The 136,780-nt window shown below is 30.2% G+C and overlaps 12 protein-coding genes, 1 long non-coding RNA gene and 9 other non-coding genes across 25 annotated transcripts; 14 read left to right on the top strand and 8 right to left on the bottom strand.

The window, feature by feature from the left end:
• Positions 1–5,183: 5,183 nt before the first annotated feature.
• On the top strand, positions 5,184–11,493 carry LOC114173439 (spermidine copper dependent amine oxidase 1-like). The gene is made up of 12 exons (XM_028057842.2): positions 5,184–5,836; positions 7,565–7,674; positions 7,891–8,196; positions 8,308–8,420; positions 8,509–8,839; positions 8,937–9,152; positions 9,244–9,480; positions 9,671–9,856; positions 10,228–10,368; positions 10,447–10,715; positions 10,844–10,925; positions 11,035–11,493. Exons 1-12 carry the CDS (start codon positions 5,641–5,643, stop codon positions 11,155–11,157), a joined length of 2,310 nt encoding a protein of 769 aa, XP_027913643.1. The 5' UTR covers positions 5,184–5,640; the 3' UTR covers positions 11,158–11,493.
• Positions 11,494–15,545: 4,052 nt separating this feature from the next.
• Positions 15,546–15,617, top strand: TRNAR-UCU (transfer RNA arginine (anticodon UCU)). The gene has a single exon. It is a non-coding gene; the product is annotated as a tRNA-Arg (tRNA).
• Positions 15,618–18,986: 3,369 nt separating this feature from the next.
• Positions 18,987–19,058, top strand: TRNAC-GCA (transfer RNA cysteine (anticodon GCA)). Its single transcript has one exon. It is a non-coding gene; the product is annotated as a tRNA-Cys (tRNA).
• Positions 19,059–20,357: 1,299 nt separating this feature from the next.
• Positions 20,358–28,343, top strand: LOC114174321 (uncharacterized). 2 transcript variants are annotated; one of them, XR_003602678.2, is made up of 5 exons: positions 20,358–20,498; positions 20,615–20,655; positions 20,737–20,881; positions 27,702–27,905; positions 27,986–28,343. It is a non-coding gene; the product is annotated as an uncharacterized LOC114174321 (long non-coding RNA). The 2 variants fall into 2 exon arrangements; XR_003602679.2 differs by having other exon boundaries at positions 20,405–20,498; positions 20,599–20,655.
• Positions 23,650–23,721, top strand: TRNAC-GCA (transfer RNA cysteine (anticodon GCA)). The gene has a single exon. It is a non-coding gene; the product is annotated as a tRNA-Cys (tRNA).
• On the top strand, positions 25,341–27,596 carry ARO4 (armadillo repeat only 4). Its single transcript, XM_028051683.2, has one exon. It carries the CDS (start codon positions 25,514–25,516, stop codon positions 27,344–27,346), a length of 1,833 nt encoding a protein of 610 aa, XP_027907484.2. The 5' UTR covers positions 25,341–25,513; the 3' UTR covers positions 27,347–27,596.
• Positions 28,344–29,105: 762 nt separating the features above from the next.
• LOC114166831 (F-box family protein) lies at positions 29,106–32,217 on the bottom strand. Its single transcript, XM_028051695.2, has 4 exons — positions 31,584–32,217; positions 31,086–31,222; positions 30,723–30,905; positions 29,106–29,698 (listed from the first exon to the last, which is right to left on the bottom strand). The coding sequence occupies exons 1-4, from the start codon at positions 32,098–32,100 to the stop codon at positions 29,534–29,536; spliced, it is 1,002 nt and encodes a 333-aa protein (XP_027907496.1). The 5' UTR covers positions 32,101–32,217; the 3' UTR covers positions 29,106–29,533.
• Positions 32,218–48,679: 16,462 nt separating this feature from the next.
• LOC114173034 (cyclin-dependent protein kinase inhibitor SMR6-like) lies at positions 48,680–49,567 on the bottom strand. Its single transcript, XM_028057229.2, has one exon. It carries the CDS (start codon positions 49,226–49,228, stop codon positions 48,899–48,901), a length of 330 nt encoding a protein of 109 aa, XP_027913030.1. The 5' UTR covers positions 49,229–49,567; the 3' UTR covers positions 48,680–48,898.
• A 6,374-nt stretch (positions 49,568–55,941) lies between these two features.
• On the bottom strand, positions 55,942–63,288 carry AOAT2 (alanine-2-oxoglutarate aminotransferase 2). Of its 2 annotated transcripts, none has more exons than XM_028058283.2 (14): positions 62,839–63,288; positions 62,091–62,234; positions 61,131–61,196; positions 60,875–60,992; positions 59,498–59,579; positions 59,297–59,384; positions 59,046–59,204; positions 58,393–58,566; positions 58,173–58,304; positions 57,369–57,434; positions 57,161–57,225; positions 56,886–56,977; positions 56,622–56,778; positions 55,942–56,329 (listed from the first exon to the last, which is right to left on the bottom strand). In XM_028058283.2, exons 2-14 carry the CDS (start codon positions 62,205–62,207, stop codon positions 56,200–56,202), a joined length of 1,446 nt encoding a protein of 481 aa, XP_027914084.1. In that variant the 5' UTR covers positions 62,208–62,234; positions 62,839–63,288; the 3' UTR covers positions 55,942–56,199. The 2 variants fall into 2 exon arrangements, with proteins under 2 accessions (XP_027914084.1, XP_027914085.1); XM_028058284.2 differs by lacking the exon at positions 62,839–63,288 and adding an exon at positions 62,383–62,506.
• Positions 63,289–69,330: 6,042 nt separating this feature from the next.
• TRNAI-AAU (transfer RNA isoleucine (anticodon AAU)) lies at positions 69,331–69,404 on the bottom strand. Its single transcript has one exon. It is a non-coding gene; the product is annotated as a tRNA-Ile (tRNA).
• A 7,217-nt stretch (positions 69,405–76,621) lies between these two features.
• Positions 76,622–80,102, top strand: PRS3 (phosphoribosyl pyrophosphate (PRPP) synthase 3). Its single transcript, XM_028058792.2, has 7 exons — positions 76,622–77,117; positions 77,718–78,033; positions 78,161–78,256; positions 78,567–78,635; positions 78,794–78,922; positions 79,048–79,147; positions 79,607–80,102. The coding sequence occupies exons 1-7, from the start codon at positions 76,711–76,713 to the stop codon at positions 79,738–79,740; spliced, it is 1,251 nt and encodes a 416-aa protein (XP_027914593.1). The 5' UTR covers positions 76,622–76,710; the 3' UTR covers positions 79,741–80,102.
• A 1,809-nt stretch (positions 80,103–81,911) lies between these two features.
• On the top strand, positions 81,912–82,105 carry LOC114174753 (U2 spliceosomal RNA). The gene has a single exon (XR_003602716.1). It is a non-coding gene; the product is annotated as a U2 spliceosomal RNA (small nuclear RNA).
• A 710-nt stretch (positions 82,106–82,815) lies between these two features.
• LOC114174752 (U2 spliceosomal RNA) lies at positions 82,816–83,010 on the top strand. Its single transcript, XR_003602715.1, has one exon. It is a non-coding gene; the product is annotated as a U2 spliceosomal RNA (small nuclear RNA).
• An 898-nt stretch (positions 83,011–83,908) lies between these two features.
• Positions 83,909–84,102, top strand: LOC114174746 (U2 spliceosomal RNA). Its single transcript, XR_003602709.1, has one exon. It is a non-coding gene; the product is annotated as a U2 spliceosomal RNA (small nuclear RNA).
• Positions 84,103–85,747: 1,645 nt separating this feature from the next.
• Positions 85,748–88,427, bottom strand: LOC114169326 (Putative thiol-disulfide oxidoreductase DCC). Its single transcript, XM_028054439.2, has 3 exons — positions 88,117–88,427; positions 86,656–86,823; positions 85,748–86,203 (listed from the first exon to the last, which is right to left on the bottom strand). The coding sequence occupies exons 1-3, from the start codon at positions 88,295–88,297 to the stop codon at positions 85,983–85,985; spliced, it is 570 nt and encodes a 189-aa protein (XP_027910240.1). The 5' UTR covers positions 88,298–88,427; the 3' UTR covers positions 85,748–85,982.
• A 1,333-nt stretch (positions 88,428–89,760) lies between these two features.
• Positions 89,761–91,470, bottom strand: LOC114174316 (peroxidase 28-like). Its single transcript, XM_028059143.2, has 2 exons — positions 90,948–91,470; positions 89,761–90,742 (listed from the first exon to the last, which is right to left on the bottom strand). The coding sequence occupies exons 1-2, from the start codon at positions 91,359–91,361 to the stop codon at positions 89,963–89,965; spliced, it is 1,194 nt and encodes a 397-aa protein (XP_027914944.1). The 5' UTR covers positions 91,362–91,470; the 3' UTR covers positions 89,761–89,962.
• Positions 91,471–93,281: 1,811 nt separating this feature from the next.
• Positions 93,282–97,039, top strand: LOC114166173 (lysM domain receptor-like kinase 3). The gene is made up of 10 exons (XM_085668444.1): positions 93,282–93,948; positions 94,053–94,256; positions 94,392–94,531; positions 94,614–94,703; positions 94,792–94,897; positions 95,017–95,168; positions 95,505–95,602; positions 95,757–95,895; positions 96,048–96,146; positions 96,720–97,039. Exons 1-10 carry the CDS (start codon positions 93,282–93,284, stop codon positions 96,882–96,884), a joined length of 1,860 nt encoding a protein of 619 aa, XP_085524570.1. The 3' UTR covers positions 96,885–97,039.
• A 599-nt stretch (positions 97,040–97,638) lies between these two features.
• Positions 97,639–97,832, top strand: LOC114174751 (U2 spliceosomal RNA). The gene has a single exon (XR_003602714.1). It is a non-coding gene; the product is annotated as a U2 spliceosomal RNA (small nuclear RNA).
• Positions 97,833–98,464: 632 nt separating this feature from the next.
• Positions 98,465–98,658, top strand: LOC114174747 (U2 spliceosomal RNA). Its single transcript, XR_003602710.2, has one exon. It is a non-coding gene; the product is annotated as a U2 spliceosomal RNA (small nuclear RNA).
• A 2,717-nt stretch (positions 98,659–101,375) lies between these two features.
• Positions 101,376–105,757, top strand: LOC114174228 (AP-1 complex subunit mu-2). Its single transcript, XM_028059023.2, has 11 exons — positions 101,376–101,609; positions 101,697–101,843; positions 101,934–101,996; positions 102,096–102,272; positions 102,348–102,451; positions 103,722–103,829; positions 103,956–104,052; positions 104,163–104,260; positions 104,385–104,526; positions 104,636–104,758; positions 105,251–105,757. Exons 1-11 carry the CDS (start codon positions 101,481–101,483, stop codon positions 105,347–105,349), a joined length of 1,287 nt encoding a protein of 428 aa, XP_027914824.1. The 5' UTR covers positions 101,376–101,480; the 3' UTR covers positions 105,350–105,757.
• A 1,666-nt stretch (positions 105,758–107,423) lies between these two features.
• On the bottom strand, positions 107,424–109,654 carry TAR1 (tryptophan aminotransferase related 1). The gene is made up of 5 exons (XM_028059002.2): positions 109,455–109,654; positions 109,035–109,341; positions 108,363–108,646; positions 107,986–108,287; positions 107,424–107,906 (listed from the first exon to the last, which is right to left on the bottom strand). The coding sequence occupies exons 1-5, from the start codon at positions 109,529–109,531 to the stop codon at positions 107,716–107,718; spliced, it is 1,161 nt and encodes a 386-aa protein (XP_027914803.1). The 5' UTR covers positions 109,532–109,654; the 3' UTR covers positions 107,424–107,715.
• Positions 109,655–130,529: 20,875 nt separating this feature from the next.
• LOC114174198 (uncharacterized) lies at positions 130,530–133,711 on the bottom strand. 2 transcript variants are annotated; one of them, XR_003602670.2, is made up of 9 exons: positions 133,191–133,711; positions 132,987–133,081; positions 132,771–132,874; positions 132,575–132,675; positions 132,342–132,445; positions 131,729–132,166; positions 131,520–131,651; positions 130,978–131,211; positions 130,530–130,800 (listed from the first exon to the last, which is right to left on the bottom strand). XR_003602670.2 is itself a non-coding variant. In XM_028058987.2 (8 exons), exons 1-8 carry the CDS (start codon positions 133,434–133,436, stop codon positions 131,052–131,054), a joined length of 1,380 nt encoding a protein of 459 aa, XP_027914788.1. In that variant the 5' UTR covers positions 133,437–133,711; the 3' UTR covers positions 130,816–131,051. The 2 variants fall into 2 exon arrangements, 1 of the variants encoding a protein (XP_027914788.1); XM_028058987.2 differs by lacking the exon at positions 130,530–130,800 and having other exon boundaries at positions 130,816–131,211.
• Positions 133,712–136,780: the final 3,069 nt, after the last annotated feature.

The raw sequence follows: 136,780 nt of genomic DNA, 5'->3' as shown, positions 1-136,780 counted from the left end.
GTTTTTACTATTTTACTATTTTTTTTCCACAACTTTTTATTGTATATAATATAATATATTATATAATGTTTGGTATTTTATATCTTCTATAACATAAATATATCAAGTTAAGATAAAAATATATTAAAAAAATTAGCTTAAAAGAAAAATAGTTCTTTTATAAAATAATTTGATCCGCTCATTACTATTATATTATAGTATTTCAAGACATTCTTAGGACAGAAATCATAATTCTTCCTTAAAGTTGCTTCAAACAACTTCATTGAAGTTTTACACAAAAAAAAAAAAAAAAAAAACTTGAGTTCATTGTTAAAGGTAAAAATTGATTCAAACTAAAACTTGCTATTTTAGTTTTCTTATGAGAAATCACGTTTTAAAACTAAAAAAAAAAATAATCATTAAGAATAAGATACTATAAAACATTACAACGTAGGAAGATATTAAAAAAGAAATATAACATATAAGACGTATGAGAATATGGAAACACAAAACCCTAATGAAATGAAAATTATAAAACAAAATCATGTGGCTGTGATCTCGTCGTTAATCTCGTGCCGATGTTGTTCAAGTTTAGTGTTATTTTTAGATGACATATTTTTTTTACTCATGAGTGATGTCCCTCTTCAGCAATGTTTTTATGGAGCCACATTCATCTTAAGTAGACTCACTATTGAGAGGTACGCAGGAGGGAGAAAGGAAAGAACAAAGGTTGGGCTGACGAGAGAGAAAAGAAAATGAGAAAGGAGAAGGTTGAGTTGCACGAAGGAGCGGGGAGCGGAAGGTGATGAGAAGGGGAAAAAGGTTAGGTTGAAGAGGAGATAGGGAAGTTACAAAGAACATTTAAACAAATTGTATTTTGGGAGGAAGAACTAATGCATTTTAGACTTTTGGATTGGAAACATGTGTCGAAAAGATTGAAATAAAAGAGGTTAAATATTTCTTTCGGACCCTCAACATTAATAAAATATCGTAAATGATCACTAATCGAAACTTTGTTTATTGGTCTCCTTAACTTTTAAAGTAGTGAATTTAATATCTCTTTTTCAACGATATTAAATTTTGTCTTTATCCCACGTGATAAACAATGTTCTATGTAGGTATTTGCATTACTTATACGTAGGTGATAATACATATGTATCACGTGTTGAATTATGTTTTGTTAGTTAAAATTAAATAATTTATAATTTAACACGACATTTCTTTTTATTAAATTATTTTTTTCGTTAGGGTTTCACTTCCCCATCTCCTCATTTGTCTCTACCAAAGACTCTCATGTAGTGACCTTCATTCATTCTAATTCTATATTTATTTTTTACTCAATTTAGTCTCAATATTTATTAAATAGAGTTATCTATTTCGTTAAATTTGCATTAACATCATTTGGAAACTGAGTACGTGTCAATCCAATAAAGGTTTAATTAATAATTTGGTCTCTATATTTTTGTTTTAACTTAATTGAGTCCCTATAATTTTTACAAGGAGACAATGTTGTTCATTTTCCATTAGTGTCATCCTCCACGAATCCTAAGAAAGAACCCAAAAGTCACAACTGGATTCATGTCTCCATCCTGACAATACAGTAAACAAAAAAAAAAAAGATTGTGCATCTAAAGGAGGTGATCTCAGTGGGACTGTGTTGCTGGAGAAGAAGGGGTTGGAGAAAGAGAAGAGGGTTTGGACTCATACGTGATCAACTCCTAACGATGTTAATGTTAATTTAATGGAAGAGACCACATTGTCTCTATTTAAACAATATAGGGATTCAGTAGAGTGAGAGAAAAAATATACGAACAAAAATGAATTACAGGTCTTAATATAAGGACAAACACTACAAGAAAATTCTTGATTAATGACTAATTTTAGTGAAAAAAATAATTAGTCACTATAGTGACCAATTTATAAACTAAAAATTATTGGTAACTAAAATAGTTTCAAAAAATTATAATTTGTCTCTAAATTGGTAACTAAAATAATTTCTATTATGAAATTGTCTCTAAATCAGTCACTAACATTAGCTACTTAGGTTCTTAGGTTCTGACTACCAAAAGAATTGTCTCTAAATTAGTCTCTAGTTAGGAACTTGATTTCGAAATTGATCTCTAAACTTGTTTTTTTTTTGTCATAATTAAAATTAGTCGAGGCTTAATAATTTTCTTGTAGTGCAAATTACTAATTAATCTTTCTATTAAAGTTACATGTGGTCACTTTTCAAATGATGTTAACATCAATTTAATTGGACCGACCATATTGACTTTTGTTTAACATATAGGAAACAGATTATTAATTATGCCTATTTTAAATATATCAAAATCACTATATTTTGAAGACACAACTTTAAAATGATACCCAAAGTTGACTAAAGAATCTGAACTCTTACCTTACCTCATTATAGCTTACGAGTCACTATTTAAAAATAATAAATATGTCATTAAGTTTTAAATCTCTCATAAATTTAGATATTTTTAATTGACCCTTCTTAAAATTTTAGTTATGTTAAGTGTCCAAAATATTTATGTTTTTCTGAATTGGATTATGAGACATTTGATTTTGCAATATCCTAGACAACATCACAAACTTAGACGATAATATAAAATGTTTAAAACCCTAATTATTTTTTAAAAACGATAATGTTTCATTTTAAAAAAATTAAAGATTAAAATCAATCCAACCATGTTGAGTTATTAAGATTTTTGTTTGTATTGCTCAAGTTTGAGATGTTGTGCTTGACATTTCAAAACTAAACGGTTAGATCATCTAAGTTGATCATAAAATTAATTATTAAGAACTAAATTGAAAAAATATAAAATTTTTGAATACTAAATAAAATATGAAAATTTATAATAATAACTTAATTAAAAATATTCAAAGTTAGAATGATTCTAAAACTTAATCATAACAATTTCTTTATTTTGATATAAAAAATAGGTAAAGAATGATAAAATAAAAATCATATCATTTACCTGACTATGAAATTAAATAATAAAACTCAATTGAGTAATATGAAAATATTGGCTATCATATTTGTTCCTACCTAAGCTGGAACGGAGTTCACGAGACACTAAATTCAAGTTACCCTCTCCTTTTTCCTGTATTTCCTAAATTAAGCTTAAATGACGAGTACGGACCATTAATAAAATAAAAATATTAAGAACTCAATTCAAAATATAAAATTTTTTAAATACTTAGAATGAACATTTATAGTAATAAATTAAAAATTATCAAAGTTAGAACTATTTTAAAACTTAATCATAACTATTTTTTTTTCATATAAAAAATAGGTAAAGAATGATAAAATATCATTTAATTAACTAGGAAATTAAATAATAAAAAGAAATATAAAATATTGACTATCATATTAAATAATTTTTATAATAAAAACATTTAATATTTAATAAAAACTTATTATAATTTATTGAAAAATCAATCCTCCAGTATTAAATGTTCTTAAGTATTATATAAATATTTTTATTTTTTAAGATATGATCGATGAACATTAAATTTTGTAAAAAATCATAAATAATTAGAATATTAAATTAATTATAATCTTAATAATTATTAATGTATTTTTTTTATTTAGGGAATAAAAGTATAGACAAAAGTATTCATCAATGTTATACATATATAATTGATAATTTATTTGATGTAAAAAAAATAGTTACAAAATAATTATATTTTAATGTTACTAAAAATTAAAATATAATTAAACTTAAAAAAATTAATTAAAAGAATAAAATATTGTTTTTTTTCTAAATAAACAATTTTAATTCAGATAATAGTATGGTAATTATTTTTTATTTTTTTTTGAAAAATATATTTTATTTTTTGTTAATTTAAATCTTTTTACATTTAGTTATATTTTAAATTTTAAAAATATTAAAATATAATTATTTTATCATTTAATATTTTTTTTTGGTGTAACAAACAAATTGTTACATAATACTTACAATCAATTCTATCCTCTCAATAAATCAAATTTATGTTAATAATTACTAAAGTCAAAATTCATTTAATATTATAAGAAGAATGTTAACTGGTGCCCTTGGGACACTGATTAAGAAATCATTAATGTGCATTGGTACTATTATTTTTACATTAAAAATTGAAATAATTAAATATATTAATTAAAATAGTATAAATGGATATTACAAATTTTTTAAACCTTTTAATTTTTAGACAATAAATTTTTGATATAAAACAAATATTTTGGAATTTTTAAAGTCTTTATTCAAATTGATAATTTAATTGTTTTTTTTTATAATTTTAGATGTTCAACACAATTTTTTTTCCTGATTTTTCTGTTAATTTAAACTTTTTTATGTTTACTTATATTTAATTTTTAACAACATTAAAATATATTTATTTTATTATTTTTTAATTTTTATTGATGAATATTAAATAAAATATTAAACACACATGTACCACACTTATGAGTATGTTTGTTCTTTAATTAAAATAAAATTGCATTAATTATTGTTAGGTAATATTTTAATTAATATCACAATTAATTATGTACTTTTGTAGGATTCTATATATATTAACTATCCTTAAACCAATGCTCTTAGAACACTGGTTAACAAAACCCGTATTATAGTTATTTATATATTTTTACAAATTCAATATTCATTAATTACGCACTTATTATTAAACATATACCTTTAAGTAGTTAGAGTTAACAAGGATCCATCATTTATTTAATTACTACTTTAACTTTTTAAAGTTAAGATTCTTTGAATAAATTCAGTCTTTAAAAAGATATATAAGTATTGAACCTAGGATAATAGTAAGTTATGCAAGAGTGAAATAAGAGATCACATAATAGAGTTGCAAATTTTAGAACTAAGTCAATATAATAACTTTCGATTAGTGGATTTTAAACAAGATTCTCAATTATACAAATCATTATTTTTTCTATTTTAGAAGTATTTTATCTCCAACAAGTTTAGAATAATATTAAAATAGTATCTAAATATAATAATTAAATCAAATAAATAAAGATAAAAAACTTATGTGACAGAAAAGGAAAACCTTATATTAGTATCCTTTTCATTTCTAATAAAAGGGAAAAAAAAAATAGTTGGGACATAACATAACATAATCCACATCCAGCTGTCACTGGAACTCAACTTGCACCTCATTGTTGTATGTTCCGCTTCCCTATGTTGGAGTCTGATGTGTTGGCTCACATTTGCTGGTTGCTGAATGGCCATATTGTCTGAAACAACAAACACCAGAAACGGCGAAGAGAAGGAAAAAACAATTAACTTTATCTACCAACCGCACTTTCGGCTACTTTCAATCTTCGTGGAAAAAAGCACCACCACTGGTGACCAATCTCCATACGTTCAATTACTTTCAATTTCCATGGAAAAGCAACAGTGATTCATCTCCATAATCTTCAGGGAAAAGCAACACTGCTGACGTATCCCCTTCCACATTTGTTCAATTACTTTCAATCTTCACCCAAAAGTAGCACTAGTGACGCATCCTCATACGTTCTTCAATCAATCATTCAACCACAACACCGGTGCCCACAGTTTTGAGGTTCTTATTCTTTCTGCTGCTGTCGTGTGGCCGTTGCTGTATGTCACTGGAATATTACTGCGGTGGAGTTTTCTACGCTGAGCTCGCTAACCCTTTACAATGGCCACAGCTCAGGAAAAAGCGACGCCAGATAATCTCAGTAACAACCCCACTGCTTCTAATTCCTCCGCAGTTCCCTCCTCCTGGACCCACCCCGCCGCCGATCCCTTCCGAAACAGACCCCCCGTCTCCGCCCTCATGTCCGCCGTCGATTCCTTCCCCGATCCTCCTCCCAAAACCACCTCCACCACCAAAGGTATTTATTCGCCCCTACACCTTTTTATTTCTTTTTTTTTTCTTCAAAAAATGGAGTTTCTAGGACTGTTAACATTTCAGAAAGTATTGTTTGGAAGCCAATTTATAAAAGAAGTTAACAGTTCACTCACTTTCCCTGTTCCTTGAGGAAAAATCGTTTATTTAGTGTGCCAGTTAGTCATGTCATGTCATCATCGTAGACGATTCAACTATCTCTGTTCCTTGTGGATGCAATAGTTGTCTCAATGACACCAACAGTGTGGTTTGGTTTCATTGTGAAAGAGGGTGTTTGCCTCTTTCGACATTTTTATTGCTAGTTTCCTCGCATTTCTCTTGATGGTCTTAGGTTTCCACAACTCCTGTCTGTCTCCGCATCTCCAACATTGTCCAACAACACTGTACCCTCTACATTCCTTCCTGTTGCAAGCATAGGATTCTCCCTACCAATTGCCTCTAATCCTCCCTCTTCACTATAACATCTTTCTCTTCTAAAAATTGGCTTCTGAAAATTGCTCGGAATGTGTTAAATTTTAACACTTCCGGTAAATTCCTTTATGTATTAAAGATATTTTTAGAAAAAAAAAAAAAAAATTGGAAGATATGTTATTGAAAATGGAAGGGGAGTAAATAACAGTTTCCAATTTTAAAGAAAAACAAAATTTATATGTAATTCTTTTAGAAATTGGCTTGGTAAGTCTTTTATTATACGGATTACTAAGCTGAAATTTCAATGAAAATTGGAAAACAGTAGGTAAGAAAGTCTATCTATGTTCACTTGAAATCATCATTAAGTCTTGGGATGTAAGAGTGTGTAACATAACAAGGATAAATCAATGTGTAAGAATGAAAAATAAAGCATTGCATATAACATTAAATAAAAAAAGAAAGAAAGGCATTCATCGTGATTTAAATTTTTTTTATTTTAAATATTTTTTTCCTACCATTTATGCTTTTGATTGATATTGAGACATTTGCTATAATCAACCTATTAATATTGTGAGGCTTAAATGATGGGTATCTTAAAAGGTATAAAGATACGTACACAACTCAATCTGGTAGAGTAGTTTGGACTAAAATCAATTTGACTCATTTGGTGAGTCAAAGATTTCAATATTGGTTGACTATTTAAATATTTGATATTATTATGTATATAAATAAATAAAAGATCATTAATAAAAAAATAGTTAATTTTTATAATCCTTTTAAAATTTAATGAGTCAATTAATTCACTTAATCTACTGTGTGGACTTGGGTTGAAAATTTTCTAATTTCTATAAAGTAAGTAGAGGTAAATTGACTTGTTTAACACTAACTGATGTAGTGCTAACTTATATGAGCCGGATTCCCTCACTCCCACGAAAATGTGCATTGCGTGGTTTATGTATTCCCTTAGTGGGTGTAGTTGGAGAGGAACACTTTTTAAGGATGTTTCTTTGCCAAATTTTTTATCTGTGATTGAAGTCTTCGGCTTCTTTGAAATAAAAGTGTCGCTCGTATAAAACCATTCTTGTTCATTCATCTAAAAATTTAAGCTGGTAGTGTTAGGTGAAGACATGTGATTAGTTTTATATGTTGCATTCTTACTCGTTTATTTCCCCTGTTTTTCTCGGATTTTTTGTATTAGTGTTTAGTATTTTTTGATTCAAAGGATTCAGTATACTCCCTCCCTAGTTGTTCTCTTTTGTCTTCTCCTATCAAAAATATCTTCTTTGCTTACTTCCTGGCATAGGTATTCCAGTCATGATGAGAGCTCAAACCTGCCACCCTTTGGATCCACTGTCAGCTGCTGAAATATCAGTGGCTGTAGCTACAGTTCGGGCTGCTGGGGCAACCCCTGAGGTAGGTTGCTTCATATTTTTCTCTTTCGTTTTAGATTTAGCTTAAACTATTACCTAGTATGACTATGATATGTTTGACATTATGTAACTTCTCCAAACGCTCGTGTTGGAATGTTTATATTGAGAAATCATCGCTTACTTTTGCCAGCTTAATAATAACATTTGAAAGATAAACGATTGTTTCTCCAGATTTACCATTATTTGATTATTCTCTTAGGTGAGGGATAGCATGCGCTTTGTTGAAGTAGTGTTGGTAGAACCAGATAAGCAAGTTGTTGCATTAGCAGATGCATATTTCTTCCCTCCGTTCCAGCCTTCATTGCTTCCCAGGACTAAAGGAGGACCTGTGATTCCTTCTAAACTTCCCCCAAGGAAAGCACGATTGGTTGTTTACAACAAAAGGTCAAATGAGACTAGCATATGGATTGTTGAACTCAGGGAAGTGCATGCAGCAACTCGAGGTGGTCACCATAGGGGCAAAGTTATTTCTTCCAAAGTCGTTCCAAATGTTCAGCCACCAATGGTAAATAAGTTTACTTGATAAAGTTTTTCTCCTTATTAAAATTTATAGTCTTCCTTATCTCTATTAGTTTCAAAGCAGAATAGCACTGTGTAATTCATTCTATATGTACAGGATGCTGTGGAGTATGCTGAATGTGAAGCTGTTGTGAAGGACTTCCCTCCATTTCGAGAAGCAATGAAGAGAAGAGGGATTGACGACATGGATCTTGTGATGGTGGATGCATGGTTAGTTGCTAATTTGAGATGATTTCACCACACTTTATATGATGGTATTTCATTCATTTGTTCTTTCTAATGGTGCTGAAACTTTCAGGTGTGTTGGATATCATAGCGAAACAGATGCCCCTAGCCGCAGGCTTGCTAAACCACTAATCTTTTGTAGAACTGAAAGTGACTGCCCCATGGAAAATGGCTATGCTCGTCCAGTTGAAGGAATCCATATACTTGTTGACATGCAAAATATGGAAATTCTTGAGTTTGAAGATCGAAAACTGATCCCTCTTCCACCTGCTGATCCATTGAGAAATTATACTTCTGGTGAAACCAGGGGAGGAGTTGATAGAAGTGATGTAAAGCCATTACAGATTATTCAGCCTGAAGGTCCAAGTTTTCGTGTCAATGGGCACTTCATTCAATGGCAGAAGGTGATTGTCTTGTCTGTATCTTTACTTTCTCTACCGGCTAATTGATACAAACGATGTTGTAAACTTGTAAAAGTACTTGTTTTTCTTGTGTGTGCAGTGGAACTTTCGTATTGGTTTTACTCCTAGAGAGGGTTTGGTTATTTATTCTGTGGCCTATATTGATGGAAGTCGAGGAAGAAGGCCAGTGGCCCACAGATTGAGTTTTGTTGAGATGGTGGTTCCTTATGGAGATCCAAACGATCCTCACTACAGGAAGAATGCTTTTGATGCAGGAGAAGATGGTCTGGGTAAAAATGCTCATTCTCTCAAGAAGGTCAAGGCATTTTCTTCTAATCGAGTCAAATTAATCTCCTTTCTCAATGTAGATGAAATTAAAATTTGTTTTGCAAGAGGCATTATTGCAGGGTTGTGATTGTTTAGGCTATGTCAAATATTTCGATGCCCACTTCACAAACTTTACTGGAGGTGTTGAAACAATAGAGAATTGTGTCTGCTTGCATGAAGAGGATCATGGTATTTTGTGGAAGCATCAAGACTGGAGAACAGGTTTGGCTGAAGTTCGACGGTCTAGAAGGCTGACAGTATCTTTTATATGCACTGTGGCTAACTATGAGTATGGATTTTTCTGGCACTTCTATCAGGCAAGTTGTTAACTACATTCTCGTATATCATATGAGTTTGTCTGATAAGATTGGCAGAGTTTCAACCATGGTCGAGGCTTGGTGATATACACAGCATTCATATGTTTTTGTGGTGGATTTCAATATTCAAACATTCATATGAATGAATTGATTGTCTCTCTGATTTTGTATTTCTGTTTCCTTCGTTCAGGATGGAAAAATAGAAGCTGAGGTCAAGCTCACGGGAATTCTCAGTTTAGGAGCATTGCAACCGGGTGAAACTCGAAAATATGGCACAACCATTGCACCTGGATTATATGCACCTGTCCACCAACACTTTTTTGTTGCTCGTTTGGACATGGCTGTTGATTGCAAGCCTGGTGAAGCATTTAATCAGGTCAGTGTTCAACTAAAATTTTCATGGGCAAGATCTTCAATGCTGAAAGGAATATTTTTTATTTTTGAGCCAGTGTATTTCAATTATTAAATGGTGTTTTGCATGAAAATCGTCAATCATTTAGGTTGCAATCGGTAGCAGGAAAAGCATAAGAGTGAATGGTGTTCTAAATAATACCAAATATTAATAGTACATATTAGTATCCTTTTGATAATGTCACATTAACCAACCAAGTAACATGATCTTTGATATAGCCGCTCGTGTCTGTGTGAAGTTTCTGTCGTTTTTTTCTTACTTTCCTTCCTTTTCCTGTGATTGTATCATGTTTCACAAATAATACGAGTGACAAAGTTCTACTTCTCCCTCTCTAGGTTGTTGAGGTGGATGTGAAAGTTGAACAGCCAGGAGAGAATAATGTTCACAACAACGCATTTTATGCAGAGGAAAAACTGCTTAAATCAGAATTGGAAGCAATGCGTGATTGTAACCCTTTATCTGCTCGACATTGGATTGTAAGTTCCTTCCACTTGAAAGAAAAAACGAAACAAAAGATTCTACCCCATGTTGCTGACTTGAATTCCCTGTTTTAGGTGAGAAACACCAGGACCGTAAACCGAACCGGGCAGCTAACAGGATACAAGTTGGTACCAGGTTCAAATTGTTCACCCTTGGCTGGTTCAGAGGCCAAGTTTCTTAGAAGAGCAGCTTTCTTGAAGCACAATCTCTGGGTCACTCCTTATGTTCCCGAAGAAATGCAGCCTGGAGGAGAGTTCCCCAATCAGAATCCACGTGTTGGAGAGGGTTTAGCTACTTGGGTTCAGCAAAATAGATCACTGGAAGAAGCTGATATAGTTCTTTGGTGAGTTCACTTGTTTTTGTTTCACATATGATACGGAATGTTGAATGGATCAAGACATGTTTAATGTTTAGACTATGTTCTTATTCATTCTCTGTAGATGTTTTTTCTGACATGGTGAAATATTGCAGGTACGTGTTTGGAATGACACACATTCCTCGATTGGAAGACTGGCCAGTTATGCCAGTGGAACGCATTGGCTTTTTGCTTATGGTATTACACTCAAAAATAGCTTATTTTCTTGCCATTCTTTCTGTGAAAAAGAAGAATATTCTGTATTGATAGTTTTGGCATTAATTTTATTGTGCTATTGATGGTGCAGCCACATGGGTTTTTCAATTGTTCCCCAGCAGTAGATGTTCCCCCAAGTGCAAGTGATTTGGATGATAAAGATAATGGGATATCTGCCAAGCAGATTCAAAATGGGGTTATTGCCAAGCTTTAAAAGGACAAAAGCTACAAACATATGACTGTGTTTATCATCACCTAAGTGAGTGCGTCAATAAAATTTACAAATCGTCAATAACAAAGTTTATTGTGTGGTCCACTTCGATATTTAAGAATAGGAATTTTGGTGATGCATGCAATGATGTAATTAGAAAATGATCCTGCTTTATTGGTTTGTTTCTCTGGTATCTAAATTGATGCGACCCTCCCTGCGTCAGAAAGTGCTTTGGATTAAAGTAAATTCGCATATACCATACACTGTTGTACTTGGTAAGGTTCAGTTTCATATGTTTATACAAGGATAACAAAAGTATGATATGTACATTTCTTTGTCCTTTATATGTGTCACTCATGGATTCGTGTAACTTCGGTAGTACAGATTACCAAAACTCTTCACATAATTTAGTACTAAACCGTGGACCATAACACTTTAAATGGCTAACATCACTAACCTGTAAATAAAAGTAATAACAAAGATAATGGTCAGATTAAATAATACTCGTTGAAAATGACTTTACTGTTTGGAGAGATATATAAAGGATTATAATAAAAAAACAGTCTTAAAAATATTTTTTTATTAAATTATTACAATATTATATTTAAGAAAAAAAGTCTGAAATTTTTTTTAATACTAATATACCTCTTTTAAATTAATTATAAAATTATGTTTAAGAATAAATACCTCAAAAAGAATGTTTTAAAACTAATATAGCTATATTAAATTAATTATAAGTTTATGTATGGAAATAAAATTTAATTAAATTATTATTAGTGTATATTAATTTTTATTGGTATTAAAATAATATTTAATGAGTTAAAAAAATTTGGTAAATTATAATCTTGTTTACGAATAAAAGAATGATTAGTTATCTTTACTTTCTTATGATGAATCTTCATTTTATTATTTTATTTTATCTCTTTTTGACTTCTCTTGTCTCTCTTTATTTTCTTCTATCCTAGAGTTTTTTTTTAACATTTTGGCATATTACATTCCTTGACTTTTATGTTGTATCAATATTTTCATCCTCATTCTTGATTAGTATGTTTTTCTTTCTATTTGTGTTTTTGTTTTTATTTTATTTGTTGGATTTGTATTAGAATTAGAAATGTGTTTCTTTTGTCTAGTTTAAGTTTAGAAGAAAAAAAATACTTACTATGGAGGTGAGAAGAATAATAATTTTTTTAATTATTTTTATTAATGATTAGTCTTTAAATAAATTCTGCATGTTGGTGAGGAAGTTGAGACTTGGGAAAGAGATAAAGACTTGAGACTTAAGACAATAGTCTACTATTGAGTTTACTTTTCTCACAATCAGAACCAGATCTTATTGTTTTACCTCATTCATTTTATTTATTTATCTTTAATAGGGTTTTATATATTATAATTTTTTATTTTACATAAAAATGTATAAATATGTCAAGTAGAAAATTTGAATCAGGCTATTCAAAAATCAATATGAGGAGAATTGATGCCTTAATTGTATCACAAAAATTATGAATAATTTATAAAAATAGATAAGAAAAATGAATTATAAAATATAGATGAGTACTCTTTGAATGAACAAGATGATAACAATATAAATATAAGTGACAACAACAATAGAGAAAGATAAGTAGTTAGGGATGATGATAATTCTAATCCTTAAACATAGGATAACGAGGAGGTAGGGCGGCTCAAGGATAAAACAAGTAAAATACTAGCTTTAGGCCTCAAGGATAAGAAGGCCTTAAAATTACTGCTAAATTAATTATAAAATCATGTTTAAGAAAAAAAGACCTCAATTTTTTTAGTAATAATTAATATACCTCTATTCAACTAATTACAAAATTATGTTTAAGATAAAAAAAGGCCTAACAAATGTTTTATTAATACTATAGCTCTATTAAATTAATTATAAGTTTATGTTTGGAAATAAAATAAAATAATTATTAGTCTATTTTATAATTTTTATTGGTAGTAAATATGATAATTAATGAGTTAAAACTTTTGTTTAGTAAATTATAATTTTGTTTAAAAAAAATGATTAACTATCTTTATTCTCTTATAATCAATTTGGATTCAATTTTCTTCTTTTTATCTCTGTATGTTTTATCTTACCTCTCATTACTTTATTTTCTTCTAATAGTCATTTTTCTATGATTTTGGCATATTGCATACCTTAAATCTCTTGAATCTCATGTTGCTTGTATGTACCAATTTTTTCATCCTCATTTTTTGTTAGTATGTTCTTTTTTTTTTTATTTGTATTGTTATTTTTATTCTGTTTTGGATTTGTATTTGAATTTGGTGGATAATAAATTAATTGGAGCATAATTCAAAGTTGAGTTTTCTGTAGAAAGTTAATTCAAGTTTAGGGAAAAAAAAGAAGACTTACTATCGAGTTTATAAGCACAATATTTTTTTTAATTATTTTTATTAATGATTAATCTTAAAATAAACAACTTAGCAAGTTTTTGAACAAGCTTGAGACTTAAGAGTGAAAAAGAGACTTGAGACTTCAAGATATTGCAAGTCTACTATCGAGTTTGTTTTCTTGACAACTAAAATGAAGTTTTATTGTTTTAATTCATTCATTTTATATATTTATCTTTGATAGTGTTTTATATATTATCATTTTTTATTTTATAGAAAAATATACACTACAAGAAAATGTTTCATTAGTAACCAATTTTATTGACTAAAAATTGTTAGTCACTATAGTGACCAATTTAGATACCAATTTACAAACCAAAAAATTATTGGTTACTAAAATAGTCACTATTTTGAATAAAAATTATAATTTGTTACTAAATTGGTCTTTAAAATTAACTACCATGGTTTTGGTTACCAAAGGAAATTAGTCACTAAAAATTACCTACTTAAATTTTGGCTACCAAAATAATTTAGTCTAAATTGCTCTCTAATTAATTAATAAACAATTATAATTTTTTATTTATAATAGTGACTATTTTAGTAAACAATAATTTTTTATTTTTTAAAATGTATCTAAATTGGTCACTATAGGAAATAACAACTTTTGGTCACTAAAATTGGTTACTAATTAAGCATTTTCTAGTAGTGATATAGATATGCCAACTATAAAATTTAAATCAGGTTATTCAAAAGTTCAAAATAAAAGAATAATGAAGACTTTAATTGCATAACAAAAAGGAGCTATGAACAAAAAAGAGCAAATGTCTTATGTATTACTATGTGTAGATATTTCATTTTTGAAAGATAAATGCTTAACCCTTAAAAAAAATTTAAAACATGATAATTTGTTGGATATTGATAGATTTGATTTCATTTCAGAATTAAGGAAAATTATAGGTTTGGAAAATGATAAACCAATTGACATTCTTAATTATATAAAAAAATAAATTCTTTTCCAAATGCATATATTACTTATAAAATAATGTTAAAAATTCTAGTGTCAGTTGTTTCAGCCGAAATGAGTTTTTCACAGCTAAAGAAAACAAAAACTTACTTAAGATGAACAATGTTTCAATAAAGATTGAACAAATTAGTCCTATTATATATTGAAAAAGAAATTTTAAATAAAATTAATTATGACAATTTAATAAATTATTTTGAATAAAAAAAAACTCAAAAAATAAATTTTAAATAAAATGTCTCATTTCTTAAGTTTATTTTAGGCCTCTCAAACTGTTGAACCAAGCCCCGCGAGGAGGAGATTGAGATTAGATGATAATTCTACTCTTGATAAAAATATATATATGATCAAAGCCGATAGAAGAATATTGATACAAATTTAAGAAATTTATTGGTAAAAAAGGTTATATTAAAATTAATGATATAAATTTTTTTAAGAATATACATTCTTAATCACTTTTCTTCATCAAATTATATTGAAATGCGTTGTTTTTTTTTTATATATAAAAAACCAAAAAAATAAATTTTAAATAAAAGTATTAATCTTTCAAACTCTTAATCCGTTGCTGATTATACCATATGAACATAACATTTGTGAAGTCAAAATAATTATTTTGTCATCCATAATACAAGAATGAACAAGAAACTCAAATAAAATTATCCAATTTTAAATTCATTTTACCATGGTAGATTATATTATTAAGATCTATATTATAATAAATTTTTATTTGCATTTTTTTAAAATAATATTAAAGTAATGTATTTTACTATCAAGACTCGATATTCTTAGTTTTATACAAGAGTTATTTTTATAAGACTGGACCCTTCAAGTTAAGAACTTATACGGAAAATGTTTCCTAAATCAACTATATAGATTAAATTGCTTAATTACATAAATTTCATATTCTTGTTTTCAGTTTTATAATACAAACTAGAAATTGCTTGTACATTTTTTATTTATGTAATAGAAAATAATTTTTACCAATATACAACAAAAATTAGATATTAAAATAGGGTCCATAGCTCAGTGGCAGAGCATTTGACTTCTGATCAAGAGGTCACCCGTTCGAACCCGGTTGGGCCCTACTATTTTATTACAAGTTTTATTATTATTATGTCATTTTTGTTATATATTTAAGATGTATATTTATCTACTTTTAAATATTAAAGTATATTATCATACATAGAGAATCAAATAAAATTTTTATCGAAAAATAAATTAATATCTTAATTAAAAGTCTCATTATAAAATAAAGTGTTTAATTTTTATTTTACATTTGTAACTAATATAATATGTTATTGTCAGAAGATAATAAACTCTATGAGGAAATATTTGTTTTTTGTTTTGGTGTATGGTTACGTTTAAAAAGAAAAGGATAAGCTAAGTTAAGGAATTACAAAAGATATTTAATTAAAATTCAGATTTGAAATAGCTGAATATAAATATTTTTTTATTATTATAAAACTTTTATAATGTATTAAGTTGTATATTTATTTTCTAGTCTGTATGTACATGTTTCAAATACCCTTGGTCTCACACACTTCACAGTGTAACATGTTGAATTACTAGGACGATACATATCTTATTTCATTATCCAGGACGACGAGTACTTGTTAAATATGTTTTCTTTTTTGAAATTTTAATAATTTAGTCTTTTATTTTTTGAAATATATGAATTTAATATTTTTAATCAAATTTTGTTAAGTTTGTTTGACATTTCAAACGTTTCATAATAGTATTTGACTTGACATTAAAATAAAAATATATCAAACAATATAAATAACTCAAATACAATGTTGAGATGCGTACGAAACATCAAATAAATCTAATAAAATTTGATTAAAAAGACTACATTCATGTGTTTCGAAAGATAAATGACTAAATCAGTCTAAAAATTTAAAATAAACTAATTCTAAAATTCACTTAAAGTTAAGAAATAAAAATACGTCTAATCCTTATTTAAATAATATTCGTTGGAGATGAGTTTACTGTTTAGAAATAATTATAAAGTTTTACTTTTAAAATAATATTAAAGTATTTTATTTTATTATCAAAACTCAATATTCTTAATTTTACCAAACTAGCTATTTTTATAACAGTGTACCCTTAAAATTGAACGTATACGGAAAATGTTTCTAAATATCAATTATATAGATTAAATTGTAGAATGACATAAATTTCATATTTTCCTCAGTTTTCTTATTGAAATATATACTACAGACTATAATGGCTTGTATTTCAGTTATGTAATATAAATACATTTTAGAAATATACAATAAAATTTACATAATAAAATAGCGTCCATAGTTCAGTGGTAGAGCATTTGACTGCAGATCAAGAGGTCATCGGTTCGAACTCGGTTGGGTCCTTTCTTCTTATTTTTAACATTTTTAAATAATATAATATTTTTATTTATTTATTTATTTCTAAAATATTAAGTTTATTAACATTCATATAGAATCAACTATTAATTTTAATTGAGAAATAAATCGATATCTGCTTTAATGATATCACTGTAAAAAAAGTTTTAAATATATTATTATGAGAATTGTATATTGCACACTAAAAAAGTACTTCACATCATATAAACAAGATTGATCATGTTTTTATAATGTTTTTTATTTGTCTTGTCTCAATTTGCACCACCCCACCTAGTATTACATACTTGGTAAAAAACATAAAACAACGTATAAGTATATAAAAATGTATTTACAATCAGAAAAACTTAATTTAAATTTCAATTTTATAAATAACACTTTATAATTAGGAGGATTTGTACAATACAAAAATTATATATCTAAAGGATATTAAGACTCTCTTTAAGAACCATCAACAAATCTATTATTTCACAAATTTTTCATTTACGCTATCATTACGTATAACATGTGATCATTATAAGTAGACAAAAACACAACATAACAAACAACCAAGTAAGTTAATGTAATTATAACAATTCATATTACTTAAACAAAACATGGTATAATTAAATTATTTTCCTTCAAACCAATCATCAATAAAATGTCAACAAAGCATGCCCATAATGACTCATGCAAAATTGACATTTGACTCTTTTTTCGGAAGACAGGTGTATTGAGTAGACTCAGAGATCCTGCACCGTTTATCCCTTACCCATGTCTCAGAGAAGCTATAGTATATAATGCAAAGTTTAACTAAGGATGTTAACGAGGCGGGTAGGGTACGAGTAGTAGTTCTCCTGTACCCCATGCCAGATAAATATTTGTTTCGTACTCGTACCGGTATCCGTGCGGGTACCCATTATGTGGGTACTCGCATGTTTGTTTAATATCCACGGATATCCACATGCATCCGCAAATATTTACAAAAAAAAAAGTTTCAATTATTTAACAACATATTTTAACTATAAATTCAAATAAAATATAATATATAAATAGCCATTTAAATAGTGTTGAATGACAGTTTACAAAGAAATTGAGATTTTTTAAAACCAATTGATAAAAAATAACTAATTCAAAATCAATGTGTTAATATTTTAATATTTTTTATTTGGTATTTTTAAATTTAATTAGAATATAACGGGTATGGATATCTATGATTACAAATACTATGATATTATGATACTTGTACCGTCCCGTTAACATACAGTTATAAAAAATACCCGTATTCATCACCCATATATATATATATATATATATATATATATATATATATATTATATCCATTTACAATATTTATTTTAGTTTGTGTCTACAGATTTTATATGCAAATATTCATGTATACAAATTTTTTTGACATCCTAAAGTTAAACAATCTATTTTCCACAAAACATGACAAAGTAAATTACATGTTTGCAAGTTTGGTTGATCACCAAAAATTATAATTATAGAACTTTCATTAAATTTTACAATTAGATATCTTACTGTTTATAGATAATTAAAAAGGTTTAAAACCAATGAAAATAAAATTTGTGAAAAAGAATTGCTATATCTTTCACGAAGCAAGAATGAACAAAACTCAAATAGAATCATTCAATTTCAAATTAATTTTATCATACTAGATTATATTATTAAGATGTATATTATAATATTTTTTTATGTATTTTTATTTTTAAAATAATAATAAAGTGTTATATTTTATTAGGATAATGATATTTTAATTTATTTTTTTATTATTTTTAATTTATCACTCATATTTTTAGATAATTTATTTTTATTTTTTTAGTGATGTAATGTAATAATTTAAGAGTAATAGAATGGTGAATTATAAATGGATAAAAAAAATGAATTAAAATATTATTATATATTTTATTATCAAGATCCGACGTTCTTAATTTTATACAAGTTATTTTTATAAGACTGGACTCTTATTTTTTTTTTTCAGTTTTATAATAAAGTCTATAAATTGCTTGGACATTCTTTTAATGTAAAAGAAAATAGATTTGAAAAATATACAGCAAAAATTATATAATAAAATGGGGTCCATAGCTCAGTGGTAGAGCATTTGACTGCAGATCAAGAGGTCACCGGTTCGAACCCGGTTGGGCCCTTTTTGTTTTACTTTTTTACATTTTTAAATACTGTACTTTTGTCGTTTCTTGTAATGTTAGTCTTTCTTCCAAGGATAAGAGAAAGACTTACAAATATTATTTAAATAGAAATCAGGCTTGAAATGGGGCTAAATATAATTTTTTGTTTTAGTTTTATTATTATGTCAATTTTGTTATGTATTTAATATGTATATTTTATCTACTTTTAAATATTAAGCATATTAGCATACCAATAGGATCAAAATTTTTTTTATCGAAAAATAAATTACTATCTTATTTAAAGTTTTCGTTATAAATAAAGTGTTTAATTTTTATTTTAACTTTTAAATAATATCATATGTTTTTTTTTTTTTGTTTATTTATGGTTAGATTTAAAAAGAAAAGAATAAGCCAAGTTAAAAAGTTACAAAAGATATTTAATTAAAAATCAGGCTTCAAATACCTAAATATAAAGGTTGTTTTGTTGTTATTATTATTATTATATGATTTTTATAATGTATTAAGTTGTATATTTATTTATTTTTAAAATATTAACTACATTGACATTCATATAGAATCAAATAAATTTTTTTATTGAAAAACAAATTAATATATTATGCAATGATCTCACTGTGAAATAAAGTTTTGAATATATTATCACGAGAATTGCATTGCACATTAAAATTAACTTTATATCATATAAACAAGTTAGATTGTACTTTTATAATATATTTTTTTCTTTATATTGTCTCGGTCTCTTAGAATAATAATTATTTTAAGGACTGTGATTTTTGACAAATTTTTATTTTGACAAAGTTTATTTTTTAATACACATCAAATATCTTTTTCTTTTTTCAAGTCGTATCAAATTTTTATGTTATTCATTAAAATATTGTCACATGTATTTTATTAAAAATTTGTTAATAAAAAAATTTTGTTGAAACATAATTTTCCTTATTTTAATGTTCATAATTTATATTTTGTTATTGACCTATCAGTGTATTAGCTTGTTTCTAAATTACTTGTTCACTATTTGAAGACGTTAGTATTAAATAGGTTTTTTAGTATATCAGGAGTGTATACAGATAAAATTTAGGCTCAACATAATTACTATTTATCTCAATCAGATAAATAGTAGTTATAAAACTTACAAAACAATTAACAGAGTATTAATAATCACACTTAAATTATAAATCTTATACGGATAAAATGCAAAAATAAAATTTATCTAAATTTATTACTAAATATTTATTTCTTCACTCAACTATATATTTACTAATCCGAATCATATCACATGTAATGTAATATATGAAACAGAAGCATAGAATAATCTAACTGTTTAATAGACTTTTACATTAATCATTTAAATGTAATCATATAAAGTAATGTGAAACCATTATGGATTATTCAGTCTGAAGGTCCTAGTTTTCGTCTCAACCACACTTAATTCAATGGCAGAAGGTGAATGTTTGTATATATACTTTTCTAGAAACTAATTCATGAGTAAACTTGTAATAGTGTTTTGTGTATGTGAAGTTGAACTAATTCTCACTGTACGAAGAATGCTTTTGTTGCAGGAGAAGATGGTCTGGGTAAAAATGCTCATTTTCTCAACCAGGTGAACCCATTTTCTTCGAATCTAGTCTCAATTTATTTGCATCCTTGAGTTTGAGAAGTTTTTGAGGATTTTTTTTTTCAGTGATGGAATCCACAGTCCCATTTCATTCTTGAATCTGAGTGAAAAAACTTATTATAAGTAGTTCAGATCGTTGATAATTGTACTCTCTCGGCTTTTCTCATGCTCAATTCATCATACATGTTATAGGCATGGTGGAATATTCCAGGTACGTATTTGGCGCGACACATTTCACTCAAAATTAATGCATTATTTAATTGCAAATTTAGAGTGACATTGATACATTGAACTACAAAAGCATACTTATACGGTGTTATAACATAATCTCCTATGTTCTGAGTGCAATGTAGTTCTTGAAATCTCCTAATCCAAAACTGAAGTTTTGGAATTTGTTAAACGATGCTATGTTATTAGGGAGTCAGCACTGAGTCTCTGGGACCAATTTTCAGTAGCATCTGTGGTACCAATGGAGTTTTTTATACTTATTTTTTTTTTTTGTTTTAAAGAAAACAGAACAATTTCTGTTGTTAGTGTTGAAACTCAGTTCCTTCATTCACAACTGCTAGGCCAATCCAAATCCAGAATGGGGTGCATACCAAACTCTATAAAATGACCAAAAGTAGAGACCTGATTATGTGTAGTGCATCAATTTAATTTAGAAATCGTCAATAACAAAGTTTCTTGTGGTCCACGGGGTATTTTGGTGATGCATGTGATGATGTAATTGGAAAATGATACTCTGCTTTATTGATTTCTCTAACATCTAAATTGATGATACCTTCCCCTGTACAGAAAATGAAGTGCGTTGGATTAAACTAATTTCCTGTGTGTATATTTAATGATTCACTGAGTAAAATATTTTTACCCAAAGGAATAACTTGACTAGTATGAAAAATCCATTTCAATGTCATGGATTGGTAGAATTGGCCAATACAGAATGGCAAAACTCTTCACATAATTAATGCAGTATCATACCAAACCAAGCAAATGATGGGCCATAACATGAAAATTCGCAATATTCCTTACCAATCACTAGTTGGTGTGATTATGATGCCTCAAGAATCATCGAATTAGGGAACAGACGTGTAGTTTAAGGCACACTTAGTAGCCAAGTGAATTGATATTGCAGATATTTAAATATGACCTTCGCAGGTGCATTAATATAATCATATATAAATGTCAGTTACCCGACAGAAACATTATCCTGCTCAAAATAATGTGGTTTCAACCAAATGGCATTTCTGATCTTAATCAAATATTTTAATGCTGTATCAACTGTGAATATTTAGTTAATGGAAGAGATGTCCAAATTATCAAACTCAACAAAAGTGAAATGAGATTTGAATGCAAATAGAAAATTTCTTTGTTCAACAAAAGCAGGCGAAAAAAAAATTCCTGGATACGTATTTGGGTCGTCCTTAAATGATGCCAAGTAACACTGCATTTGTCTCGGGCCATTGTGTCTCTATAGTTAGTTATTATTAGGTTAATAGTTTCCTATAAGGTATTATCCGTTTTAAAATCTAAAATCTTGTCACAATTTAATTTTTAAAAATATTTTAAAAATTTTAAAAAAAATATTTAAATATTTTTTTATCTTCACAACTAAACGATATTGGACAAATGGATGTTCCAGAACAATTATTATTATTATTATAAATTTGATTTTATGTTCTCGAATCACATAAAATGACAAATACAAGTTATGCTTAAAATTAATTTGACTCGTTCCAACCCAAACCCAAAAGATAGTCTCTTCAGTTCACTTTTATAGCTTTGGACATATCAAATTGGTTAGGTAATTAAGACTTTATATACATATATGCCTTAGCTTATACGCAGCTTACATTTTAAACCACATGCCTGTTTTTTAGTGAAAAAAAAAAATAGTTTGCAACTTATTAATTGAAGGATATATTTTCTTTAATTATGCAATTGTGTGTGCAAGGAAGCATGAAGATATTGATAATGATAATAAGAAGCAATGACTTGTATTTGTCTATTTGAAGAACGTGGATTGAGGGTTTGACATTGAACAATACTTGCCACGAAAGTGCAAAATTGAGTATGACCTTCGAAACTACTCATTCTATGTATTTGTTAGAAGTGTGACTTTAAGTTATCATTCGACTTCTAAGTCCAGTTACATTACAATCTTAAATATTAAGTTAATTTATAATTTATTTAGAAGTTTTAAATTTTTATATTGTATATTAAATATTTGTTAGTATAGTTTTACTTTATTGTAATAGGATTTATATAAATGAATGAGACATATTGTCTAAAAAGTAGAAAAAGAAAAGTTGATTCTACATGTAGTACAGTTCATATAATATGTACAAATTTTTTCTGTGGTCCTGGTTATACAAAATTGGAATATTTGATTTTTCATTAGGATAATGGAATTAGGAGGTGGAAATTCAAACTCTAGAGTAAGTTTTTTATTTGGACTAATATTTTGTGTGTGTTCATTGTTCAACGTGTCCAATTGCACGTTTGGTATTGTCTGGAAATTTCTGCAGGGCCCTTAATATTAATTCCACACTCAATTTTAAATGTCAAACATGTCAATAGAAACAGCGAAGATTATGGTCAGTTTAAACATGACTCATTGGAAATGAGTTAAATGTTTAAAGATAATTATAAAAGTTTACAAGTGGTGTAAATAAATTTTGTGAAGATGAAGTAACTGTTAGAGAAGAAAATGTTACAGAACTTGTACAAGAATTGTGTTTCATAATATCAAGATTAAGAAAGATTACACTGTTTAATGGGATACATATTACGAAGAATTTTCATATCTTGAACGTTTTTTTAGTGATATATATATATATATATATATATATATATATTAATACAAATTATAGGAAATTATTCAGGTACACAATGGTTAGTTTTAAAATCCAAGCTTAATTTTAATTAAATTATTAGTATCTATCGAATATCATCGTAAAATTGTATGAAACCCTCAGCAAAGGGTCCATAGCTCAGTGGTAGAGCATTTGACTGCAGATCAAGAGGTCAGCGGTTCGAATCCGGTTGGGCCCTTTACTTTTTGAATTTTTCAAAATTACTATACAGTTAATTATAATATAAGTATATATATTATATATAACTAGTGTAAACACAGGCGCTATCGCGCCTGTGTGTACGCATTTTTTGAATTATATTAAAAATTGATGATATTGTAATGTTATTAATTTAATAAACAAAATAAAAATATATTTATAAAAAATAAAATAAAATGTACGAAGAAAATAAGAGAAAAATAACTATTGATGAATAGTAAGAGAAAAAAAGAAAAAAGAGATAAGTAAATAATTTTATAAAAACTTATAAAAATAACCGTTAATTTTTAAAAATTTAATAAATAATTAAATTATAAAGGGTAAAGTTGGAATTATGAAATGTGGACACAAAAGAGGGAATCCCCTTTATATATAGTTATAGATAATAAGGATTTTTAGGTTTTAGCAGATCGTGTGTGAGTCTATTATGAAAAGAAAAATCAAATTTTAAGTTTTTCAAATAATATATAAGTTTATTGGATTAACTTATTTAGTTAAATATAATTATTAAGTTTACTAGTATTATTATTACATTAATTTTTTAAATATTTATTTATCATTTCAATTATTAATATGCTGATATATATATATATATATATATATATATATATATATATATATATATATATATATATATATATATATATATATATATAGGAGAGATACAGAGAGAGAGAGAGAGAAATCTTACATTTATTAAATAATAAATTTATATCTCGGATAATTTATTGTGAAATAATTGTTAAATTAGATTAAATAAAAATAAGCTTATATCCTAAAAAAACTGTTATGTAAATTAAATTATCTCAATTCTTATATGTATATATTTTGTTGACTGACTTTTCTTTTCATGGTATCTGTGATTTCAATTTTCATAATTATAATTTATTCCATATAAAATTTATTTTATTAGTTGCTTTGTTTGGGAATACATCGTACGTATCTTAAAACATTAAATAAATTTTCAAAGAAATTAATAAAGATTTGTTTATACAAACTTATGTGTAATGATTTAAAATAAGTAAATATATTATTCATAAAATACATCGTAGCAGTAACTTAAGAATAACTAATTTATAAAGTTTTATTTCTTATATAGGTTTATTTGAAGTTATAGAAAAAATTAATTTATTTTATTTAAAAATTTAGGCATAAGAACCTTAGAAAAATAAGAAAATGAAATAAAATATATTTATTGAACAAGAGAAACTACACGTGTATGTTAGAAAAGTCTCGAAAAGCACGCTCCACGGAAGCGAGTGCGAAATGTAGTCTTCGACAGAAAAAATAAACAACCAGAACTAATTGTTAGCAGAGGTTACGTCACGTACTAGTCAATTTGACTCCACTGTTCTTTCCAAATCCCTAATTAGCATAATAAAACCCTTTTAGATACACTAATTGAAGAAATAAAATAATAAAATTAATTAATAAAAATTTGAAGTCGAATAGTATAAACTAATAAAAATCGTAAATTAATCAATTAATTAACTAGCGAAGAAGGGAGAAAGAAGTTACTGGTGTGATGTGTGTAGGTAACGTTTGGAGTTAGGACAAACAAAAACATAAAGACATGCGTGGCAGAACAACAAGAAGTGTCAAATGAACAACACCAACATAAACGCCCGTTCCAATTCCCGACTCGGATTCTATCAGACTCAGCGTAGACTCGGTTGACTCGGTCTCACACAGCACACACAGCACACACCATCCCCAGAAAAAACCTTTGATTATTTATCGACTGACTCGGTGGCAGACTCGGCGCGGCGGAGATGGCGTTGTTGGAGGAGAAGCGAGTGGAGGAAGAGTTATCGTACCCGATTATGGTGGCGGAGCGAGTTCGCTCGGCGGTGGACGAGGCCGACTCGTTCAAAGTTGAGTGCTCGGAGGTGTGGAAGCAGGTCGATCGCCTCCTCCAAATGCTCCGAACCCTCGTCCGCTTCGCCACGGCCACCAACACCTCCGCCGCGTCGCCGTCGCTCTACGAACGTCCCATCCGCCGCGTCGCTGCCGAGACGGCGAAGAATCTGGACCGCGCTCTCGCCCTCGTGCGCAAGTGCAAGCGCCGGAGCATCCTCCACCGTGTCGTCTCCATCGTTAGCGCCGCCGATTTCCGGAAAGTCCTGGCACACCTGGACGCCTCCGTGGGTGATATGAAGTGGCTCCTCAGCATCTTCGACGCTGACGGCGGCATTGTCCTCTCGCTCCCTCCGATAGCCAGCAACGACCCCATTCTATCTTGGGTATGGTCTTTCATCGCTTCCCTTCAAATGGGTCAATTAAACGATAGAATCGAGGCTGCGAATGAACTTGCTTCTTTAGCTCAAGATAACGATAGGAATAAGAAGATCATAGTTGAGGAATGTGGGGTGCCTCCTTTGTTGAAGCTTTTCAAGGAAGGCACTTCCCCTCTTGCTCAAATTGCTGCTGCAGGTGCTTTGTGTCATTTGGCTAATGATTTGGAGAGGGTTAGAGTGATTGTGAGTGAGCATGGTGTGCCTGCTGTTGTGCAGGTTCTCAGTGACTCCCCCGTGAGGGTTCAGACCCTGGCTGCCAATTTGGTTGCCAGGATGGCCAAGCATGACCCTGTGGCTCAGGAGGATTTCGCCCGGGAGAACGTGATTAGACCGCTTGTGACACTCTTGTCGTTTGACACCTTTGTGGATGATCAATGGGGTCATTTGGGGAAGCAAAGCATTCATTCCATTGTTCAGATTAATAAGGAGTTGGGAAAGGGTACCCGGGGTGGTCGCCATTTTTCGAATTCCTACTCGAATTCGTATTTGTTTGCGGAGGGAAGTAGCAGGGGAGGGAATCATAGGAAGGAGAGGGAGAATGAGGATCCTGAGGTGAAGCTTCAGCTGAAGGTTAGTTGCGCTGAGGCGTTGTGGATGCTTGCGCGAGGGAGTGTGACCAACAGTAGGAAGATAACTGAGACCAAAGGGATGCTTTGTTTGGCTAAGATTGTTCAGAATGAGCAAGGAGAGCTGCAGTTTAATTGCTTGATGACGATAATGGAGGTAGCCGTAGCTGCTGAATCCAATGCTGACCTTCGTCGAGCAGCGTTTAAGACCAATTCTCCGGCTGCTAAGATTGTTGTGGAACAGCTGCTGAGGATAATTAAAGAGGTGGATAGCCCTGCATTGCAAATTCCAGCTATGAAGTCCATTGGTGCGTTGGCTAGGACGTTTCCCGCTAGAGAGACTCGGGTAATTCAACCTCTAGTTGCACAGATGAGTAATAGAAATGCAGAAGTAGCAGATGAGGCAGCAGTTGCTCTTTCCAAATTTGCTTCTCCAGATAATTTCCTACATGTTGAGCATTCTAAGACGATAATTGAATTCAATGGCATCCCGGCATTGATGAGACTGCTCAGGAGTAATGAAGTTACCCAGATGCATGACGGGCTAACTCTTCTTTGCTACCTTGCACTTCATGCTGCCAACAGTGAGTCCTTGGAGCAAGCAAGGGTGTTGACAGTGCTTGAAGGTGCAGACAGAACAGTTCTTCCTCAGCATCTAAAGGAATTGGTCTCCAGGGCAATAATCCACCTCAATTTGTATCATGCAGGAATGAATTCTCAAAGGATGTCATATTTGCCTTGACCACAAATTTAGCTTGTTTGAAGACCCTGCGTTTTTGTGGGTTCATCGGTATAGTGTTGAGTAAGGTGCATCTGGCCAACTCTTTGGGAATAAGGGGGATTTATAGGACAAAGCACACATAAAAAAATACACTAGTTCTTCAGCTTAGACTGTTTTTTGTTTTCCTTTTTCTCCCCATAAAACTAGTCAGTGGGGTGGCAGTTGTGCAGAGATTTATATTGTATAATTAAATGTTGATCATTCTATTTTAGTACTTGTGTACTCATTTGTTCATTAAGTATGTTTTCTACATTGCCTTTGTGATAATACAAATTCTTATAGTGGGATATAACTGTAGGAGGTTTGATTTCTTCAGGAATTGAAAGTGGCTTTACTGTTGGAAGTCTGTTCATCAGTTTACATCTGATCTCATTCATGTCTTTGACCAATGATCAAGACTTCATTCAATTGCACATTTTTTTAACTGAAATGTGCTTTGTTCATTAGCGTTTGGAATTTTTACTTTAACAGAAGAAACTCAATTTGTGAGAGCTTATCAAATCAGTGACTCTGATAATGTGTAAGCATCCTTCTTATATGCCAAATTGCCCCTTATGTCCACTTTTTGTATGGTGCTATATCACATGGGTTTTTATGCAGACTGAACAGTGAAAGAGATACACGGTGGAGGGTTTGTGTCCATGAGATATGCTATTATGGTGGAGGAATGCTGGATACTAGCAAGGCATTCTCTAAATTATCTATTTTTCCATGTTACTTGGTGAAATCTATGTAGGACTTGTTAAATAGGAGGTAAGTTTCACATTATTTGGTATAATTTTATTGAGTTTCACTTAATAATAATGAGTGTGTAATAAAGGTTGCAGTTAAGGAGGATGTGCTATTAGTATGTCATGTAATTGTGCTTCTTGAAAAGCAACACTGAAGGAGCATCTACGGTTTTTTTTTTTTTGTATGCATGTGTTTGTAATAAGCATCGTGGAAAAAGTTTCTAACACCTCAATTTACCAAATTCCTACCTTTTGGATCAATCCCCTGTTCTTGCTGGAACGACCTACAAAAGATTGAGTTTGAAAACTGATGGTCGGATTATCTTTTGCGCTGTGTACTATTTGTAAATGGGAGGTCTGTTGTGATACAAAAGTGTTCTTCTGCGCTTGCTTATTCTGTCTTTCCTTCATAAAAAACTCTGAATCTAATGCATGTTATGGTCTATGCAACTAAACATTATTCTAAAATTAGACAGCAAAATATGCACAACTTTAGAGATTTGGCGACTGAACAAGACACTGTTTGCTACTCTCGGAAAAGCCGATTGCCTTCGGGATATGTTGGGTTGGGAAATGTTATTTGATTCATGCTCTCCCTCTGAGAATATGCATGCCAAATTCAAGATATTTCATCTTGAAGAAGCAAATGTCATCTAAAGGGCAAAATGAACTGAGTATTTTTCTATTTTTCTTCACATCCTTAACTCATTAGTCACAGAAGCATCTTTCTATTTTTCTTCACATCCTTAACCATTAGTCACAGAAACATCTGTCTACACGAAACTCGTGACTAAACAACAGACCTCAAACCTTCAAAAGAATTGAGCATTCAAGGCAAATTTGATCCACAAAGCTCCATGAAAGATTACACACTAGGGATTGTCCATGACCTAGTATTTTATGTATAATTGGGTGCATATGCATGCTAATTGTCATGTCGGGAAATAAAAAATAAAAGTAAAAATTGAAAGTTGGCTAAGTGGATGATATATGTATAAACCAAAGTAGTGGTTAAACTGAATCACGTGTAAAGTCAGACAGACAGCTTGATACTACGTTATATTCCATCCGTACAACATATAATATGGAGTAATATGAATTTTCACTTCTCTAGATGGCCATTTATGACAAAAAATGCCCACCACAATCTAATTGCACAGTTCTGAAGGGAACTGAAGAGGAAGTTTCAAATAGTTTAGAGGATTTTACAAAGTCCACTAGTTTTACAAACGCCCACCAACAAGTTTTGTTTATACATAGGAAAAAACCACTATAGTCAGGATTGGTAGGCAAAGTCAGTTTCTTAGCAGCTCCTCCCTGCTTTCCTTGTTTCATGCTTAGGCCTTCTTTGTTGACTACACTCTCACTGATCAAGGCCATGCAACTTCTTTTTCACAAACCAACTTAAGGATTTGGCTCAAACTGATGGCAAGGCACGCCAACTGTCAGCTAGATGCATTGCATGATCACGTGAAGCTGATGAAAGCCGATGAAGAACTGCATTTTTTACATGAGCTGCACGTTTTTCACCAGCTCGAGTAGCAAGTTCCAAGTACACCACAGCCTTCATCATGTCTCCCTCCTGAACAAATATTGTCCACCAACCGTTTAGTTTTGAATTACCAGGACCATAATCCTACTAATATTTCTAGTCATAGTTGACTATTATTCGAATGTATAAACATATTCCAGACAAGAACATTAGAATGAAACCACAAATTTAAATAATGAAGCCATTGATAAAACATTTGGAACCCCGACAGAAATAGCAAATGTCAGAATGCCGGGTAGAAACAAAAACCTCAAACAAAATAATAATCACTATGCAGGTGAAAAATCACATTTTACATTATGTGTATGTCTATATCTATGGTCACGAACTAAAAAAACTAACAGAACACAGGTCTACAACATAGAGGAATTAACCATGCGATGACAACAACCAAAGTCATAGATAAAACATCGAAGAAATTGATGTTGTTAAAGAGAATAATTCTTTTTTTTTGGGAGAATTGAAAATGTTTTGCAGAGAGAGACACAGTTTGAACAGAGAATTCACACAGAAATTGAAATTCTAAAAATTTTGTAGAATTATTTTGATTACTAGAAATTAATTTCAAATTCTACCAAAATAGTAAGAATTTTGAAATTTCCCATGTTCTCTTTTCTCTGCTCTTTCTGTGTTTGTTGCTGTCCTCTTTCTCTTCTATATCCTTTTTTGTCTCTTTCCTCTCCCTCTCTTCTCTTCCATCTATCTCTTTGCTCTCTCCCTCTGTTCCCCTATATCCCTTCTCTCTCTTTTGCCCCCACTTTCTGCTCTATTTCTCGTATCTTAATCAATAATGACGTAAAATGCGACAATACTTTTGTTTTAGAATTATTAGATATTATGTAATTAAAAATATTAAACATTTAATAATAGCCTTTTTCATAAAGTTCAGCATTAAAATTTCAATTTTAATTTCCTTGTATATAAATTAAATTATCCTATCCATTCTAAGAAATTGAAATTTAAAAAACTTGAACTTCTTTCGGACAAAAGTGTTTCATTTACTCTCTCAAATGTTTGACGCACAGAAGAGTAAGTGAAAGGGATAAAAACTCACAGAAAAGAGAGTAAGTCCATGCTCAAACTGAGCTTTGCTGTGACCACGATCTGCAGCCCGCTTCATCCATTTTCTAGCAAGTTGATGATTACGTGACAGTCCTTCCCCAATGGACAAGCACAAGGAGATATTGTACATAGCACGGACATACCCACCCTCTGCAGCTTTCATATACCATTTAGCCTGTAAAAGCAAAGATCCTAATACGTTACGTCACATCACGATAACAAAGAACCAGAAACACCCAACATTACAAGTCAATTCAATTCCCAAACAGATTTCCCAGAACTCTCCCAGAAAGAACATGTGCATTCATGAATCATAATTACAAGTAAGAGGGAAGAAAAAGAATAGAGCACCAACAGCTTCTTTCATGTTGCTACAGACCCTTCCACCACCACTGTGCAGCCAAAGCGCAAGCTGGTACTGAGCACGAACATTCCCACACACAGAAGCTTTATATAACCATTTGACAGCTTGTTCAGTGTTCGGAGGTTCAGCTGCACAGCATAGATAAACCTTTTTCAGAACTCGAATCATCAGCATAATGTATATATATTCATTAAAATTCACAAAGAAATACCTGCAAATATGCAAATACAGACCTTCTATATTTTTTTTTCCAAATTAATATTACAAAACATTTCTTGCCACAAATCTCGCAGACGAAAGAATAAAATTAGTTTTTGGTCATACAGTTATTAAACATGAAAGATAAAATACGGGTTTCTAACTCAGCACGGCTCGTAAGATGAGTATTACTACTATCTTCATTATATACATTACTTTGGTCATACAGTTATTAAACATGGAGTTTCCAAAACTAACAGTCGAAAATTAGGGTAATGATGAAATGAAAACCTTGGAGATAGGAAATTCCCAAATTGCACTGCGCAGAAGGGTTTCCAAGTTCCGCGGCCCTGAGATACAATTCCATGGCCTTGAGCTTCTCCCCTCTCTCCCAGTAAATGAGGCCGGCGTCAACCATGGCGAGGGCGGAGCCGCGAGCGGCAGCTTTCATGAACGAATCGAGCGCCTTGTCGGCGTTGGGGCGGACATCGCGGCGACCATGCTTGAAGCGCTTCCCCCAGCGTAGCAGCACCATGGCCTCCCGTAGCGGCCGCAGCGCCTCACACCACGCGCGGCACACGAGAGACGCCGCGCAGAGGTTGGGGTGGTCGAAGGAGGCGGCGATCCTCACCATCACATCGTAGGGTAGTGCCGTGAAGTCGGCGCCGGGAGGTGACGGAGGAGGGCCCGCGCAGAGGCGCGTGGAGCGGGCGGAATGGGCGGCGGAGTATCGGGGAGCGGTTGCGTTGGAGAAATTGAGGGAGGAGAAAGGCGAAGAAGAAACACGAGGCCATGTTCGGTGCTTCATCTGCTACGGTGAATCGATGAGAGTGTGTGTCTGAGAGAAAGCGAGTGAGAAGAAATCAGTGGATGGAGGGTGTCGGTAATTCCTTTGTTCACGCGTTTCATTTTGCATAATATCTTCTTCTTTCAGTAAAGTCTATTAGTCCCTTTCAGACCACACTTAATTAACATATCAATTACTAATTTAAATGTTTTTATATTCATTTTTTTATAATAGTGACGAAAATCCTATTACTAATGTTTTAGACAGATTAATAATAAAAGCTAAAAAGAATTTATTAGAAAATAAATGTATAGATCGTAACCGTCCTATATTTTATGACGAACTTTCTAGGGTTTATTAATGACTGAATAAATAATAAAAACAAAAGAATTTATTAGAAAATAAATGTATATATTGTAACAAGACATACAATAATAAAAACAAAAGAATTTATTAGAAAATAAATGTATATATTGTAACAAGACATACAATTTCATGGATATTACACCATTGTTATTAACAAGTTCGAAATTATTATATTTTGTTTAAAGCAAAGACATTGTCATAATTTTTTTCTTATAACTCCGTAACATAAGAAATAGTATGTGTATAACACTTCATAAATATATTATGAAATATGAAATTTAAAATAATTCCAAATTATTTAGTTTCAAACTGTCCGAAATAATTATATCTCACATTACCCAATTTAAAATTATATTTTAAATTGTGTAATCTAAAATTATATTCTAAATCTCATTACTTTACTAAAAAAATATCTTATTAATAACTAATTTTAGTGATCAAAAATTGCTAGTCACAATAATAATAGGTCACTGTAATAAAATAGTTACTATTATGAATACAAATTATAATAGGTCATTAAATTAGTTTTTAAAATTAGCTACCATGATTTTGGCTACCAAAACAATTGGTCACTAAAATTTAGATACCTAGGTTTTGACTACCAAAATAACTTAGTTACTAAATTAGTCTCTAATTAATTAGTAAATAATTTAGTGACCAATTATAATTTTTGATTTATAATATTGACTATTTTAGTAACCAATAATTTTTAATTTTGTAAATTGGTATCTAAATTGGTCACTACAGTGACTAATAACTTTTTGTCATTAAAATTGGTTACTAATGAGACATTTTCTTGTAGTGCTTAAATATTTTAGAGCATAATCTAAAGTGTGAGACATTGGTCAATTTTTCATATTACAACAAATGTGAGAAAAAAAGTACGAAGACAGGAAGGTTAACTTTTATCGGTTAAATTTCGTGAATAAAATTAATTTCTCTATATTTTTTATCTCGTTTAATTTTTAAGTTTATGTTATTTTTTGCATTATTTTGTATTTTAGTTGTTTTATGTCTTTTTACTCTTAATCTTTAGGTTTAATTACTAGGATGATATCCACTTTATGTTTATTTGAATTTGGATGTATGTTTCAAGTATTATCAATTTGAATTTATGTTTTAAACATATTTAGTTGTCCCAAGACTACTAGTAGAATTTATTTTGATCTCAATTAAAAACTAATAAAATATTTTTTTAAATATTTGCGGGTATCCATGTTAGGTATCTGTGGGTTTTTTATAGGCGGGTATTCGGCGGGTAGCGGGGCGGGTTTCAGATAGGATCTTTTTGTGCGGGTCGGTTGCGGATAGACACTATCTGCGCCCAACCCAACTTGTTGTCATTCTTAGGCATGTCAATTTGGTACCCCTTATTTAAAAAAATTCAATTTTGTCCCTCTTTTTGAAAAGTGTTTCAATTAGGTTCATTTTAGACAAAAATAATTAATGTTGTCACTCTTTTTTTTAAAATATTTTTTTTTGTAAACATTTTTTGTTGTCACGTGTCAAGTCCTCATTATGACACGTGGCAATGTTAGTGCCATGTGGCAGGATAATGTCACATGTGCCAAATGTCATTATCCTAATTTCAATTTAGTCCACATATATATTTCATTGTTTCAATTTAGTTTCCACTTTTGTGTATTTAATTCAATTTTGTCCCAATTTTTTTAATAATTAAAATATATTTTTATAATCCATTTTTTATAAGATTAAAAATAATTAAGTATAAATATTTTTACAAAATTAAGTACTTATATTTATATTAAAATTTAGTGGTCAAATAATACATTGACAAAATATGGGTTAATAATATACAATAACGTAATATGTTAAAAAGTCATCACTACAAAAAAACATAATTTTACTTGGGGTTTTTTAGTTGGGGGTATAACAAACTCCAATAAAAAATGATATACTTGAGGTTTTAAAAACCCTTGATAAGTGCTAGAGGTTTTTAAACAACCTCCGTTGAGTACTTGGGGTTTTTCCAAAAAACCCCCGTAGAGTTTAAATCTTAATTTTAATGTTTATCATTTTAATAGACAAACCTCTTCCTTTTTTTTCTTTCGCGTTGCATATTAATCCAGAAGAAATCGAAACAGAGTAATACATTTGCCACCACCGTTTGTCTCCACCATTATCTTCTCCACTGTTCGTCTCCACCGTTCGTCTCCACCATTATCTTCTCCACCGTTCTTAAGGTAACAAATATCAATCTTCGTCCTTCCAATATCGTCTCCCTATTTCGTCTCCATCAATCTCCCTATTTCGATTTCGATTTCATCTTCATATTTCTTCAATTTCGATTTCGATTTCAGTTTCGTTTCGATTTTGTTTTCCTTCGTCACTAATTGCGATTCTCTTTTCCTAACTCTGTGGAAAGTGAAGTTATAACCACTTGGATATGATTATTATGAGCAAGAACAAGTGAATTTGGGGTTCAGAGCTGTTAGAAATTTTGGCAATAGAAATTAAATGAGCTTTGCTTTAGTGTTCTTTTTAGGTATAGCTTTTCATTCTTCTTAATTATGGTAACCCAAATATCATGAGGTTTAAAGTTATAGTACTGATTAGCATCATGATTAAAAACTAAATTTTGCTAATAAAGATTGTAGTTTATTATTGTTCCTAATTATTACGTACCCCGATGGCAATAAATAGATCCGAAAATAGTTTAGTTTCATTGAATTGAACATCGAAGTGGAGTTGGTGATATGTGGTGAGGCTACTGCACAACAAACTCCTTGATTTGAGGTTTTAGAAATTAAGATTAGGATAAAAAAACACTTGATTGTTTGTTCGTTAGGAATAATAATGATTTTGCATATGTTATTCCTACGACAGAAAGGAAGTATACATTGCAATATCAATGAACTTACTAAAAAACTACGACCAAACAAACTCTGGTATGGTTTTAACAGATAGAAACTTCCAAGTTCCAATGTTATATCTAGCACTAAATGGAAATTACTTAATTTGATAGGTCACAACTAGCATCAACTAACGTATCATTGAGAAAAAGAGTAATATAAAGAGAATGAAAAATAGAATCTTGCTACATATGCTTTTGGCTTGAAGAATTATGTTTCTTCAGAACTAGAAGTATTTCGTTTTCTGGATGCGATGACCCAATTTTCAAAGTCTTCTTGATTTTGTTTCACTATACAATTCCCACATTTATTGTTTGACGTGATGATTGCTTCAGTCTTTTTCTCCAAGTTCTTTTAACTTACATAAAATTATTATATAGAATCATGTTCACATAAAATAGTATAAACATAATTTACACTCTTGGATTGAGTTTCTTGGTTGATTGGTTGAGCTTGATACTTGTAATATTTTTTAAGAGTTGTTTTTCTGCTTTTCCCTTTTGAAATGAGAACAAAAGGTGATTAGTCCTCTGAAGCAAAATTATGAATGCATAAGTTCAGTAGTTTCAATCACCTTATAAACTGGTCTGAAACCTCCCTGTTAAATATTGGCTTAGTTATGGAAACAAATTACTTGATGGCTTCAATTTCTGGGATTTAGACATGGAAGGAAAATATTTATATTATTTGAGAGATTTATATATACAAGAGGTTGTACTTATTTATAATTCTAATGATGTTGATAACTCTAAATATGTAACTGCATTAATTATCATTAAAATAAACATAATATCTATTTGTTGACAAATATTTGTAGACAACATTTTCACCCTGAGACAATGGTGTTCGAACAATTTCCCCGAGGCTAAGGAACAACTTGAAAATTTGTACAAGGAGGTTAGTCATTTCAGTTAAATGCCTCAATAATCAACTAAAGTGTCATTTGCCAGGACTGCTTTTAGCTATAAAATAGATACACGAAAGGAATGAATGTAACTTAGAAAACATGGCCTTAATTTAGGTCATTAAATTTGACTATCCTCGTCTCTTTGTTTCTTTGTTTCATATATGGCTTGCTCCTTTTGTCTCCGTGCAGGTTGGTCTAAAAGATGAATTTGACTATTTGGAGTTAGTACCACATGTCCCACTCAAAGCAGTTGCTGAATAATTACTTAGCCTATCAATGACCAATTGCTTGTTGTCGTGCTGCTCTCAAATACTGACAATAAAATGCAAAGTTGAGCATTATCAATGACATCCTCTAAGATGGTAGGTTATTTTCTATTCCTCTCTTTCTGTATTGATCATGAAGTTTGAGAAGCACTTTGCTTCCTGTGGCAAAATATATTGCATTACAGATTATGTATTCTGCCTCTATCCAAGTATTTTGGTCCCCATTTTGAGTTAGGTTGGCGTTACTTGCCTTAAGGAGGCTACAATCCTCAGTATGATAGATATATAGATCCTTTCATTTTTTATGTTTGTTTTTATGGATAGAGGAAAAAGAGGTTGGTGTATGACATAAACTAAGAACTGCTTTATTTATTAGGGAACCATTTTAAATCCTCGAGCCACAAGAACTTCGTTGCTTGATATTATTCTTTTTTAATCCTCTCAGTTCACTTATATTATCATGGAACAGAGTTCTTTTAGCCTTTAAAGGTCAAATACTAAAAAAGCTTAATCCCTTGAAGTGACCTATCAAAATATATAAGTAAAGGGTTGAGTTTTGTTCCTAAATGTAACTTAACAATTACATTTTATGATGGCTCTGTGAAACCAAGTAAATGTAGTAGCTATGGGGACCACATCATGAATGGCATTTCTTTCCTTCTCTTCTCTTTTGTCAAAGTACATCTTGCTTAAGTCCTCTTTTGTCAGGTGTTGAAGAACTGGAGCAGCAAGGGGACCCTGCTACAAAAGAAATATTGGTTATTTGTAAATTTTTAAGTGAAGAATAGTTCACTAATTCAAAACACTGACATAAAACAGACTAAGATTTTCTTAGACTAGATAACATGTATAATCTATAGTTTTTCTGTCAAACATTGTAGAAGAAAATTGAGGGTATTTATATGTGTGTGTGGTGTATGATGAAATAAAAGAAATGATTGATTTTATGATTTGTTGATACGAAGGAAATGATTCTGCTATAATTGATAGATAGAAGTCAACTATAATTGGTATTGTAAGAAGCATTATAAAATGTAGAATATATGTGTATGTATGACTAGAAATGAGAACAAAATGCAGGCATTATATGCAGATAATAAGGTAATTATTAAAAGAGATAGCAACTTTGTCTTTCGGCATATTATTATCACTCAGTAGCTTGCTTCGTTTCAAGTTGCATTTTATATTAGCAAAAAATATGTATTTTAGGAGATTTTCTATCATTACTAGAAATAATTTTGCACTAATTGTCTTACATCATATTCTAATGCATTCATTGTAAATTCTTAGTAGCTATGGCAGCAAGCTCTATGTAATAATAGCACCAACGAAACAAAGTTCTGCATACAAACATTTTGGATATTTAGCTTCTCAAAAAGTCATTTGCCACCATGCTGTGATTTAGTTCATGATGCTTAAAATAACTTTTTGCAACATGATCAACATTTGTGATAGAGTTAAGAGAGCTAAACATTGTCCAATATTGCAACAGAGCTTATCCATACAAATAAGCCATGCCCGAATGCAGAAAAATCTACTTTTCATCTTTTGCATTCATTACAACTACTCTTGATTATTAATGAGTTTACTATTCATGTATACTTTTCTTTGAGTCATTTTATTTAATCATAAACAAAATCTATGTAATTTCATTCTTCAAATACCGATTTTTGAGTTGTGAAAGAGAGATCACATTTAGTAATTTTGGAACCCCGGGCATTAACGGGGTTTTTGAAACCCAGACATTACCGGGGGTTTTTGGAACCTCAGGCATTACCGGGAGTTTTCGAAACCCCAGGCATTATCGAGGGTTTTCGAAACCCCATGCATTACTGGGGGTTTTCAGAACCCCAGACATTAATGGGGGTTTTTAGAACCCCAGGCATTAACGGGGGTTTTCAGAACCCCAAGCATTAACGGGGGTTTTCGAAACCTCCGGTAAGTTGCGCTACTTCCAGGGGTTGCTAAAAACCCCCGGTAATCCGTTAGCCACGCTTGCTTTTCTGGGGGAATTTCAAACTCCTGGTAAAACCATTAGTGGGGGTTAAAACCCCCAGAAACGCCAAATATAACCCCTATTAAAAACAATTATTTTTGTAGTGCATTGTTAATAAAAAAATATTATTATAACATTTATACAAATAATATATTTGATCTTGAATTGGAGAGAGACAATATTGCTTTATTTTGAAGAAAAAAAAGTTGGTGACTATATTGTTCTATTAGTATAATATTTTTTTACCACTAAATTTTAATGTAAATATCAGTACTTAATTTTGTAAAAATATTTATACTTAATTAGTTTTAATCTTATAAAAAAGAATTAAAAAATATACTTCAATTATTAAAAAAAATTGAGACACAATCGAACAAAAACACAAAAGCGGAGACTAAATTGAAATAATGAAATATATATGGGGACTAAATTAAAATCAGTACAATAAAATTTGCACACGTGACATTATCCTATCACATGACACTGACATTGTCGCGTGTCACAATAGAGACTTGACACATGGCAAAATAAAAATTTTGCAAAAAAAAAATTAAAAAAATTAAAAATTAAAAAAAAAACTAGAGAGTGACACATGGCACACCGTTAATTATTATTTTCTTAAAGGGACCTAATTGAGGCATTTTTCAAAAGTGAAACTAGGGACGCAATTGACACTTTTTTAACCACGGGTACCAAATTGACAAACCTCTACGAAAGTGGGTACCATCCGAGTAATCAAACCTATTTTATATTATGAGTGTGTGAAATAAGTCATAGGAAACAATTTTGGTGGACGAAAACAAAGATTCATTTTAGACAAATACTCATGTCGGGGGCACCGGGATCACACTTAACACTACAAACATGGAGAAAGGACTCACCTATAGCTATATACTGCCTTGGAGCCTTGGACCACCCCCAAAAGGCCAAAAAACCACCATTGGGCACCAGGCTAACTCGTTGGACGAAAATATGACTCGTCCAACGAGTTACAAGTCAGAGAGTGTCGATTTTAGGTCTCGCTGGGCGAGAATGAAGCCGCTGGGCGAGAATGTCGACTCTTATACGCGAATATGTTTATTTAATCATGTTTCTACGAGAATTTTGGGCCTTCCTCCTTTTTCACTAATAGAAACATCTTGGGTGCTTGGAAAAGTCTCTTGGAGGCTGCTAGGAGTGTTGGAAACTCTCCCTTCTCCTTCTTGGGTCTCCTTCTTCCCTTTTCTTCAATTTTGTAAAACCCTAGGTTCTCCATCATGGACAACAATTTTTATTTGTTGAGATTATATGTAAAATACTAAATTATTTTGTAAAACTATGTTGTTAAAATATATATGCTTTTCCAATTCAAGTTAGTGTTTGATTTCCATGCTTCATGCTTGATGTGGATTGTTTCCATGCTTGATTTATGATTCTTAAGGTGTTGGGAAATTAGAATCTAGACTTGAAATTGAATACCTAATGGATGCTTGTGTCTAGGAATAGAACTTGGTTCATTAGTAATCTTGGGCTCTTAACACTAGTGCATGATTTCACTTGTTGAGGATTCAAGGGATTGGAACTTGATGAGTGATCATAGACTCAAAGGCTCTAGGAATAGGATTTGTGTATTCCTGTGAGTTTATTTTAACATGAATATGGAATTGAGATAATTTAGAAAGCATGAGAATGAAGTGGTTGAAGTCTAATCTTGACAAATTATAAATACACTAAATTAATTTCTTGTTGCGCACCAACAATTTGATAAAATACAAAAAAGAGTTTCTTAGTATTTTTTTGAGCTTTGTGTTTAATTGAGTCGTGAATTGCTAGAGTTGTCACTAGAGATGTCAAAAATATTCGTACTCGTGGGTATTCGCGGATAAAACCCACAACGGGTAGAAAATGAATATTGTAAATGGATACCCACGGGTAATGGGTACGAGTTTTTTTTATACCAGCGTGTTAACAGGGCGGGTACGGGTATTATAGTATTCGTACCCGCGAATATCCCTACCTGCTATACTCTAATTTAAATAACAAAAAATTTTAAAAAAATGACTAAAACATTAACATATCGATCTTGAATGGGTTATTTTTTGTTAATTGGTTTTAAAAAGTCTCAATTTCTTTGCAAATTATCATATTACACTATTTAAATGGGTTATTTGCACTTTGTTTGAAATTTATGAATGTTATGCACTTTATTTTTATTTGAATTTATGGTTAAAATATATTGTTAAATATTAAAATTTTCTTTTGTAAATACTCGTGGGTACCCGTGGATATCCATAAATATTAAAAAAATATGTGGGTACCCGCATAACAGATACCTGCACGAATATAGGTACGGGTACGATGCAGATATTTATCCCGCGGGTAGGGTACGGGGGAGCTACTACTCGTATCCTACCCGTCCTGTTGACATTCCTAGTTTTCATGCGTTGCATAAATCCCTTGTGAAAGAGCAATAAAATACTCATTACTTAATATGTGCTACAGGTGCACTTACCGTTTTTCACTAACAAAGGGTTGCTTCTTCCACCTCCTTTTTTTTCCTTCTTACACCCTCATAAGTTATAATATTATCATTTAACCTTTTATTAAAAATCATTAAAATCATAAAACCCTATTTTCACATTCTTTTCTCTTTCTTGTGTCACGAAATGTCTTGCAACTTCCTCCTCCCTTTTCATTTTCTTCTTTTACACAAAAGTCGTGCAGGACTGAAGGAGAAATCTCCCCTCAACGTGTGATGGGAGGTGAAAGGTCAAAGAGAAAGGGATTTTGGAAAACGATGACCATAGGAAAGTAGGTGCTTGGATTATTTGAAAAAAAACATCTAGAATGGATGTTATCCCTCTTGCTTCATTTTCTTCTTTTACACAAAGTCGTGTAGGATTGAAGGATAAATCTCCCCTCAACGTGTGATGGGAGGTGAAAGGTTGAAGAGAAAGGGAGTTTGGAAAACAATTACCATAGGAAAGTAGGTGTTTGGGTTATTTGAAAAAAAAAACATCTAGAATGGATGTTCCAGAAGGTAATTCCAAATTCAGAAATACATTCTAAAACATTCATTCTGAAATATAATATTTTTAATATTCAGATGTGGAATATAAAAATGATTTTCAGAATGAGTGTTTCAAAAGGTATTATCAAATTCAAGAAATGCCTTCTGAAAATCTTGTTCGTAAATTTCTTTTATATTTCAGAAGGGCCATTGGAAATACTTTCTATAATAGTGATTTCGGAATATTAAAAAAATGGTTAAATATGTTTTTTATATCTTAATTTCAGTAAAAAGTAGAATTAGTCAATTTTCGAAACTTTAGATCAATTTAGTTCCTGTTTTAGCAATACTTTGATTTAGTCATTTAAATCAAATTTTGTTAAGTTTATTTGATTTTTTTGCTTCAATGTTAATTGAGAAAAACGTTTAAAACATCAAGTAAACCTACAAAAGTTAATTTAAAAGAACTAAATCCATATATTTTTAAAATTGAAAGACTAACTTGGATCAAAGTTTACAAATTTAACCATAAAAAAATTATATTCCGAATGAATTTTTCAGAAGGCTTTTTTTTTTAATAACTCAAACAACTTCTCCCCATGATTATTTTTCTTCAAATTTCCTTTCTCCTTCGGTCTTTCACCTCCCATCACATGTCAAGTGGGGATTTCAACTTCAATCCTCCACGACTTTGTAAGGAAAAAGAAAATGAAGCAATAGTTAGGAAGGTGCATAGCATCTCGTGGCGCAAGAAAGGAAAGGAAATATGAAGTTATGATTTTAGGATTTTTAATACTTTTTAATAAAGGATAAAATAGGAATATCATAACTTATGGGGTGCATGAAAAAAAAGAAAGGTGCAATAAGTAGCAGCCATGGGAGATTAAACAACCAATGCTATTGATCTGGTCCAGAATATTTTTGTAAGCCCATAAAAACTGAAGTTCTTTTTTTTTTTTTGTCAATAACACGGGTTATGTGGTAGACTGAAGTCTACGTTTATATTACAAGTAAAAATTTCTGAGAAAATGTAAAACGTGATTTGAATTCATTACGAAATTCAAATTGAATATTTTATTATTGCCATTAATACTATTCATCATCTACGAATACAAAACTACAAAGCAAAAATCCTATAACAATCTAGTTCAAGCATTTAAAATAATATAACTATAAATAGTAACCAATGTTTTATTAGATTTTGAAATAACAAACAAAAGTGAATGTTAGAGGATATATTACAAACTTTTTTTCGTACTACAATTAACCAATTGTTATCTAATCAATGACATATTAGGAATTGGATCAAATCTTTGTACCATGGACAGCCCAATCGTGGATCATAATTTTAAGCCATATATGGGCTTAGGCCTCAAGGAAATGGACCTTACGCAACACTGATACTGAGGCAAAATTCTTCTTACACTCCTGTAATTTCAAACTATATTTTCGCAAATTTCAAATTTTCAAATTTATCCTTTAATTTAAAACAATTCAAAATACATTTGAAAATTTTCAATTTAGAATATGAATTTTATATTTCGAATGATACATTTTAGAATATAAAATAAAAAATACATTCAAATTGTATAAACAAAAACGTATTTTTTTTAAAAAATAATACATGAAAAGGTGCTTTTTAACATTTCTCGCAGCTTATGATACAATGAAAGTGTAGGAAGAAAGAGTTCGATCTTAAACAAAACAATCATTAACTTGGCAATATATGACAGTTAGACTTAGCAAAACTACAACTATTGGGTTCATGAGTAAATCCTTTATTCAAAGCATAACAAACTAATTCGTTGTTGGCAACAACTCAAATTAGGGATTATGGAATTCACTTAACTAATGACTCGACATGTCAAATTGAGTTAACCTGGTTTACACGGGTTACGAGTTGGGTTGAAAATGAGTGAACTCAACCCGACTCATTTTACAGTGAACCAAAAATTTTGTAAGTGGATTGACTCACCAACCCACATAAAAAAATTATTTATAATTAAATAATTTTTTAAGCAATCCATGAGATGACAATCACAATAAAATCAAGAACCAATGTCTTTATCATGCTCACCACCAATGTATGATGAATTATTTTCAAGAAAGTGTTCATATAGTCCAAGAAAACATGACTAATATTACACATTTTTTGTGATGTTATTCAACAAAATATAAATAAAAAAATTACACATTTTTATCATGCTAATTTATAAAAATTTGTTTATAAGACAGTTGATTGAGTAATTTACTATTAAAATTATAATTCAAAATTAAAGTATCAACGTATATAACTTGACAATCAAAGTAATTAAACATTTAAAGTATTCAAATATTATTGAGCAACATTCTAACATTTAAAAATATGAAATTGTGAACCTATATAATTAGGGGTAGTAAATAATTAAAAAAAATTTAAAAAATTGTAAAAAATGTTGGTGGGAAGTGAACCAGGTTAAGTTCAACCCACTTTCAACTGATTTTTTCTTAACCAAACCCAACTCAAACCCGTGATGAGCCAACGGGTTAAAATCTATTTTTACATCTCTACTCAACTCAATCTTTAGATTTTATTTATGATTTGGCCCAACTGAAAAAAGTAACTTATTTTTTTTTTTATAAATAGTGTGATGAGTTTTGTACGAGTGATTTCATAATTATCTTGAAATTCACTTTTTTTTTTTAATATGGACAAACTGTGTTGTGTTTTACTTTTATGTCTTCAAATATTTTAGATAAATTTATTATGACTTTGACTTATTAATTTACTTGAAATTTTGGATTACTTTTTATAAAATTTGTATTATTATTTCAATTAAGTTAATACTTAAAAATTTTAACTTAAAAACAAAAAAGTTTTTCAAAATGTTGATCAATTGACACAATACAATGGAACATGATTAATAGTTCGTTTGATTGGATTGAGTTTAACATAAAATGTTAAAACCCAACCAAATATAATTTTTTAGTAACTTGGTAATGAATATGTGTAGATCTTATCCTATCCAACAGTAAGTAATAGAGAAAATCCTATATATACTTAATCATCTTATGTTTAAACAACGACATAATAATGACCGAAAGAAATAGTAAAAAAATTAGGAACCAAATGTTGTAAAAATAAATTAGAAGACTAAATTATAATTATAAAATATGAGACTATATTGTATTTAAGTGAAATTATAATTTAATATTTAATATATTTTTGTTTCCTTTTTTATTCTTGTGACACCTCAATATATCTTTATTTTGATATTTTCTAAAATAAATTAATATTTTAAAGTGAGTTATTATATTTTAGTTTTGGCTAAATAGTCAATTTAATGTAAGAAGTATTATAATATTTTATTTTTAATACGATAACAAAAATTATAGTCTCAGTTTAACAAATTTGATTATATTAGTTTTATTTCAATTTTGTTAATAATTAATATTTAAGCACATATTTCTTCTCTAGTAATTATCGTATATTTTTTATTAAAAGGAAAATCATAGTAATATGCAGTTAACGTTCTAAAATCAACCAGAGATCTTAAATTTACAAAACGAAAGATAAAGGATAAAAAAGGGTTCCTTCAACGTTATTTACATATTAAAGTCATTTTTTTCTATAATAAAAATTATATTAATCATTATCAGAATTCAAATCAAATTAAAAAAATTAAAATTTTAATACTAAAATTATAATTTTTTTCTTATTATTCTTAAAAATAAATATATAAATAGTTATTATATTCAACCGATCATTTACCCTTTAATTGTTTTACTTTTAAATTTCCCTGTTTCCATACTTTTTTTTTATGGCTTTTAGCCTTTTCACGTCCAAAATACTACCTCTTTCTTTATTTAAAATACATGTTTAAGTTTCCAATTAACCTGCATGCAAGTCCAACATTAATGTTGTTGATGTCCCATTATTATTGTCCATCTCTCATCTATCTACATTACCAATTACTCCTCACTCTGATCAACGTCCGAGAGTTGTCAAATATCCATTGCTTTTCACCAAGTTCATTTTGGAAGAATAATACTATTATGGAAGCTCCTTTCTTTCATATCGTTTTATGAAATCAACTGCTATTGCACAAAACATCACAAATCTTTTTTAGCATGTTTTGTACGCTGACCTCACCCATTTAAGTCTGTCCCGCACTTAATTTATAAAATGCGAACTGAGCTAGTTTGTCCCGCATTGAAGATGTGAGTTGAAAAATTAAAAAATACATAACACTTATTTTTTTCATATAAAGGATTTGGAATGTTCATGCAGAAGTCTAGAAAAAAAATAATTAATATACACAAGTGAAAGTTTTTTTTTGTACGAACTGTGGGCCAATTCGGATAGTCTGCAGGTTATGTTCTTGCAGGCCGGCGAGCTCAATCTCTGAATCCGTCCCACGTTTTTTTGACAGAACGAGTCAAGTTGTCACTCCTAATATAAATATTTAATAAACAAATTACGATATCACAACATTTAAATTACTTTTATTGATCCTAAAGGACTATCCTATTAATAAATATAATGAATTTAGATAATTAAGAAAATATTCATATCAGAATAATTCAAATAAGGGTAATAATGAAAGAAAGAACAATTATATTTCTTGGTTAGACTAATACTTTTATTTTTTAATAGTTTAATATCGTTACGAGTTAAGGTAAAGACAAATTTAAACACACATTTCCCTTCAATTTTTAGAATCTTTTGAAGAAAAAATCACGAGTTTTAGTTTCCAAAGCTGACCATTCTTTGAAAACGGTATCTGTTCGTAAAAAGGCGACAATAAGGTTCTATTTTAATTTTCTTTAAATTTTATATTTTGGAACTAATATTGTTATATATTTATTATTAAATATTTTAGAACTATATCTGTATTCTTTCTTAATCACATATATTTGCCCACATTTTCTTTTACGTAAAACCGCCCTTATGTTGTCGGTCCTGAGCCCCAAGACTTTGGTGGTATGCAACATTAAATGACACACATGGGCGCAACAATTAATCTACAAGAATCCTAGACAATGCATTCAAATTTCGATTCAATTACATAACAACTACGTCACTGTGCTGTCATTTTATGTTTGCATCCTCCAATTACACATAACTGTCACCACTTTTGTTTTTATACCATCTAACCAATTAGTTAACAAATATTTTGTTTTTCCTTTTACAAAAGATGAAAGTTTATTAAAGAAAGTACAAGGAAAACTATATAAGTCACGAATATACAACGAATGAAGTGTGCACTACATGTTATTCCAGCCACTGAAGTTCTCATACTAAATAATATCAGAAAGAATCCACACCTCTATAGCCTACAGAGAGATTACATTTATAGTTCGGGTGTAAAGTTAAATCTTGGTCCATGGTTGTAAGACCGGTTAAAATGTAAATTTTAAATTTAACTTAATTTCACAAAATTAATTTATAAGATGATATTTGTATTTCTGTATTATGAAATTGTTTTATACGTAGTTGACGTGGAACTTTGATGACCGACCACTGCAGATTTGAATTTTTTCTGGAACACTTTGAAAAAAGAAATAATATACTAAGAAATTGTTTGGTGATTCCTTGTTTCCCTAGGTAGAAAAATAAACTGATTGCTAAAACTAATACACATATGCGGGAATATGCCAAACAACTTTGTTCCTCTGCATGTGGTCTCCAATAATTATGAGACTGAATTAACTAAGGATTAGAAGCATAAAGTATAGTGAGTGACTGCAATGCAAGCAAATTGTTTGTGTTCGTGTTTGTTTTTGGTACATATGTTGAGTGTTGTTAAGACGTGTTGGAATGGCATTCCCCGAATAAGAGGCTCCGATCCCGAGAACAATTTTTTAATGCACGATGGCAGATGAAGTCCCCCTGACCACTATTGTAACATTTGCTTTGCCTTTTCTTGTATCTTCCACTATTGGAGTTTTGATGTGTCTGTATAAAGATTCATTATTTGAAAGTACTATAACAGGATATTATTAGGATAAGATAACAAAACAATGACTACTATATATATTACTGCACCAACCTTCATTCGCTCCATTATTGACCTTTACAAACTCAAGAATGAGAGCCATTCAACCAGCATAGGATTCTAATCTTCATCTCCACGTGATTTGTCGCTTTACACCACATGACTCCATCACTTAATATCACACAAGAATTTACACAGAACCTTCCCACTCTCAGCATTATAATCTGAGGTTGGTGGGGGTCATCTTCTCTTGTGTCACTTCTCACTATTTTTTGGAATTTTCTTTGTCATGTCTATTTTCTTCTTACCCTTATACGTTACGTGCTCGTGCTGTCACACCCCTTCAGGAAAATTTCATTTCAATTTCTGTTTTCTACCAACACAGCGAGTGTACAAGTTAAAGGGTAAATTTATAACATTTCAGATTCTTAATTAACCATTAAATACACGTCCCTAATCTAAAATGTTAGACTTTATGTAGTAGTTGGCGCACTAAATGTGGAGGAAAAGGTTATTCAATGGCGATGTGGGACAGTATTGTAAGACCCTGAAACTCTAAAAGAAGAAGATGACAGAAGACTATGAAGCTAAAACTGGGTCTATGGCTAGAGAACCTATTAAGTGGGGCTTTTCTCTCAGTCAATCAACAATAAGAAGCATCTGTCTGTAGCATCTCCATACCCCATTGAAAGGGATTTCACTCCCACTTTGCATTTTGAAACTCCCACGTTTAGATGCTTAGCTTATCTTCACTTTATTACCACCTAGATTTTCTCATTCTTGCGCATGGTCATGAACAGGGCACATAAACATATAGGCCCGCATTCATACAGGAATTCATTAAACTAGTTCAGTTATGTGTTTTTCACTGTTCTTAGGTGAATTAAATCCCAAAAAATCATCTAACAAAAGTTGTTTCATTGGTATACTTTAGTACCCAGATTTAAACGCAGTAACATGAGATACAAGTCCTATATAACCAACTTAACCTACCTTGGTCGGCTTTCTGTACATTTACAAGACTCAATATAGATAGATAGAGTGCATTACTTTATAAATTTACAGATAAGGGAACATGTTTTCTTATGCAATACCAAACAAATCAGATAAACATGCAGCAACAATGTCAATTCTATTTGACTCTCTTCTTTCAGAGAGACAGAGTAAAAATGAAACGAGATTAACACTGGTTGCAGCTAAAACTGGATGAACATCACGCATGCAATGCAAGCAAATAGGTCATCTTTATTCAGATCTTTTTACAAATACCGTAGTCTCTAAACTCCTGAATTTAAGGTCTAGCTAGCTAGATTAATAACACAGACATGAAACGACTTGATAGAATATTATAGTAAGAAGTTACACAAAACTAAATTAATTAGTTCTAGCTAGCTCTAAACTAGCCAATTAAGGTTGGTGAAGGTTACTGTTCCCACCTCTACGATCAATTAGCCCTTTCAACATGGCGTATAAACACAGTTTCTAAGTCCGGTGGAGTGAAGAATTCTCTAGCTCCGCCACGATAGTTGCACTTCAAAGAAGGTTTTCTCTTCCTAGGCGCTGGTGGACACTTCAACGCCGTTGGAATCCTTGCTTCTTCCCCCTTTGGTGTGGTTGAAGAGTCTGCCACGTCACCTTCATCTTCTTCTTCTACCTCTTTCTCCACAGTGGTGGTGTATATTGGCTTCAATGGCGCTCGCAAAGAGATTCCAGCGATGACCCATTTTCTAGTACTATCTGACTCTTCCACTTGTGGCTTCTCCGAGAACCCCATATTTAACCACCAAAAGGGTAATATGAATATGTATGTATAGAAGGGAATAAGCGAAAAAAGATGGTTCTTTACTATATATTTTTTTTTTCCTTTTCTTGTTCACTACTCTTTTGGGTGTAAACTGGTAGAGGAATAATAAAGAGGAATCGGATGAAACCAGTAGGAAAGTGTTGACTAGGAAAAAGCGAGTGGAAAAGAGAGTGAGATGAGGAATAAAGAGGGAAACTAAGAAAAGTTTGCACTGAGAAAGATGGAGAAACTGATTAAAAGAAAAAGGAGGTTTTGGTTAAGGTTGAAAGGAAGTGCTTCTTTGAAGATTGCTGAGAGTGAGGGAACAAAGGAAAAGCCATGTTTAAGAGTTTAAAGACTTTTATAAGGCTTTTGATGCGCCCACGTGTAAGATCATTATTGGTATATGCAAACTTATTACTCACCATAAAACTTCCAAGCACGTAGTTGTATTGTAATTGGTACAATAATTATAATTAAAAATATTCTGATAATAAAATGACAAGAACTCTAGTAATTACAGTGTTAAATTGCAAAAATCACATAAACTGTCAACACTTTATTATTTCTTGCATGTCAAATAGCTCATAAAATTGTTTTTATTTATTAACAACCAAAATTGTTAAAAATATTGTATTATCAATATTATATTATTAAATAACCATGCATATGTTTATTGTCGTTGCACTTGTTTGCCGGTATGATGTGACATAGTCATCTAATGTTATTAATTATTAGATTTACACATAAAATTTAAAATTATTTTTAACCTATTTGTGTGGTAAAATAAATTATTTTTAACCTAAATTATAATAAATGTAAAATGATTTTTTTTTAAAGAAGTAAGGAGATAAACCAAATTAAACTAATAAAAAAATCGGAAGAGTGTAAAATTAGACAAGGTATATAAGGAATAGGTTTGACTAGACTTTTGTAAGACCTATATTCTATTAAGATTTAGAGTTCAAACAAATATGAATCTAGAAAAAAGTAGAAAACTTTAAGAAAAAAAAAAAAAACTATAATATTGTGTATCATTTGCCATATTAGCAATCCGAAAGCAAGCTATGAATGTCCAAAATCAACGTGGCATTTCCATGTTCGTGAGGTTTCATGTTTGCCCGCAACATCCGATATTCTCATAACATGTTTGGTGAAGTGTTTGAGTACCAAAATTCATGTTACATGTTTGGTGAAGTGTTCTGCAATAACTTATATAAGTACCATTCTCACATTTTGTGCTCAACTAAAACTTTTATATTCACTTTTTTCATAACTACCTTTAGCTTTTTCCAAACATGCTAGAAGAATAGTATATTATATTCATTTTTCTAAAAAGCGTTGTATTTTATTTTTCATGTATATTTCTTAATCCTTTTATGGTGCAGACTTTTTTAAAATAAAAAAAAATCATTTTAATTTGATTTAATTAATTTGTAAGATTGTGAAAAATTTTGAATATTTTCAATTGAGTTTTTATTAAAAAATATTTTATTATTTTTTTTCATATTTTTAATTGAATATTTACTATTTGATTTTATCGTTTTTCATAATTTTGTTTATTTTTAAATAATTGCATTAAAAAATTATTATATTAATTATACAACAGCTTTATATATTCTTAATTGAATCTTTATCATAAATGAAATGACGTAATTGTTCAATTTTACGATCTCTAACAAAACATATCCGGTTTAGATAATGAAAAACTAAAATTCTTAAATTATTATTATTTTTATAAACAAAATTGTTAATTAAATCATATTTTTATTTTCCATAAAAACACACTTAAATAATTACATTACAAAGTAATTTTCGATATCACATTTCAATTCATAATAAACTATTTAATCTAATAGAAACAAATTTGTCACATGCTGACCCAGACATACATTGTTAACCAACACCTCCCGACAACAGAGAAGAGAAAGGTGCATAACTTCAACGCAGAACTGTAGAAATTAATAACATTAAATGCAAATTGTTTTAACGTTAAAGCAATATTTTGATATTTTCCACATAAAGAAGTAATATTTTTATAAGTTAAAATCAATTTATATTTTATTTTTATCACTGAATTTTTATTCAAAAGTTTAGATCTATAACAAATTTAATGATTATATTAGGAAAAGTTATTCTTAAAACAAATTTAAGAAAAAGTTATTCTTAAACCAAATTTAATGATTATATTAGGTTTTCGTAAAGCATCTTTTACAATTACGCGGACTGATTATCTCTGAAATTTGATTATTGGACCGTAAGCAGTACTTTTTGATGACTAAACTTTAATATTAAAAGGGATCACTTCACTTAATTAAAGCAAAACAAAAAAAACATTGAATAACAGCTGACCGAGAGATCAGTAAAAATAGAGAGATGTGGGTGCCCGTGTGATAATAGCTGACCGTCGGGCAGGACATAACAGAGAATACTGATTAGGTTTTGGCGCCAACTTTAATCACCAAAACTAATACTAATATTAATAATAATAATAATAATAATAATAATAATAATAAATTCTATGTTACCATCCTTGTGCTTAAAAGTGCTTAAAAAAGCTTCATGCGATTCAAAGCACTTTTCTTTTTTCTGTATAATTTTTCATTCGGGGGCCCTTTCTGAACACTTGCTTTTGATTTTGAAAATCAAAGGAAAAGTTTTCTAAAGAAATTCCGTATGCAACCAAAACCTTGTATTATTGACTGATGTTTCATTTCAGCATATTCCTTACAAGTTACAATTTAAGATTATATTTTGACACGTTGATATTAATAAATGCTAAATTTCTTTTATTATATTATTTTTAAATATTTTTATATCACATTTTGTGCTGAAAATATATGAAAATATAGATTAGTTTAAGAGGTGGTTAAATTTAACTATGAAGTATTTAGAAAAAGCACGAAAGAAGACAAAAAAAATTATTTATTCACTTTATTGAAAGAGTCAAATTTACTTCGCAACAAAATCTTGAATACTATTATATTTTTTCTTTTTACTAAGACGAAAAGAAAAGATGCAAAGTGATGAAAGTGATTTATTTAGTTTATGATTTTGAACTATTAAAATAACTCTAAAAGGTGTTTTTCTAATTTGTAGTTTTCTATGATTTTTTCCTTTGGATTTGATTCATTAAAGATTGATTGTGATACCTTAGACATAAAGTCATCAGTTTAATGAATTAAAATTTTAATCCAATATAACACATTTTTAATTTATTAATTTATGATTTTAATTGATTAAAATGTTCTTTCTTATAAAATCAACTAGGTTAATAACATTTTATCAAATTAAAATATTGTTTAAGAAGTTGATACTGGAAAGATATTAATAACCAATAAAAGAAGCTAACAATAGCATATCTTTCAAGTATCAACTTTTTAAGATAAGAAAACACAATATAAGAAGGCATTTTACTCTAACATTTTTGTTTCTTAAGTCATATTTGAATCGACATAAAAATAAAAGAAGTATAAGAATGTAGGCCAAAATTATTCATATTCAAACTCAAAACAGCAAAGACCAGTAAAACCAAATTGAACAAGGTAAGAATGTTAAGTGTCATGAAAAAAATATGAAATAGGAAATAAGGTTTATAGAGAAAGTTATTGAATTCGATAAAGCAAAAGAAAAATGATTTCATTTTGAAAGAAAAAATTAACAAAAGACTAGCTTAAGTGATTAAAAAAATCAAAAGAACAAATTAACACAAAGCAAAAAAAAATCAAGTTAAATGATCTTAATCCCATAAAATTAGATTATAATAAGTTAAAAGTAATAGAAAAATAACTTGAAATTCAAATCGATTGTTTTCATTTATTAGAAATAAAAATAAAATCATTCGAATACAATGCATTTTAATAAATTAAAATGATTTTTTCGTCAATTAAAATTATTAAACCACTTGTTGCAAGTTATTTTAATTCATTAAAATAAGTTTTTAAATTTAACTGAACGTGAGACTTCTCACACCTGAATCTCCAAAAAAAAAAATTGAAACTCAAATTGATAGTTTTTGTTTATTAAAAATAAGAATAAAATCATTCGAATATAATGCATTTTAATAAATTAAAATGACTTTTTCGTCAATTAAAGTTATTAAATCACTTGTTGCAAACTATTTTAATTCATTAAAATGAGTTTTTATTAGATTAAATAAAGAGAAAAAAGTCTATTATACTCGTAAAAATCAAGTAAAAAAACTCATTATGTAAAATTCAAATATTCTGAACTTTAATTTAAAATCAACACATGTAAACTCCAATCAACCCAAAATTTGATTAAAATATACAATGATCAAAGAGCGAAAGAGTTGATTTTAAAGCATAATTGTAAAACAAATTTTAAAAATTTAATTATGTTTTAAGTTTGTGTTAAGTTTGAGAACTTTCAACTAAGTTCTAATAAATTTGGTGATTAATTAAGTCCTTAAAATTTAAAATTTTTCAATTAAGTCATTTCTATTAACCATGTTGTATGACGGTTATCATATTTAAATGTCGTCACATGATATTTTAAAAACCAATCAGAAAATTTAATTAAATTTAAAATTAAAATTGTTATTAAAATTAGAAAAATATAAATTATAGAATTAAAAAAAATATATAAAACATAAAATATATAACTATAAAATTATAATATTATAAAATTTAAATTTAAGAATTATATAATTATAACATCACAAAATTGCAAAGTTAATAAATTACCAACTTACAAAACTATAAAATTATAAAATACTAAAATATAAGGTTATAAAATTACAAAATAAAAAATTACGAATCTATAAAGTTTTGAATTATAAAATTAGATAATTAAAAAAGTTAAAAAATCATGAATTATAATTTATATTTTTATAATTATCTAATTTTATATTTTAATTATGAAATTGTAAAATTAAAAATTATAAAATATAAAAAATAAAAAATAATTTAATTATTTAATTTTATAGAAACAACATTAAAAGTTCATCATAAAAAATCTTAACTCATCTTTTAGGTTGTGTTCACTTTTGCTTAATTATTATGTCAGACGAATATGAAAGTGATATTTGTATTCATTTCAGATGATTTGAAGTTAATTAAGAGAGTTAATTTGTGGGACTAACCACTCTTACCGTCCTCCTCGCATGAGCGATGGAATTTGAAATTGATTAATGTTCATCCTTTGTTGTTTTACTGAATCATCTATAATAATATATAAAGAGGATTTATTCTTTTGTATCCACATTTTATAATGTCAGTTTTACCCTTAATTAGTTTAAAAAATAATTATTTTATAAATAATTTACTTTTAACCGTTCTAAAAATCTTCTTTGTCTTAAACTATTATTTTAAAAACTTTTTTTTATATATCTTATTTTTTTAATTAACAACTATTTTAAAAATAATTATATATTTGTTATTGATCTTAACTTAAATTTCTTAAAAATTAAAAAATACTTCGCTAATTTTCTTTTGATTTTAATTTTTAAATTTTGTGATTTATCTAGTGATCATACCGGTAGTCACATATAAATGAATAGCTTTTAGATTTAATTCTACTAGACATTTATTTTGTTTTGCTTTTATTTTTATAATTAATAATGATAATAATATATTAATTTTAATTATAAAAATCAATAATAATCTTAAATTCTAATTTATTAAAATATTTCTTTTATATTATTGTATCTATCAAATTTTTCACAAATTTATCCTCAAATTTCTTTATCCTCACCTTTAAATCTATTAAAATAAATGACATAAACATTTTCTTCAAATTCTTTGAATATACTTGTTGAGTGTCTCTCAAATCTATACTTTAAACACACCCTTAGTTTTATGCATATAAAGTGAACACTGTATTTATTACTATTCCAAAATATTCATTTTCTTACATTTCTACTTACTCACCCTCGTAGCTTGTCTTATCACTAGGGAATCCTAAAAATAATATCTAATAAAAGAAAAGATAGATACTAGATGAATCTATCGAATCAAGTATCACCTTTGCTTACGTCAATAAAAGATTACCTATTTTGTTGCTTCTAGACGTCGCCATTCTCAATGGTGCAAAGCAGCAATATTCTGCAAGTAGATGATAACTACATCCATTGTTTAAGAATCTTTAAATATTTGAAAACATCATATTATTATATTAACAATAGTTATAGTAAATGTATCAGGAATAGTTAAGTAAATGTACTGTGAATGGTGTGTTTCACCACAAGAGATTAAATATAATTTTAGTTTTTAAAATGTGAAATTAAAAATTTATCTTTCTTTCACACTATGATATATTTTTGTTTTCAATTCTGGTTAACTTTTTTTTTTCCGTATTAAACAATGTTTTAAACTAAAATTTATTTAAACTAGAACATCTCAAATTATATAAATAATTCAAACATCACTCTGAAACACCTTTAACACATCAAAATAGTTTTATAGAGTTGAATTACAAAAATTATATTTATTTATTTTTAAAATTTTAAAATCAAACACTATTAAAATTTGGAACAAAAACAAATTTTAATTTTATGTGTCCCGATTTAGGGACTAAAAGATATTTACCCTCAACAATATATAATGTTCCTCTTTTGGGTGGAGTTTCAATTTCAAAAGGGACATTTTGTAATATCAACGTTTTGGTTCCAGTTTCAGATCAGAAGGGGCATTTTGTAACGCCTATGATATCTATTTATGTTGAACCTTTCTTCTTAGAACATCTAAAACACATGACAGGGAGAACCATCAAATTTAAGACTTTAGTTACATTGTCATGCCACAAGGTAATAAAGGTGTAAGAGAGATTAAATATACACCAGAAATATTGTCAGTTGAGACATGATAGAAAAGAAAATGAAAGGTTTAAGGATTATATCCAACGAAGGACAAATAGTAGAAACGAGGTTATGTTTTTCTTTAAGAGATGGATTGAAATGCTTCCAAAAGCACGAGTATAATGCAACTTTCAGGAGGGTTTTCTTACAACCTTGAATAACCTCTATTGTCTTCGTATTGCTCCATGAATTCATCATTGAACTTCTTGAAACTATCCATAATAGCAGGCATGTCTTCCTCAGCTGGTAAAATAGTTGTCCTCAAATGGAAAACCCTATCAGCAAAAGTTTGACATAATCATTAGACAGTAGCTAAAGAAAACAAGTGGAATGATTATTTTCTGTAGGTTCACTTCAAAAATATATTATCAAGTACATACTTATATATATATATATGTTCATGGACAAAAAACAATATCTCTATAATTACTGCATAACTGACAGAAAAATAATTCGTATATGGCCCAGTTAAAGCAGATTCTCCTTCCATGACAACCATGGGACCAAGCATGTGATCATTCTAAAGGAAAAGGGATAGAACTTCAAAGTAGAGGGATAAGTATTTACCCTTCTTTCTGTCCAAATCCTGAACCAGGAACTGTGGATATGCCAGTAGCTTCCAAAAGCTTAAGGCAGTAGAAAACATCTGCAACCTTTCCAGCCTGTTTAGCAGCCTCTATAGCTCTAGGTGGCAAGCGTATTTGAGGGAAAGAGTACATAGCACCTGAACAAAATTTTAGGAATTACTAATGTTTTACAAGGCATGAGACAAACCAAGATTGAAATTGAAGCATAAGAATTCAAGCTGTTTTGGAATACTATTGTTTATACCTTCAGTAAAATTACAAACCACATTTCTGCAACTGTTGAATCCATCAGTCATTATCCTTGCTCTTCTTCTCAGTGATTCAAGTATTCCATTGCTGCATGTTATAGGTAACAGTCAACTCTACATAATAACCCATTTTTTTCTAATGATTTCAGATCTTTTGAAGGTATGGGAGAAAGGACGAATTTATCATGCTCGAATATAACCTTATATGGAAAATCAAAGTTAACCGGAAAAATTTTTGACCTATACCATACTAGTCTTTTAGCATGATTACCTCTCCCTAACAAACTGGTCATAAGAAATATCTCCAGGTTTAAGTGGATTGATCATAACTCCCATCTGTAGAACAAGGTAAAAAATGAGAAGAATGATGAAGAAATGCCCAAGGAAAGAGAGACTACTCACTAAAGTAACACTTTGATCAACTATATTAAGACTAAATTAAAATATCAAAGAGAAACATTCAGTCTGATTCAACTCACAAATATTTGTGCTGGAACATTCGGACTAAGTGATATTGATGCAACCTTGTAGATCTCATCAACTGTCTGCAAAAGAAAATCAGGATAAAAGAAAAGCATCATCAGGGTAGCTATAGAAAAAATTGAAGAGCTCACAATTTGTTTGAACACCTTACATGTAGAGTCAGAAGGTCCTACATCCAGAAAACAGGTACCGAGTGCAAAAAGTATTTTGTAACAGAAGTTATTCATTTCACCATATTACATTTGGCACTCTTAACCCATTGGTTAATGTATAAAAATGTTATGTTTAGAGCATTTTAGTCAACAACATTTATTCATGTATTTTGTTAGTATTCTTTGTTCATGTAAATTTTCAGAGCATTAAAAACTGAGTGGCTTGACATACTAAATATGATTCACGCAATCAATCTTGATAGATATAAAATCATTTATGGGCTTTCATCTAAGAGCTTGGGACAGTTGATTCATGATTTAGTATGACCAAATGACCATAATGGTCTCACTTAAAGTTAAAGCTCACCACAAGGTTGGGTGAACCTGAGCATTTTTCATGCTTCAAGTGGAGACTAAAGGGCAAGTCTAAGCATTATTCATGCTTCCAGCAAAGTCTAAAGGGCTTGTGCATGAGGGTGTCTGATACATAAAGCAATTAATGTGTTTTCAGCTCACAATTTTAAGTTTCTGGAATAGTCTATTCATGACAATTTTGTACAGAATTTTTTACATACCACAAGCATAGCAAGAAATACCAGTTTGGAACTTAGAAAGAGATTCAGCAACACAAGATATGAAAAGGCAAACCTCTGGGGGAATGTTGGTCATTTCAAAATATCCACCACGCTGTCCACATTCACCATAATAACCTTTTGATACAGAGTGAAAAGAAATAAGCTGAACTTCCTTGCTTATAGGCGGTCCAAAGTCCATCAAAACCTTCCCATATACAAAACTATATATTAGTTCGTGTTAACATCTGAAGCAAAATATTAGTTTTGCTACAGCTGCAGCACAAAATGCATACCTTTTTAGAACTAATGAAGGGTCGTTCATCCTGATATATATTCTGCTGGTAAACCTCATCTCCAAGCAAGGCTAAATTTTCTTGATAACAGAATTTCAAAATCTCTCTTAGATTAGCTTCACTAAGGCACTGACCGGTAGGATTTCCAGGATTTATGATGACCATTGCTTTAACCTAACCAAAAGTCAATTTATAGTTTTGATGCTTCATTCAAATAAAGCATTCCATAAACACCTAAGAACAGATTTTCGTAAGTGAAAATAACATATAAGAAGGGTATTCTTTTTGCAATTCAAAGTTTAGCATAATAAAAATAATTCACCTTTAGATGATTTCTTCACCGGTAGAACATACTATACAAGAAAAAAGCCAAGATATTTTAAATTTTCATATGGGGATATTGTTCACCAATCAGCCATGTACCATTTTGTTTCTTTTTCCCTTGAATGTTGCACCAAGCAACCAGGAAAGTCATTTCTAAAAGTCAACTTGGAAGAAACAGGGAGAAAAGTATAAACACCAAATGGTTTCAATATGAGAAGATTCATGCCCTTCGCATTGATTGAGCATCTTTCAAACATTGGAGCATTTAGGCTTTTTAGTTTAATCTAGAAACAAGTGGAAACTTAACATTGTACGGACAAAACACATACAGTTATTCCTTTAAAGCGAGCTTGTTCAACTGATTGACGAAGTTCATTAACATCAAGACCCCAATTTGCTGTCTCTTCAAGGTAGTATGGAACAAGGGTACCACCAAGCAGAGCAATTGTTGCTGAGTAGAGAGGGTATTGTGGGACTGGAACCAAAATCTGGCAATAAGAAGTGTTGGGTAATTCTTTCAATAGCACTGTAAATATAGAAAACTGAAGTGGCAATAATAAGAAAACAAAAGCTACATTACCCCATCGTCTTGACCTCTGATGATAGTATTTAATATCTGCATCACCCCCTTGCTGGCACCATCAGTGAGATATATGAGCTCTGGGTCACTGCAAATGGAGCAAGAAGCAATTAGCCTATGTATGTGCCTAAGAAGAGCCCCTTTAGAAGAATTTTACAACATAAATTATAAAACAGAATGGACTGTATGGAGCATAATTACCTTGGATACCCATCACGCTTGAGTATGAACTCTGCCACTTCCTTCCTTACTCCTGGAATGCCTCGTGAGTCACTATAAGCACCTGCATCACCATAAGTTGCAATAGATTCTCTTGTCAAATAAAAGTACTGACTCATGTATCAGTTGTAAGTAAAAGAATTTGTAAAACTCCCAATGGTATAATAGTAATACTAAGATGTAAACTTTAGATGGTGCTGACGGAAAGAAATATTTGCAAACTAAGGAAAATTCTGCTAGGTCCAAAAACTCTCATGTTAGCAATGCAAAGCAATTAATTTGGTTTAGACTTTGAAGCAAAAAGAAATCTAGAGCTAAAAGTCCTTCAGAGCCACTAGAAGAGCATTGGTTTTGCTTGTTGTGTACGAAAATTAGTTCGAACAAGGACACTCACAATACTAGGAGTGAAATTAGTTTTTAGCCCAGTGGGTTGGAGATACCCAGGACAAGACAAAAAAAACAGCATTTTTTGCTTGTGCTGTTGTTTTACCAAAATAAAGTATTTGATTCCATGCATATTTCCATGTCATAGATTGAAAGTGGAAGGCCGCTAATGATATATAAAAACTTGCTGACAGTTAAACATCAAATCAATCATGATTCTTCGCCCAACAGTTTCAACCTTTGGGGATAGTTTATTTATGACAAGGTATCAGAATCTCTATGACTCTTGTCATGAGTTTGATCCCTGCCTCACCATTTTCTAGCACATGGTAGAGTAGGCATGTGCATTTATCCATGGCTCCATGCTTCAAGCCCAAAAAGTGCACTTGGGTGTGAGGGGGGTATGTGATATATAACCATTCATGATCCTTCACCTAACATTTAAACTTTTCAGAAAGTTGATTTATAACATAAACTATTCACTAATATCCTTATCTGCAACCATCCTTTGGGGCAATTTCCTCTCTGATTAGCTAAAATTTGATCTGAGATTTTTATATGAGAAAAATAAAGGATAATTAAATTGAGTCAGCAAACAAATATAAAACCACCTTAAATTTTATGATCACATTCAGGCATTTTATCAATAATCTGAAATTAAAGCAAAAGTACTAAAACCTTGACTAGTGTACTTATTTAATGGAAATATGTCCCAGAAAATTATTTTCCACGTTCTCTAGGAATTTTGAATGACAGGTTTTACACACTAAACATATAAGAGTAAAAGGATTTCCAATGAATAAGACTAGCAGGCTCAACCGCTGCTAAGATATAAGACTTACTAGCATATATAGCTAGTTTCAGCGACAGAATCAGAGACAAGGATAGGATAGGGTCACAGAGCAGTACTTCAAAAGCATATCAAAATATGTAAAATTCTACCATTTTATAAAAAGATCGTTGACATATGAATACCTAGACCACCCGAGGTCAATGAGAGATAGTGTTTAGCTCTTGCAATTGCATCAGCAGGGAATAGCAGTCCAACATTTGGATCATCAAGCAGGAAGGGGGCTTGGCACAGAGCAACAACCTGCAACAGAAAAGTTGTTGTAGGTTAGCATAATCAACAAATAAAATAGTTTATCACTATTTAGTTATGTTTAGTTGTTGAAATTATAAAATTACAACGAGACTCAGTAAAAGTGGAAATATGGTAGTTATGCTAAACCTGGCGAGGGAAAGTCAGTGGTCTCTGTCCCAAAGCATGTGGGTTGCCAACATTAGTAAATATAATCTGCCAATGATTGAAAATGAGTTAGTGTAAATATAACTACCACTAAAATGAGAAAATGTTTTAAGTAAGAAAGTGAGAATGCATTCACTGTTGATTTATTTAAAATTAGTCAAAATTACATGTTCGTTTAATTCAAAGTAACAGTGCATATACTCTTTCTTTTTCAATTTACAAATTTGTTCACTTTACTAGAGGAGCTAAATCCAACACTGATTGCAGGAACACAAATGTTCAGATGCTGACGAGAATATAAATATAATCCATATGAGCAATCAAGCCTGAAGTCAATATAAGCTGACAGCATTCATAATAAGACTATGTTGCATAGAAATCATGTTGATGCTCACATTTTTTATGCAAATCCACTTATAGGATATGCGAATGCAAGTTGACAATAATACAAATATAAATAGGTTCAATTTCAAGCACCAAAATAGCTTGCGAGTAACTGATTTGCTTTAGAAACTTTACATGTAAAGATATTAGAACAATACTTTGCAAACAAGTCATTAAGAAGAATAACCTGATATTTTGAAGTGGTTACATTTAACTTTCAAACGGAAAACAAGTAACAACAAGTACCATACTACCATTACATATTTCCATGTGATAAAGGTCCTGGACAAAACAACAACTTCATCAACCATGATGCATGATTATGTACGCCTCTAAAACCATATCGAAATCTTCAAATAATTTGCAATAGCAGGCTCCGAGTTACTTTATAACTTGCATACATTCTCTAAAAGCCCAGATCTTTAAAATACCAATACAAAGACAAATTCAATGAAAGGGATTTTATGATGAGGTCCAATATAATCCTCCAACCTAAGGGTGCAATTCAAAACAAATATATCATTTTGTATCTGGCCTGGAAAAGAAATCATAACCTACCTTTTTGCCCTCTTTCTGAAGCTCGGAAGCCCGAAGGTATAATTCACCTCTGACAGCATATTGACTCTTCTTCACGTTTTCATTTATTGACACGTAGTCTAAGGGCTTTGGTGGCATGGTGAAGCAGAAAGCTTGCAGATGTCACTGAATAAAAAAGGCAAAACAACCAACAAATCAAATCAAATCAAATCAAGTGCCAGCCAGAACAGTTCACTGAGGAAAAGTGAAAAAAAGAAGAAGAGAGAACTGTCACTCAGTCATGCATCGTGAAACAAAAGCACCATAAAATTACCCTACTCTCCTGCACGTCAAGTGTTCTAATCAAGGAACTACTTTTGTTTACAATTTTAATCAAGGAACTTCGATTTCTTCATCAACAGAATTCAAGCTCACTAGTGAAGTAAAGGCTAAGACGCTACACTGCACGTTTAGCCCCATAATTAGACTTGTCTATTCCAATCATATATTCACAATATCTCATGCAGTAGACTCATAATACTTTAGGGAACATAGCATATATTCTGAAATGACACGATGAAAAAGAAACCAGATAGATTCCTGAAAGAAACCCTTCAAGTTTGCGACCAAAAGGTCAAAAAGAAAACAAATTTTCCAGACAGACAATAACAAGAATCTGACACAAACACAGTCGACACGAAATGCAAAAGATTCGATTTTTAGTTTTTTATTGCCAGTGGGACTCTCGTGCTGCGTAAATAGATCGAGCAGAGTTGAGAGAGGGCGTTACCTGTGGAACTGGGTAAAAGGGTGTGGGGTGGATCACTGGCAGTGGAGTCAAGCGACGACCTTCGCTTGATTGAAGAAGTGGTGTGTGAGGTAAACACCGAGTAGTTTTAGTTTGGAAAGTTATATGCGAGACAAAGGAGTGTGAGTTTTATTTGTCTGTAGTGAAGCGAATTTGTGTGGGTGGAACACAATGGCAGCACCAGAGCCACTGAAAAAGAGGATTGAGATGATGACTATATTAAACCCAAAGGGATAATGGTAGTGCTTGAATTGTGGCCAAGCTTTGTACTACAAGGGTCTCTACGCAGATAACAGGGTTCTGGCCTTTGGCATCTGCTTGTGTTGGATTGGAAAATTTGTGAATGTGTCATTGTCCATTGGGGAGTGGTTCTTGTTGGTTTCGTTTTGTTCTTTGGATACGTGGCATATTCGCAATTCTACTTCTCTTCTTCCTCTTCAATGCTTTTGCCAAATCATGTATATTTTCGAGATGGATTTTGATAAACAACATAGCAGAATTGGATTGTGTTTTAAAATTTAGTAGTTTTTTATTTATGACATTTGAAGATATTTGGTAAAACTATTTGTATATATATATCATAAAATATAACAAACATTTTCATAAAGTTTTAAATATTCATTTTAATATTGGTTCGTCTAATGTTCAGTTCTTGGTAATCAAATCAAGTTTCACTATGCATATTATAATGACAAAGTTCAATCAAAATCAAATACTCTTGCGGCAAAATTCTTTTAACTTAACCAAATATTTAAACTACAATGTTCCAACCAAAAGCTCTTGTTAAGTATTGGAAACTTGGTAGCATTACTTATAAATTATAAATTAGTTATGTGTATCTTTCAAACCAACTTTATTTTTCTACAATAATCACTTAACCCGTATTAGTTGAAATTCCGAGCGCATTAATATTAATTATAGCATGAAAGATTACTCTTTTTAAGACTTAACTTGGCTTAACTTAACATCTTTCTATTTCTTCAGCCAATTAACTTGTCCATATATTTATTCATGTTTTACATTCTTCTCATTTCATATTTACATCTATAAGTAGGAATGTCAAACACACTTTCCTCAATTGAGAAGTTGTTCTTATAAATATATACTTAGTTACACATACATGTTTATATATATTTGACCTAAATTTATTTATAGAAATTTTACTTTTTATTATAATTTGTTCCTAATAGAACAATATCCAATTGTTAAAATTATCTCCTTTATCAATTTAGCTCATGTTACTCAGTAAGAATTGTATGAGATTTTTACTGATATATAAGTGTGGAAAGCAAAAAAAACAACAACACAAGAATGGAAGATTGAATTATATTTTAAAAAATTCATAGTTTTTTTTCTTAAATTGCCTAAAGACGAGTTTTAATTATTCTTTCTTCTTTTAATTAGTTTGACAAATATAAAAAATTAAGGAAAAAATAGATACTTAGCGTTTTTATACTAGTTTGTATGATAACAAAAATTATGTATAATTCTTGCAAACTAGTCAAGTTTTATTAAGCAAACTATCGTTACGAAGTATAATTAAGTATTCTTTTGACTCTCAACCACTTATAGTTAAACCCATTTCAAGTATTATTTTCACAAGACACTTCCAACTTAACTAAATATTCTTTCAAAAAGCCGATCTTGTTTTAACCAAGTATTATTTTCACAAGACACTATTGACTCAATCAAGTATTCTTTCACAAGTCATTTCTATCTCAGTCCAAGTATTCTTTCAACAAGTTACTTGTAGATTAAGGTGAGTATTCTTTAAATAATAAGTCACTCCCGACTTAAGACAAATACAATGTTTTTATGGTCAAAAAATCACTATTTGTGCTTAATAGAGATAATTATGTCTTTCAATATATACAAAGTTTAAACTCTTTCAACTTGTTCCTTAGAACTATCACAAACAATGTTCCTACAAAACTCACAATTTTGTCACTTGCAAAATAGAACTATATATTCTTATTTTCTTATTCAATGAATGCCTTTAAATATGCATTGCAATCCTTTTTCAGTTTGTTGAGTAACTTTGAATTCAAATGAATTTCTTATTCTTTTACTATCGTCTATCAAACTTAAATGTTAAGAAGCATTGAATGTGTTTTATGCAACATTACTTCATCTTTTCTTATTTGTGCAAATTATCTTATAGCTATCTTATAGCTGTCAATACTTATCTTCCTATATTGCATAGTTTTTTACTTTAAATAATGATAAAAGCGAGCATTGTATTGGACAAAGGACAAATAGTTGGTGTTAAATTGACATATCCTGTTGTCAAGATAGATATCAGACAATGCAATTTTAACTCAAATCTCAAGAGACATTTGAATAAAAGTTGCATTTGATGCAGATTTTTGTGATGACAAATGTTCAGAACGTTTCATGCATCATAGACTTAAGCTTTATAAATATTCTTTTATGTTCATGTCAACTTAAAATCTTAATCTTACTTACTATCTAATTATTGTTGTAAAAGCTGACCAAAACACGAACTATAAGGACTTCCTAAGTCATATAGATTCACTTTCCTTACAGACTTATCCATAATGTGTTGCACAAGTCTTTTAGGATACAAGAGGAACTTCTTTTAAATTGTCTGAGAATCTCGGTACTAGTAAAAAATACTCTTTAAGTAACCTAGGATAATAAAAGAAAAAATAGAATGAGAAAAAAAATAAAGCTTGAAGAGAGAAGAGGAAGTAATATGAGAGGTGTGTTTTGAAGAAAGCAAAGACACCTACTACTTATAAATGGAAAGAGAGCTTGAAATAGGTTAAAGTTTCCATAGTCTGCGGTAGATAATTAGTAATAACATACCAACGGTCAAATCTTGGTAATGATAATCAAAACAAAACTCTACCACCACAACTTTAATAACAATTAATTTTTATTTTTATTTTTTTCAACAATTGTTATTCAATTGTTAGACGTATTGTACATCTCTGCGATGATTCATCATGTGTAAGACAAAATGCATACATTAATAATTTGTATAATATCTATCAAATGCAACCTCTTTACAATTTAAGCTTTCACTTAATTAAAATAACATAATACTAGATTCATTATTGTTTTATACGAGGATGTTTAATAAGTTTTCTATAATATTTTTATTGAAGGTTTAAAAACATATTTTTTTATAAATTAAAATTAATTTATGTACAAGTTATAAGTAAAAGGTGTAAAAAATTTATATAACCTTTTTTTTATAAATTATAAAAGTGCCGATGCGAAAAAAAATTAACATTTTCAGAAGGACCGTGTGGTGGACAATTGTTTTCAAGAAATAATATTTTGAAAACCTGTAATTATACATTTATATATATATATATATATATATATATATATATATATATATATATAATTATTTAATGACTTTGTTATAAAAATGTTATAGTTATGATAATACAATTAATAACTATATTATTATATTGGCAATGTTTTCGGTTGCTGAGTTTTTAATGGAAGATGCAGAAATAGAAATCGCAGTTCATTTATTTTTATTTATTTATTTATTTTATTATATTAGTATTTTTACTCCTGGGAAGCACGGGATTTTTTTTAAAAATATAATATATTTATATATTTATTATATACATATCAATTTAAAAATATAACTAGATTTTAATATAAATATTTTATTTTGTAAAATTGAATAGAAATACTTTATTATTTTTAGTGAAATTTATTTAAGTTATTAATATATTTTCTTAATAAAAGGCATTCTATTATATAATTATTTCTTTCAAACAATAAGTGATAAATCTAAATATAAATGAAGTAATGATTAATAATTTTGTGAGATCTCTTTTATTTTTATACTTTGTTCTACTGAGGGGTTAGGGCCTAACTTTTTCAAGGATCCATGTTCAGTCCACTTTGGATCCCAAGACCCCCTCACACTCATTCACTCTTCATTATGTCACTTTTTACAGAAAACAATCTCTCCCTCTCCCTGGTAGTGCTGCAAGAGCTCTGCTAGGGCACCAACCTTTGCACCTTGAGCTAGTGAACCGTCCTTGTTCGGAGCTGCCTGAGGTTATATCTCCATGTAAGTTACATTAAAACTTTGTTTCCTTCCCGCTTGTCTTTGTTCCTAAGTCCTGGTCTCACGAAGTCTTTGTCAAGGTCTCATTTTCATTCTTGTACGTCCTTCTTTTTCAGCTTCTTACGCTATTGTTGTGCTATAGTGAGCCTTGTTAGAGCTCTCTTACGCTGTAGTCTTCTTTTTCCATGTAAGGGAAGCTAAAACTTCTTATTTTTCTTTGAATTAGTGCGTACTTATTTTCGTTTTGGAACGTGCTGAGTATGTTTGATTGATGATTGCATTGAATTGGGATGAATTTCATGTTTAGGTATCAATGGGTTAGAGAAATTTATGTAGTTTGGATTGCAATTGGAATGAGAGATATTGATTATTGCAATTGTTCAGTTTGGTATCATCTATAAACCACTTTGAAATGATTTTGAGAAGATAAAAGTGCATGATACCAAATTGTGCAGTGGAACAAGTCAAAATCTCACAAACAATAAGCATATGGTGTGGTGCTACCCATTTTCCTACATTGTACACTTTTCGTAAAAAGAGGGTTCCTATTTTGTTAACCGTTGGATCGAGCTGAAATTTAAGAGTTGATCCTTAACACCTAGTTCTTGACTTTGAATGGTTGGATCTTGAATAGGAGCTCTATAATGAGAGCAGTTTTTATCACAAAGTTCCTATAGTTTGGTTGTTGATAGCATTGACCTTCGTTGCTTGTTTGGTGCATAACTTTCTCTATAGTTATTCAATTAAGTTAGTTCTTGTTGCATTTGGTTCTTGATTCAATTATCTTTAATTTTAATATAAATACAAAATTTTTGGAGCTTTACACAAGCTGCAGTTTTATTTCTAAAATCCCAAATCGTTTGCATAATGTGTTGTCATGTAATGAGCCATGACTTGGTTGGGTTGGACATTGGTATGCATTTATAAAGCATGAGATTGAATGGGATCTTGTTATGTTGTGTATGAAATGGAAAACATGACTGTATTGTTGGTGGTGGTTTGGCATGAGAATTGAATGCTTGATATGTCATGTGGATTTTGTTGGTAAAAAAGTTTAAAGGGAAACTCTTGGTGATGGTGGTTAGTGTATAATTATTCACGCTCACATAGAGTAGAATAATTTATGTGGTGAGAGTGGCAAGAGGTCCTAGTCTTTGGACATATTGGGCCCAAGACATTAGAGGATTAACCATGTGTGGTTGGGTGATAACCTCTTGCGTCTATACTCTGCAGAGTTTAGAGACTAGCACATGTGCATACTTCCTTTAGAATTTTATATTAAGAGTATGATCCGAATATTGAGTTAGAGAGTCCTTCAATTGTTTGCTTTCACATGTTTTGGGTGTTTACTGCTTTGCTTGTCTATAACCTGTTTTATAATATGCTTGCTCAATAACATGTTAAATATTTTATCTCTAGCTTACCCTTTTGCTTGTGTTTGTTTTCTTGTGTGGTGTTTCTTTTTGCGATGATCACCAAATCCTTGGTGTGAGCAGACGTGGAGATTCCTGGGATCGTTCAGATGATAGTGATGTTGTTGTCTTGTTTTGGGCATGGTAGTTAATGCTCTTTTGAGCAACTTTTGTCATACTGTTTTATTTTTATTTTTTTGCAACTATTTGCATTGTGAACACTCTCAAGTTAAGCTTATGGTCAATGTTATGTGCCTAGTACTCTTCCTCTAATAATATTATGGATAACATTAGAAGGTTATTCTTATATGTTTTCTATTGGTGCTCCATTTTATACTATAACTCTGTAACGTTTTAATTTATTAGAATTATTCTACTAAATTGGGACGTTACAAATTTCACATAAGAACAATTAGTTAAATATTCTATGTTCTTCAAACATAAATTTAATAATAAACTAAAAAGTATATATATATATATATATATATAAAAAAGAAAAGTTGCATTAATAATCAATTTTAGTGACCAAAAGTTATTAATTCCTATAATGACCAATTTAGATAACAATTTACAAAATAAAAAAAATTGATTACTAAAATAGTCAATATTATGAATAAAAAATTATAATTAGTCGTTAAATCAATCACTAATTAATTAGAGACTAATCTAGAAAAAAATTCCTTTGATAGCAAAAATCTTTGTAGTTAGTATATTAGTAACCAATTTGATAGCTAAAAAATTGGTAGCTAATTGGTACCTACAAGAAAATCTTTTAATAATGACAAATTTTAGTGACAAGAAATAATTAGTCACTATATAGTGCCCAATTTAGGTACCAATTTAAAAACTAAAAATTATTGACAACTAAAACAATTCCAAAAAATTATAATTGGTCTCTAAATTGATAATTAAAACAGTTTCTATTATGAATTGATTTCTAAATTGGTCACTAACATCAACTACCAAGGTTTTGACTACCAAAATAATTGACACAAAAACAAATGGCCTATACAGGTCTCGAACCTGTGACCTTCGCGTTATTAGCACGACGTTCTAACCAACTGAGCTAATAGGTCATGCATTTTTCTACTCTAAATACAGGTTAAACTTTTTTATTGAAAAAAAAAATCCGATAAACTTTTTTATTGAAAAAATAATTGGATATTGACTAATTATAAAAGGAAAAAAACAAATAATTGTATATTGACTAATCTATTACATATTAAGAAAATACGATCTTACCAAAATTATTATATTACCCATTATCTTTTATTCTACGATGCAGCGATATTTCGATTTGGGTCATGTATCTGTGTCTGACACGTATCGTGTCTGATATTTTAGGATATTTTATCAATACTTATCAATGAAGTATCTAATTTATAAAGTTGTAGTATACTACAAAAAAGTATTTGAAATAATGACCAAATTTAGTGACAAAAAATAATTAATCATTATATAGTGACCAAATTGACAACTAAAATAGTTTCAAAAAATTATAATTGGTCTTTAAATTAATATTTAGAATAGTTTCAATTATGAATTAGTTTATAAGTTGGTCACTATCATTAGCTATAAGGTTTTGACTCTAATTAGGGAATTTGGATTCACACAATAACAATCATATAATTGTTATATTTTTTTAAAAAATTATTGTACATTTTTCAATATTTATATATGACGTATCATATCTTATTATTTTGAAAATAAACGTATTGACATATCGGATACGTGTCGTATCCGATACACGTATCGTATTTGTGCATCGTAGGTGGTATATATACACGTGTTGTGGTGGGGTATGTGTTCAAAAGTATTGTTTGTAATAGTGGTTGTTTCTTTGGTACATAAATAAATAAATAATTGAAATAACCGAATGACTTTAATTATTATCATTTTCTAATTCTTTCTTAGTATAAAGGATTAGAACAAACTCACACTACAATAAAATTATTAAATAATAATTAAGTTTAGTAACAAAAAAAGTTAGTCACTATAGTGATAAATTTAAATACTAATTGAAAAAATAAAAATTATTGGTTATTGTCATTATTGTAAATAAAAAATTATGATTCATCGTTAAATTGATCACTAATTAATTACAGATTAATATAGAAAGTAATTCCCCTGGTACCCAAAACCTTAATAGTTAATGTTTAGTGATTAATTTATTAATTTATAAACTAATTCTTTTTGTAGTCAAAATCTTGGTATGTAAATTTGAGAGACCAATAATAATTTTTTATTTATAATAGTCACTATTTTAATAACTAATTATTTTTTATTTTGTAAATTAGTATCTAAATTGGTCACTATAATGACTAGCAATTTTGACTCATTAAAATGTGTTGTTAATGTATATTTCTTTTGTTGTGTCAAATTATAACTGAATGGACTATAGGTGGATCTTGTGACAAAATTTAGGGGGTGTCGAAATAAATGATTAAGTATATTTTTAGTCTTAAACTTTGACACCCAAATTGAAAATTGTCACCATCCGAAATTTTAATACAATTTAATTCACAAATTTTATAAATGAATGGATATAATCTTCTTAATTATTGTGTTAAAATTTGTTTATGTATGAAACGCTTTACTAGCAAATATTAAAGTCGGGACGTATTAGAGAGTATAAACAATTCAAATGATAATATGAAATGCATTTGACACTTAAAGAAAACAATGTAATTAGGTTAAAATAATTATATCAATTCATTTTTAAAATTTATGGACAAAAATATATTAAAGTTTTTTATGTGTCAAATGTATTTTCTAACGTATATTAAAGTTAAAATATGATAAACATGACAAACAATTCAAATAATAACATGAAACATTTAAACAAATTGATGTAATTAGGTTAAAGGATTATATCCATTATTTTTAAAATTTGGAAAAAAATATATAAAAATTTTAGACATAGACGAATTTTAATTTTGTATTAAAACTTTGATACTAAAAACATATTAAAATACAAGATAAATATATAAAAGTTTTGAAAGTATCAAATACATAAAATATATTAAAATTAAAAGAATTATATATATATATATATATATATATATATATATATATATATATATATATATATATATATATATATATATATATATATATATATATATAAAAGAAAAGAAAAATTGGAAGGGGCCATGGCCCCCTGTCATTGCATTCTATACACACTTTTTTTGAAGTCGTTATTCAGATTTGTAATATAGAATCCCTCCACTCAAGCAGAAAAATCTGATTTCAGTGCATCAACCGGAACCACTTAAAAGTATATGAAGTAAGACATTTTAATCAGAGACATTGGGAAAATAACAAAATAACATCAGCTAATGCCTCGACAAAAAAGAAAAAAAAAAACTAAAAACTTAATGTCACAAAAGTTCGTCAATTTTTGCTTTTATAAGAAATAATTATTTATGGTTGACCACAAGTGCATTTAAGAAGTTGAAGATAAAATTCAATTTTAGAAAATGATAATACTTCACAATTATCTATTGTCATTAACCTGAATATTTTGGGATGTCCAAATTTTTGTTAAATCACTTTTTTTTTTGGTTTTAAAATATTAAATTGGTCATCCAATTTTTTTTAGTTCCAAATTAATTTGATTTTGTAAAAATTAATACAATTTGGTCTTTTTAGTTAATTTCTTGAAGCATATCAAAGATTTTTCACTAAAATTGACACTAAGATTATGTTAATTACACTAATAAAGCAAATTATCCTTATTAACAGTTCCAATTTTAATGAAACCTTGATCTGTTTTAAGAAATTTAACGAACAAAACCAAATTGTATGAATTTTTCAAAAATCAGGATAAAATTGTGACTAAAAAAAGTTGGAGGAGCAACTTGTTGTAACGTCTCATTTAATTAATACGCGTAATTAAAAGAAACGCCACTCATAAATAGTATAACAATGCAGTCCTGGGGTCCTTAACGTCACCCCTACCCAAACTGGGAGGCACACCACGATGCCAACAAGAACAGTTGAAAAGTCTAACAAACGAAGTACAGTAATAAAGCATATATCAATACATGGGCCATAGCCCTAAGGAAAAGTGCATCAAGGAACAAGGTCCAGACTACGAAGACTATGCAGCGGAACTATCACCTCCCTGTTGTCCATGGGTGTTCCTCGCATCTGCTCACACCAACAAGTTGATGATCATCGCAAAAGAGAGTACCACACAACAGAACACACAACAATAAAAGTAGGGTAAGCCATAGTATAAAAGATTTCATCCATCAAATCAAATAAAATTTCACAAAAATCATACACCCAAATCAACCAAGCATGTTATGACCTTTCAAGCAATACACTACGACATGACTCGACTCATCCAGATACGTATAGCCTGGTCGGATTCAGCGAATACTTGCACTTATGGTGGATACCTCTGCTCACCCCCGAGCTGCTCACCCTCGAGCTATGTGTCACAAGTGTTACAATGAATCAATTTCCCTAACCACAAGGCTAGGCCTTAATGAATTTCAGCCCTCTTGCTACTCTCACCACAGGAGTCAGTCCGCTCTAGGTGAGACTAACTGACTCCTTAGAGTGTCAGTATGCAACCTTACCTTGAATCCTTACCTAGTTATACAGATGGGGCACCACCATGGACACCCACTAACAGGGGCCATGGAATTACGTCCCGACCACTGAAGCACGACCCGAAAATCCCACCTAGGGATTTCCAAGGAATTACGCACTAACACGGACCAAGCATACCAAATCAATCAATAAATATTAAAGCACATTCATATATACCACACGTACCATCTTTTGATAATTCACCCTTTTTCATTTCTTTCTCAGTGGTTCCATACTCAACCATTTCTCCCCAACCATAGTTACGGGATTTCAGATCATGCCAATACCATGCCACTTTAACACCAACCATCTCATTTAGTTCACATGCTAAGTTCATACCAAACCCATCATCCACAATCCATGAACCATGTCACGCATACATAACATTCCATTATATATTTCTCATCATAGCAATCATACTTAAACAAATACCAATCATCCAAGAGTAACAAAGCATCCCAACAATGCACTGTCTCGCCCAGTCCCTCGCTCAGGCTGAAGGGTCTCGCTCAGGCGAGCCCCCTTCGCCTAGGCGAGGGCTCGAAAAGTGAAATTGGAGCTAACGCGGGATCTCGCTTAGGCGAGACCCCTCTCGCCTGGGCGAGATACTTGCTCGCTCAAAAACTGAGCTGGTCGCCTTGGCAACCTTTCGCGTAAAAGGGGTTTGGACGAGTCCCTGTCTATCTCGCCTAGGCGAGACTGGCTCGCTTGGGCGAGATTAGCAGGTCTCGCCACTATTTTCCTACAACAGTCACCCACACCAAAACCAGAACAAAGCATTCATACGTACACAATTTACATATCATCGCATCAACCACGGGAACTCAAAATAACAGCCAACAACATGGAAACATGTAATATAGTAGTAAGCCAGAGCTTCCCTACCTGGAAATGGGCTCGTACGGGGCTTCGACACTGAACCAAGAGCACAACAGCTCTAGAACCAAACTTGCAAACTGGACAGCGGACAAAAACGAATTATTACAGGGCTTCTAACTTTGACCACGAAAACCATACTAGGAAAGGCGGTAGGGATTAAAAGATACTTACGTGAGTAGAACAATGGCCAAGCTAAACGTGAATCTGAGGAACTTTGGAACCCTAGCAGAAGACGGCAGCAACAGCTCTATGAGGTGTAGTTTCTGTTTACGGAAAATGAGCATAGGTTAGGGTTTGGGGTGGACTAGGTCTGTTTTCCCCTTTCTGGGCCAGCCCTAAGGCCCAATAGTTAAGGCAACCCTAAGAAAAAGGAGCAGAATGAAAAGTGGGCCTTACACTTGCTATTTTTGAATTAAAATAAAAAACAAAAGAGTAAGTAAACCCAACATTATTATATAAAATAGTAAAAACACTATATTTACTTTTTTATTATAGACACTAAATTGAACTAAAAAATAAGGAATGTACACACTTAATTAAACACAAATAACGAATATAAGGACTAAACTGAACAAAAATAAAGAATATAAACACTAAATTGAACACAAATAACAAATATATAGACTACATTGAATAAAAGAAACTAACACAACCACAAACTAACATATACTAACATTAACATGTGGCACAATGCTGACTTGACCATGGATAATTAAAAAAAAAAAAACTAACACATGATATGCATTGTTCAAATACACTAATTATTTAAACACCGTTAGCAAAAAAGACCAAATCGACCAAAATTGATGCAAATTATGACCTAATTGAATACAAAACAAAAATGAGAACAAAATTGAAAAAAAATATAGCGAAAATAAAAACCAAAAGAGTATTTGAGCATAGAATAAAATAGAAGTAATTATTCAAATATTATAAGTAAAAGTAAAGTTGCAAAGAAAATGTATGTACATATACTAATTCCAGTCACAAAATTGATAACACACTTAAAAATAGATATGAATATGTAATGTCTAAGTCGATGTGTGACCGACTTAGATGCACGCATTTTACTTCTGACCTAATAAAGATTTGATCCTAAATTCACGTGTAAGAACGAAAGGTGAAAGTACATGTTGTTTGGGCCGACGTATAATCTTGCAGGTCTTACCAGTGATCGTCTATGGAATGAGTTGACAATTATTGGCACGAGATTCATATAGGTCAGTAATTGGGCCGAAATCTATTTTGTAATTAATTTAAATTTTATTATTAGAATCATTGTATAGGAAAAATATTTATTTTTGTAATCTTTCTAATTTGTTATTATTTGTTGTAACTGAAATATTCCTCTTATATTCTTTAGAGAATAAAAACAATTTGCGATTGTTTTTTTTTTTTATAAATAAAAGGATTAACTACTCCATTGGTCATTATTTTTTGTCAAGAAGTGTTAAGTCGGTCATCTAATTTTTTTCGTCTTAATTTGGTCGTGACTTTTTTAATCTAATTCAATTTGGTTATGATTTTTCTAAAAGTGATTCAATTTGGTTTTTTATGCTAGTTTTATAGCAAAACAGGTCAGTCTGATCCATTTTGCCCCGTCTCGCCCTCGGCCCACCAAAAAAAGGTAGGGTCAGACTGATTTGCTAATGAAAAATGAGTCAGAAACTACAACCTGTCTTGCCACTGGGCAGACCTGCCACTTTTATTGTATTTTTTAAATTTTTATTTATAAAATTTGTTTATATATACACTTATAAATAAACATTTAGAACATATTTATTGATATAAATATTTTATAATCTTTTAATTGATCCATTAATATAATTTAATTGAATAAATTAAAAAAATTATTATATTTACTTGTTAAATTACTCTAATATAACAAATAATTGAAACTTAATTGGTAAGTGTCAATGATTCAAATTATAATAGTATTGCATATTTAGATTTATACAAAAACTAAATATAGAAATATTAAAATTTTTAATAATTTTTAATTAAAAAAAACGGGTTTGCGAGGTTGGCTACTAGTTTAGAGAGTTAGAAGGGTTAGGTGGGCCGAACCAAAATGGGCTGGTGGATTGAAAATTCTAACCTGACCCACTCTTTTCATGGCGGTCAGGGCAGACCCGCTTTGACACCCATAATTTTTCACAAATGGTGTTAAAGTTTCACATGTCAATTTTTGTTTTTCTTTTAACTTTTTAAGTTTTATTTACTTTTTACATATGTCACTTCACAATTGTGTTACGTGACAGTGTCAATCAACATGACATGACAACAACAATGTGATAATATGACAATACTTACTATATTTATTATTTAGATTCAATTTAGTTTTAATTTTTGTAATAAATAAAATAATATTACCTTCTTAAATTAAGACATTTTTTATATAAACTTTATATTGATATTTTTTATAACTAACATTTTATTAAATATTTATGAAAATATTTTTAAATTAATTTTATTGTTATTTTTTAACTGAAATGTTTCTTTTATTTTTTTAGAATGAAAATAATTTATAATTGATTTGTTTATAAATAAAATGTTAAGGCGAAGAGACAAATACTTTGTGTAAACAAATATGATATGTTATCTTTCTATTTTCAATTTTCTTATTATTTCTTGTAACAGAATAAAAATAAATTGAAATTGGTTTGGTAATAAATAAATGCTAACTTCCACTAAAAGACGAAATTAATTTAGTCTCAGTGTTATCTACTTTCTGCCAATTTTGTCTTCCCAAGTTCTCACGAATTTTACTAATTATATAATACTGTTTTATGTTTTATCCTTTTGTGAAATACATTATAGTACCAAACATACAAATCTTTTCCAACTGTCCCTAAAGAGAAAGCGATCTTCGAGTGAAGAACAGGACGGTGACCGCCGACAATGGCGGCCACCCCACCCCCTCCGTCTTTTTCGCTTCCATCGAATAAACCTTTCTCACTCAAACGCTCTCACTCTCTGTTTCACCCTTCTAGGAACAACAACAACAACAACAAATCCCTTTTCTCTTTCAATTCGAATCTGAGGTGCGAGATCAAAGGCTTCGAGGGCCATCGCCGCTGGACACTCGACCGTATCTCCGACATGAACAAGGACTCCACCGCTCTCTCCAATTCCAGCACCAACCCTTCTTCTCCATTGGTTTCTGTCTCCGCTGTCACTTCTGCTTCCCAATTACCCACCAAAAATGCCAAAAAGGTTGTTCTTTTCTTCTGCGCCGAGACCAAGGCCCTCGCCGAGAAAATCGCCGCCGACTCTGACGCCATCGAGCTTCGCACCATCTCTTGGGGGTTCGTCCCTTCCCTCTCACGTTGCATTTCTCGCCATGCATGATGCATCCGCTGCTCCTCTCCCTCTGTTTTCTCTGGTTTTGATTTTGACCAATGTGGTGATTTGTGTTTGTTTTTCGTCTAATTTGAGCGTCCCATTCGGGTGAATTGCTCTGTTGTGTTGGAATTGATGTCATGGTGGTGCAATTTAGGAACTTGGAAGTACCCATTACGGTTATATTGTCCCGTTTCTGTATTCCATCAACTTCGAGTGCCCCATTTGCCTAAATTTGTTTGTTGGGTTAGAATTGATGTTTCCGTGGTGGCAATTTAGGAACTTTCATCTCATTCTTTCTTTGTATGATAGGTATTAACTGTGTTATATATTTGCATGCATTAAATGGCTTTTCATTTAGTACTTCCATGGGAATAAGAGCTTTTGTTAGGGAGGATATGGCCTCACACAATGCTGCCACATTGTGAATCTTGATGCCTGAGAATAAAGCTTAAAGCCCGTTTATTCTGGGTTGTAATTTTCTTTTTTCTAGTTAGTTTGCGTTTTGAGTGAATTGTATTGTATGGTTTGTTTCACTGAAGTACTTTGTGCACCTGAAAACTCAGCAAGTTTCCCGATGGCTTCCCCAACATTTTCATTCCTAATGCCCAAGGAATTCGCGGGATGCATGTGGCTTTTCTGGCCTCATTCAGTTCTCCAGCAGTGATTTTTGAGCAGATTCCTGTTATTTATGCATTGCCAAAACTATTCATTGCTTCATTTACCCTTGTCCTTCCGTTTTTCCCAACGGGCACATCAGAGCGTATGGAGGATGAAGGAGATATTGCCACAGCTTTTACTTTGGCCAGACTTTTGTCCAACATACCCATTTCTAGGGGAGGACCTACCAGTCTGGTGACGTTTGACATTCATGCCTTGCAGGTCTAATATTTGTGGAATTGCTTTTAACAATTGTTGTTTTGGGTGGTCTGTCTCATGTTTTCCTTGTCTTTCTTTGTCAGTTGTGAAATTCCTGACTATAATTGTTTGATTATTTGTGGCAATTCAGGAGAGATTCTACTTTGGTGATAACATTTTACCATGCTTTGAGAGTGGGATACCATTGCTGAAAAGAAGGCTCCAGGATCTTCCTGATTCTGATAATGTGAGGATTTCACCTGTATTATTTCTTCTCTTTCAGGCTTTGTTTTACTGTGTAGTTTTCTCATGTGCATGTGAATTTGATAATGGAAATTATGTTTTGACTTAGACACATGAGTAAAGCTCTTCCTAAAAGACTAATCTATTAAGTAGAACTTCATCACAAAGGACTCGCTCATTACAAGTTACTGACTGATCTTTTTTAACTTTGACGTTATAAAAACAGATTGTATATTAGTTATTCAAGTGAATGAGAATCATTTCTTTTATACCATCGCGTAATCGGTAACAACTTTGGTTTTCTTCTTTCACAGATATCAATTGCTTTTCCCGATGATGGTGCATGGAAACGATTTCATAAGCAACTGCAGCATTTTCCAACGGTATTGAATATGGTTAATATATCAAATTTTCTCAACTTCAGTAAAAGTTATAAATATCACACTGGCATCAGTGTTACAGCTACTAATTTGAAGTTTGAAACATTGATTAACTTGCTTTGGTGGTTCCAACTATTAGCACTTACACAATGGACATGCAGATAGTCTGTGCAAAAGTTCGGGAAGGAGAACGAAGGATAGTTCGTATTAAGGAGGGAGACCCTAGGGGTCGTCATGTCGTGATTGTTGATGATTTGGTTCAATCAGGTGGAACTTTGATAGAGTGTCAGGTATACAAATCTGTGTATGCGGATTCTTACATGGCACTGAAGTTGGAATCTTATATAGTTCGAATTATTGTAGCAAATATGCTTTTGTATATACCTTGATAATTCATTGATTTGTCATCTTTCAGAAAGTCTTGGCAGCTCAAGGAGCATCGAAGATTAGTGCTTACGTGACCCATGGCATTTTTCCAAATAATTCATGGTCACGCTTTGGACACGACAATGGGGGTAATGCCTGATTTACTTTGTTCGTTAAGCCATGATCATTGATTTTCTTTGTTATAAAGAAAAATAACTTTATTTGAAGTATTTCTAAATTTATAATACGAATTGATGAACTTGTTATTCATCCCAATATTAGGCGCCACATGTTAACCTGTTTTCTTACATCGACTTGATTTAATTGTATTTCTTACTTCCTTTGGTAGAGTTTCAACATATCAGGAGGAGCAGTTGTTCTTAATCTATCATGAAACCATTCTTGTTGTAATTGAACACTCACAAATCTAGTATTGGTGTCAGGAAACAGTAATTAACATTAAATTCTGTAATGTTAAAAGGAATGTAGAAGATATACTTCCATGTGTTAACAATTGTATTTCATCAAACAATATTCTATGAAGTTAGTGGCTTACTGTTTACACTTTTATTTTCTCACCTTCAACCATTTCTAACTTTCATGCACAGGGCATCCAGAGACTGCATTCACTTACTTCTGGATCACAGATTCATGCCCCTTAACAGTGAAAGAGGTAACGAATAGGCCACCATTTGAGATTCTCAGCCTTGCAAGCTCCATATCTGCCAGTCTTCAAATCTGAAGGGGACATATATAATGTCATTTTCGTTTCATGCTCAAAATAAAACGAAGAAAAAAGAAGAGGTCTTGTTAATAACAATAGTCAAAGTTGAGTTCTAGGACTTCAGGATGTGGCTTATAGAAGAGTTAATAAGACGCCAGGGAGTAAAACCCTCAACTTGATCATCTACTCTTACCACGGTTATTGCTGCGATATCTACCTGGGCTGCATTCATTTATCCAAAGCTTGCTCTTGTGTTATAAATATGTACTCTATCTTGTGGATTTTGGTAGTTTCAGTCGCGTGTATGATCCTGGATGTATGAAACTTTAAGAGACTATTCTGTCTTTGCAAATTAAATAAATTATGATTTCAAATGTCCATCTTTAAAATCTTGCCTGAGCATTTTGAAGATCTATATTCTCAAATTGCCAGAAGAATGCTTCATTTAGTTAATGATTCTTTGAGGTCCTAACATCGGAGGCTGCCATAGATTTGGTTAATGATTGTTTGCACAAGTTTTCCCACCTTATGATTAGCCGGTTGACCAGTATCAACAATGAACTAATGAATGATGAATCTGATATCCAATATTTTAAGATATTTATTAATAAAAAACCAATATTATTTTTATAATAATAATTTATAATTTTTTATGTTAAAATTTTAATATATTTGATTTTAATTTGAATTCAAATAATAATAATTATTATTATATTTATCATATTTTTAAGAGTTTTTATTATTTTTTAATATATGTATATATAGTATTATATCTTATTATTTATAATATACGTGTCGGATATAAGTACAATATTTAAGTACTGTATTTGTGGATCATCTGAACTAATAGAAAGACATAAGAAACTGTATTTGTATGCTTTATTTTACAATGAGTGTATCTTATTTTTATAAACTTTTTATTAAAAATAATAAAACTAAATCAAATGATCAAATATTGAGCCAGTCGTCAGCTTATGATTGCCAATTAATATGAATACCACATGTGAACGATATCTATTGCTATAATGTTTTTTTTTCTTGAAATTATGTCTGATTAAATCATGTATTATATGTGTTATCTATATTTTTATTGAATGAGGTATATTGAACAAATTCCTTTTTTTAAAATATATAGGTTGGGATAGTCTAGAATGTTCTGAAATAATAACTTCTTAGTTTGGTAATTCTAGGATAGGCATGAATGTCAATTGAGATGATTTTTTTTTTCCATTAGAATTTCCAGAAAAAAGAAGAAAAAGATAAAACTCGCATAAATTAATTTTAACCTATGAAAAGTTCATCCGAAAAAGTTCTAAATCATTATTTTAGTAGTCGTTTTGCTATTCATAAAAAAAAAGTAAATCTATTTAATGTCATAAAAATATTAAAAAACAAGTGCTTTATTCCATTGGTAAGTAATAATAATATTTAGAGGAAGTTACATAAGACATGACATAAGTTTGAATGGCATTAGAGTACACAAAGAACAATTCGTATTTCTGTGTACATAAGGACAAGAAAACATAAATATATTGAAGCCGAAGAGGACTATACTAATTTGACAGAAAAATAGGAAATTTGTAAGGCAAACTCAAACCATTCATTTCATTCATTCTAAGGCTAGATAGAATCCACACATTTACAAGTAGGTGGCGGAAGTTTCTTTAAATGTTCACTTATCATAATTAAGCTGCTGCAAACAAATCCAATTTTTTTTATTAAAATTGAAAGTGTCTTGTCATTTTTATTTGAGTAACAAAATGGACTAAGGGAGACTATGTTGCTGAATAATTAACAAAAGTTTTAATTAATGTAAATAAAAATTCATATCAAAACACTAAAAAATACATGAAATATCTTGTACTTCTCTAGCTACAAAATAACTTTCTTTTCATCCAATACTCAGTCCTGTCAGTTTTAAGCATTCATGATGATTGGTAAGTCAGAAGAGTCACCATAGTTTGTGACAGTAACATATCCCAATAAAAAATCTTTGAAAACGTTGTTAGTGGATATAAACTCGTCTTAGTTTCAGGTTGATCAAATATTTGGTACACTCAAATCATACTTTTAAATCTTAAACTCTGTTGCTAGGATTGGCACAATAGATGAAGTCCCACACTTGTCAAAGCATTGAATGACAACTGAAGCAGCAGATATAAAATTTGAACATCTATAATGTTCAAATCATACCTTTCTCGGCCTTTTGGCTAAGATCAAGTGTAGTATCTGTTCTTATCAGTTTAATATCTGATATGTGGACTATATGTTCACACGATATTAAATTTATTTTTCAAGGGAGAGGACCGTCCAAGTAGCTTGCTGCTTAGTTCTCAAGCATCGCCTTTGTTTTGCACTCCTGCAAAGGCCTGGTGCATCCCATCCAAATCAGTTTGAGTTATTTTTGGTTATCAATAGTTTTATTTCTCTTGGTTGTCTGGTTCAGTTGTTTTTTATTTAATGTTACTAGGTTGAAGGGTTTCATAAGTACCTAATTTACTGGGATTTGCTTTATAAGGGAGAGGAATGTTAGAGTATCTGTGTACTTATCTCTCCAGCACAGCCTTTGGTGCATATATTGTTGTTTAGTCTTTAGTTTACATTCTCCATTTAGTTGGGTATCCATAATCATCGGTCAATTATTTATATGGATTTCCTATTATAATCATTGGGTGAATTTAGAGGTTTTGACAGGTGGACATATCTTGATCTGACTTCTGTTGGGCAAACATAATTTAATGTTGAAGTAAAAATACTGGTGAAGAAAAAAGCTCCTCTGGTTGCAACATCACATATTAGAGACACGGACAACATTGGATGCTTGGCTTCACTGGCAGCTGTATAAGTACTTAGTTAAGCCTTAATTAGGCATGAACCAGTGCCATTGGAGAAGAAGTAAGATGGTTGCTTATGAGTAATTTCAAGTTTTATCACATGCCATGAACTCGATTGCTGGTCTAGATTGCAAAGTCTGTTACTGACGTGGTGATTTTGGAGCATCATACTCAATTTATGGAGTCCCACACTTGTCAGAACAATAACAGGTTTCTGAAGTTTGAGATATAAAATTTGAACACTTATAATTTCCAAAGCATACCTTTCTCGGCCTTTTGGCTAAGATCAAGTGTAGTATCTGTTCTTATCAGTTTAATATCTGATATGTGGACTATTAGTTCACACGATATTAAATTCATTTTTTGAGGGAGAGGACCATCAAAGTAGCTTGCTACTTGGTTTCTCGAGCATCGCCTTTGTCTTTCACTGATGCAAAGGTCTGGTGCATCCCACCCAAAATAATTTGAATTATTTGGTCTGTGCTACTAGTACTACTTGTTTTTCTGATTTTGTTTTTCTGATTTTGAGGTTTTCTTTGGGATTTTTATTAGGTGGAAGAGGTTCATAATTGTAACTTGATGGTACTATTGCTTTTCTTATTGTGTGGTTTTGTTGTTTCTTTGGTACTCTCGTAGATGAGTTTTATAATTACCTTATCAATTGGGTTTGTCTATCCTATTTGTTGGTTTATGCTGAAATTATCCAACCATGGAGGACAATTTGCCTTTGAAGATTGTAAAAACTATGTATTTTTCATTTTGTTCTTTGATAATGATTGACTTCTCTTTTGATCAGCCAAGACTTGTCAGGCCCAGGTTGTTAGTAAGATTAGTCCTAGTCGTGGTTTTTCTTCCACAAGGGATCAGTGATGGGCTTGATAAAGTTTCCCGCATATTTATTTGGAGATCCTATTACAAATCAGGTTTCCATTCATAAAGCTGAGAATAGTCTGCAGCTTTTTTTCACTGACATAATTTGTAATTTTCTGAATTTTTTCCATTAACACTTAACCTATATTATATTATATTATATTATATATATAATATTCCAGATAATTAGCATGAAAGATAATTATATAAGAAATATTAAGTTAAACCTTAATTAGGCATGAACCATCCTATTGGAGAAGGATCAACACAATATTAAGTAAAAGATATTTCGAAGGACTAATCATTTCAAGTTTCATTAGACATCACATGAACTCAATTGCTGTTCTAAATTTTGAAAGTCCGTTGATTTCCGGAAATCATGTTGGGAGCATTAATGAAGTTGTGAAGTCCCACACTTGTCAGAGTACTGAAATGTACCTGAAATTTGAGATATAAATTTGAATACTTCAGTAGTATAAGGCATACCTTTCTCGGCCTTTTGGCTAAGATCAAGTGTAGTATCTGTTCTTATCAGTTTAATATTTGATATGTGGACTATTAGTCCACACGATATTAAATTTATTTTTGTAGGGAGAGAACCTTCAAGGTAGCTTGCTACTTGGTTTCTCAAGCATTGCCTTTGTTTTGCACTGATGCAAAGGCTAGTGCATCCCACCCAAAACAATTTAAATTATTTGTTCTGATTTCTGATGGTTTAAACTTGATTATTTGGTCTGATTTCTGATCGATTTAGTTATTTAATTGGTTTGTTTTCAGAATTTTTTGCACTTCTGTAATGACTTGGTGCATCCCATTGTAAAGTTTTGATTTTATTTGATAGTACCAATTTTGTGAGCATTGGTCTTTCTCCTTGGGACTTAATTGCTAAACTATATTTACTATTTGAGTTGAGACTACCAATGGTCTTTCTCATTGAGAAGTTGATTGCTAAATTATATTATGGCTTCTAAGAATCTTGAAGACAAAACCTGTGAGCACATTTTCACTTTTCTTTTTACCGTCTTCTTTTATACATAAAATTTAGAAAACTCAATTACTAGTTAATCTTTAATTATTCTTTATTGTAGTTGCTTAAACAAGAATCATATTTTTTCAACATGTTTAGTAATACTCAAATCAATGTTTATAATGTTACAAAGTTATCAGAAGAGAATAATGGAAGTGACATGGACAGCGTGTTCACTGCACTCAAGGCCACACTTGATGATGCTGAGGAGAAACAATTCTGAAATGAAGCTATCAAGGATTGACTGAGAATGTTAAAAGATACGACTTATGAGATGGATGACATCTTGGACCAGGTACGAAACTCTCACTTATCATCTTTTCATCCTGAGAATGTTGTTTTCCGAAGCAAAATTGCTTGGATAATGAAAAGAACATGTGAGATATTGAAAGACATTGCTGAAGAAACAACTGATTTTCATTTGAGTGAAACTGTTCCATAGAGAAGTGGAGCCAAACCAGTTCATTCGTCACAGAAACCACAAATTATGGAAGAGGAAAAGATATAAATAATTTGCAGACTTTTTTATTAGTGATACTGATGCATCTTATTCTGAGGATTTAGCAGTCCATTAAAAGAAAAAGATATACAAAAAAATTCAGATTTCACTTTGAAGAGAATGACAAAAGCTACTATTGGAGCGGTACCAAGAATGTTAGGAATGGAAATATGAGTTTAAGCACCACATCAATTAAAATGAGACAATACAAGATTTGAAATTCTTTCATTTTTTGTTTAGTAGTAATCACTTTAATTGATGACATACATTAAAAGAGGGAGAAGAACGATATGCAAATTTCAGATTTTCATCAAGTCTGCATTACTGCACAATGTGTTTTATTCAAAAACTGAGACATGTATTGTTTCATTTAATCAGAACTCCGGTCACTTTGAGAGCCTATATTTAAACACTTGTCCCTTTCATTTAAGTTCAGAATGAAGTTTAATATAATAAGGTTTGTCAAATGTAAATTGCAAAGATCAGATATTTGTATTATTTGTTCCTTTGTTTATTGGACCTCATAGGATCCTTTCATCAATCTATTCAAAAGTGGATTTGTATCATTTATTACTCTCTGTATAAACAAGTTTTTATACAGAAATATGAAACTCATAAATGGATAAATGAATTGGTATGAAACTCATAAATGATAGTATTGATAACATCATAATATGCAATCATCCCCTTTTATTCTCTCTGCAGCAAAAAGTGTAAAATGTGGTGCATGACATTACAAATCAATTTGTTACACAACATCATCTAAGGAGTCGAGAATAGGAGGAATGGAATATCTAACTGAATATTGATATTTATGTAATTCTCAAGAACGGTATTCCAAAGTACACTGAAAATTTTGTAATTTGAACAAGGGTAAGTGATTTTGGGTCAAGGACACTATTCGCGAAAGCATTTCAAATTTACAATCTACCATTGTAGAAGATAACAGAAGAAAAAAGTTGTAAGTTGTAAGTGTAAATTGTGACTGATAACAGAAGAAAAAAGTTGTAAGTGTAAAGTGTGGCTAAAACTACAAATCCTGAGCTCGTCTCATGAGTTCTTCCCTATCGATGAAACGCTCAAGCAGATGTTTCTCTCGCAAAACCAAATAATCTTCAGCCCTACCTAACCATTCATATCTTCGTTTTGCTGCATAATCATAGAGAGCATCCCTGAGAGGAGTAGGAATCACCCAGAGTGAGCTTAAAGCAGAGTAAGGTGGTGGTAAGTATGACAGAACTCGCAATGCAGCTGCAGATCATAAATCAATCAGATTGACACAAAACAAAAATCACATACAAAGAGAAGTTTGGTGAAAATATAATTCACAAAGCCTCATTTGTGAAGTATTAATCTAAATATTTGTTCCAGAATTTGCTCTAAACATGATCCAGATTCAGATGCTGTTAGCAACATCACTCTTAATTCAGATTGAGAGTGGCATTCATCATACTACAGAATATGGACTTATCAATTCAACAAAGCAAGAAACTTATCAATGTTCAAAGACCTAAAAACTCAATATACAAAGCAGATCTCATATTGTTCCTTCCAAAGCAACAACAGATCTGGACTAATGCTAAAACTTTATATGCACGCATGTATGCTAAAACTACAGTGATGCAGTAAAATAGTCTAAAGAATGTGAAAAACAACAAAATGGATACCATTGAAGTTAACTAAATGAGTGAGAGCATTCTAACCAGTGGATCCCTGAGAATATTCATTGAGGCCTTCAACAAACAACATTCGCCATATGACATCCTCTCGGTCAAGACCGCAAGCTCTCAAATATGGCTCAGCAGCATCAGATTGAACACAGCAGAATTTGATCCGTTTGTCCTTATCTGCTCTGATTACCCATTTTACTCCTGTCAACACAGAATTATCACAGCCATGAAAATCGTTAACAAGCCTACCAGATTTTAAAAACATCAATCAAAATGCCAATTACTAATTTTGTAACCTCTAGTTTCACCAAGTCTATCTTATAGAGATAGTTTCCTTCCCACAGCTAAACATAACCTCAATAAAGTATTCTTGGAAATTAGGTTTACACCTAACTCAACTCCACAAAATTTCACTTCTAACTTGAGCTTTGCACTGCATTTATATATTCTATTATAGTCAGTCATATTACTAGTTGATGTGAGGCTAAACCACCACCCTTCAAGTTGCAACTAAGGCAACTCTCGAAGAGGCCACAACTAAGACAGGGCTAGGGGTGACAGCAATTAAAGAGACTTTTCAAAAACTATTCCCTAGTCTTTTTAAGACAATGTCCCCAAAAAAATGAAAATAGCTTAGTTGAAAACTCACCGATAAGTTGAAATTGATTGTCAGATCCTAATATAACAATGTAGATGTTCAAAGGATGAACAAACAAGGGTCACCAATGGCTCCGACATCATCTTATCATCTTCAATCCCTATTACATGGGATATTCAAATTGTCATCTATCATACCAATTAAAGTAAACTGCGTTCTTCAATTCGACGCCTGAGCTAAGAATACTCCTACCAATTTGTCTCTATTTGAGCGCAAGGAATCTGAATAAACTAAACTGAATCATTACACACAAAATACAACAGACACCATTTAGCATTCAATAAAGAAGCAAAGAGCTGAAAACTCCAGACTGATAAAAACCATAAAACATACAAAGAAAGATCCACCTCACACTGAGACAAAAAATAAACTAACAGGAACGCGATGAAATTCAAAAAGAATTGGAATATTTGTGGCATGTGCTCAATTTCTTAAAGAACAGTCAGTGACAGAAATCTTGGACGTGATTTATACTGCAATGTCAAGATTTTGGGAGCCTCCGAACTGCAATTGCAGTCACATCAAACGCATTCGTCTGCATACAATTCCCTCAACTTCGAGAATCACAACGAAATCGAGTCGAGACCCTATAAGCAATTCAAAACCTAGACCAACCTAGTAGAATGCTTAGTTTTTTTTTTTTTTTTTTTTTGAACGTTAGATATATTAACCTTTCCAAATTTTCGTGTTCTAAGAGCATCCCCAATACGAAAGGTGGGATCTTTATTCTAACCAAGGCAGCCAACAAGCAAAAGCACACACCCCAAGAGTTGGATCACACGAAACACGACACCCCATGAACTGAATACAGAGTAATGACAGTGAAGAATGAATACCTCGGTGGCAGAAGAGGGAAACGGCGTCGTACAGCAGAACTCTGGGCTGCAGCAGAGTGGGGATGACGCCCTTCCAATTCGAAGATACAGAGCTGAAACAGCGCAATCCATTACACCACCGTCTCTCTATTTGCATCTTTATTACGCTTGTGAGTTCTCTCTTCATTCTAACATTCATCATCCTCTTGCACTCCCTCTGCGTGTAGAAAAGTTTCAACCTTGGGTTTTGGGTTCAACACTGTGTCTCCTCCTGTTCTAAACTGAAAAACTAAATTACACTGTGTTTAAATATGCCACTTTCTTAACTGATGTTTAAATATAGACATCATCAAAATATAAATAAATTGGAGTCTCAACCTATAAAAGTTACAAATTCCTAAAAAAGTTGCAGGTCTTGCTCAATCTTGACTAAATATATAAAATAAAGTAAATCAACGAAGAAAGGTAACTTTGAGTGCAGAAGGAAATAGACATAACTATTATGTAGAAAAATCTGTAATAGATATTCATCTTGCTCAAATTAAGTTAGGCTTTACCTGTGAAAGTCTCAAGTTATGAATTATTTCAAAAATGTCTTTTATACCTAATATTTAACTTATTTAAATAAATATTTTTACTAGCATTATTGTTATTATTATTATTATTATTTATAATTATATTAAATATTTTATAACATTAAAATAATATACTTATTTGTCAAGTATGTTATAACCTACATATAAAAAAACATGTTTACCAAAAAGATAGAGTTATTCACTGTTTATCGATTTTATTAAAAATAGTTTTTTAAATAAGCAATTTATTATGTGTATATTGTATGTACATAATTATAATAATAATAATATAAGGAAATTATAATCATTAATGTACTAATAATGCATTAATTTAAATCTTATAATAATATATAGGGTAAATAACAATTTGACCACTGATTCATTTCCTCCACGGATCAATGATCATGTCAACTTTCACAATACTAGGTCAAAGACATTTTTTCCAAAACATAGTTTGTTCCACCCTTAAGTGCACAGAGAATATCTAATGAGAACAACAAAATTCGACTTTAATTCATTTCAGAATGAACTTTGACCTCAGTTTTTTTTTTCTTGGCTCTATTTTCACATGAGCTCACTAATTATAGACTAATAGCTTAGTTGGTGACAAATTTTCATTTTTGCATATAATGAGAATAAAAAAGAAGTTTCTTCCTCACAATGTATAAGCACACAATCTTTAACTAATATATACAAAAAAAAATTGTAAAATAAATGAACCTATTTCTATTATTAATAAATTTGTACATAATATGTCAATGTAATTAAGAAAACCCAAATATAAGTCGGTAAAGTACATTTTCTAATACCATAAATGAGTATATAATTTAGTTCAAATAATAATACATAAAAAATAATTCAATTTCTTTTATACACTTCGATTCTCTTTATTTCAAATATTTTTTAACCGTATCAACGTAACCATTTTTGCAATTTTACACAATTTTTGCAACTAAAAGTTCTGAATGATTATTCATACTTCTTCGTTCATCTAATTGAAGATAAGTTTATTGTTGAATGATAGATAAATCGTTATTAACAAAACAGTAAAATAACAGTTACTAGGCCATGAACAGATGACAGAAATACATAAGAAAAAATCAATAACAGTTAGTTGGCCATGAATACATGACAGAAAGTCGAAATGAATGGAACCTCGGAATGAGGCACCATGATTGTGGATATCAGGAAAATGCCCCAGAAGGGAAAGAAAAAAAAAAAAGAATTAAAGAATAAGAAATTTAGTTAATGATGATGATGGTTTAGTTACAGTAATTTGATTGATGGGAAGTTTAATTGGTGGACCTACAGATCTTTCTGACCTCCCCTTCAGTCCCTGTGAGCACATTCAAAGAAGTGAGCTTGATCATGACCTCAGCAAACCTTCTGGGGAACAAGGTAGGGTCACCTGCCATCTGTTCGACGATTGGTCTAGTTCTGGGATCTTCAAGCAGATGAGAATCGGTGATGAGCAAACTTCTCCTTTTCTCCACCATGTCCTTGAAGAAGAGGTTATCAAGAACAGTTGGTGTGGCATCGAAGTTCACAGGGGGGTTCCTAAACAGGGCCGTGCCAGCGTCAGGACATGCTTTTCTGATTTCCTCAATCGCCTCCACACCCAGGGTAGGGTCAGGGATTCCAGTGCCATTGAAGTTTAAGGCCCTCTGCATGAAGAAGTCGCAATGAGCAATGCCGACAGAATGTGCACCAATCATCACCACCATTTCTTCTATGTTGAACCCTTTCCTGCCAAACAGTTCCATCATTTGGTCGATGTTCCAATCTGACATAGGAAGATTGTCGGCTTCCACAATGCTTGCAAGGGAAACAATGGAGTCTCTGCGTCCACCAAGGGGCCTCCGAGCAGGTAAACCCGCCATTGTCATTGCTTCGTTCGTGGTAAATGCCAATACGTCGGCACATGACACGATTCCAGGACACTTCTTCTCCAGCCTTGTCTTTATGTCATCAATTATGTCTGACCCTTTCAGGAGCAGACCATTGAACATTGAACTTTTCTCAACCATGTCACCCGATGGTGTAAAATCTAACAAAATCGATCCATCGCATCCCTTTGTTCAATCCCAACTTCGGTTAGAAACTCATCACTATGTCATTGGAAAACTATATAAACTATTTTACTGTCATCACCTTGACTGATTTCATTTCACTATTAATTTACTTTTTCTGTAAAATGTGTATGTTATATGTTTCTGGTAGTTTGGTTATAACAAGATTGACTTAGAGAGAAGAAAGAGAAGGTTTGGAAATGCTTACATTGACGAAGCAATCATGGAACTGAAGGCGAATGATGTGACCGATTGCGCCTGGGTTGAGCCTAACGATCTGGCGGAACCCTGTGGCGACCATTTTTTCTGCATCGGGGCAAGTTTTGTCGTAGTATCCTTCAATGAGTTTGTTGGGAGAGTGGTAAGCATTTTGAGGTATTGTGTAGCGTGTTCGATCATCGAACTTTTTTCTTTCCTCGGGTGAATCACCGGTTAGTTTAGTGTTGGAATCTTCATGGCGGCCCAGAAATGGAACCTGAGATTCATAAGAAGATACCGGTGTGTATGCTTGACCAGCCACGGAAGGAGCAAGGAGCAGGAGCAGCAGAGAAAGAGTGGTAAGGAAGATCCGTGCCATTTTCCGGTGCTGAGAAAAACTCAATGTAGGTTCAATGGCACTCATAGCAAACAAATATTTGGTCCCTTTATAACCCAACAAAGTGCGTTTGTGGTCTGAGGTTGTTATTAAGGACAGGTGTTTCCTTGTTTTCTGTTAATTATGGTTTTTGGTTCAAATAGGCATGACCCAATGGAGAAATTTTGATTGCAGAGAGAATAAGAAAGGTGGCAAATTAATTATAGATTTTTGTGTTTCTATATATAGTTGGAACATTGTCATTGTTTCTTTCATTACTATTGGAAGGGAAACTAATTAGGCCAAAAGTCAATGAACTTTCACAACCTCTCTTTTCTCCCTTACTTGTTTTGGTTTAAGGTTGGCGCGAGAAGATAGCTGTTCACCGAACAAAAAGTCTGCCACCCGTGTTAGAAAAAAATGGGTTTCGTTGATGATTGTCAGCAGTTATTCGGCCGAAATTCAAAGACAAGAGGGCTTTTCTTCCTGCACCTAAAGAAATTCTCTTTACCTAAAAAAAAAAAAAGTGAAATAGATTTCTAGTTTATAAAATTTGACATCAAATTAAAATTCACATCTCTCTCTCAAACTTTCATATAATTTGTTACTTTAATTTTGAAAATTAATAAATATAATTCTTCTAATCCTATTACAGAAAAAAATTTGTGTCAAAAGATATTTGAAGATGTTTGAATTATTTATCCTTCTGGACATGTTTCAACTAAAATGTCATTCTGAAACTTCATTTAACACACAGATCAAGTGATTTTTAAGGATAAAAATGAAAATAATATCAAAATTGAAAGTAAAAACAATTCTAATTTCAGATTCAAGCTCAAGGACTTCGTACATATTAAAAAAATAACTTTATAAGATTATTAAAGGATCCATTTATTTATTGTATACAATTTTTATTAATATTAAACTTTTAGATATTGTGAATCTTTGGATCATCTAACATCCAATGACCCATTGATTTAATCCGATTTATGGAGTTTTATAGTTCAATTTCTGTTTATGAATTATGTTATTATTAACAGGTTTATTCTAGATATTAGTTATTTTACCATGAGACTATTAGTTATTAAAACCTTTCACTTTAACTCACCCAAAGATGAATTTTTTTCACCTATTTGTAGAGACTTACTACGCTTATTACAGGCTAATTACTTGTTTAATGTGATTGTCATTATTATTTTTTAATGTAATGAGAATAAAAATAATTATAGGATGGTCTTCTTAATGTATAACAATCATTATGTTGATCCATCCAACTTAGATTTGTGATTTAATTATTCATATGCATAAAACTTAAATTTGAAAATAAATGAATGTATTTCTAGAGGATAGTGGTAAACTTAAAAATCTATTTACATATAGAACTAGAAAATAATTCTTACTATTCAAATAAAGTTAGTTCTCAAATTTTAATATGAAAAAAAAAACTTAAAAAGGTTGGGGAGTTAATTCCGAAGATGACATAAACCCTTATGACAAATAATTAGATTCTTTCACACTTATTTCTTTAAAATCCAAGTTAGTATACTTCAACTGAAAACGACTAACGTGTGGATAAAACGAAAACTCAGATAACATAAAGTAATTTTTGCCGCTCGTGATTCAAGTGGCATTAAACTAGAGGTAGAGTGTGACTTGTGATGGCACCATGGCTTTTTTATTCGGTGTGGAACTTGTCTATGGCTTTTGTTTTCTATTCGAGTCCACTATTGCCGTCGGAGATCCCACAAATATGTATGCTCCATCCTTACGATTGGAACCAAATAATTCTATAATAATAATCATCACCATCATCACATTTTGTAAAATCATGCTAAGTGGAGAACGTTTCTAGTTCTTGAAATCAAGAAGCAACAACCACATGATGACAAGTGCAATGCAACGGATGCACTAGGAAACTAACCAGCCCATTATTGCTTTCCTATCTCTCTTCCCTTTCAAACAAGTTTCATGATCCCACAAACCATGTCTTCTCTTCTTTCTCTTCTCATTCCTCTTCTTGCTACTTCTTGTGTAAGTGTAGCTGTGTTTTCCTTCCAAGCTTCTCTCAAAACAACTTACTTGGAACCCTTCAGATGCTCCTCTATGATCAGCACATGCAATGCCTCACTCTACCACATAAGTTACAATCACAACGCAGATGACTTAGCCAACTTTTACTCCGTTCATCCCTCCCAAATCAAACCTATAATGCGTGGCACAAAGAAAGATTACCTTGTAACAGTGCCTTGTTCCTGCAATAACACTAATGATGATGACCTTGGCGGATATTTCTATGATACAACCTACAAGGTGAAGCCTAATGACTCTTCTGTGGAGATTAACAACGTTGTTTACAGTGGCCAAGCCTGGTCTATTAACACAGAAGTGGACCCAAATGAGGACTTGGCAATACATCTTCCTTGTGGGTGTTCAAAAAAAAGTGACTCCCAAATTGTTGTCACGTATACAGTTCAGCGGAATGATACACCCATATCAATCGCTACACTGCTAAATGCTACCTTAGATGACATGGTGAGTATGAACGAAGTTCTGGTTCAGAACCCTTCATTCATAGATATTAATTGGGTGCTGTATGTTCCAAGGGAACTCAATGGTTTGCCTTCCAAAGGAAAAGGTGATGATTCCTCTTCTTCAATCCCTTCTATGTTTCATATGATTTTTCCATATTTTTATTGGCTCGCGCTGCAAAATCTTAGCATGGCTTTCCCTTGTTTGCAGAGAAGAAACACTATATAATCATTGGCATCTTAGCGGGTGTGACATTCTTTTCAACTATTACTTTGATCATTCTCGTTGTCGTTCTTAGGAGATCCAGGGCCAGTGTAGCCGCAAAAAATGATCCAAATATAGTGTCTAAAAGATCAATTGGAAATAGAACTATTTCCATAAAGAACCGAGATTTTCATGCAGAACATATAGAAGGTAACTTGAAAATAAATTTTTGGAAGCAAAAACAACTCATTTTCCAAAATACTAAGTTTATTTCAGTAATTTCCTAATATCTCTACAAGGAGACTAAGAAGGTCTTTTGCTTATTCATGTTAAATATGGCCGAAGATGCAACTCCATTTGAATCAGAAAGACCAGTAATTTATGCTCTAGAGGAGATTGAAGATGCTACGAATAACTTCGACGAAACACGAAAGATTGGAGTAGGTGGATACGGGAGTGTGTATTTCGGAATGTTAGAGGAGAAGGTATGAAAACCAAAGACATTGAAGCATATTTTCATGTGCTGATTGATAAATGGAGAATGATTGATAGCTGTTTTAACTTCAGGAGGTTGCTGTAAAGAAGATGAGGTCTAATAAATCCAAAGAATTCTATGCAGAACTCAAGGCCTTGTGTAAGATCCATCACATTAACATTGTAAGTAATGTCTCTAATGAAGAGAGCTTTGGCATTATCTTTAAGATATGTTGTTGTTTGATTATACTATAGATAATCATTGTTTCAGGTGGAGTTGTTGGGATATGCCAGCGGAGATGACCACCTTTATTTGGTGTACGAGTATGTTCCAAATGGATCTCTCAGTAAGCACCTTCATGATCCATTACTGAAAGGTATATCAGATGCCAAAATCATAAATCTTTTCAAAAGATTAATCCATTTGGTAAAAGAGTATGATTACCACGGATCAAATTAAGTAATATAACTTAATTTTACCATTGTATCGGGACAGGTCACCAGCCTCTTTCTTGGTGTGCTAGGGTTCAAATTGCATTGGATGCAGCAAAAGGTCTTGAATATATACATGATTACACGAAAGCTCGATATGTGCATCGTGATATAAAGACTTGCAATATTCTCCTTGATGAGAAGCTTAGAGCAAAGGTAAATCTTACTTTGTTTTGCTCCCTTCTTCTCTGTCTAAAATTGCCACCACCGAAAGAAAATTGGGACTAGTTATCAAAACATTTTAATACACAAAGTAAACTGAATCTGCTATTCATGTCATCATATGATAAACATGTTATAACACTGTAGTTTAACAAAACAACATAGGTTTTAAAACATTGTACTTGTCCCTTTGAATTTAACATGTCTTGTAAGAAATTGCTGGGGATGACTTTATTTTATTCCTTTGTAAAGCTGAGTTGAGAAAACTTTGAACCAAAGTCTCTATACTTAGTTCAAAATCAATCCGCTAACTTGGGGTTTTGTACGTAGGTAGCAGATTTTGGACTTGCAAAGCTGGTAGAACGAACCAATGATGAAGAATTCATAGCCACAAGGCTTGTTGGAACACCGGGCTACCTTCCACCAGAGTAGGTTTTGTGCTTTCAGATCATAAACTACACTCTCTTGGGGTATTCAACTCAATCAATTTTCTTGCTATCATTATATACTTAAACCCAAGTAAACAAAAATTACACACCACTTGATTTTATTCTGACTTGATTGCTTTTTTGCTCCTTTAAGATCTGTTAAGGAGCTTCAAGTGACTATAAAAACAGATGTATTTGCATTTGGGGTGGTTCTGTCAGAGTTGATAACAGGAAAACGTGCACTATTTCGTGACAACCAACAACCCAACAATATGAAATCACTTGTTACAGTTGTAAGTCAAACTCGTTTCTCAGAAAATTAAGAAGAGATGGGAGAGAAATAGAATTTATTCAGAGAAATCTTGACTTAATACTCAAACATTTATTATTATTACTATTATTATTTAAAAGGAAGAATGATGATCCTTCTTTTCATCACATTCAGGTTAGCCAAATCTTCAAAAACAAATACCCAGAGAATGTTTTAGCAGATGCCATAGATGGGAATCTTCAGCATAGCTATCCAATGGAAGATGTCTACAGGGTTAGATTTACCTCAAGTTCCTATCTTCATTCACATACTCTACTTTAATTTAATATCTCTATGTGGACTCAATGGAAATATAAATAAAAAAAATTAGTTTTGACAGATATTTGTTTTTTCAGAGACAGTAAAGTAGTAATTGAGGATATCAGCTTCACTCGCAAGGACCTGTAACCAAAACTTTTCACTATAAGAAGTCAAGAGCACCAATGAAAAGTTTATGCTTTAATAGGGATTTTATTAGTAAGCTTATCATAAATTAGAATACATTTTCTTTGACTAAAACTTCATAGATAACTAAACAAGGGGTGAAAACAAGCAGACAAATGAGTTTCTTAATCACCTAAAAAAAACAAATGTCATTTAAAAGCAAGATGGGTAAGAAGAACTAAGGATGAGGTTCTTTGGTTCAAAGAATATTTTGTGTTCGAAGAAAGTTAATGATCACTTCTTTAACATAGTTATTGTGTGTCTTTAGGGATATTGTAGGGGATAGCTTAACATTGTTGCTTTCCTCATTCTGATATTATTATGACCTCATAATTTTGTTATTTGGAACATTTCCCTTTGCAGATGGCAGAAGTAGCTCATTGGTGTTTGTGCGAAGATCCAAACGACAGGCCTGTGATGAGGGAGATAGTTGTGGCATTGTCTCAGATTGTTATGTCATCCACAGAATGGGAAGCATCATTAGGTGGAGACAGCCAAGTCTTCAGTGGGGTTCTTGATGGAAGATGAACACCCTTTTCTTTTCTTTTCTTTTCTTACTTCACAATTCTACTCTAATGCTTCTCTTTCTTGCACTCATCAAATCTCATGCTGCTACCATTTGGAGTTTATGCTCTGCTGTATATATACGTACACATTTTTAGTACAAGATTATAGACTTCTTAATGTATTCATGTATCAAAATATTGTTATTGCTAACTATTTTATGCTGAAAATAAATTCAAACACGTAACTAACGTTTTTCCCCAGCGCCTAGTCTAGACCACTGACTCTAGGGGATCGCCATTGAGTTATATAAACAATTTACAAACACTACTTTTTTCCTTTTTTTGTTGAATCCTATCATCATCAAAGTTTGAGACTTTATTATTGACTTTAAGATTTTAGAAAAAGAAATATATAAAATATGTGGAATTCTACAAGTTCATGTCAATGAAAGACATTTTTTTAGTTTTACTTAAAATACCCATACAGTCAACATAATATTTGCTATTTATTGATGAATAAGTTTGATAGTTATAATAAGATAAATATTCTTTTACTTGAGTATTGGAAATGATGAGCATGATTGGTTATGTCAAGTGAAAAAATATTCTGACTATAAGCAGTTTCAAGTTTCATGACTATCTAAATTTTAAAGCTTGATACTAGGTAGTGATGTTGGAAGCATCAGACTCAAGTTAGGAAGTCCCACACTTGTCAGAATACTGGCAAACAGTTGAAGGTTGGGATATAAAATTTAAACACTTCAAGCTTTCAAATCATACCTTTCTCGGCCTTTTGGCTAAGATCAAGTGTAGTATCTGTTCTTATCAGTTTAATATCTGATATGTGGACTATTAGTTCACACGATATTAAATTTATTTTTCAAGGGAGAGGACCATCGAAGTAGCTTGCTACTTGGTTCTCTAGCATCGCCTTTGTTTTGCACTTCTGCAAAGGCCGGGTGCATCCCACCCAAATCAGTTTGATATCAGTAGTTTTATTTCTCTTGGTTGTCTGGTTCAGTAGTTTATCATTTAATGTTATTAGGTTGAAGGGTTTCATAAGTATCTAATTTACTGGATTTGCTTTATAAGGGAGAAGATTGTTAGAGTATCTGGGTAGTTATCTCTCCAGCACAGCCTTTGCGGGTGCATATATAGTTGTTTAGTCTTCAATTTACACTTCTCCATTTAGTTGGGTATCCATAATTTTCTATTATAATCATTGGGTGAATTTAGAGGTTTTGACAGGTGGACATATCTTGATCTGACTTCTGTTGAGCAAACATAATTTAATGTTGAAGTAAAAATAATGATGAAGAAAACAGCTCCTCTGTGGTTGCAACATCACATTTTAGAGACATGGACAACAATTGGATTCTTGGCTTCACTGGTTAAGCCTTAATTAGGCATGAACCAGTGCCATTGGAGAAGAAGTAAGATGGTTGCTTATGAACTCGATTGCTGCTCTAAATTGCAAAGTCTGTTACTGACGTGATGATTTTGGAGCATCATACTCAATTTATGGAGTCCCACACTTGTCAGAACAGTAACAGGTATCTGAAGTTTGAGATATAAAATTTGAACACTTACAATTTCCAAAGCATACCTTTCTCGGCCTTTTGGCTAAGATCAAGTGTAGTATCTGTTCTTATCAGTTTAATATCTGATATGTGGGCTATTAGTCCACACGATATTAAATTTATTTTTGTAGGGAGAGAACCTTCAAGGTAGCTTGCTACTTGGTTTCTCAAGCATCGCCTTTGTTTTGCACTGATGCAAAGGCTGGTGCATCCCACCTAAAACAGTTTAAATTATTTGTTCTTATTTCTGATGCTCTAAACTCGATTATTTCGTCTGGTTTCTGATCGATTTAGTTATTTAATTGGTTTGTTTTCAGATTTTTTTTGCATTTCTGTAATGACCTGGTTTATTTTAAAGTTTTGATCTGATTTTAGAGTACCAATTTTGTGAACATTGGTCTCTCCCTTAGGGACTTGTGAGCAACATATCCATAATTTTAAAAATTTAAAATTTATTTTATCCAATTAGTTTTCTCAATTGAGTAAGGTGGTATCCGTTCTTTTCCGTTAATTGTCCTTGTGCATGCATGTGAGAAACTATAGCTCGTATATGATTGTGTATGTGTTGTTCATAAATTGAGTTGTACGTTCTAGTAGTTAGAAGGAAGATTTGATACTCCTTCAGTTGTTTGAGTCATCTTCTAGTAAAGGAAGCTAATTAGACTATGTTTGTTTTGTACAAATGTTGAATTGGTATGATTTCCTGAGATTGCTTGTGAAAATTGAGTTGTTGCATGTAATCTTAATGAGTAAAATTGGGTGTTGATTTTGATGTTGATGGTTAGAAAGCAATTATGAAGTTGATATTGTTTTTTAGACTCCTTTGTACTGATGCTTGTTGTGAAATTGAAATTTGGTACGAATTGAGCATATGTAATCACTAAGGAGTTGCTTAAATTGGATTGGAAAGACCTAAGTAGGCAGAACCTTATTCGAATTATGCAAACTCGCTAGTTGAAGGTGAGCTCGCTCAACGAATCCAAAGTTAGAGGCTTAATGACTTGGGAGTCACTAAGCGAGAATTCATTTGCTAAGCAAAACCAAAGTCAGGGACTTATCGACTTAGGAGTCGTTGGTCAAATACCTACTCGCACAACAAATCCAAAGTCAGTAAGTTGGTGGACTTTGTAGTTGTTGGTCAAGCCTAAGCCTGCTAAGCGAGTTGATGAAGAATTTACCTTTGAAAGCTCTAATGATTTACTCGTTGGGCGAGCCATCCAGTTGCTTGTCGAGTGGATTTTTGTGCACTTTTTACCTAGCGAATGGATGGTCTTGCTAAGCGAGTTTCAGAGGAATTTAGCTTTGAGAGTTCCAATGATTCACTCGCTTGGCGAGTCATCTAGTCGTTGGTCGAGTGAAATTTTGTCCACTTTTCGCTTAGCGAGTGAAGGGATCAGAGTCTAGCAACCACCTTCATGTGAAATTTTGTGTACTTTAGCAATTATTTATTATTGTTTAGAATATTTTTGATGCCTGATATGAATATATAAATGTAAGCATGAAATGTAATGTGGTCGCAAAAATTTCAAGGAGAAATTCTATGTGAAAGTATTTAGTGTATGCATTGACATAAGGATTCAATATGGAGGTATCATTCATTTAATAACTACTCACACTCAAGTAGAGTAGGTTATGTCGTGATGAAGGAGGTCCCAGTCATTGGACTTGGTCAGGTCCTAGACGCCAAAGGGACTTACCTTGTGATTCGTTGGATGATAACCCCTTGAGGCCAAACTCTGCATAGTTTGGGAACCACCATAGGTGCTCACCACCAGTGATTCCTATGTCAAATGCATGTACTGGATAATCGAGTTTAGTGTCAACTGTTTCTATGTTTATATGCATACCTGGGTGTGTTATCATGTAACATGATTTTGAATTTTTATGAATATTTTTTATTTACGTTGGCTTACCCCGTTTTTGTTGTGTGTTTATGTCTGGTTATCTCTTTTGCAATGATCACTTGATTGTGTGAGCAAAAGAGTATGCAAGTGAAGATACTCTTTTGATGACTAGTGGTGAGGCTGTGGTGTGTTAGGAGTGACCGTTTATGTTTTGTTTAGTATTGAGAAAACTTTTAGACATCTCTGTGTGATTTGTATATATTCATATTATTATAATTATTTTGGGATAAATGTATTAATACTTTATATTTGTCTTCCAATATCTATTTTATTTTATCATTATATAATATTTTGTTTAGGACTTTAACACTATTAAATGAGATGTTCCATATATTTTCGAATTATTTTATGTATAACTTAAATTTGTAGAAATCATTTAACATAACTTTTTCAAATTTTTATTTCCCTTATTTTTATCTTCTGAATTATATTTATGATAACAAATGAATTTATCTTCTTTCCAAATTAAATATATATTTATTTTATCTTTATAATTTATAAAAATCATGTTTCCTACTAAATATAGGTAAATGTTATTGCATAAACTCTTTACATACGTGTTATTTAACAGAGAGGATGTTTTATGTTATTTTTCATATAACATTAAGAATTATGTATATATTTAATTTAAAGATAAAATCTAATTTTTAATAACAGTTTAAAAATGACATTTTTAATTTATAAATTTTAAGATATGTGTTTTTTATAAATTAATTCATATATAAGTTAACTTTAATTCAAAAATTAACGCATTTCATATTTTCATAAAAGAAAATTTATCTATATAAGTGTTTGTTCACAACTCCTTACAACTATTGGCAGTTTCGTGGTATTTAAACATAATATATGTAAATGTTAAAAGTAATTAATCTAACTCAAAAGCAGATAAGCATAAACAAAAATGATCGTAATTAATTATTTTGTAAATCTCAGTCGCTTGAAACACAAGAACGAAAATAAGAAAAATAATTACATCCCCGAATGGAAATAAATAAATAAGGATAATTACTGTGGCAACGGCGTCGTATAGAAGTCTTTGTTTTTCATGTTGTTGTTGTTGTTCTTCTCCTTTTTCTGTTGACGGTGGTGCTGATCTGATAGGAATCCAGGATCCGATCACTGCAGCAGCAAGCAATGGCAGGGGCAGCCTCGGCTCTGTTCCTCCTCGACATCAAAGGCCGCGTCCTCATCTGGCGCGACTACCGAGGCGACGTCTCCGCCGTCGACGCGGAACGCTTCTTCACCAAGCTCATCGAGAAACAGGTTCCTTCCGCTTCACATCTCTTCTCTCTTCCACTCACTCTCGCAAAGTGAATCCTCACTCTCTAGCTCCTCTCCTTTTCATCGAAGGCCGATGCGCAGTCTCAAGATCCGGTCGTGCTCGACAACGGCGTGACCTACATGTTCGTTCAGCATAGCAACGTCTACGTCATGATAGCCACCAGACAGAACTGCAATGCCGCCAGCCTCCTCTTCTTCCTGCACCGAATCGTCGACGTACGCCTCCTTATTATTAAATCCTTTCGAAATCCAGAGTTTCTCGATTTAGTTTGTGCGAATAATCATCGATCCGTGTTTTTGCGGCAGGTGTTTAAGCATTACTTCGAAGAATTGGAAGAGGAATCGCTGAGGGACAACTTCGTCGTTGTGGTAACATGTCGATGAATTTGCGTTTTAATTACTTGTTTCGTCGAGTTTGAAATGAATTGGTTGAATTGTGTGCTTTTCGATTTGTTGTCTTGCTGGCAGTATGAACTACTTGATGAGATTATGGACTTTGGCTATCCTCAGTACACTGAGGCGCAAATTCTTAGTGAGTTTATCAAGACTGATGCTTATAGAATGGAAGTTACGCAGAGACCTCCCATGGCTGTGACTAATGCTGTGTCTTGGCGCAGCGAAGGGATAAACTATAAGAAAAATGAGGTAGCCATTTCGAAAGTGAAAAATCTGAAGCTTTTTTTAATTGTAATTTTATGGTCTAAGCGATTCCGTTTTCAGGTTTTCTTGGATGTGGTAGAGAATGTTAATATACTTGTCAATAGCAATGGACAAATAATTAGATCTGACGTTGTTGGGGCGTTGAAGATGAGAACGTATTTGAGGTTGGCTTCCTACTTTCCTTGAGATCTACTGATTTTCTGACATTGGTTCTTAACTAACTGGTCTTTCTACTATTTATTGATTTACTTAAATTCTACTATGTTGGTTTAGGGACTCTAATGTGTTGACCTCAGTTTTCTGGTTTTCCGTTTTAGTTGTTTATTGTTGTTCTGTATGCTCACTTGTGCAGGGTATGGTATACTATGTTTGTGTGTGGTTGGTACATTAGGGATTAGAGGACCAAGCCTAAACTTAGTCCTTGTTGAATCTTTTCTTAAAACTATCTTTGATTTCTGTGTAGGTAAATTTTGAGGCATGCAAATGAAATTAGCTATGAGGACGTGCAGTTTGTTATTTTCTGTTTTTTACTTTGTACTGGTTACACAGGCTTGTAGATATCTTTATCAGCACTTTAAGTGGTGTGCAATAGCAGCATAGTGGTGAGGAGTGACGCCTGCCCACCACCGGATTATTGCTGGTGCTAAGTCCTCTAAACAACGTCATTAGGGTTTTTCGTGGGAGGGTGGGTATATGGGATTTCAGTTTCAAAAAATGAATTCAACCATAGCAGTCAATCCTGGATAGCAGAGTGGCTGACCCCAAAAGTGAGATAGTAGAATGACCTCTGCTCTAATTTTTTTTTTTTTTTATATATATGTTAAATAATTAATTTTATATATGTAATTGTATATAGATGACAGAATTCTGTAATTGTAATAGCAGTGAAAATGATAAAGACTTGGATTAGAAGATGATAATTAAATATTCCTATCTAGGAAACTTGTATTTCACTTTTGTTGGTATTTGCTTGTATATTTTGTTGACACCAATGACTTTTTACTGTTAATTATGAATTGAATGTAATTAATTTTGAGTAATGTTTACCATTTTAAGAGTATGTATTCATATACTATGCATTGTATAAACCATACAAATAATTTCTAAATAGTGGCTATCACACTACAGAATTTTTTAGACCAGCCACTACGGGTTGTTATCTGGAATTTGAAAAATTGGCTTTTTTCATTTGGTACACCTTACTCCAAAGGCTTTCTTTAACAGCTCGTGCTAAACATACTTATTTGTGTTAGATATATTACAGACTGGTCCAACCACTGAATCCATGTTTCACTTCCTTTTTCTTCTTTTTGTTTTACAGTTGAGAGTATTTGGTAGACTGTGTTAACCTTGAAGTATCTGTTATTCTAACTGACTTATATATTAGTGTATTTATCTGACTCAAGTGTGCCTTTCATGGCCTATTTTATACAGTGGTATGCCTGAGTGCAAACTTGGCTTAAATGATAGAGTATTGTTAGAGGCACAAGGTAGAACAACCAAAGGAAAGGCTATTGACTTGGAAGATATCAAGTTTCATCAGTGCGTATGCTAGACTTCCTTGTATTTAGAAACTGATAATTTAGACTTAAAATTTTGTATAACTTTTTTAAGCATGTTTCTTCTTCTTGATGCTAGTTCTCAAATTATATCTGGCCTTTTATGAAGGTGTGTGCGTTTGGCTCGATTTGAAAATGATAGAACAATTTCCTTTATACCACCTGATGGGTCGTTTGATTTGATGACATACAGGCTCAGTACACAGGTTCATCTTTTTCTCTAGACATGACATAAGTTTCTATTTTTAGAGGTAAACAGAGAAAGAGAGAATAAAAGCATTTTGAAGTCTCATGATTCTATCATCACTTTTTTCAGGTTAAGCCTTTAATTTGGGTGGAAGCAACTGTTGAAAAGCATTCAAAGAGTCGGATTGAGATTATGGTAAAAGCAAGGAGTCAATTTAAGGAGCGGAGGTAATGAGATTTCTTCTTATATTTGCTACGTTTCCTACCCTGGTGATAGATGGGTAGATCAGGTTTTAGATCTCTAGAGCCTCAAATGTCTTTGCTGCCTCAACTAATTGAGTTTATTTTATAGCACTGCCACAAACGTGGAGATTGAGTTGCCTGTGCCTGTTGATGCAACAAATCCTAATGTTCGAACTTCAATGGGATCTGCAGCATATGCACCTGAAAAGGATGCGTTAATCTGGAAAATTAGATCCTTCCCTGGAGGCAAAGTATGAGTTTATTTGAAATAGGCATTGAATCCTTGAATAACACCCATCTTTTGGTACCTCATTTTGATCATGATTTATTGGATCTGGTTTTCCTCCTTGATTCTTTCAGGAATATATGTTGAGAGCTGAGTTTCGTCTTCCAAGTATAACAGATGAGGATGCAACTCCTGAGAGAAAAGCCCCTATAAGTGTCAAATTTGAAATACCATACTTTACGGTTTCTGGCATACAGGTATTGCATCATAAATCTGGTTTTCTTATATACAGAATGTAGCTAGACTATATTTTTCGGCTTAGGAAATCTAATGTGTTAGTATCTCTGATTAAATTTAAGTGAATGTGACCTTTTATTCTAATCCTTATTTATTCTTCCCTTATATCTGTTTTTCTCTCCATTTTGGGTATTAACATTTTGATTATTTCAATGGATTTAGGGTTGCAGTAAACTTGATGAATTTGTTTTAGTTAATATTATTTTCACAATTCAGAATTGACAATAAATGTTTAAAAAATATTAATATAAACAAATAAAACTTGACATTTGGAAAGGATAAAAAACTACCAAACTTAATTTTATTCCATTGACCATGATAAATTGTTTGGAAAAGTTGTTTGTTTGATCCATGTGAATTTGAAGAAATACCCACATGTTTTGATGGTGCTATTCAGTTAACTGAAGGTTTGATTTGATGGTAATCAACATGTAAATGTTTTGGTTTTATAGGTTAGATATTTGAAGATTATTGAGAAAAGTGGTTATCAGGCTCTTCCATGGGTGAGATACATAACTATGGCTGGAGAGTACGAACTACGGCTTATTTAAGAACTTGTATCTTTCTTTGGCGCTTGAATTTCACCGAATAATCGTGTCAACTTCCATGGTTAATGGTTTTAAACTGGTGGGTGGGAGAGGAACTAGAGTGAAATTAGTTAGATTTTATTTGGCGTGATCATATCTCCCATCATGATAGTTGTTTTGGCAACAGATCGCAAGTTGCCCCTTGTCCATAAAGTTCATAACTACAAGTCAGGAATTGGCAAGTGTAAGGCTGTATCTTCTGTAAGTTTTTTTGTTCAAATCTGTTTTTTTGTTGGGAAAATGCTTGATTTTTTTTCTTCTATTGCTTTTTATTTACGATCTGTCAATCTTTTCCCACTGTCTTCAGTTTGATTTATTTGTAAGAGAATTATTAGCTTTTTGTATTACGAAGACTGAATATTTCCCCCCTCATTATTTTGTATTCACTGTCTGACCCTCTCTTGTATTATTAATATATACCATATCCCTTTCTGGACAAAAACGGCGTTTTTTTAACCATTCATTCAGAAAGTTTATTGCAGGCCAATGGCAGAAAAGCAATATATAGATAATTTCATTTGGATATTAAGCTAAGTAAAGAAACATTGGTTCCAATTACAGTTGCGGAAACAAGAGCCAACCCTCTAGTCTTTATTGTTTCCTAGAAAACTTCTGTGGACAACACCAATGAAATTTTTGGTTCGCAATCTTTTATTCTGGCATGTAAAAGTTATAATTCGGAATGATTTTTTTCAGAATGTAAAATTTACTCTTTGGAACATCCACTCCGAAATAAAAGAAAGAAACCAATAATTTTATACGAAACATCCAAATTTATCATATGAACCCACCCACAGACCAAATTGCACTCGAGATGATACACTGGGTAAGTGGGATTTGGGATTTGTCATCTTAATTTTTGGTGAAAGACAACGATTGAAATTTAAAGATAAATTTTAACTTACAAGTAAGAAATTTTTAATTTTCAATTTTCAAAGATACTAAAATTTGTTAATCTTTGTTCATATTATTTTACATAAATAAATATAAAAACGAAATTTATTTTGAAATGTTATGAATCAAATTAATTATTACTTTCAAATGTTAAACAGGAAATAACTGATAGCATTTTTTTCTATTTTAATGGCAAGACATATATTATTACTTTCAGATTTGTGTTCATACCTTTAATTTATTGTGAAGTTCATTAATGAAATATTCATTCCTTTCGCAAAAAGCATGTTGTCGTATTTATTGCTTAAAAATTCATTTCTTGAATTAAAAGTAATTTTATTGAATAATATTATTTAATTCTATAAGTACTTTTGAAATAAAATTTAATTTTATGATATTATTAGTTAGTTACCTTATTTTTGTTAGTCTTAATTAAATATTTGATTTTTATGATCGTTGGATCAAAGAGGACGTTTATTTTGAGTGATAACAAAGCATGATTAAAAATTAAATAATGTATCGTCTGCTAATCCAGATCAAATAGAGTCTGAGTTTAAATATGATTATTTAATATTTTTGCATTTTATCTAATATTTTTTTTCGTTTTATTTTAAAGTAATATTCAAACTTTAAGCAGTATAGAAGTGGCTATCACTTATGAAACCAATATTTTTGTTTTTTAATTTAACATACTAATTAAATATTAATTAACTTGTTTACTTACATTACTTTTTTTTTTCCTTTTATAATAGTTGACTTTTCTTTGTTTTAACTTAAAAAGGGTTAAGTGAAGCTAACTTTAAATCGGTAATTGCTTTCAATATGATCAAGTTCTGTTGTCTCCTGTTTCGTCATCGAGGCCACTTACCTCATTTGTTGTTAAGATTATCGTTATATAAAATATCGAAATTTAGACAAATCGGTGATTTATGAGATCTAGACATGGTTCCCTTTCATTAGATCCATAATGATTATGAAAATACTTTTGCTTCGTGTTTCTCTTATGTCTTAATCCATGAGATTATCATCATTATCAAAGCCGATCTTGCTGCAAATAGCCCCACTACATACTACATAACTTACTCTTTTTTTAAAAAAAATTATAGATTAAAAACATTAATTTGAAATTTATGACAAACAAATGTAACTCAAAGTAAGAAATTCAAAAATATATTTAAAGGAAAACTAAATATTTAACATAAAGATCTGCATTTTATTTATATAAATAGACTCTATGGTAAAGTTTAAAAGTTTAATAGATCTTGATATGAGTGGGTTTATTCATATACCTACGGCACTCATCCTTTATCACACATTGTACACTAGAAAACAACACATTATTCTAAATTGTGGAAAGGCGGTGCTTGAACTAGCTACTGCTACATCACAGTGTTCCAACCATCTGTTCTGTTCATTCAGAAATTCACACCTTTTTCTCATTCCTTCTTCGCATTTGACACCCTTTTCAGGAATTCATTGAAATCATCATCTGTTCCTATCATGCTGATTCTAGCATACTTTGAATCAACACCAAACCGTTTCCCTCCTCTTCCACGGATCTTCAGTTTTTCCACCAGATAACTCTCACAATCTTCTATACCCTCCTCACACTTCAACCATAAGAAACCTGAACCATACAGAACATTAATTATGAAGTTATTACAAAGTCACAAAACAAGAATATTAAGAGTGGGAGAATGAAGTACCAGGAGATGGTTCAGATGATTCATTGGTGAAGTTGCAAAAGGCCTTTGAGTACTTGGCCACTGAGAAAACCTTGGATTCATCAATAACCTCCCACAGTTTCTCCCACCTCTCCCTCAAGAGGCGTTTGCTGTATTCAAAGAAGAGCTCAGACTCCATGGACCCGAAGTTTTGGTATCCATCACAAACCACTTCAAGGATCTTCACAACCCGAGTTTGAGTTTCTTTTGACACTCCAATGGAGCTCAACTGCACATACCTCGTCATCTTCTTAGCTACCTCAATGTCCTTAACCAGCGCCCACCTTAACTCACAGCATAATCAAAACTCAGCATGCAATTTCTTGTATTATAACAAAGTGTGTGATGAATTAACTCACCCGAAACGCGAACCGGCATGACCAGTGCATTTGGAGAATGTGAAGAGCATGAGATCATGGTCAGCTTGGTGAGTGATGGGAGTGTAATGTGGCCAGTAATATGCAAGATCATGAATCAGTTTCCCTTTAGCCTCAGATTTCACCACAGGTCCTCGAATAAACCCATCAGGGTTATTTGGAGAGGTTATGACCTCTATGTAAGGCTCGTTTTTCTGATACGAAGCAGCATCACCACCCCACTGGTACAACCCTGAACGCAGAATACTAATCTCATCTTGGTACTCCTGCAAAACGTTTTCTTTATCAGATCAAGTCAACCGTTTGGAAAATTAAAACAAACTCACGTTGTGTGAGGTTGACCAAACTCAGATTTTCAGAATGGTGGACGCCGAACAGACAGACACCCATGTTACCCATGTTTGCATATAAAATGGAATCTACATCTTCATGGGTCTACGTGTATATGTTTCCAAACTGATTTTAATATTTTAAAACATGTTAGAATAATTTCATCATTCATAATTCTAATTCGCAAAATAAAAATTAATAAATAAATAAATAAAGTGCAAGGTAACAACATATGGATCTAAACCCTCCTTGTTGGTGTCTTTGTGTTCGATGACAGATAAAAAAAAAATGACAGTGAGAGAGAGATAAAGAAGAAAAAATGACCGAGTAGAATGGTGCAGCAGCAAGAACGTTGATGGGTTTAGAAGGGTGTGAAGGAGAGAGAGCAAAGACAGAAGCTTGGAAGAGTTGAGTGGCTCCTGTCCCCACCACAATGTATCTGTGATGGGTGACAGCATTTCCCACCACGTGATGCAACCTTCTGATGCTTCTCTCAACTTCCGGCAACATGTACCAACACACCTTGTTCTTCGCATCACCAATGTAACTCATCATCTCCCATCCTCTTATCACTATGCTGCATTCCTCACTCCTCTTTCTCCAGTATTTTTCCAACACCACTGGATCACCTCTGTCATATATAACATTAATCATCATCATCACAACAACAATTTCCAGACACAAAGAAGAATATATGCATGACAGTGATTGTGATTTTGCAGAAATGAAAGAGCGAATATATACTTCTCCAGTTCGATGATGGTATTTGGGGAGATACTTCTGCCATTGGATGAAGGGAAGTTGTCTGTGGCGACCACCATTGTTGCAGATGTTAGATACCTCTACTTTTTATCAGAACCACTCTCTTAGTATTATACTCTCTTTGATTTTTTTTTTCTTGAGTTCTGAGTTGCCTCACATGTATGTATGTGGTTATATATATATACACTGAGAAATTGAACTTCATCTGTTATAATATTACACAAGATTAACTCAAAAGCATCTTAAGGTTTACTGTATTTTATTTTATTTTTTGTGCAATTAATTAATAAGCTAATGGATTTAATATTTTGTCTGCTTACTGGATAATAGCTTGTTAATTTTTAATTTGTACAAGTTTTAAATGAAATAGTGAATTAATGTAGTTTTACATTTAAGGAATTATTGGTTGCATTTTATAAATCCTATTTAAATAAAATGTGTCAATTTGTCATTGTTTTTATAAGGGAATTTCTATATCATCAATTAAAGAAATTTAATTAATGTTTTTTGAGTTTTTTGGGTTTTTTAAGATAGTCTTTCTATGTATGTATCTGAGCATGTTAATTAAAACTTTGCTGACAGTTTCGTGAAATATTCAATCTGGGAGCAAATTGAACAGTTTGACTGAGCAACCTAGTTCATGTTTTCATGTGTTTATTTAATAAAGTTTAAAAACTATTTAATTAAATAAAGAAATTTAATTAATGTTTTCACGTATATTTAAAAAAAAAATTAATTAAATGAAGAATTTTAATTAAGGGTTTCAAGTATATTTTAAAAAATCTTTAATTAAATAAATAAATTTAATTAATGGTTTCACGTACATTATGTATTCACAGATTTGACTATCTGCAACTTCTTTGAAATTTCACTCTAAAAACAAATTGAAAGTCATATCTAAGCAATGGCCCTATATGCATTTACTAATTTTCAAGCTTACAATAATTTTATTTCAACTTTTTTATCTAATGAGTTTAATTTCTCAATATCAAAAAAATATTTAATTGATTATAATATATTCTGAGTTATTCACACCCACGTACACACACAAATAATTTCTTTATGAATATTTGTTTTCATATATCTTGACGAAAATTTATTGGAAAAATATTCAACAATAATTTTAAAATTTTATTTTGTATATTTTTCAGCATAAAAATTTATTAGTTACTAAAATAACTATTATGAATAAAAAATTATAATTAGTTTTTATAATGGTTTTTTACATTCAGTTATGAAGAGTTTAGTTATTAAAGGAAATTGGTCACTAGATATTTGTTACTAAAGTTTTTCTACCAAATAAGTTGATTCTTACATTAATTTTTAATTAATTAGTAACCAATTTAACGACCAATTATAATTTTTTTATTTATAATAACAACAATTTTAATAACTAATAATTTTTTATTTTGTAGATTGATATTTAAATTGGTTACTAAAACTTTTTATAATTAAAATTAGTTTTTGATGAGATATTTTCTTGTCCTGAGAAAAAATATATTTTAATTAAAATTAAGTAAATTACAATTTAAAGTAAAGAAACTAATAAAATAATTACTAATTAAAGGTGAAATTTAACACATGAAAGGTTTGCTTTTACGAAAATAAATATTTTTTATTTCTTACAGAAAATATTAATAATAGGGATATTTTGATCACACTTATTTAATTTATACATATTTCAATTATTCCTCGGACATTATAAGACTTTCATATTAATAGTATTCACAACATAAAAACCTTAATTTTAATGAAATATTTTTTTGTTTTTATAAAAAGAATAATTATGAAAAAGTAAGAAATTTTTGTTTGGTAAACTCATTTACTTTATTTATAAGGTTAAAAGTGAATTATTTAATTAAACTTCTTTTTGTAGGGAATATTTAAGTGTTCTTACACACTTTTGTAAGACTCAAGTTTTTGGATCAAGGATTATAATAGTTTGGTTCTCATACTGACAATCTTTAATCGTAATTCGATCTTTAACAACAAAAAATTCACTAAAATATACTCATTACTTTTTTTACCCGTAAATATTTACAAAAAAATATTTAATAAATTTTTAAAATTAAAAAAATATAAAATTAAATATAAATAAAATTTAATCTAATAAAATATTAATAAATTTTAATTAAATTTTATTTAATAAAACATAAATTATACTTTAATATTAATCTTTTATAGATAATATATAATAATATGATATTCATATCTAATTCATTTATAAATTGATGTTAAAATATCAATTATTTGCGATAATAAATACCTACATATATTAATATATTAATTATTTATTATAGATTTTACGTGCATATACGTAATCCCTACTCCAGACATTGTTTAGTAAACAGTTGTTTGTAAAGACAAATAAATGATATGATTAAATTAAGTGTGTAACAACTATTTTGTTTGTTAAGTTTATAAATCTAATTTATTATTTTAATTTAGTTATAAAGATGATTAAACCTTATTTTTTTGTCATTAGATTATCCTATTTAAAGATTAATTCTTACTTTTTATACAATTAAAAATTAATCAGAATTTTATTCTTTTTAAGATAGAATTAATTTTACAGAAGTTCACATGAAAACACTTTTAAGCACATCTTTGACCTCTGAGAAAATTGAAATTAATTAAATCCTGAATAATTTAATAATTAAGGAATATATAAATAGAATAATGAAAAAATATGGTATATTAGCACGTATACCAACCAACTTCTGTAAGTTAACCATTATAATTTATAATTTAAAGATATTTTGAATTTGAGGTTTAAATTTATTATTCTCTCTGTCAAGATTTTCTCATTGAAAATAATTAATTATAGCTGCCAACCCTATTTATAAAGGACCCTCACCAAAATTTAACGCCACCACTATATTGACTTTAATTACTATCCTAATATATTGACTTTATATCAATTTTACTGTACAAATATATAGCATCTACATTATAAAACTATAATTAGGCAGTCTTTCATTAAAAAAATTATGCGTATGTTCTTTTACTTTAGAAAAAAATATATTTTCTTACGGTGTATATTATATATCAATATTATAAAACGTAGAGATTTTATTTAATTTTATATTTTTCACTTTTATCAATATAATCAAATTGTATGGACTATAAAATAGCATGAACTACTAATATGGTGTCATTACATACTAGTATAAATTATACTTCGAGATTATAGAACGTGGTGTAAATTATTGAATATTTATTTTTTACAATAAAATATTAGCATATATCGTGATTACATATATATACCTAAACAATATATTTACATAAAATTTAGGTGCATTTTTTTATATTTTTCTTCTTTTATTGTAATTAATTTTTAGTTCTCTCTCTTTTTAATATTCTTTAAGAATTTTTTTTTTCAATAAGAACGTGAAAAAGTTAGGTATTTATATTAAAAGAATAATTTATTATTTATAATGCTGCTATCTCACCTAAGTGAAAAATAAACATTATGTTAAAAAAATACTTATGGCACAAGTGGGAATCCTCAAATTTTCATTTATAAATTTAATTATTATATTAAAAAATTATAAGTTTTAACTTTTTAATTTTATTTAAAAAATATTGTATATATATGGAGAGAAAAATGTGGATAAAGTTTCTTAATAAATAATTTAAGCAAGTTATTTCATTTATGTAGTTTAGAATAAGAGTTTGGGATGACACCAGATGGTAAATTGGGATTATGGTTTTTTATATATTTGGTTGGATTATGTCATTTGTTATTTATAGAGAAAGGGAGGTGCTATTTGTTGATACGTGACCCAAGTTGAAGTGTATGATATTATGTTAAAAAAAGTTAGACTTTAAATCTAATTCAACTTTACAAAATCAATTTATAAAATAAGATTTGCATTTCACTTATATATTTCGAAATTATCTTATTTCTATTTTATATAGGACTTCCAACCTTTTATATTAATTCAATTTGATAAAAGATCCAAAGTATAATGTATATTCATTATTAAATAAAATGCACCAAAGATATATTATTCGTTATATAATACTATTATTATTTTTTATTCTCATCAATTCAAAAAATTTCACTTTTTTCTTTCTTATTCGTCTTTTCTTTTTTCTTTTCATGTTTACCCTGATCCAAATAAAGCATGATGAATTGATATTAAAATATAAAATGTTTATATTAAAAAATTAATTTAAAGTGACAATTAACAAATCTCACGTGTATTAATACTTTAGTATTTTAGTATATTTTCATTTGATACCCCAACTTTTTTTGTTAAGTTCAATTTGATACCCAAACTTTTGATTTGTTCAATTTAGTATCCAAATTTTCTAAAGAGATTCAATTTGGTCCTCTCCGTTAGATTGGAGTTAACACTGTGTCCGTACAGGACACGTGTCAAACCATGAAATTTTTATTTTTATTTTATTTTTTTTAAAAATAATTTTTTTTTAAAAAAATATTTTTTTTTCAAAAAAATTTAAAACTGCCATATGTCAATTTATTATCATGCCACATGACAACTTACAATCATGACATGTGGCAGTGGTAATAGTTGTTTTCAGTTTAGTACCCCAATTTAAATTTTTGGTTCAATTTAGTACCCCAATTAATAACTAAGTTTAATTATAACTTATATATACATGTTAAAATGATTGTTTTGAATATATACATCAAATCATTACCCCTAAAGATTCAAATTATTTTATTTTTTACAAGTATTTCATGTGTAAAAAATTACAAAGGTTAAAATGTAAAAAAATAAAATAATTTAAGTATTTAGGTGAAATGATTTGATGTATATATTAGAAAAAATTATTGTAACATGTATATATAGGTTGTAATTAAGCTTATTTACTAATTTGGTCTTAAATTGGAGAGGACGAAATTGGATCATTTTAAAAAATTGGGTACTAAATTGAACCAAAAATTTAAATTGGGGTACTATGTTGAAAACAACTATTACCACTGCCACGTGTCATGATTGTAAGCTGCCACGTGACATGACAATAAACTGACACGTGGCAGTTTTTAAACTTTTTGAAAATAAAAATAAATGTTTTTGAAAAAAAATACTTTTTTAAAAAACATTAATTTTTTTTAAAAAAATTAAAAATTTCATAGCTTGACACGGTGTTAACTCCAACTTAACAGAGAGGGCCAAATTGAATCTCTTTAAAAAATTTGGATACTAAATTGAACAAACCAAAAGTTTGGATACCAAATTGAACTTAACGGAAAAGTTGGGTACCAAATCAGTAATTATACCCATTTTTATTGTTGAATGACACTAAAATCTTGTAAAAAAGTTACACAGTTGCTTAAATTTAAATATTTAATTTAATGCAATTTTGAAATAGTGGGACTAGGAGATTTAAGTTTTCATTCTGCTTCTTGATATTGATATGCCATTTAATCCATCAAAAACTTATTTGACCTCTTACATTCTCGGGCCTTTGACTTTATATGTTTAATTTCATTATAGCAGAAAAATGCTTAGAAAGGAAATCATATAAAAGAGGGTAAAAACAGGTTTTTATTGGTTTGTCCAACTTCATTAATGACTCATAGGGTTCTCAAACTCGTGGTTGTTAAAATTATCAAATTAAATATAATTATCTTAAAGTAATCTAATTTAACTTAAGTGCCAAAATTGTTTTTTCACAAATTATAATGTTTTAATAATAGGGAATTTTGATAATTGTAGTGTTTAGGAACAGGTAAATGTTAGTTTGGTTAAAAAATATTAATGTTAAATATATTTTTAATCATTAAAACATAACTAAAATTTGTTAATTTTTCAAACTTTCATACAATTGTTCTTAAACTTGTAAAAGAATTAATATAATTACATTAATTTTTTTTTTACTTCTTAAATGACATTCCACACTAACGCTAGAATTATTCACACCAATTGACATTCTATCTATGTTCATCTAAAATATAATTTAATACTTAAAAGAATTAGATTAGAAGAAATATATCAATTTAATTTTTTAAGTTTGAAAACTAAGGTTTAAGACGAGTAAAAATGTTAATTTTGTGTCTAAATTTAAGAATTAAAAATATATTTAACTCAAAATATTATTAAAAACTAATTATATAAATTCTTAATAAATAAATGAGTAATATATGTTAGTTTAACTAAAATTTTTAGTTTGATAATACTTTAAATTATTGTATAATAGTAATATGATTTTTTATACATAAAATAAAGCTAACTTCAAAAAGTTTGATCCTCGCGTGCCAATAGAAGTTTTTTTTTTCCGTGTTAAATATGTTTTTATCTCACTCCTAGTAAAAATTGAAATTAGTTTCTTTTTGAAACTTTAGTCTAATTTATCACTTTACTTAAGTGAAATCAGTCGATTAAAAAATAAATCAACTGATTCAATTTATTGCAGTTTAAGACTACTGCAGTCAACCTTTTAACCTATTGAAAAATCATTCAACATACTAAAATAAACATTTTAATCTGTTGAAAAATCATTCAACAGATTAAAAGACACACCAAAGACCAAATACATCTAATTAATGCTACAAGGTCTACAATATGAATTACAAATATCAAATACACTTTCTTAATGATGTAAATATGTGGAGAGCACACCTTCCGGCCTTGATCAACATGAATATCATCAAATCTCCTTTCCTTCACCAATGTAGGCTTTATTCCAATAATAATAGCTTCAAGATAGTTCAAAAAGACTTCATTAAATCTTCAAGAATCATATCACTTTGGCTTCACATGTCAACACTACTATCCAAGACACAATCAAAACAAAAATTGAGAACAAGAATAGTGTTTACTTTCCAAAAAAGCATATTAGAACTTCTAATTCAAGGAAGGTACTCTACCAATCTCAAACACTCATCACATGCAAGGAGGACACTCTACCAATCTCAGAAACATTGAAGGTCTTACATTCCCTAATCTTAACTGCTAAGAACTCAAATCATGAGTTCTTAGAAATAGGAGGTCAGACAAACCACTAAAACACATAGCATGAGTAATTTTTAAAATTGATAAAGTAGTCTAAAAAAACAAACAACCAAACATTCAAGGTCTTACATTCAACTACACTTCAAACAACCAAAACTACTTTAAAACTAGAATCAAAACAATCAAAATAAAACAACAAATTAAATCATATACCAACATCAAGCAAATCAGACACCAACGATGAGCATGAAAGAACAACAAAAATAGACAAATACAAATTAAACACCACAATTGAAAGGCTTTGAGACCAGCCTGAATTCCTGTGTAGCACGAGAACAACGTTGATAATCAACTACGATGGATTTTCCCATTTTTAGTGTGAACCACAACCATACATTGTCAACAAATCCCCCCAAGGAATAAAACAAAAGGGGATGAAATAAAAACTTACCTCCACGACTAATTAGGACAGACAAGCGGTGCCACTACCAAATACCAACTACGTATGTTTTCCCTTCACGAACCTCACTTCAAATTGGGTTTTTGAAGGTAGATTGGTATCCGGAAAGAGGGTTTGGGAAAATACAAATACTGGAACACAAATTTTGGGCGAGAATTGAGGTAAAAAATGGTCAATTTGAGGAATCCCTAATTCTTGAAATGAGGAGAATGAAACCCTAATCAAGGTTGGAATGGAAGAAAAAGACATGTCGCGAAATTTTATTTCAATTTGGACACTCAATTACCAACAACACCAATCTATCAACAACAATTCGTCGGTAAACAATTATTACAACCTTACCAATGAATATTTGGTCCACAATTTCACAACTCACTTACAGGTAGATATTTTTGTCAGTAAAATAAGTGTCAATATTTGTCGCTAATTTTTCTTTGTAATTACATATTACGAATATATTTTGATTCTTTGATAATTTTTTCGTCGGTAAATTAAGTATTTCTAGTAATGGATTAGGAACTTCAACAAATGTAGAGATGTCAAAATGGGTTTCAACCCATGAGCCAACCTGGCTCACCACGGGTTCGAGTCGGGTTTGGTTGAGAAAAATTCAATTTTTTCAAAAGTGGGTTGAACTCAACCCGACTTACTTAACCCACGGGTTAAGTGGGTTCGAGCTATGGGTTGAAGGTGGGTTGACCCACTTAATCCATCAACATTTTTTTTCAATTTTTTTTTAATTTTTTTAATAATTATTTACTACTCCTAATTATATAGGTTCACAATTTCATATTTTTAAATGCTATAATGTTGTTCAATAATATTTGAATAGTTTGAATGTTTAATTAATTTGATTATCAAGTTATATACGTTGATACTTTAATCTTTATAGTAAATTACTCAAACAACTGTCTTATAAACAAATTTTTCTAATTAGTATGACAAAATTGTGTAGTTTTTTTATTTATATTTTGTTGAATAGCATGATAGAAAATGTGTAATATTAACCCTGTTTTCTTAACTATATGGACACTTTATTGAAAACAATTCATCATAAAGTGGCGATGAGCATGATGAAGACATTAGTTCTTGATTTTACTGTGATTGTCATCTAATGAGTTGCTTAAAAAATCATTTAAATATTTAAATACTTAAAAATAAATACATAAATAATTTTTTTATGTGGGTTGGTGAGTTAACCCACTTAACCCACCAACCCATGATGGATTGAGTCGGATTGCCAAATTTCTGACTCACCATAAAATGAATTGTCAGGTTGGATTCACTCATTTTCAACCCGACTTGTGCTGAACCAATCCGTGTAAGTCGGGTAGACTTACTTTGACATGTCTAAATAAATATTTTAAAATGTTAAAACTTTTGTAGTGTCAAATATTTGAAGTGTTAAATATATAGAATATATTAATATTAAGATAATATATTTTAAATTATATGTTAATTTATATATACAAAATTGAGGGGATAAAAAACCTCCTTCACCCTAGGATCCATCATAAGATGAATACAATAGACTTCATTCGGTTAAGTTTCTCTTACCAAAATAGATATAGACTTATAGCTATAGGCTATACACGGTATTTCAAATATATCTAGTTTATTGTCATAAACCGTGATTTCAAATTATTATTATTACATGTAAGTTTTCTAATAACTTTTATATATGCACTATGACTTAAAGAAAATTTTTAACATGTTGCCTGTCAATAAATGAGTTATATTCGCTAGCTGCCAAAATTAAAAATGATCACTGTTCATCTCTTCCTTTTTTTTTTTTTCTTAAAGTTTTTCGTTCTTTTTAATTTCTTATAGTTATTTACTTATTTTCCTTTTCAAAGGTGTTAGGTGTTAGGCTTGGTTGAAGGAATGGTTTGAGTGATCACATTTACAACCTAGTAGATATATGAATTGTCCTACCTACTCTTTCTAATTATATTGTATATCCATTTAACTATGCTAAACACCACACATCCTTCATTACATTATTATAGCTAATTTACGTACGATAGTTATTTGTGATCAACTACCAGTATTTACATATGTTTGTCTCTTTCTGACTATTATGCCTTTTGTTTTATATGGAAATTTATTATAAACAAGTTCACATTAAATATTAAATATCAGATATAATTACTAATTTGATATTCCAGTTTTAGTATTTCAATTATCTAAAAGGATTTAATTTGGTCCTCTCAATTAAGTTGGAGTTAACACCGTGTCCGTACGGACACGTAGCCGTGGAATTTTAAATTTTTTTAAATTTTTTTAATTTTTAAATTTTTTTTGTAAAAATTTATAAACTGTCACGTGTTAGTTTACCGTCGTGCTACATTAATTATAACTTATATATACATGTTAAAATAACTGTTTTAAATTTATACATCAAATCACTACACCTAAATATTCAAAATATTTTATTTTCTACAAGTGTAAAAAAATTTAGGTGTAAAAAATTACAAAGGTAAAAAATGTAAAAAGTAAAATATTTTAAGTATTTAGGTGAAATGATTTGATGTATATATTGAAAAAAGTTATGGTAAGATGTATATATAAGTTGTAATTAAACTTATTTACTAATTTGGTCTCAAATTGGAGAGGACAAAATTGGATCATTTTAAAGAATTAGAGTACTAAATTGAACCAAAAATTTAAATTGAGGGCTAAATTGAAAACAATTATTATCACTGCTATATGTCATGATTGTAAGCTGCCACATGACATGACGATAAACTGACACGTGACACAGTTTATAAATTTTTACAAAAAAAAATAAAAATTTCACGGCTTGACACGTGTTATGTACGGACACGGTGTTAACTCCAACTTAACGAGAGGATCAAATTGAATCCTTTTAAATAACAAAAAATATGGGGACTAAATTGAACTTAACCAAAAAATTGAAATACCAAATCAGTAATTATACCTAAATATTATTATTAACATTCCCATTTTAATTATGTCGATACCTCAAATTTATTAATAATTTATTATCGCATAAAAAATTATTAAAATAACAAAATAATAAATACAAAAATATTTGGAATTCATATCATTTCACGAAACAGAAAAATTAAACTTAAAATAATTAAAATAATTAAATAAAATGGAAAACATGTCAATTTTTATTTAATTTTTCCTAATTTTACAATTTATGCATTACATGATTTCACTAAAAAAAATTTAAATGATTATCAATTTTAATAATTAAAAATAATTAGTTATTATATTAACCAATTTAAATACCAATTTATAAACTAAAAATTGTTAATAACTAAGTTTTATTATAAATAGAAAATTGTGAATTGATATATCTAAATTGCTTACATTGACTATTACAATTTTAACTATCAAAGAAATTATTTTAATTAAAAAATTGGTCTCTAAATTAATTTTAAACATATATCATTATTTAGGATTTATTTTAGTGGTTAATTAGCATATATAAAGTTTTCCTAATTTTAAAATCCAAAACGTTTTTATGTCAAATTATTTAGGATTTCTATAGGCCCTGTGGTCGTTTTAATTGCAATATCTTACATTATAGTTATTTTCCTAGGTCTAGGATATATTATTTTATGTCTCTTCTTCCATTTCTGTAGGTTATTTTATGTTTTTTAGCTTTTAGTTGACTTTGTTAATTTTCTCTTTTTCTATTTAAATAATTAATAAATATTTTTTTATAAAAAATGACAAATAAATTTATACTCGTGGTGTATTGTATGAATTTATTATAATTGTATGAATTTATTATAATGTTGATAGAAAATATTTGGATTAATTAATTATGAGTATGTAAGAATAATTGTTAAGGTGAAGTAAATTGACTATGAGATTTGACTAAAGTATGAAATGTTATATATAAAAAAAGAAAATTGAGAAGACTTGAATGATATTATGCATATTGAGAAAAGAATAAAACTTGATATATGTAAGTCAAAAACGTTAACATTAAAATTATGCTCTTAACAATCTCGAGTTCAACAATTTCAGGAAAGCTTAAAAACCTTTTTTATTTGAATAATAATAGTTTCTTTTTTTTTTTAATTGGGTATGACTAATAAATTTGTATAAATATGTGTCGATTGAACCAGTTTCTATGTTGATAGAGAATATCTGATTTAGTCAACAATTTTAAAAGAAAAATGGTTTAAAGAAAATTTCAAAGAAAATATTAATGAAACGATTATTAAAAATTAAAGAAGTGAGTTGTGAGACACTTATGAGAATTTAAAAGAAAAAAGATTGTGGCACACAAATCTAAAGCAATTAAACAATTATTAACCCAAAAAACAATTGTTGAAAATTTACCCGTAAAAACCACTTTTGGAAAAAACATTTCCAAAAAAGTTGAAGATCACTCTAAACTTTTACATATCTATTTTATTGACACTCGAAATTTTATTATTTATCATCATATCAAAATTTATTAAAATAAAAAAATATATACAAAAATATGAGACTACATTAAATCATTACACTTTGTAAAATATAAACAAATTATACTTATTCTTAAAAGAAATCTAAAAAAAAAATACTTAAATTAAACATTAACACTTATAAGTTCTCTATTAATAAAAATCAAATTAATTAATTTAATAGCACTATAATTTTTTTCAAAATTAATTAATTTATTAGCACGCTAATTTTTCTCACGACATTGATACTAAAATATCTCTTTGCAATCACGTTTCTCTTCTCTTCTTTTAGTTCAAGTTGTTTTCTTTCTTTTTTCAATCCGTCACTTAGATTTTATTCATTTATCATTACATCACGTAAAGTTTCCATCATTAAGTTTAAATTAAAATATTGATTATTTATATTTTAATTAGAAATTAAAGTATTTATATAATTCTCTATAAATTATTAAAAAATATAATCATAAATTGAAAGTAATAATAATTAAAAATTCATTTATTACACCAAATACATAATTTTTCAAGACAAATAATATATATATATATATATTACTAGATTTTTTTTATATTTTACAAGATTTTTTTTTTAAATTCATTAAAAAAATTTATTAATTTCTTTTATATTTTTTATAAAAAATTTAATTTACAGATAATTTCTTTATAAATGATTATTTTCTATAAAATTATAAAATTCATAAATATTTCATACAAATTTTCTGACGAAAATTATTTTATACAGAGTAAAAGAATTGGTTTGAATTTCTTGCAATATTTTTTTTCGTAACAAAAATTTTAAATATTTCTTACGAAATTTTTTTTTAAAAATAAAAAATTTGAGTTTTTTTCTTATTTTAAATTATTAAAATATTTTAATTTATTTAATATTTATTTAATAATTTATAAAATTATAAATTCTTTTCCTAATTACATTGAATATATATATATATTATCCATATCTGCAAAGTGTGAAATAAAACATGAGGACGTATTTTTTACTTTAATAAAGTATATTAATAAGAATTAATATTTTGAGTGAGTGTTGTATTACTAATAATAAATGTAGGGGAGTGTGGGTTTTGTTGTCTTAAGATTGTCCCCCACCCAACATACACATAACCTCTTGCTGTCTCTTTCTTTCTCACTCTTTCTCTAAACTTCACATTTTCTCATAACTTCTTCAGAACCATCTAGATTTCAATAATTTCTATTTGATCATCACTACTTAAGTTTTACTCTTGTTAATGCTTCTCATTCACATTTAACAGCATAAACATTACTTAATCAATGGATGACTCACATGCTTGTGTTCGGCTTTAAATAAAGTGAGAATCTGGGAACGTGTTCTTCATATCCGGTTCAAATTCAATAGAACATAGAAGAAGTTTAAAGAGACAAAATCACAACATTAATAATAATTTTTTCAATTAAATATTTACGTTTTATTTTAATCTAAATAATGAAATTATATATATTTTATTTTCTTGAAATAAAATAATTTTAATTATCTAGAAATTTGAGAAAATTAATAAATAATTCTTTAAAAAAAATAAAGAATTTTATTTCTAGTTCCTTTCTCTGTATGTTAACTCGTATATACCGTATTAAATTTATTAATTCAACAATTGAATATTTTAATATTATATATTCACTAAACAGTCATGTGCGCATCACCGGATTTTAAATAAATTAAATATTTTGTTATGTTATGTGTTCAAGTGAATTTACTTATAATTGTAATTAACATTTATTGTTATGATTCTAAATAAAAATATGTTAGATATTATTATGAATTTTAATATTTTAATTATGTTTATACTTCAAAGTTTATTAATTATCTGTTATCACATAAAAATTTATTAAAATAATAAAAAATAAAATAATAAAAAGCATGTGAGACCATACCAAATTCATAATAACAATTACATTTTATGAAATATAGATAAACTATATATATTATGAAAAAAAAAATCTAAATAAATATATAGAGATAAAATATTAAACCACTTATATTGTTCTCTATGAATTAAAACTAAATTATTTAATTTATTGGCACAATAATTTTTTTTACGAAAAACATGAGAAACTTTGAACTACATATGCTTACAAAAATGTAAGCATCGATGCCATCTTCATTTAAGACTTCAAGGAACTACTCATTAATCCAAAAATAACGTACTAAAGAAGAATCACTCTCCAACCAAAGACTTTGAAAGTCTTCCCTCCAAGCATGTTCCACCGCATAAATGACCCCCATAAATTCGACATAAATAAAAGTTTGTACCCTAAAAATTCTTAAAAACTACCCACATATTCTTTCTGAACTTCCTCTAAAAATACTAGAAGCCAAACCAAGACAACCCCTAAATGTACCATCAGTATCTATCTTAAGCCAATTGGCAAATGAAACTTGTTATATTACTTCCATAAATGAAATCAACCTATCTTTCATAGTTTGAATATTGAAAATTTTCAGCACTAAAGAATCAAGATAATATTACTCATGTGCTTCTTAGATCCTTAATTTGAAAAATAGCAGAAGGAATCACAATTGGATCCTAAAATCTATTATGATTCTTCATCCTCCAAGTCATCCAAATAATTGTAGTAATAAGAGCCACTTTAATTACTTTAAACAGAAGACTATAAGGAGAATTCATAAACTGAACAACCAAATTCAAAAAAGAAGATTGCAAATCCTGGCAAGCTTCCTTCAACAATGTCCAATGCCATACACCAATAAAATAATGAAAGATCAAAGGAGAGAAAGACTCAGCATTATTATCACACAAATAACACATAGAGTATAAACCCACTTCCTTTTTAACCTCTAAATCAATAGATAAACACTCATACAACAACTTTCAAAAAACCAAAGTTTTAGTCTATGGTACCTTATCCAACCAAATCATCAAGTTTTCGCAATCCACACATTCCATGCCAAAAGAGTAGAAAAATTTTGCAGCTTTTTTAGAAAGCACATCAGTATCATTTAGAGAAAAATCACATAGACAAACAATCAAGAAAGAAAGCTCCAATGAGTATTTATCCATACCGAACTAACAATTAGTATAACTTTATTATGTCAAAATAAGGAATAACAATTTAGATAAGCAAATGTCAGATCACCAACAATCATTCTAAAGATTAACACAATAACCTTATACCTAGTATTCAAAAAGAATTTAAAAAAATATATCATATACATCCTTAATACCATGTCAAATTGACGATGATTAAAATGACATATATTTGTATTATTCTGTCGATAAAATTAAATATTTAATATTTATCTTTTTATTTATTTTTTTGTTTTAAAGTAATATTTAAACTTTAAAACACTTAGTTAAAGTATACAAGTGGCTATCCTATATTCATTAACAATTAGTTAACTTGTTTGATTATATTACTTTCCTGTCCTTATAATTTTGACTTCTCTTTGTTTTCATCTCAAAAAGAGTTAAGTGAATTTAACTTTTAAATCGGTAATTGCTTTCAGCACATCAAGTTCTGTTATCTCCTATTTTGTCATCGAGGTCACTTAGACAAGATTTCAGATGATACCTCATTTACCGTTATATAAAATATTGAAATTTTTACAAATTGGTGATTATGAAAATACTTTTGCTTGGTGTTTCTCTTATGTCTTAATCCATGCATGGGATTATCATTATTATAGCGCTGCTACATACTATATAACTTTTTTTCTAAATTATGGAGATTAAAACATTAATTTGAAATTTATGACAAATATATAAATCTAACTCAAAGTAAGAAATTCAAAAATATATTTAAAGGAAAACTAAATTTTTAACATAAGTAACTGCACTTTATTTATATAAATAAACTCCGGTAAACTTTAAAAATTTAGTAAATCTTGATATATGAGTGGTTTATTCATATCCTACCCAGAAAACAACACATTCTAAATTGTGGAAAGTCTGTGCTTGAACCAGCTATTGCTACATGACAGTGTTCCAATCATCTCTTCATTCAGAAATTCACACTTTTTTCTCATTCCTGTTACCATTTTGACACCCTTTTCAGGAATTCATTGAAATCATCATCTGTTCCTATCATACTGATTCTAGCATACTTTGAATCAACACCAAACCGTTTCCCTCCTCTTCCACGAATCTTCAGTTTTTCCACCAGATATGAAACCTGAACCACGCATGCATCAATTATAAAGTTACAAAGTTTCAGAACAACAATATTAAGAGTGGGAGAAGGAAAATGAAGTTGTGTGAGGTTGACCAAACTGTGATTTCCAGAATGGTGGACGCTGAACAGACAGCCACATGTTACCCATGTTTGCATATATAGGATCGAATCTACATGTTCATTGGTCTACGTGTATGTGTTTCCAAAAGACATGTTTGTCACTTTTTGGCCTCCTAAAAAGCCCAGAAAACATGGATAAGAAGGTTTCATTTGAATTTTCATTTCCATCTCCCTCAGGGGGAACAAGTGGCGTTCAACTCAATATTCTAAGTGCTAACCGCCATAACATGGTTGGTTCGTGAAAGAGAGAAACTTTGGCAATATCCATCGCCAAGAGACACGCTTTTCAGATCAAACGTGGTTACGTGGACGCATTCGCACGTGACAACTCACAGGATCACATAAGTATTCCTCAATTCAATATTATAACTTTTCTTCTCAACTCAAGATTTTCTGTCAATTTCATAATTGTTTTATTTTTTACCAGTGGATCTCTCTCTCAGATTCTGGTTTTGACCCAGTGAATGCTATCTTCATAGATTGTGTCTTCTTCAACTTAAGTATACAAATCAACTCGTATATAAAAACATTAAACATAGAATTCAAGGAAATGTTTTTGTGTTGGGATAGGGATAGGGTTCGAGGGATTTCATTAAAAAATATAAAGTTATGAGATCCTCCCTTGGTTACTTTTACCAGTGTTAATTTCAATTTTTTATAAAAATAATAATATAATAAATTTTCTTGATTTCAATACAAATTTTGTAAGAAAATGATATTTTTTATTTTCATATTACAAAAATGTCTCTATATATATATATTAATGAAATGTTACATTAAGTAAAGGTATAAATAAATAATTACATTATTAAACATGATAATAATTAAACTTCAAAAGGATAAAAAGAAAAGAAAAGGAGAGAGTACTATACCATAACAGGAAGCGGAGAAAGAGAAATAAATAATATATTTCTATTATGAATAATGAATTGATAAAAAGACAGATTTAAATATTAATTTATAAATTAAAAGTTATTCTTAATTAAAATAATTTCTATTAAAAATAAAAAATTATAATTAAATTTTAAATTAATAATTAAAATAGTTTTTGTTATAAATTGATGTCTAAATTAATCATAAATATTAATTATTAAGTTTTTGAATATAAAAATATTAGTATTATATTTTAAATTATTTAAAAAATTAATCTTTAAATTTATCTCTAAATATATTTTTTATTACTAAAATTAATTATGATTTAAGAATTTTTTTTAATTACAAAAATGTGCCAATGCCAAATGAAAAACAAAACAAGTTGGAAATATTTTTTTTTTAATAAAGGTGACAGTGAGTTGCGAGTCAAACTTGCTAAACTATCACGGGGCTCCCATTTAGTTCTATTGTTAAAATGTCTCAAACAAAATGTTTTTCTCTGTTAACATATGTCCCAAAAAATTGCTGGATAAAAATTTGTTTCTAATTACTTTACCAAATTACTAAAATAAAGAATATTGTAAAGATTTCAACAAGAATATACAATTATTAAGAAAAAAAATCAGTGAATCTAAATAAATATTTTGAATCCCACGTAAAGATGATAAGGTTTCATTTGAATCAGCTCAAAATGAAAACATGAAATCTTCAAACAAAAACTAATAACACTATCTGGTTTGATGCTTGAAGAAGAAGAACTAAATCTAAAAAAATCATTTCAGAGGGTTGGCTTTCCTCCATTGAAGATTTCAATTGTTTCGCGGAACGTTTATTCAATAATTGAAGATTTTAATTTTTATACTTTAGGTTGTGAAAAAAAAATTAAATATGAAACTATAATTATAACTCGAATTTTAATCTCAACGAGAGTGTCGATCACACAAGTATTAAGATAGTAATTAATTAAATTTATTAATATTGTGTTTATGCAATCATTAAAATATAAATAAGAGTCATGTTATCTTGACAACTTATTTGTTCTGAACAGCTATCATAGAATCCATTTAAATTAAAAATAAATTATTTATTAGTTTACTTGTTTACTAACTCATGCATAATAAAATATTATTAATCTGTCGTCGCCTTATGAGAAGGGTAATTATCCTATGAATAATTTATGCAATAAAATACTTTCACATGCATAGGTTTTCTTAGGAATTCTTATGTGCATTTTTATTTACACATAAGAAAATTGTGTTGATTGAAATCTTAATTTTTTTATTTTTAATATTTATAGTTCTAATTTTTTTCGTTACTGAGATACTTAACTTTTACTTTTTCTTTTCTTTTCAACTTAACAATTAACTTATTTTTTAAATTGTTTTAAATTTATTTGTATTTTATTTTTAAAGATAAATTAATTTGTGAGTTAATAAATTTTAAGAAATATTTTACATTAAAATGCAAATTCAATGATGAATTAAAAAAAATTAAAAATAAAAATTACAATAATTTATTGATGCCAAAATTGAATAAAAAGGTGTTCAAGACCAAAATAAAAGAAATATTTTAAATTATTAATGGGATATTTTTTTTAAAGAAAATTCTTTAAAAAAATTGTACTTCAAACTTAATTACTCTATATTAAAGTTAAATAATAGTTTATGTGATTTTTCAAAAGAAATTTATTAGAAACTTCAACGTTAGGTAGATATGAATGAGAACTATAACGAAAGGGATATTATTTAAAAGAGAGAATAAACTTTTATAAGAACAAAGATTAAATTAAATATAACTTTACCAAGAAAAAATGTAGGAGTTCAAGCTTCTTGTCTACTTGAGATGCTTTTAAGAACATTCTCATGGGAGGATGCAATGTATTCACCATCACAATGAAAATTGTTGCACAAATTGCCAACACTTAGCAATTTCGTGGTGTGGAAAACAACAACAAAAACTTTAAAATTTGACTTCTAATGAATTTAGGAAAACTACATCTGTAGATGAAGTACACAAGCCAAGAAAATCAATGCTTATGTTTTCTATGTTCTTTCGTTTTAAAAAAAAAAATAATGTATATTTAAATATATTATAATTTTTTTTCTTAATTATACTATTGAAATAAGTATTCAACATTGATATTTAGTTGCTATGGAACCTCCGAAAATTCTTGTATTATATGAGATTTTTCTTGTAAATTTGTTAAAAATATATATAAACAAAGATTTTTTTTACTATTTTTTCTAAAAATCTTAATTAGCAGATAATTTTTTCATGGATATTTATTTTTATAAAATTATAAAATTCGTAAGTATTTTTCACAAAATTTGTTGTAAAAGGTGTTTTATGTAAAAAAAAATTAATAATAATTTTCTGTAATTTTTTTTCATAATAAATTTAAATTTAAAACAAAATTAACAGAAAATATGAATTTAATAACGATTCTTATTGACCAGTTTTTAATAAAATATTATTTTTCATTTACATAAGTTAAATAGTTATTTTAATTGTTAAAATATTTGTTATCTTTTAATGTTATCACTTTGCAGTGGTTTTTTCAACCTTCGAGAACAATGTTTCATCATAAAGGTTTGAATATCTCTAAATTGAGAATTGAATGAAATACAAATATGAGATAACAAATACAGTGTTAATGAGATAGTAGCGGAATTGGATTTATATTTAGATGGGCCAGTAGCTGAATTGGGCTTCCAAGTATGAAGTTTGGGCCAAAGAAAATAAGGGTTAAGAAAACCTAAAATAAACAAATATTAGCCAGTTTTGTACACTTCCATAAGTTTTCTCTTGTATACTTACATAAATAAAATTCCGTTTTTACTCTTTTTCGATTATGCAATTTGAAATTCAAAAATACCTTTCAAAAATTAAAAAATAATACGCTTCCGGATTATTTTTCCGGATTTCATTTTCATGCAAGAAGCTCTTAACACTTTATAATAAGTTGTAAAGTTATGTAATTTTAAAAGTATTTATTGTGCTTATTTAATTAAATTATATTAAATTAATTATTTTTAAATAATATATTGGATTATAAATGAAATCAAGAGACTAATTTTAAAACTTATTATAAAATACTAAAATGAAATTAATCATCAAATAAATTTAAGATTATTATATGAATGATAATTTTAATTATTAAACATGTTTAACACTAAAAATGATAATTTTAATTATTAAACATGTTTAACACTAAAAATGATAATTAATCATTTTAAAAAAACTTTATACTAATGCAAATTTTACTTATTAAACAAGTTTAAGACTGAATATGATAGTAAAAAAGTTTTAGAATTATTATCTATAATTACAATTACAAGAAAATATGATTTTTCTTTTATGTCAACCTTTCATAATTTCAATTTTATCTTTTACAATATAATTATTTGTTAAATTTTTCAAAATTAATCATTATTTTTATATGTTTTTTATTAAACTATCAACCTTTTATCTTTCTTTATTTTTAATAAATATAAATTTATTTTTATATATTAATTGAATAACATTACAATATAATATCATGTATATTTAAAAAATAATACACACGGTTAACGTCTATGTTTAGACTAATATAAATAAAAATTTTAACTTTTAAGCAAACATAAGACTAAAGATGATGATCAATAGTTTTTAAATTTATTATATTGATACAAAATTTTAATTATCAAATATCATAAAATATCATAATAATTAATGTGTTAAATATATTATACTAATACAATTAAACAAGCTTTTAATATTTAACATCACAATCAGTACTTTCAAGGATTACCATACCGATAAATATTTTAATTATAAAACGATTTCAAAACTTAGTATTAAAATTAATAATTTTTAAAATTATTATATGAATATAAATTTTAATTAGTAAGTTTGAGGTTTAACATAATTTTTTGTATAATTAAATTTTTTATTATCAAACATGTATGAGTATGATAATTAATTATTTTCAAAAACTTAATATATTAATAAATATTTTAATTATTAAACTGATTCTAGACCCGGATAATAATAAGTAACTTCTAAAACTACATATGAATGTTTAATTATTATGATGAAAGGGTAAAAACGGAAATTTTCCTTTTTGAAATTAATTATCGGATAAGTATTTTTCTCTGTCTGATGTGGAAGGAAAGTGTCAAAAAATTTACAAGATGAGTTTAGTTTCCCTGTTGTACAACACCTGTCACTGTACCATTGTAAAGATTCAGCAGTATGATCTAGATCTTCATCATCATAGACTTTGCGTTGTAAGAAAAAGCCATGTGTGTGTCTGAAAAAACAAACGGTTTTGACATTGAAGAGGTTCCAGAATCTGTCATCAATCAGCTCTTCTGCAAGGTTCAAAATTAAAATTTCAAGAAATTGTGGTATTTATACTGAGACAGTAATTGTGTACACTATAGTGATTGTGACATCCTATTCACTATGCCTCTGATATATCTCTCACAATCCTACAAAATACAGAATGGTGGTATAAAAGTGAGGTGAAAAGCTGGGAAAATATTTACATTTACAAAGGTGAAGGTGAAGGGTTTTTATATGTCTCTTGTAGTTGAATGAAAGGAGAGTAAAGAATGATGTGCTAATGATTGATTTCATTCGGCATTGTTGGAGGCTTCTTCTTGAAAACGTGTTTCCTACATCGTTCGAAAATACTGTCATAGATTAAGTCAAACTGCACTCCTGCTCTCTCCCGATTAATAATGAATAGTATGTGATCACCCTTCACATATGTATAGTACCTGTTCCATCAAAATATACCATTAATTCATCAATAATAATACACCACAAAAACTCTTCATGGAGAATTTAGATTCTCTATTTGTTGTTCTTCTGGTGCGACTTCAAAATCTACTAATAGTCAGAAAACAACACCAAAAAACTCAGTAAAAAATCTAAACTCGTATCCATAATGAGCATCTTGTAGATCATATGTTATGAGTTAATGCAGATATAAGGAAATAATGCAGAGCTAAGCCTAAGGCTAGAGGGATGAGTATGTTATGAATTATTATTTGAAAAAAGTGTATAGGGTGGTAGTTTCACGGACCAGATGCCAGGTTGTAAAGGTTTGCAATCTGATTCCTTCTCAACCAAACAGTTGGGGTGTTCAATAGGTAGGCGAGGATGAGTCATGGATATTGTGTTTAGTGCTCCATCATTGTCTTGCCAATCCTCATCCCTGCACAACAAAAACTAACATGTTGGTTCATTCATTCATTCATCAAAACTTGATCAAAGTAGCCTTTAAACACCAACCTGTATCCCTTGTAAGGGGGAGGAACATCTGGAGGAAAACGCCACTGGCTCATCTGCAAAACTCTCAGGAAAAGCATCGGGTGAATTCCAAGTATGCTTGAAGGAACTGTAACGCCCATGATCTTCGTTGTGCGTTTGGTAGCATAGCTGAAGTAGTATGTGTTAGGAAATGTTTGTAGGTGGTAATTGAGTTTTATAGAGCCTTGAATTGTAAGATCAGGGAGGATCCAATCTCCTGAAGCAAATGGACCCGCATTCCCCAATAGACAATCGACAAGACCCCATATACCCATCTTTCTCCATGACATGTTAAAGTGATCAAACCCAAAATTGTAGTAGTTCTTCAGCCACGCAATGTCAAACCAATCATATATGATCACTCCAATGCGGCAAAGCTGTAGCAGGCAAATAGGTTTCAATGTTTTCCCATCTTCTGGCCTGAAACAATCTCAAATTATACACTAGCCAAGATATTGATTCTAATTATCATGCTGTTTTTCTGTTTTTCATTCATTTCTCATAGGAATTAATACTGCATGCTCTCTCAACTACCCCCATTGAAGGCAATAAAATTAACTTTAACAATTATAAGGAAAAGCTGACAAGAACTCACTGCATGCCATCTGTGTATGTTCTTGTAGTCCCATTAAATGCTCCAGATAAGGAGGTGATACTTAATACCCAGTTCTCCGAACTGTTTTCATAACCCTTGAATGTCTGAAGACAGTATGAACATCAAATAATCAAAAATACGAAAACCACAACAAATAAAGAAAAAAAAGAATAAAGAAAACCCTCTAGAAATAGAAGGAAATGTGAAAAGCACGGGAAACCATTGGCACCAACCTTATCAGCAAGCATTTGTTGCAAGACACGAACAACTTGTGCACCCGCTGAGTGTCCAACAAAATGAATAGGGTGATCCTCGTCCCACTCAGGGTAATGCCCTGCATCCCAATAACAGCAACGAAACACATTTTCATAAAACATCACAAATACACAAAAGCCAGAAACAACAAACAGAACATCAAGATCTCCAAACCTTGTTCATAGATTCGTCCAAACTGCGAGTGTCCACAAGCCGTGCTATGCTCCTCACCGTAATCAACTTGCCCGCCTTTTAAATAATAGAACAATTCTCGAGCCCTGAGGCCGAAGAAAAACAAGGGAACCCTCTTCAGAAATGTTGCAAAACAGAACAAGCGCAGAACATAACCTAAAAAACAAAAAACCAAGCTCTTATACTTCAATAACCCACCTATCATAGATACTGGTGAGAGAGCCCAAATCAGGGACAAGAACCCTTTCATCTTTCTTCTCCGCCCCACCAAAGTACGACAAAGCCCCCAATCTCTGCGTGTGAAAGACGACAAATCAGCACCCCAGAAGAGAAACAGAAGAATAGCATGAAAAAGGGTAAAACTTGAGAGGAAAAGAAGGGAATAAAAGCAATGGGGCTTACCCCTTTGCCAAATCCAAAAATCCCATGAACCAACACAATAGGAGGAAGATCATCAGCATTGGCCTTGGATGTTCCATCTTTGACCTCAACAACATCGGCGTTAGGCTTGCGAAAATATTCATTCAGATTCTGTGCCAGGTCCCCAGCAACGGCGGTGCTGAATATGTAAAATCCATAGAGCAAATGAACCAAGGAACTCACAAACAGCTCCACCAATTGCAGATAAGAAATCCATAACCGCATCATTTTCTTCCTCCTTCAGAAGCAACAACCACAAAGAGCCTTCTCAAAAAGAAAAAAACCGCAAAGGAAGGCTCTTTGCAGGGTTAAAATCAAAAACCGTTTCAATTTCAACCCCTGATATTGCTGACAGAGACGCTCCTTTTTACATTAAAAATCATCAATTTTCCTTCCACACCCAAACAATTCACAAGCTATATTATTGCGGCAATTGGAAAATCCACAAAGACCCAACTCTCTCTTCTTATATTATATATATAGCAAACAAATACGCGCTGCTTCAGACTTTGAACGTCGTCTCTTCCCACATTTTCCTCCTTTCCTACCTCACATTTTTTAATTCTCTTTTTCATTTTACCTATTTTTTATTCCTCCACGTGGCTCCAAAACCAAAACAATAATAAACAAATTGGTTTCAATCAAAAAACGTATCAGAAAATAAAAATGCTCGATTGGGGATGTGCCACTTGTGTGCAAAGCTGTGTTCTGAGCCTCAGCCTCAACTAAATTCCACAAAAATCTATATCCAAACTTTACTAAATTTTCGCCCACAAAATAGGGAAATGAAAGAAAAAATAAGTTGTGTGTAGATAACAATAGATAAAGTTTAGGAAATTTCACAGATTGTGATCATGTACTTTTGCTGGCAAATTTATATGTTTTAGGATATTTTTTGTTTAAACTTTATAAATTGAGAATTGTATTTAATTATTTTCTTTACTATAATCATGGAAAGATATAATAAATACATTATTAATAAATGTTGTTTGGAGTTGCAGTGTGTGCTGTAAGGAGCTGGAAGATTCTTGATTCGCCTTATCCATTGAATTTGAAATTGGACGCCAACGACTCCAAAGTACAAGAAAATCGATTCATCATAATAATAAACAATAAACGTTTGTTGGCTGTTCGTTGGGCGATTTATCCAACGCGCTTTTTCGGGGATTGTGGATTGACCCACGTCGTAGAACTTGGAGTTCTACCAGAAATTACACTTCGTGATCTTATCCAACTAAAATATAATTTTAGTTTAGTTAATTTCGTTGGTTAAGAATGATCAAAATGTGGTCTTTTTAGTGTAATTTATTTTCAAATTTATGAAAATAGATAATTGTTAAACATGAATTTAGGTAACTGTTGTGTTAGACCAACATGAAGTGGTTGCCGTTTACGATTTTGATTAACTTGATAAAAATTGTTTTTTCGCTTAATTTGTAGTTAACACAATTTTAAATCTAACAGTAGAAACAGTGGTCTTTATGTAAGTTTTTCTTTTTTTCATTTAAACAAAAAATTATTAAGGAAAAGAGTTTTTAACAAGCCGAAAAATAACTTCTACCGAAATTGGTTTTTTTTTAACCATTTTTGCTTTACAACAATTATACATAATAACTTCTATTAAAATGTTGTCAAAATAAAAGATACAAATAAACAATATAAAATGAACTAAACTTGTGTATAAACCATATTCATTTGCGAAGTTGTGTAGGTCTAATACAACTTTATATTTCCATTTAGAAAATCAAACTCATTTGACACACAATTTCTTCAGGTGAGTCAATCTAATTCATATGAGTTGTCTTACCATGGTATGAGCTAGGAATGATTTAGTTAATCTGACTCAACTTTTAGTGGGTCAAAAATTTTGTAAATCATGATCTACCATGAATTGATAGGTTAGTAAATTGACTCACTTTAAGATGTTTTATTCTTTCAAATTATTTTATATTTTTGTTATAGTGTAATCAAAGTGAATTGATTCAACTCATTATTTTATATTAGTGCAATCAAAATATTCACGTATTTTATCAAATATTATTATAAAAATTAAAGTGTCATTTTACATATCTTGATAAACAAATAAATTATTCGACATATACAGTTAGAAATAGTAAATAATTATAATAAAAAACTTTTGAAAATGGTAAAAAACTAATAAAAAGTTGTTGGTAAAATGTGGGTCAACTCACATTCAATCTGATTTGAACTCGTTTAATTCATAGATTAAGTAAGTTGGATCTAATTTGATCCACATTTAAACAAACTAAATTTTTTTCAACTGGTAAACTTAAATTCATGATAAATCAAATTGACTCAAAGTTTAAAATTCATTTTACCATCTCTATTTATTCAAGTTGAAATCAAATCTACTTGACACATCGTGCCTAAATTTATAAATTTTTAAAAATTATCTATTTTATTAACTCTGAGAATAAACTATAGCAGTTTAATAATAAAAAAAACATCAAAATGTAATGGCGCGTGTACATATCAATGTGACTTGTTTGATATGATATGTGTTTTGTTAAGTAGGAGTAGGCATCACTTGCGACAACTAAAAGTTCGTTAAGAAACATGTTGGACACCTAAAATGTTGAGAAATTTTAATTTTAACCAAACTTTCCTTCAATCGTATCATAGTAATTACCATCGCACACGTTAAATCAAAGTCAAGTGATACTAAGTAATTGATAAGTTTAGACATAGCAATTCAGACAAAAACAAAAAGACTGCATTAATTATGATTTTAACTTTTAAGAGAACAAGCTAATAATATTCAATGTTCTAGTTGCTTTTAAAAATGAGCATTAACTATTTTCAGCAGGTTTAAATTTTTGTTTTATCAGTTGATGTATTCGAGGTTGAACTACTTATTGTTATAGATAAACCTTAGATGAGATGTACCAAAATAGGCATTTACATGTTGAGAAATGTGAAGTATTTGAAGACAGAGATACTTCAACAAAACCAAAACTATACCATAAATTAGGAACAAGTACCTTTTCCACATTCTAACACAGGTGTTAGTAACCAAACTTCCCTACATATAGACCTAACATTTGGACATATAACCGAACATTATTACTTCGATATGATTTATAACATCTATAATCAAACAGTTTCATGATATCTTCGCATGATGTTTGTGTTATTTTAAGCGAGTTTTTCATCGTATTATATTATTTTTAAGATGTTGCATAAATTCTATCCTAATAATAACGTATCTTATAATGGATAACTAAATTTTACAATTTTCTCTTATAATTTGAAATAACAATTTTTAGATGGTTTTGGAGTATAAAAAAATATGAAAAAATAAAAAAATAAAAAATCACTTAAGAGATGTCATCTCATATGATTAGAAGAAGTTGTCAAAATTTAACTGTTAATTTTTTCTTTTATAATTTATAACAACTTGAGGGTACAATATTTAATTTTAAATAAATGTAAATCTTTCTTTGTTAGATACAAAACTTAAGACTTCAGCAAAGATGATATATTATTGGTGATGGTGAAAGAGATTTTGAAGTAGAGAAGTAAATTTTGGGCATCTTTTAAAAGGCTTGTGA

Source organism: Vigna unguiculata, chromosome 2 (genome assembly GCF_037176805.1).
Source record: "Vigna unguiculata cultivar grain cowpea cultivar isolate G323 ecotype 2 chromosome 2, ASM3717680v1, whole genome shotgun sequence".
In the NCBI taxonomy this organism is placed as follows: Eukaryota; Viridiplantae; Streptophyta; class Magnoliopsida; order Fabales; family Fabaceae; genus Vigna; species Vigna unguiculata.
Note: the sequence above shows the minus strand (reverse complement) of the source record. Positions and strands in the feature narration are given on the sequence as shown.

Excerpts from the sequence above, each read along its gene's own strand:
- TAR1 (XM_028059002.2), bottom strand. The coding sequence starts at position 109,531 with ATGGTGGTCGCCACAGACAACTTCCCTTCATCCAATGGCAGAAGTATC. Across the intron at positions 108,647-109,034 it reads CTGCTGCACCATTCTACTCG|GAGTACCAAGATGAGATTAG; the intron begins GTCATTTTTTCT and ends AACGTTTTGCAG. Across the intron at positions 108,288-108,362 it reads CATGCCGGTTCGCGTTTCGG|GTGGGCGCTGGTTAAGGACA; the intron begins GTGAGTTAATTC and ends CTGTGAGTTAAG.
- LOC114174198 (XM_028058987.2), bottom strand. The coding sequence starts at position 133,436 with ATGATGCGGTTATGGATTTCTTATCTGCAATTGGTGGAGCTGTTTGTG. Across the intron at positions 132,446-132,574 it reads AACAAATGCTTGCTGATAAG|ACATTCAAGGGTTATGAAAA; the intron begins GTTGGTGCCAAT and ends TACTGTCTTCAG. Across the intron at positions 132,167-132,341 it reads ACATACACAGATGGCATGCA|GCCAGAAGATGGGAAAACAT; the intron begins GTGAGTTCTTGT and ends AGATTGTTTCAG.
- LOC114169326 (XM_028054439.2), bottom strand. The coding sequence starts at position 88,297 with ATGATGAATGTTAGAATGAAGAGAGAACTCACAAGCGTAATAAAGATG. Across the intron at positions 86,824-88,116 it reads TTCCCTCTTCTGCCACCGAG|GAGTAAAATGGGTAATCAGA; the intron begins GTATTCATTCTT and ends CTGTGTTGACAG. Across the intron at positions 86,204-86,655 it reads ATATTCTCAGGGATCCACTG|CTGCATTGCGAGTTCTGTCA; the intron begins GTTAGAATGCTC and ends TATGATCTGCAG.
- LOC114173034 (XM_028057229.2), bottom strand. The coding sequence starts at position 49,228 with ATGGGGTTCTCGGAGAAGCCACAAGTGGAAGAGTCAGATAGTACTAGA.
- PRS3 (XM_028058792.2), top strand. The coding sequence starts at position 76,711 with ATGGCGGCCACCCCACCCCCTCCGTCTTTTTCGCTTCCATCGAATAAA. Across the intron at positions 77,118-77,717 it reads CTTCGCACCATCTCTTGGGG|CAAGTTTCCCGATGGCTTCC; the intron begins GTTCGTCCCTTC and ends CTGAAAACTCAG. Across the intron at positions 78,636-78,793 it reads AACTGCAGCATTTTCCAACG|ATAGTCTGTGCAAAAGTTCG; the intron begins GTATTGAATATG and ends ATGGACATGCAG.
- LOC114174228 (XM_028059023.2), top strand. The coding sequence starts at position 101,481 with ATGGCAGGGGCAGCCTCGGCTCTGTTCCTCCTCGACATCAAAGGCCGC. Across the intron at positions 101,610-101,696 it reads CCAAGCTCATCGAGAAACAG|GCCGATGCGCAGTCTCAAGA; the intron begins GTTCCTTCCGCT and ends TTTTCATCGAAG. Across the intron at positions 102,273-102,347 it reads TAAACTATAAGAAAAATGAG|GTTTTCTTGGATGTGGTAGA; the intron begins GTAGCCATTTCG and ends TTCCGTTTTCAG.
- LOC114166173 (XM_085668444.1), top strand. The coding sequence starts at position 93,282 with ATGATCCCACAAACCATGTCTTCTCTTCTTTCTCTTCTCATTCCTCTT. Across the intron at positions 94,532-94,613 it reads TCGGAATGTTAGAGGAGAAG|GAGGTTGCTGTAAAGAAGAT; the intron begins GTATGAAAACCA and ends TTTTAACTTCAG. Across the intron at positions 95,603-95,756 it reads CCGGGCTACCTTCCACCAGA|ATCTGTTAAGGAGCTTCAAG; the intron begins GTAGGTTTTGTG and ends TGCTCCTTTAAG.
- ARO4 (XM_028051683.2), top strand. The coding sequence starts at position 25,514 with ATGGCGTTGTTGGAGGAGAAGCGAGTGGAGGAAGAGTTATCGTACCCG.
- LOC114174316 (XM_028059143.2), bottom strand. The coding sequence starts at position 91,361 with ATGAGTGCCATTGAACCTACATTGAGTTTTTCTCAGCACCGGAAAATG. Across the intron at positions 90,743-90,947 it reads TCCATGATTGCTTCGTCAAT|GGATGCGATGGATCGATTTT; the intron begins GTAAGCATTTCC and ends GATTGAACAAAG.
- AOAT2 (XM_028058283.2), bottom strand. The coding sequence starts at position 62,207 with ATGCCACCAAAGCCCTTAGACTACGTGTCAATAAATGAAAACGTGAAG. Across the intron at positions 57,435-58,172 it reads TGACCAACATTCCCCCAGAG|ACAGTTGATGAGATCTACAA; the intron begins GTTTGCCTTTTC and ends TTTCTTTTGCAG. Across the intron at positions 56,779-56,885 it reads GGTTTGTAATTTTACTGAAG|GTGCTATGTACTCTTTCCCT; the intron begins GTATAAACAATA and ends AATTTTGTTCAG.
- LOC114166831 (XM_028051695.2), bottom strand. The coding sequence starts at position 32,100 with ATGAAGCACCGAACATGGCCTCGTGTTTCTTCTTCGCCTTTCTCCTCC. Across the intron at positions 30,906-31,085 it reads GTAGCAACATGAAAGAAGCT|GCTAAATGGTATATGAAAGC; the intron begins GTTGGTGCTCTA and ends TTGCTTTTACAG. Across the intron at positions 29,699-30,722 it reads ATGGACTTACTCTCTTTTCT|GAGGGAGACATGATGAAGGC; the intron begins GTGAGTTTTTAT and ends ATATTTGTTCAG.
- LOC114173439 (XM_028057842.2), top strand. The coding sequence starts at position 5,641 with ATGGCCACAGCTCAGGAAAAAGCGACGCCAGATAATCTCAGTAACAAC. Across the intron at positions 5,837-7,564 it reads AACCACCTCCACCACCAAAG|GTATTCCAGTCATGATGAGA; the intron begins GTATTTATTCGC and ends TTCCTGGCATAG. Across the intron at positions 8,421-8,508 it reads CTTGTGATGGTGGATGCATG|GTGTGTTGGATATCATAGCG; the intron begins GTTAGTTGCTAA and ends TGAAACTTTCAG.